Below are 115,139 nucleotides of genomic sequence, written 5' to 3'. Positions count from 1 at the left end.
AGTCCTGACCTTTCCGGAGCCATCGCCCACAAAGGCACCGCGGGGTGTCATCGGTCACCACTTGGAGCATCTTGTCCCTACACAGTCTTTAGAACTTTTCCAAGAGATGCACTGTTCCTATGGGAAGGGGGAGAACCTGTCCACAACACCATGTCTGCCTTAGAGGAGAGCTGCTGCTGTCCCTCTTTGCATCTCTGTCCCACACCATACATATAAACCTCCTGGCAAGAGTGAAGGTTAAAAGCACAAGTTGCACCAGCATTAGAAACACCTTGGCAGTTGTGTGAGTAGTTAAAAACTGCCCAGGATGAGTAACTGGAGTTGTCAAGAGCCTTCTTCCCGTTCAGTGGAGGTGAGGGGGAATGAGGGGTTTGGATGCTTGCGGAGGGAATCCCACAGGCTGCCACTCAAAACCCATCCCCATCTCTCCCTACGCTGCCTGTGCCCAATAAAAGCCACCCCAGGCTTGCAGTGCCAGGGCTGCGAGCCCCCAGCCAGGGACCCCAGCCCCAGGGGGACACCCCGAGGGCTCAGCTGTCTCAGCTTCTCACAGACTTGTGATCACCCGGGGATTGTCTCTGCCCCTGAGATGGTGCAGCTCCAAGGGAGGCAGCAGAAGTGATGCAACACGGAGGCAAAGCAAACCTTGAGCTCAGAAAGCCAAAACCCTCACATTTTCATTTTTTTGGCCTTTTGAGGTTTTCTTAATTTGTCTATTTTTGTTCCTCGCCCACCTCCGTGCTGAGTGTGACGCGAGCCCTCGCTGGAGAGGCAGGGTTTTAAGGGAGAGCTCTGGCTGTTATAAAGCACCGAGGTTCTTGGAAAAACAGCCTCTGGAGCAATAAACAGATTTGGAGCTGAGGGCTGTGAGGGACGGCTCCATCTGGGCTGCTGAGTCATGAAACCTGCCCGAGCGAGATATCAGCCGAGGGCTCGGGCTGGGGGAAGCTTCCTATGAGGGATTTGGGCTATTTCAGTCGGAGCGTGCGACAACAAAACCAGAAAGCGAACAAAAGCGGGCAGGGGTGGCCACGCTTCGCTCCAGCAGCAGCGGGGTTAAGGCAGAGGCTGCCCTCCTCCTCCTCCTCCTCCTCCTCCTCCTCCTCTGCCAGTGCCAGCCTTGTCCCGTCCCTGCCATGCTGGTGAGGTGGTGGGAGCCGAGCCTTCGCCTTAATCCCACATTTTGCACAAATTGTCGCTTCCCTTTGCTGTGTGGATCCCCTAACCCATGGCATCCCTGCATGGGGATCCCAGCCCATGACATCCCTCACAGGGACCTGAGCCACCCTGCTCTGGGTGAGGGTCCCCAGGATGGTGCCACAAGGAGCCCTGGGAGCCTCAGGACCAGGGAGGAGCTGTGTTTTGGGATGTCCTGAGTCACAAAAACCAGGTTTCTCTCTCTGTCTCAGAGCTGGCCCCCTCCCCAGTGAGCACCCACCGAGCTGAGGGACTCTGGCATGTCCCCATCCCCAAAGGGACCCCATCTTGTCCCCACACACACTGGCAGGGATCACGGCATGTCCCATCCCTCACAAGGGATGTCCTGGGCCCTGCCACATCCCCACATGCTGTCCCGTCCTCACTGGGACCCTGCCACATCCCTGTGCCCTCTCCCTGCCGTGTCCCTTCCACACATCCCATCCCACAGACCCCTGTCTTGTCCCCACTGCGATCCCACTGCCTCCATCCCACAGGGCCCCCATCATGTCCCCACCAAAACCCTCACTTGTTTCCATCCCCACAGGAACCCCCACACAGAGTCACACCCACCAGGGCTGATGTGCCCCACACGACTCCCCTTTCCTTTTCCTTTCCTCGTGTTTTCCCCATAGGGACAGTCAGTTGTCCCCATCCCCTCAGCGAGACCGCCATGTCCCCACACAGCCCTATCCCCTCAGAGACCCCGTCACATCCCCACACACAGCCCTATCCCCTCAGAGACCCCGTCACATCCCCACACACAGCCCTATCCCCTCAGAGACCCCGTCACATCCCCACACACAGCCCTATCCCCTCAGAGACCCCGTCACATCCCCACACACAGCCCTATCCCCTCAGAGACCCCGCCATGTCCCCACACACAGCCCTATCCCCTCAGAGACCCCGTCACATCCCCACACACAGCCCTATCCCCTCAGAGACCCCGCCATGTCCCCACACAGCCCTATCCCCTCAGAGACCCCGCCATGTCCCCACCGGGAGCTCCCTTTTTCCCACCCCCACAGGGCCCCTCGTTGTCCCGTCCCCACAGGCACGGCGGGCCCGGCAGCAGCGGCTCCTTTAAGCGGGGCCGGTCTCCCGGAGCCCCCGCCCGGGGGCCGGGCCGGGCCGGGCCGCCCCCCGTAGCCTGGTAACGGCGGCTCTGCGGGCGGGGGCGGCCCCGGCAGCCGCGGTCAGGTGGCACCGCCGAGACGGAGCCGGCCGAGCACGATAAAAGTCCCGGCCCGCCGCCGCCACGGCCGCGAGGGAGCGCGGAGCCGCCGCCCGGGAGCTATGGTAGGGATGGGCCGGACCGGGGGAGCCGGGGCGCTCGGGTGCGGGGCCCCGCCGTTCCCCGCTGTGTTCGCTGGCTCCGATCGCGTACGGTGCCCTGCGGAGGGGCCCCGGCGGGCGGGACGGGGCGCGGGGAGGGTCGGATCGCAGCCGGGCTCGGGCAGCGGGGCTGCGCCGTGGGACAGGGCAGCGGGACGGGGCAGCGGCGGCTCTGCCGGGGCGCCCGGAGGAGCGGGACGCGGTGGCCGCTGCTCAAAGCCCGGCTGAGCCCGGCGGGAGAGCGGGGGCACCTCCGAGCTGCACCGGAGCAGCCACGGGCGCAGCTCCGGGGGTTCCTCGACGTGGAACCAGCCCCGCCACGGGGGCTGTGTTGTAACAGGGCTCCATCCCCGAATCCTGCCGTCGGGACCCATCCCTGGATCCTGCCTTTACACCCCTAGCTCAGCATCTATCCCTGGATCCTGCCCTTACACTCCCAGCTCAGCATCTATCCCTGGCTCTGCCCTGGCACCCCCAGCTCAGCATCTATCCCTGGATCCTGCCCTTACAGCCCCAGCTCAGCATCTATCCCTGGCTCTGCCCTGGCACCCCTAGCTCAGCATCTATCCCTGGATCCTGCCCTTACAGCCCCAGCTCAGCACCCATCCCTGCCTCCTGCCCTGGACGTCCCCAGCTCAGCACCCATCCCTGGCTCTGCCCTGGCACCCCCAGCTCAGCACCCATCCCTGGCTCTGCCCTGGCACCCCCAGCTCAGCACCCATCCCTGGTTCTGCCCTTACACTCCCAGCTCAGCACCCGTCCCTGGATCCTGCCCTTACACTCCCAGCTCAGCACCCGTCCCTGGATCTTGCCCTGGACACCCCCAGCTCAGCATCTATCCCTGGATCCTGCCCTTACAGCCCCAGCTCAGCACCTATCCCTGCCTCCTGCCCTGGACATCCCCAGCTCAGCACCCATCCCTGGCTCTGCCCTGGCACCCCCAGCTCATCACCCATCCCTGGCTCTGCCCTGGCACCCCCAGCTCAGCACCCATCCCTGGCTCTGCCCTGCATGCCCCAGCTCCCAGGGCACCCCGGTGTCCCCAGACCCCGCGGGTCCCTGCAGCTGCCCGGCCTCACATCCAGCCCAGCGGTGTGTGCACAGCCCTTGACTCAGCTCCCGAGCAGCTGCTTTGGGCAATGCTGGTAATCAATGAGTGGCATTTGGCTGTAGGGAGATGGGGCAGGATTATAACCTGTTCGACTGGGCAGCAAATGAGCCTTTTATTCTGGAGGTTTGAGTGTTGGCAGATGCCCTAATATCATGTTGCAAGTTCAGTTTATCCCTAATGCCCCTGCCTCAGGAATGGTGGAGGATTAGCACTGACAAAACACTGTTTTCCCTTATGATACACTGGATCAGCTGCCCCTGCTCTGGCAGGGAGTGCATTCCTCCCCCAGGCCTCGCTGTAAACCGTGGTGTTTGCTGTGTTCCCGGTGGTTGGGACAGGCTCTGTGGCACTCTGCTTCCCAAGGAATGAGAAGGAAGGATCCCTAATTTTGGGGACACGTGCCGTCCCCGCTGGCAGAGAGATCTGCTGCCACGACTTGGCTGACGTGACCCTGGTGAACGTCAGGGGAGCAGTAATGCAGCAGGTTTTAATCAATTTATGCCTGGAAGGTGTGAATGTGCAGCTCTGCCTGTCCTTCCTGCCCCCGAGGGCTCGCCTGGGTCCTGGACAGGGACACAGACATCCCGGTTTTCTGCAGGAACAAAGGTGAAATCCCGGGGATTTCATCCGAGCCCTCGCTGTGCTGCGGGGTCTGCTCTGGGCTCTGGCACTGCTTCCTCGTTGGTCAGGGCAAGATGGAAATTTGCATGGCTTAATTCAGTACCTGATCCCAGCTGGAATCTCGGAGCTGGAAAACCAGAGAGCACACGCTGCTCTAGAGCTAGAAACGTGCTGGGAGTGAGGGGAAATCTTCTGTCTGAGCCAGGCTCCATGGGAGGGAGGAAAGGGATGCAGAGCCACCACAAAAATGTCTCAGGTCTCTGCTCTGGGAGCCAGAACCAGCTCTGTCCCAGGGAACCAGCCACCTGCACGCCTGGGCATGCAGAAAGAGCCTGGGAATGAGGAGTGGGGAAGAGGCAGCTGGGCAGGGCAGCAGGGCTTGGGAGCAGCACACAGACCCCACCAGAGATGTCTGCTAAAGGCTCTTCACCAGAGAAAAGCCTTCCAGGCTTCCTGCCACCACTGCAGGACTTTCCTTCCAGGGTGGTTTTCCCTGGAAGGGAGGGGTAACACCTCAAACCAGGCATGGGAGCTTCTCCCAGCCCCTCCTGTCCAGGTACACACACACATTTATCACTTCCAGAAGGACCCTCCAAGCAACCATGAAGCAAAGGGAAACATCTAGCAGAGAGGCCTCTGGCATTTGGAAATAGCTGAGGAATCTCTGAGCAGGAGCCCCAGCTCCCTGGATGCTTGGGAATGAAGCCAGGAACTGGGAGGCAAAGACACTGCCCACCCTTCCTGGGGCACCTGTAGTGCAGGCAGTGCGTGGGCTCAGCTCAACAGCTACTGCCCTGCTTTTAAAAATAAAACAATAATAATCAGGCAGGTTTGGGGTTCCCAGCAGGAAGGATCAACAGGTGCTGCCACAGTCACCCCAAGGCCAGGGGGTCAGGGTTCCCAGGCTAATGAGAATGAATTCTCATTTATTTTCACCATCCCACCCTGTAGTGTCAGGGGATCTGCAGGTCCCTTCGGGGGCAGGAGTCCTTCATGGAGGAAATGTGAATTTGCACAGCATCCCTGAAAAAGAGAATTCCCCCCAGGCTGGAGCAGTCAGAGTGACCTCCTGGGAGCTGAGGGGTGCTGGCCCCACACTGCTCTTAGGGGAAGCTCCGTGTGTAAACTCCATTTGCCCCTAATTGATTAAATTGGCCTCTCTTCCTGTTACCCGACACAACCCCATGGACGTGCTCAGAGGTGACCTCATTCCTCACAGCTGCTGTGGGCACATCCTGCTGCTCCCACCCTTGTCCAGCCAGCCCCTGCTCCCCTTGGGGAGCGTGGGGAAAGCGTGGGCAGCCTCTGCCTGCTGGCAATTCCTCCAGAGGGGAACGTGGCACCATCAGGGTGCCAGCTTTGGGACCCCCTGAGAAGCCAGGCAGCAGAGAGCATGCACCAGTTGGCACTGGCCCTGGAAAAGGCCTGGGTGAGGCCAGCATGGAGGCACGGATAATTTCCAGGACACGTTGCAGCGAATTTGCAGCTGCCTTCAATTTTATGGGCTGTGGGGTGGGCTGGGGCAGAGCCCCACGAGCAGCAGGGCCCAGCAGGGTCACACACGAGCAAACACACCAGGTCCCTGTGTTTTGTTCTGCTAACAGGGAAGAGATTGTGTCCCTCCTGTCAGCTGTGACTGTGCAGGGCACGGCTCCGGCAAAAACAAGGCTCCATCTTGCAGCACCCCGGGAGCCAGAGCCAGGCATGGGTCTGCTCCCTGAATGTGGCCCCCTGCTCTCCATCCGTGTCCTCTGGTCACACTTGGACCCAGGGAGCAGGGGATGGAGCTTTCCTAAACTCCACCTGCAATCCAGATGCCATCAGCTGGCGCTGGAACAATCTGTAGTGCTCCAGAAGAGGCGGTATCTCCACTCGGGGCTGGAAAACAGCCCTCAGTGCTCAGCCGAGTGAGGAACTGATGCTGTCAGACCCCATTTGTGCCTCCTCAGGCCTTATTTCTGGTTTTTAAAGCGTGTTGTGCTCCTCCCAGGAGTTTTTTAGCAGGGTGCAGGTGGCCACTGCTCCGTGCTGCGAGAGCCCCGTGTCCCTGCTGTGCTCTCCCAGTGAGCAGCACACAGAGCCCGTGGCTCTGAAAGCACAGACGTGGCGTTTGAAAGAAGGATGGTTTGTTTTTCCTGCCTCAAATCCTCTTGCTGCTTTGCCGAGGGAGGCTTGTCCTCAGAGCAGAGGGAGGATTTATAAATACCAGTGTGCTCCAGGTTGTGCCCGCTGCCCGTCTCGCTCCATCCCTGCGGCCGGGAGCTCTCCCTGTGCCCAGAGGTTTGGCTGGCAGCTGGCAGGGTCCAGCTGCAGCTGGAGAGGGAGCAGGGCCTGCTCCCACTGTGGAGGGATCACAGGGTGGCAGGGATCACAGCGTGGCCATGGGCAGCTCTGCTGCCACAGGAGTTGGTGACAGTGGGAATCAAGAGGCAGCAGAGCTGCTGCCCTGCCTGGCAGCCTGGGACCACGGTGCCAAGTGGCATCCTCAGATGACAAAAACCTCACTGCCCATTTTTCCTGCTGGGAGAATGGCAGTCAGGGAGTGAGCCTTTGGCTGGCAGAGCTCTCAGACACTGCTCAGCTGGGCACCTGGGCTGGCTTAGAGTCACCACCCCTAAGCCTGGTGCCAGCCCGAGGCTCGGTGCTGCCTTGTGGGAGCAGAGCCTGGCTGTGGAGCGAGGGTGGCTCATCCTCAGCAGAGGCAGGAGGCAGCAGGTGAGCCTTGCCAAGCCCTGGCCTCACCCAGGGCACCCCAGTGGTGCCAGCAGGAGGGACAGGCCGTGCCACAGGAGTGTCAGCTGTCACCCCTCTGAAGGCAGCAGGCTGGGACAGGCTCCTGGGGGAGCAGCCTGGATTCCAGGCACGGAGAGAGGGAGGCAGGACTCTGTGTTTGTGGACTAAAACTGCTTGTTTTGGGGTCGTTGAGCTTCCCAAGAGAGGCCAGGATTGTTTGTAGGGTGTCTTGTTGTGCGTTTCGGGCACGATTCCCCTTTTTGTGGCTCCTCTGGGAAGTTGCTGGTGTGTTCTGGCAAGCGCGGGGACCCGGCTGTGCTGGGAGCTGCACAAGCAGCCAGGCCTGCTCAGAGCTCCGGGCAGACAGATTATTATCTTGATTTAACATCTGACAGCTCCCATCCTGCTTGCAGAGGCCAGCACAGGCTGCCAGCAGAATCAATCAGGGGTTGGTCACAGCATCCTCTGTCTCAGCCCAGATCACCCTGCCTGCTGCCCTTCCTTCTTTCCCATTCCAAACCCAAAGCACTCGACCTTTCCATCTGAGGATGTGCTGATGGCTCTGACCCGCGCCAGAGGAGCCTGTAATGGCTCCAGGAGCACAAGCAGAGGCAGGAGAGCAGAGCCCCGGCAGAGCAAAGGGCTGCAGGAGGGCTGGGAAGAGGAGCCAGCAGCTCCCACACGTCCTCTCCCCTCCCCGCTCTGCCTTGGGCTCCCTTGGACTCAGCACAAGCAAGCCCTGACCCGAGAATGGCTGCAGTTTGTGCTCTCTGCTGAAATTTATTTGAAATGCCACTCTCCAGGACCATTTCTGAAGCAATTTGCTGTTCAGCCTGGCTGGGAAGAGCCCTGAGCAGGCTCGTTCATTCAGTGCCTGTGATATTGACTCTTCTCTTTACTGCAGGATTAGAGAGCATTTGTCATCTCCAAAATGAATAACTTTTCCTCTCCTGGGAGGGGGGAGAAGCCTTGCCTCAGTACTGACATTTTGCACACCCAGCCCACAAACCTGCTTGAAATCCCAGATGATGGTCTGGGAGTTAAAGCAGGGGCTTCAGTGTTTCTGCAGAGCAGGGCCCACCCTGCACTAAACCCAGCTCCAGAGGGAGAGAGGCCTGGGGGAGCTCCCACCTGTCCAGGTGCCAGCCCCAAGGTTGTGTTACTGCCACACAGCCCAGCAGAAACTCAAGTCCCTCAGGGACAAGCTACAGCCTCTGCTCTCAAGACAGAGGAGCTGTGTTAAAAAGCAAACAAACAAAAAAACCTCTCCCAAATCAGAGCAAACCACCCAGCAGCACCAGAATAAGAAGGCAGAAGCTCAGACTTGCCAGCTCATTGTCTAGAGCCCGACCAGTTCTCCCTCCTGTCCTGGAGATCACAGTATTTAACTCACAAACTCACCCTGTTTGTCATTTGAGCTTCCAGAGGTGTTTTCAAGTCTTTCTCAGGAGGTCCAGGAGCCAGCAATGCTTTCCCGTGGGAATTTCAGCCTTTGTTAACAGGACTGCGTTCCCAGGAATGAAAGCAAGAGAAACAAACTCCAGCTGCTGCTAGATTTGGAAGAGCAGAGCCACGAGCATTGCCAGCAGCAACCTCTCCAAGGGGCTGCACCACCAAAACACCAACCACAGCATGGGGATTGCTGCACTGCTTTGGAAATCCTCTTCCCTGGAGAGGAGCTGCTCTGAGGCCAGGAGATCCTGCCCAGGTGGGACAGAGGCAGCACCTGCCCCGGGCCAGGCACCTGCCCCTCCTTCTGAGACTGGAGGCACAAAGCTCAGCCTGGAGGTACAGCAGAGGGACCCACCTGAGAGCTGTGGAGAGCTGCTGGCTGCAGGATGAGATCCAGGCTGGATGGGGGCTGGAGAAGTGTCCCCTCACCATAAACTGAGGATGGTGCTGGCCAGGAGCGCTGGGAAAGGACCTGGAGGCTTTGCAGAGCAGAGTGTTCTCCAGGCTGTAATTAGCCACTGGCTTCCCCCACCCCTGATTATGCAGAGGAGGGAAATGGCAGAACCCACCAGTCTGCCAGGGAGGGAGGAGGCTGCTCCAGTCCTGCCCCTGCTGCAGCAGGGTCCCCAGGGACCCCCTGGCACCCCAGGGTCCCCATGGGGCACTGTCTGGGCTCTGCACATGGGCAGGACCAAGGCACAGTCTGGAAAGGGGTTTGCTGTGGGTCAGGGCTGCTACAAGATTAATTAATTCATTAACTGCAGTCAGAAGAAGGAGGATGTGATGGCAGGAACACCTGGTTGCTACCAGCCCCCTGCCAGCCAGTCTCCTGAAGGACCAACTGCACCCTCTGGCAATGCCAGCCCTTTGCAGGAAACCCCATCCAGTGACATCCCAGCTCCTTTGGAAGGGATTTCCAGTGCTGCCTTAGGGACAGTTCTGGGTCCAGCCCCTCGGCAGGACAGTCAGGACAGGCTCCAGCACCCGGGGCTTTGGGCTGCTGTGACTCCCCAGCCTCTCCATCACTCAGGAACCCCAACCAAGCAGCAGTGGGAGAAGAGGTGGGGTTTTTATTTCACGTGAGGTGGTCACCCTGGCAGTGGAGGGGCAGCCAGTGCCCCTCCCTGTGCCCTGCCAGGAGCCTCTCGTGCCTTCCCAGCACAGCCACGCCGGGCTCTGTGCGTGCTTTGTTCCATCTTCAGTGATTTTCTTCTTTTTTTTTTTTTTCCTTTCTGCACTCAGCAACGGCTGGGAAGAGGCTTTTCATTCCTGTTCTCTCTCTGTGCCCCAGCACAATGACGGGAATGGCTTCGTGAAGAGCAACAGTGTTGGATTACAGCGGGATGTGCCGGGATAACACGGGTGTGCTGGGGAGGGCAGAGGGACTTCAGGGGAGCCCAGCAGGGCCCCTTGGGCTGGCTGCAGCCCTGGGGACAGGTGAAGGCTCCCACCTGCGAGCCTGGGGAGGCTCCCGAGGCGCTGGAGCCGCTGCCAGCCCAGGCAGACGAGGCCCCTTCCATTCCCAGCTCCCTGACGGCAGCAGCTGCTCAGCCTGCTGTGTGTGGGCAGCAGCGTGGCTCTGTCACATGCCTGAGACAGCACGGGTGGCATCCCAGCCAGCTCCTGCTGTGAGTGCAGGGGGACAGGCAGGGGACACTGGACACGGGAGGGGATGTGGTACCCACCCCGCTGCCGTGGTGCTGTCCCCCAGTGCTTGGGCACCAGCAGCCCCCAGGCACTGGTCTGTGGGCACAGCAGCCTGATCTCACACTTCAGTAACGAGCTTCTCTCCAAAATATTCCGTCCCTCTGGCTGGGAGCTGCTCTGGGTCGGGCAGGAGCTGTGCTGCCATTCCAGGGATGTCGTGTGTGCCTGGGATGGAACAGGCTGGGAGAGCAGCTGTGGCTGCCCCTGGATCCCTGGAGGTGTCCAGGGCCAGGCTGGACACTGGGGCTGGAGCACCCTGGGACAGTGGGAGTGTGGATGGGATGGGATGGGATGGGATGGGATGGGATGGGATGGGATGGGATGGGATGGGATGGGATGGGATGGGATGGGATGGGATGGGATGGGATGGGATGGGATGGGATGGGATCAGCCGGTGTTTGCCCTGGAGTTTGCAGAGCGAGCCCAGCCTGTCACATGCAAATCCCCGGATAAGTTCCTGCCTGCAAACAGGAACCACTTATGCAAAGCAGCAGAGCCCTTCCCACTCTGCCTCAGGGGCTCTCTGGCTGCCCTGGGAGCAGCTGCAGGCTCTGCCTTGCTCAGAGCTGCTTTGCAGCTGCTCTGGCTCTGCCGGGGTCCTCAGGTGCTTCACCTGCACTCTGGGAGCTTGTGAGAAAAGAAGTGGATGTTGCCCCACCCTCAGTTTTTGAGAGCAGGGTGCTGTGAGTCTGGCATTCACAGGAATGGGGAACAGGGGGTCCCCAGTGGGACCCCAGTGGTGGATGCTAAAGGAGACATTGCAGCAAATTAATTAGTTAAATGACTTAATTTTTTTTTTTTTAGCCATGACTTCCATGCCAGCCTCAGATTCCTCTGGGCTCACTGTGGTTTTGAGTGCTGTGTTGGCAGGAATTGGTGACGTTACAGCAAGTGCCACCCTGAGTCCTCAGTGTTTGTGTGGGGAAGCTGTGCTCCTCCCTCCCAGTTCTTGGACACCCACCTAATGAGATCCCAGCCAGATCCCAGTAAAATCCATGCTGTTTTCTCTCCCCAGCTCGGTGTTGGACACACTCCATGAGCCCTCCCAGCCTCAGCAGCCCAGAGCTCCAGGGTGCCGCTCCGTGATTTAGAGCAGGACTTTGTTACCAAGCGTAAGTGCCCAAATCCTCTGCATTGTCAGTAAAAGCTGTTTGAGAGCAGGGATTTCCCCTGCTCAAAGAACTTTATTCCTTTGAAAAAAACACACCTTTCCTTGCTGCTCCAGCTGGGTGACTGCAGTGGGGGGAAGCTGAGCATTTGTAGCTGCAGCAAAAGCCTTGTTGGGGCAGGAACTTTTGCAGCTTTGGGTCCACAGCTTCAGGAGCTGCTCAAGTAGCTGCCAGCAGGGCAGAGCCACGGAGGAGGTCACGTTGTGCTTATTAAGTTTCTGTACCACAGAGCCAAAAATCCACTGGCAGCACCACCAGCCACTGCTGGGACCTGCTGGTGCTTCCTAGAGCATGGGATGAGGGCAGACAGCTGAGGGCTGGGGAAACCACAGCCCTTTAAGAACCCTCTTAACATAATGAAGAATTGTTGGAGGGACAGATCCCTCTCCCCAAGGCCCTGAGCATCCCCCAAGTCCCCCCAGCTCTGCCAGTGCCACCAGGGTGGGCTCAGAGGTACCTGGGCAGGGACTCCCCATCCTGCACATACTGTAGCCCTTCTCCAAACAGAGAACACACAGACTGGCAAATTATTGGTACTCCAGGGCTCATCCCCTTGCCTGCAGCTTCTGCCCTGGCTGTGGAGGTGCCCCAGAGGAGCAGGGGAGTCAGAGCAGGGACCCTCCCTGCCCGTGTGGCTCCTGCAGGCAATCCCAGGCCTCTGCCAAGCATTAGTCAGGCATTAAAGCAGGACAGGAGCCTCCCCTGTCCCAGCCTCTGCTCTTGGGTTTTACTCTCAGCTTCTGACATAACCAGGTCACTCTTTCCACACTTCCCCTGCCTCCATGAGAGCCCTGATGGGGATGGATGTGACTCACTGCCTTTCCTAATGAGCGACTTTCCTCTGTTTATGTGCTTTGGCGGGGCCTTTCCCACACCTAAAAAGGGAGAAGGGTGGCACTGGGGAGAGGGCAGCATGCTGGAAATTGCTGGCATCTGCTGTTCCTCACCATCCCTTTGAACTGTGGCCAGCTGTGTTTCAGCATGGAGAAGGTGTAGCTCACCCTCCACGTGCTGGTCCGGGTGAGATGCTATCCAGGCCCACAGGTAAACCCTTGGCAAGTAATTGGAGCTAATTAAACTGGAAGATTTTTTTTTTTTTTTGTTACTATCTGTCCAGGCCTGGGGGACAGTGGTAATGAGCACTGTGAAACCAGCCCCACATTCCCCAGGGAGCTCTGCCAGGCCACAGCAGGGCGAGCTGGGCTGTCCTGTTCCCTCCCCAGCCCCGGGTCAGCGCTGATGTGGCCTCACTTGTGTTTTGCAGTGACTGAGCAGCGGGAGCCGTCGCTGTCCTGCCACCACCAGGCCAGACAATCCCTCCCTTGGCTGAAGATCCCGTTGGCTCTCTTCCCACAATGGAAGCCTGAGTTGCCAAGCTCCTCCATGACCTCCAGAAGCCACAACTCCCTGCCGAGAACTCTGATGGCTCCGCGCGTGCTGTCGGAAGGCGCCCTGGGGGGCATCGCGCAGATCACGCCCTCGCTCTACCTGAGCCGGGGCAGCGTCGCCTCCAACCGCCACCTGCTGCTGTCCCGCGGCGTCACCTGCGTCATCAACGCCACCATCGAGATCCCCAACTTCAACTGGCCGCAGTTCGAGTACGTCAAGGTGCCTCTGGCCGACATGCCCAACGCGCCCATCTCGCTCTACTTCGACAGCGTGGCCGACAAGATCCAGAGCGTGGCGCGCAAGCACGGCGCCACGCTGGTGCACTGCGCCGCCGGCGTCAGCAGGTCGGCCACGCTCTGCATCGCCTTCCTCATGAAGCACCACAAGGTGTCCCTGCTGGAGGCCTACAGCTGGGTGAAGGCGCGGCGCCCCGTCATCCGGCCCAACGTGGGCTTCTGGCGGCAGCTGATAGACTACGAGAGGAAGCTCTTTGGGAAGAGCACGGTTAAAATGGTACAGACGCCCTATGGCATCATCCCAGACGTTTACGAGAGAGAGAGGAGACCCCTGCTGCCTTACTGGGGAATTTGATGGGACTGCAGGGGGGAGCACAGCAGAAGGGACGTGACCAGGCTGGAGACATTCCCTTCTCCTTCTACAGCCAACTTTGGTTCTTTACCATACAGCAGAACCTCAGTTCTCACCTCACTAACCTGCAAGGCCAACGATTCCCTTCAAAGCATTTTTCTCTATGGGGATTTCCCATCTGCATCTCTGATTTAGCAAAACCAGGTCTCATTATAAGTTTATTCCTTCCATAAAGCCTCTGTCTTTTTTTTTTTTTTTTTTTTTTTAGTCAGTTTATTAGGATCCTCTGAGGAAGGGCCTAAGAGGCACTGGGCAGAGCTGATGACCCAAGTGTGCTTCGTGCTGCAGTAGTAGCCTGGATATTTTGTTAGAGCTTGTTTGCTTCCTTGCAAAACCCTGTAGTGGCTGAGGAGCAGCACTGGCCAGGGTTCCCCAGGCACCAGGGAGGCAGGAACACAGGGGCTGTGGTGCTAGTGCTGGTGTTTTCTTTAACATCCATAGTGACTCTCAGTATATAGTGTTTGAGATCTTTAGTCAGCTCTTAATCATATTGAAAGTTAGGGGGAAAAAAGGGAAAAAAAAGCCAAACAAAAAAAAAAAGTGAATCAGTCCATGTTGGCCACAAGTAAAATAAATATGGAGCAATTCAAATCAAATAATACAAGATCCTTTTTCACTCATTCCATGCCAGGGCAATAATCCTGGAATACACTTCAACTGCTGGAAAATGCTGGTATGTTTTGTGGGTGGAAAGTTGACAGGTCTTGTCCAGATGTGGCTCAAGACAGAAGTGAGAGGGTTGAAGGCTCTGGGCAGCCAGAGGCTCAGGAATGTGAGCGTGGCCCCTGAGCTGAGCTGGGCTGTGTGTGCAGCATTCCAGCACCAGCCCAGCCCCTGGGGAGAGGCTGCCTCCCTTCCTCAGCTCCACACCTGCCTTAGCCCATCCCTGCCTCTCTCCATCCCCTCCTCAAGGTTATGCTGCATTCCAGGGCTGCTCCTCTGTGTCCCCAGGGTGGGTGACAGAGCCTGGCCTTGCTCAGAGCCATCCCTTCCCTGGGAAAAGCCTTTCCATGGCTCCAGGGATCCCTGGAGTGTGGCTGGAGCCTGCAGCCCTGCTCCTGAGAAGGCAGCAGAGTTTCTGTTGCCTCTGGAGGAGGAGCAGGCAGATTGCTGCCATCACTGTCTGATTTCAATGAGATTCTATACTTGTAAAAAAAAAAAAAAAAAAAAATCAATAAAGATTAAACCAGAACATGTGTTGGTTTCCTGTTCCAAACAGTGCTAATGGAGCTCCAGCAGCAGCCCAGGCCCAGCAGTGCTTTTAAACAATTCTGGCTGAAGGATTTTTTCTCCTGCTGCTCCAGAGGAGTTTTGCCCCACAGAAATCAAGGTGAGGTTTGTCCCAGCTGCTCCCAGCTCAGGTTCCATGGCTGGATCCCAGTTCCAGTGGCAGGCAGACACTGGAGACTCATCTCCCCAGTTTATCAGGAGTTAAACTTCAGCCAGGGAGATGGTAAGTGAGGAACTAGAGAGTGAAAATCAAGATTAATCACTGGTCTGGACACGTTCCAACACATGACATTTTAAAGGGCAAAAAATGCTAAAAACTGAAATCTGCTCACAAAATTAAACTTTACCTAAAAATGGGCAAAGCAGGGTATAACAGCATTTTTGGCATAAAAAATGGAAGGTTGAAAATTCTGCACTTTGAATTATTCTATAGACTTTACACACACTGCTTGAGGACTCAGGGGAGAGGGAGGTGCTGATGCTCAGCCAAGAAGGCACCAAAGGCTGACTTGAAACACAAGGGAAAGTTAGACCCATAAAAAGTGAAATTGCCTAATAAAGCACACGAGGAAACAAAGAATTCACCTGAAATCCCCATTCAAGGTTAGGGGACAGTGTTAGTGCTTGTGGGGATTTCATTGCAAAGGCTCCTCTGGTATTCACCACAGCAAAAGATTTTACACACTTGTAAAAATCCAGCTTTTATTCCATTCTCAAATCTACAGGAACCAAAGAGAGAGCCCTGGTTTAGCTTGGATTGCTCTGAGCACACCCACTGGCTTTGAGGGGAACACTCCTCCTGCTCCCCACAGGCTCTTCCAAATGGCTTCTTAATTGTCTGAAAAACATTTTATATCTTCCAATATTTGGCAAGACACCTTCCCCATCCCAGCCACAGAGCAGGTTTCACTACATTATGATATAAATATTTCAGCTTCCCAGGCTGGTCAGATATGAAACGAGCTTTTTATTGAACACCAGGTTGGAATCTCAACACAGGATTTATAAATCATTGCAGGAATTAAAGGAGTAAACAAGGTACTAAAGTCAATTAATAACACTTACTCTCATTGGATTTAAAATATCAGCAGCAACTCCAGCACAGCACAAACCCAAACAGCTCCAAATAATAATCACAAAACCACTTCTGGAAGAAAAACAACATTTGCCCAGAGGGCAGGAGAAGAATCACAATAGACAGAGAAGTTTTCTGATTGCTCTTCTTCATAAAATTATGACACTGCTATTTTAACACAGAGAGCTGGAATTAAATACAGGTGCAGAATTAAAAGTAAATCCAAAGCAGCAGTTTGCACAATAGCAGCTTTTATTGGAAAGGCAGGTTTTGTTTCAAGTCTGTGATTCCCAGTGTAGCTGACAGGACTGAGAACATTCCATGGGGTTCCCATGAGCTCCTGCTCAGCCTGGGCTGAACTTCCCCCTCACTCCCACACCCTGCAGGGATTCCAGAGCTGCTCCCACCAAAGCCAGGCAGGAGAAGCTGCTGCCAGGGAGGAAAAGTCCTTGGGATGGAAGGGGAGTGCAGGAGGTGACAATGCCCAGGGCACAGGTGACTGTGCAGGGACTCACAGGAGGAGGGAGGGGCAGGAAGAGGCTGGAGCAGCCCCAGCACCAGGGAGAAGCTGCCACGACATGGAAGCACCAGGAACACAATGGGGTTAAGCCACAAATACATTAAATAACTGAGCAAATAATTCCTCAGAGCTCCAAATATACACAAAGAGACAGAAACCCCATTTCCCACAGGTCATGCCAAGGCAGCCCATTTTACCTATCTACACATAGATAAAAAAAACAAAGAAAATCTCATTTCTCTTTTCCAGTGAGAGAATCCATGCAGGAAAAGGAGTTACAGGTCTGACATTGTCCAGGGGCCTGCAGCAGAGGCAGCAGGGGAAGGTGGGCTGTGACAATCCTGTCACCTTGGATACAGCTTGGAAGGACACTGGGCTTTGGCTGGCAACAACTGAGAGATGCTGAATGCTCCAGTGAGTCACTGGAATGACTGGGATCTGCAGCTGATCCTCCTTGTGCAGGGGATCTCCATGCACACCTTGCCTGTGCTCCCATGGCTGCTGGAGCAGAGCCCTTCCTGCTCCCCACAAAGCCAGGGATGGTCCCTGCTGCTCTCCCTGCTCTGTCACCCTTCAGGGAGCTCTGCTGCACTTGAATTGTAAATTCCCAAAAATGGCCAAAAGCCTCGTTGGCTGCAGCTCAGAGAGGGGCTGAGCTGGGAACAGGTACAGAAAAACCAGCACTGGAAGATGCTCCTGTGACACTACAGCTGCTGCTTTAAATTTCACACCATGACCTCTTATTTGTGGCATTTTCTTTTAATTAGGGGGAAAAATTCCTCTCTAGCAGAGTGTTGGGGAGCTGTGGTGGAAAGCCAGGCTGACAGCAAACTCCCTTCTCCCATCAGAGCATTCCCTCAGCACCAGCCTCTCCCAGCCACTGGAGAGGAGCTGCAGTGGCTCCCTGTCCCCAAACTCCTGTGGCAGCTCTGGTGAGCGGCTGGAAAAAGGGCTCAGCCTGGGAAACAAGGGCTGAGGGCACAAGCTGTGGTGCTGGGGCTCTTTCCCACCTAATAAATGAAAGGGAGAGAAGCAAGGAGCTGCTTCCCTGTTTTTTTTGTAATTCCTGGGCAGGATGTGGGAAGCACAGCAGAGGAAATCTGCCTCTGGATCAGCTGGAGGCACAGGGTGCTTTATTTCATGAATGAGCTAATTTGAGGCAGCAAGGAGATTTATTGTAATTGGTGTAAGGAAGGAGCCAGACACCTCTGAGCCAAGATTCTTTCATTTGGGCTAATTAATAGTTCTGTAACTAAGCCTGTTTGTTTTTTAAATACAAAGCATCGTTTTCCTCATTGTAATTTCTGTTTCAGCAAATAACCACAGGTCAGTGTCAGGTACTTGTAATGGGCAGGATTAACTTGGAGAAGCTGTTGAGATCTCTGGAGGAAAGGGACAGATCTGAGCCACAGAATTAAGGAGGAAGTTGCACCCTATGGATTTACACCCCACTGCATTCCCTGCAGACCTAGACAGGCTTGTGGGATCTCTCTTGTAACACCATGAAGCTCCCACAGGTTTAAAATCCTGCAAGCAGCACTCACTCCATTGACTGCACTGTCCTCTGGATATTGCAGCTGAAGGAGGAACCAGGTACTTGAGATGCACAGGTAACATTTAGTGACACAAACCTGTCCAGAAAGGCACCTGCAAAAGCCACAAACCAGCAGGGACACAATGCTCCAAACACAGCTTGCTGAGACCACCAAATTCCAGGGTTAAATCCCTTTGGGTGTTAAATCCCACTCCCTGCTGCAGCAGCCAGGGGCCACCTTGTGCTGCCAGCTCTGAGTCACAGGAACACGTTGCTACAGGTAGCAGCAGAGTCACACACAGCCATCCCATCCCATCAGGAACAGCATCTCCACAGCCAAAAAAGGGAAAGAATCTACAGAGCAGCAGATGTGCTGCATCAGCAGAGTCCAGCTCTCAGCAGTGCTGCAGCCACGCAGCTCCCAAAAGGTCAGGAGAGACAAAATCCTACCTGGAGCTCAGCACAAATGCAGGGAAGTTTATCTGTATTTACAACAGAGAGGTTTAAACTCCAGCTGCCTGCACTACACACAGCACAGGGAAAATCACAACAGTTTTCCAGTCCTCACCTTCCAGCAGTAACCAGCACAACTTCCAGCACAGAGCAGTGGAAGCACAAACAGCCAGCAGCTTCTCTGAGTCAGTAATTCACTCTGCCTGGATGCTGCTGTGACTCATGTGCTGTGATATCACAGCAGCAAATACTCAAAGAACATCAAGGCCCATGTCCCAGAAACGTTAAGGAAAAGATTTGCTTGCAAATACAGACTTCAAGTATTTAAGTGGTTTTTTCTATGCAGATCAGCCCAGCATTCCAGGTTCTCTGGGAAGCTCCATGCTGGCCTCTCCCAGGTTTATGCACATGGTTACCAAGCTGCTTTTCCACAGGATAACGTTTTCATCTTCAGAAAGACTGAAATGCCACTTTTTTTTTGCCATATTTTCCAGTTAGTTCTGAAACCTTGGCCATTACAAGTGAATTCTTCACCATCTGAAACAGTGGCTTTAATCCATTGACTTTTGGACCAAAAATCAACCCCAGACATTTCCAACCCTGAGCCCAGCTCCAGCCTGTCCAGCACAGCAGTCACCCCAAGCCCTGCAGCAGTGACCCAAAGCTGCAGCTGCAGTGCAGCTGCTCTCAGAGCAGGTCTGGCAGGATCAGCCCTGGGGGTTTGGGCTCCACACAGTTGATCCAGAAGTTGGCACAGCTGGCGTGGTACTGGTGCCCCCCGTAGGCCAGCTTGAAGTTATCTGTCTCTGAGTTAAAGGCCTGCAAGGAGAATGGAAACAAGTGTGACAGTCTGACCCCCTCCAGGGCCTAAACACAGAGTGGGAAACAGCACAGGGCTCTCCCTGAGCACTCCAGCCCACCAGCTCTGACTGCTGAAGGTGCACAAAACCTTCAGCATCACACCTGAGCCAAGCTGCACCTGCAGGAAGGGACCTGACCCTGGCACTAACTCACCTTGTTCCTGCATCTTCTGCTTGTTCCACCTCCCTACCAAAGGAAAAGCTTGTGCTGCTTGCCAGCAGACAGCTCCTGCATTTATTTCCCTGGCTCCAGCCTGGCTGTGGGTTAGGCAGGTGCAATTCTTGCTATTAGTGTTATTTCAGGTTGAATTTGAGCCACTTCCTCCAGTTAATTGAAGCTGCTTTACAATAGGAGCCTGTGAGCTTGTGAAGCCATGAACAGGCTGAAACCACCTCACTGTTTGTTGCTAGGAGATACTTTCCAATGCCTCGCAGCTCCCTCTTTAAAAAAATATCCCAGCCCTGCTCTCCACACCCTGGATTTCCTGCAGAGATTTCTAAAAATGCCACTGCCTGCTACACAAAGCCAAAAGTCAATATTTCTAGCACAAAGCCCCTGAAATCCCCCCTCTCCTGCTACAGACACAAATCCAGGAACTCAGGGATTTTCTAGCACACAACAGAAGGAGCACAAAACCAGAGGGACAGGCATGCAGACAGACAGGGAGGCTCTGGAGCATGTTAGTTGATCAGATCAAGGGTTAACTGCCACAAAACACGACTGGAGAAGAGGATTAATGATTGAGAATGACAGCTGAGAGCCCATCAGCAGCTCAGCCTTCCACACTCAAGAAGAATGAGTCTAGAAAGAATGTTTTTTACAGGTTCATACTTTCTTGGGAAGTTCTTCCACAGGTTTCTCTTCTTTCTGAAATAATGTTGAAACCAGAAAGTCAGGAAAAGTGCCTCTGTTTTTAAGTGGTTGGCACAACTCTGCACATGTCCTGGGAGTCCCTCCCAGCTCTGCTAATGGCAGCAGTCCCCTCTGGTGAGCCATTTCGTCAAGAAAAGTCATTAAAAGATTTTTATTTGTTAAAAAATATGTATACTTTTGAAAATCTTAGTACCCCAGTTTCTTGCTCACTACAAACAGTTAAACTCAGCTCTTTCTCCACAGCTGTGTCACACCAAAGCCCAAGGAACACTGGACACTCCATTATAAGATCTTACTGAGACCCATCTACAGATCAGAGTTTATAAATTATAACCATGAAGGTTTTTTCAATTCACCCATCCCTGGAAGTGCCCAAGGCCAGGCTGGGCAGCCTGGGACAGCTCTGAGGTCCCTTCCAGCCCACTCCAGTCTGGGGCTCTATGAATGGAAGCCCAGACTGTAAATGGCAAAGGAGTTGAAGCACCAGACTTACCTTGCTCCTGGAATCCACATTTAGGAGACACACCCCACAGGCAAGGTCCTGGGCATTCTTAATCCCTGGGCGCAGCATACAGGAGGAGAAATCCAGGGAGTTTTCATCTGGCTGAAGAAAGGACACAGGGACATTTTCAGTGCCTGACAGAATTTCAGACATCAAGATAAAAATTACTGAGCAGCAAGAGCCAGTGTGTGACACACAGGGGTGGCAATCATCAAAGCTGTCAGGATGGACCTGCCACCTCCATCAGCACTAATTTATAACACTCCAGGTCTTATAAAAGGCCTCAACTACAAAGGAAGGAATTCTTGAGCTGCACATTCCCACTCCCAAAGGGGAAGGAGCACTGGGGGAAGGCAAACAGAGGATCTGCAGCTGTTTGTGCAGCTGTGGGGAGGTGGCTGCAGCAGAGTTCCTTGTCCTGGACTCCAAAACAGCAAAAAAATGCAGCTGGTTTTCTCTTTTTGGGTTTTTTTTGAACCTACAGTATGGCAGAGCAGTACAAAATGGGATATTAAGGTTAACCAAACCAGGCCACCAGCCACACACAAGCTCAGATTAAAGAGAGGCAAAGGGTGGGAGAAGAAACCTGTAAATAATAAATTAATGTGGTCACTTTTGCAGTACTTAACCTCACATTTCAGCCACAGGATAAATGATCAATTAAAACACTGCAGAAGGGTAACACAAAACTGTTCCAATTTTGCATGAAAATAGTAATGCAAATAAAAACAATGATTAAAAATGCAGGAAGCTTAAAAATGTTGTGATCCCAGGCCATGTGTGTCTTAATCCACACTCTGGGTATGCTGCTCACACTTTCCTGCTGAATGGCTGGAGAATAATTGGAATCCTGAAAAAAAACAACCCAGCCTTTAATCTCTAAATAGATCAATCAAATTAATAAAGGCACTCTAATATTTGTTTACCAAATGCATGAGTGAAGCAAATGAGAAGGTCATCCTGCAATTTGCTGTGAAAAACCACAAGGCTGTGCATAAAATTACCTTGCAACAAAATCCTTTCAAAGATAAAATTAACCTTTCCAAGCACATGCCTGGGAGCTGGAATCCTTCTCTGCAGTTAATTGGCACTTCTGCATCGTTTAGGATCCCTGACTAACACCAGAGGTGTGGGCTCCACCCTGCCAGTGAATCCCGTGGGGAAGAGCAGCAAGAAAAGGGGAGATCTGGGGAACTGCAGGAGTCATGAGTCCCTGGGTTTTGGGAAGTTCAGCTGGTCTGTGTGTCAGGTGAGAAGTCACAGTTTGCAGCTCCTGATGTGCTGAAACTTCAGCTGGAGCCACCAGCCTGGAGCTGCTGTGGATTTGGACTTGCAGGTAATCCCTGTAATCTTCCAGGGAAAAGCACTTTAGCAATTGTGTTTTAATCCACCTGTTTAAATCAGGAAAAGATTCTGGTAGCTCTTGGGATTGCTCCTGCCAACAATGCCAGGGTTCAGACAGGTGGTTCCAGGTCTATCACCTCCCTCTGCCAGGCAGGAAAATGCTGAGGATACAAATTTCCTGAGGTGGCAGGCCCTGTGCAGCACAGGACATCACCAAAACACCTGGGGAGGTTTAAAATGTGCAAAAGGTGTGTAAAGAGGGACAGATCATTTCTAATACCTGCCCTGCAGGGAATGACTGTGAGCTGGAAATGGGTGTTTCAAGCAGAAACCAAGAATTCCAAGCCTTGCTTATAAATGAGTGTTTGTTGGGAAGGAAAAGCCTTTTGTGGGCACAGCTGCAGTGCAAGGAGGAAGCCACAAATGAAAGAGCTCAGTGGAAAGCTCCCCAAGGTAATGATGTGCTCAGTGATGCTTGGTGGGATGTGCTGATCCTGAAGGCTCCCTGATGTGCAGTCAGAGGGATCACTGTGCCAGCAGCACAGGGCACACACAGATGGGTGATCCCCACAGTCAGGAGTTCTGCCATGGCTAAGGGAAGTCATTCTGCACACTGGATCTCCTGCAACACAAACCCCACAAGGGATTTAATGGCAGGGTGGTTTTGCTGCCTTCTATTTGTGTCTGTTCTGCACCTCTGTGTGCCCCTGCTGCTCCAAAGGGCCATCCCTGCCTGTCCCCTCACCCAGCTGTGCCCAAAACTCTCCAGCTCCTACCAGGCTGGGAGCTTTTCCTGGCAGTGAGGAGCAGGAAAAGCTGTTTACTCTGTGGCAGGAACCAAAACAAACTCAGGCATTTCCAAGTGCAGAACAGTTTAGTTGCTCCTGTGTTGCTGCACTGTGTGTTATGGAATTGTGAGCATTAAAGCCAAGGGCTTTTAAAAACAAGACATGTCCATGTCATTCTGGCTTTTAAAATGGCTTATTTGGATTTTATTAAATTTGCCTTACTGGAGATGTCCACAGACACCCATGATATCACCTAAATAATCAAGGTACTAAGACAACATCATGTTTGTCCATAAATAACAGTTTTCTTAGAGGGTTTTAAACTGGCTTTCACAAATAAATTCATTTCCATTTTCCAAGAGAATAAACACAAACTGTCAAGTCAGCACACCCTGCAAAGCCTCTTTAAATAAAATGATGACATTTGTTTTAGTAACCAGGCAGTTTTTCTGGGTCTTACTGTGAGAGCAGCCAGGGACATGAAGCTGATCAGGTTGTTCCACACTTTATCAATATCCTTCAGCAGCTGCTGCAGCTTCTCACTGCAAACTGCAGTTGCTTTGATGCCCAGCTCCACCCTCTTTGTTACTCTGTAGACTTCAACAACCCCTGTGGATGAAAACAGGGGAGGATTGAAATGCACTGGATCCCCCAGCCTTGAACCAGAAAAGGCAAAGCCAGAGTGGCACAGGAGGGGTGGCCATGGGTTAGTTCAGAGCTGGAGTTACATTTCTCTGGCAGAAGAGTTCTTCATTATCCAGATGCAGGCAAAGATTAAACATAATGCCATTTGGGGAAGAGTGATTCTATATTTCTGTTTTTTAGGGAAGAACTTTCAGTGTAAAACAGGTGGAAAATTCAAACTTACCCTGTAAATATTCCATGCCTTGAGCAGACTGGATAACTTCAGTGCAAACAGATGAACTGCTGATTCCATTTAAGGTGTCATTTGCTTTCTTTATGACCTGGTGGAAATGAATTTCATAAAATGATGGGGTTTCTATCTTTAAATAATCACTACAAACAAGATTGCCCCCAGCAGAAACTGTTATTCAGCAAAGGAGGCAAATTAAACAAGAAATGATTGCTACACTCCATCAGATGTTTTTATACACTCCTGCTTAAGTAGATCAGGGGAGAGTATGAACATTTAAAACCTTAATGTATTCCCCCCAATATTTTCATTACCAAAATAAGAGTTTTAAGAGCAGGCATGCCTTGCTGTCTAATTCAATCAGAGCATTCACAGTTTGGGCTCTCTAATACTCAAATGCAAAGAAGAAATGTTAAGGAGCACTGATCCAGCTGTGAAATATCTGACAGCACATGAAAGGTCCCTGGGCACAGCACATCACCAGCTCTGGCCCTCAGGAAGCCCTGGGGAGCAAGGCACTGGTACCAGTGCCCTGAACACACAGTACTGGGCCCCCAAACACAGCACCACCCCACTAAGCAGAGAGCTGGAATATTTAGGGAAAAGCCAAACTAATCCCCAGAGACAGGGAGATTAGTGTAGGGTGCTTAGCTGAGGAGGTGGCAGCTTTTGGTTTAAATGTAATTCCCAGGGCTGATTCCCACACTTTCTCTGCCTGCTGGTCTCAAACCCTGAGTGAGGCAGGTGCTGCAGGAGGAGGAGGTGTCACACTCACCTGCAGGGCACTCTCCAGGCACCTCTGCCACTCGTAGGCATACCTCTCACTCTCCTAGAGCAAAGCAAGGACAGGCTCAGTCTTGCTCCTACACACATTTCCCTCCCTCTCTCCTACACAACAGACACACAGCAGCAGGTGTTTTAAAAGACTATTTGCAGATGAGATCTGTTCCTAATTTCTCCCCATTTTCTCCAGACTCTCTATGCACCAGAACTCTAGAATTTGATTTCTGGGAGTGAGGATGAGTTTCAAAAGGAGAACATACAGGAGTGGGTAAAAGGTTTCATTGCACACATCTCCTCCTGACACATTTGTTACAGTCTGCTGTTCTAGCAATGGGGATTAGCAGAATTTAATCTGAGTCCTTTTCCCATCTCTCCTCAGGATAAGCAAGAGAAATTACTACCACAAAGCCAAAAAGTGATGCCATTTCCCAAAGCAAACAGTCTCTGCCAAAGCTGGGATTAGATTTAAACTGTAACTAATTTCCAGTTGTAAACTTAAGCTGCAAGGTCAAGTGATTCTGAGTTTCAGACAACATTCTCTAAAGATGTGAGGGAGAAACTCCCAGGTTCCACTCACAACACCCAACTGCACCCAGACACCACCTCACAGTCACACCCATATCCAAACAGGCAAAGCCCCAAAAGCTGGGTGCAGCAGCCCTTGGTGTCAGTGCAGCTCAGGTGTGCTGCAGGCAGCTCCTTACCTCCACCTCCCCAGTCAGGTCCCTGTACCTGTCCCTGATCACGGGCAGGGCTGGCTTCTCGCTCAGGGTGTTGGAGCGGTCCCTGAACGGCTCCGGGGCTGGCAGAGGGGAGCAGCGACTGATCTCTCTGTCCCCCAGGCTCAGGCTCCTCTTATGAGACCCTAAAAAGTCAGGTTGTAAAAAGTGATTCCTTTACTCCAAAGACCCAGGCTATTTAAAATGAATGAAATGGCAGAAGAACAAATATTTCTCTTTACTCAGTGACTGCTGCAGCTTTCCCCAGTCCCTCAATTCTTACAGGCTTTTAGAACAACAAATATTTCCCTTGTAGAGAAAGACCTGCTCCAAATGCCACAGAAATCAATGAGAAGATTCAGGTGGTTTCCAGCAGCCTTTGGAATAATCCCCATTAGCTAATTTCTAATTCAATTAGGAAAATCAGCACATGCATCATGAGGTGCCTCTGCTGTGGGAGGCTTACCTTGCACAGACAGGTCAAAGGTGGCCAGCTCACTCCTGATCATCTCCTCACTGGATTTCACCTTGCCTTGGGAAGTTGCCACCAAGAAGTCGAACTTGCTGATTTTCGGTTTTTCACTTTGGAACTCTCCAAAGTCATCCGTGGCCTCTCTGTGGAGCTCAGAGGAGACTCCATGGAGGAAATCAGCACCCAGGGCTGTGTCAGCTGCTGCTGCATCCTGAGCATCCGAGGGAAGTCTGGCAAAATCCCCGAAATCACCGATGTCATCGTCGCTCGGCGCGCTGGACACCGGCCCCGAGTCCTTAAAGTTTGCAAAGGCTGCAAAGGGAACATCCTGCAAAGCATCCTCGCTGGAGAAGGTTGTCACTTTGGAAACTGTTGTCATGGTGATGTTTTCTGAGCTGCCAAACAAGGTCTCCTTCTTCTGGAGGACCGAGGTGGCCGCGGAGGAGCCGCTCCCCGAGAGCCTCTTGCCCGGCTGGACGTCGTCCCTGTCGGAGCCAGACCAGTCGTAGCTCGCCAGGCTGCTGACTGCAGAGCCACTGTGACAGCTTCCAAACGGGCCTCCCTTCAAGTCATCCACATCTGAAACAAACCCCCACAGTTAGCAGCTGAAGTTCAAACCCCAAACTCTCCAGGCCGCCTAAGAACAGCTCTCCGAGAGCCTGGAGGAACTGCAGGAACAAACACAGTGTGTCTCACTGAGGCGTGGACTGGAGTTTGCACCAAAATAATCTGGAAAATACCTCAGCATTTCATACAAAAATTTCTCTGTTCAGTCAATGTAAGCCTTGACCTTTGAATTCCGTCTTACACTTTAAGCTGAAAGTCACCAAACCATTATGGTAGTGAGGGAACACAGCCACCATACCACTATGGTAGTGAGGGAACACTAAAAAAAAATAAGAGTTTCTGGCCAGTCCAGGGTGCACAGATCACCAGTTGAGTTTTCTGGCTGCAGAATCTACAATCAAAATATAAATGTTACAACTCCAACACCTTTAATGCATCATTTCATCTTATCAAATCCAACCACACAGAAGACTGGGCTGACTTTTCCATTCCTCTGATAAAGTATTAATACACTTTAATTTTATATTCATGCTTTGATACAAATAATGTATAAAAATGTGCTGTGAGGATCTAAAAACCCTAGAAATCCTGTTGGAGCTTATCAGGGCTCCTGCAGCGCTGCACGGCCGACTCGTCAAACTTCCAGGTGCCAGCACTGACAGGGATATTGCAGAGATCATGTTTTAACTGAATAAATAGTTTGTAACAGCTAAGTCTAGAGAAAATCCAATTATTTTGCAGAAAGCTCCAAACATTTATACCCACCTGGTGATTACATGGCCCAATAGGTTCTTCTCCCTGCCAGGGGCAGGTGTGAGATCAGAGCCTGCAGTGCCTGGGGCTGCTCCCACCCCACTGATCTTTCACCTCCAGGCTGAGACTGGAGGCACACAGAGCCAGGGGCTGGGCATGAACCCCCCTCCCCAGCAAACCAACCCTCCTATCCTAGTTTGGGGTTGCTTTCCAGCAGGGACAATTGTCAGTTTGGATTAGATTTGCTGCTCAGCACTCGGGGTCCAGCGGCTGCAGGGACAGCAAACATCAAAATTTTGTTTTTCCTGAGCCTCACTGGGGCTGAGATGCTGCTGCTGGGCTGGCACACTGGGCTTTGACACAGCCACAGTGGGAACAGGCTGATTTCCCAGCTGTCCTCTTTATTCACTGCAGCCACACCAGCCTGAGGATTAAATCATTCTAACAAACCATTTCTGCCTTGGTTTATCCATCTCACTGGAAGGCCAGGCTGCAGGCATGACCCACATCCATGGCTAATGAAAACCCCAACACACACTATGGCCACAGCCATGGGTCAGCATCCATCAGCTCCTCCTGCAGCTGCCCCTTTGTCCATGGGGGCATCCCAATCCCCTGCACACAGCCAAGACCTCCAAGTGCCGCTGGAGCTGTGGATGTGCAGAGGGTAAACAGATGAAATCACCTGCTCCCGGCACACAAAGAAGGCTCTGAGGTGAAAGGAGCCAGAGGGGTCGGTGATTTATCACCTCAGACCACACCCTGTGCTCTCAGGTTTTTGTTTAAGGAAGGGAAAGGAAAGCTTTGCATGAGAGAGAGAGCCAGAGCCACCTCCCACGTGAGGCAGCTGCAATCAGCGCTGGGATCCTGCAAACACCACCAGCTACCAGGCAACCTCTGCCTTCCCTTTGCTTTGTGTCCAATCCCAGCAAAGACTTGAGCCTCGATTGTTCGGTGCTCCCTGGGTCAGAAAGGGAGGAGTGAGGATCCCACCCCGGGGATCTGCACACTCACATCCTCTTGGGAATGATTCCTTTGATAACTGCTAAGATTTTGAGCTGCAAACACATCCCAAAGGCCAGGTCAGGGCACTGCTGATCCAGTCCTGGCTCAGGCTCCAGGGGAATCCCGAACTGACCTGCAATCAATAGGTCAGGGCAGAACAATAGTTGAATTATTCACAAACTAAGAGCCAAGATTCTCTGTGTGTGAATTCAGGCAGACACAAAACCTCTGAAGAGGTGCAAGGGCTCAGGTGAAATGTAATGGTTCCATTCTGCACTTTTGATTTTTTTTTTACAATTCCAGATCACTCCAGTGAGTTAACTTTTTCCTAGGAGTATTATATTCCAGGAAAAACACTGCATTCAGAGTCAGTGTTAACAGCTCATGCAGTCCTAAAACAATTTAATGAGAAGTATGAAAAATAAGAATGTGGAACCCAAAGTCCAAGCTGCCTGATCATCACCTGGGACCAGGTGCACCTGCAGGAGCCAGCCAAGGCAGAGCCCTGGCTGCAAGGAACCCACAGCAGGATGAAATACACTTCAAATATTGTTTCCCAGTCTTATCTCATCTACAGAAAAACTTGCCACCCCTGATCTGAGCCAACTCTAATAATTTATTTCAACTACCAAGGATTAAGTTATGGCTGGAGGCAACTTACAAGCTGGAGCCTTCAATGTCAACAGTTTAATCACTTAAGGAAAACCCTTGACAGCATTAGTGACTGTCTGAAGAAAACTGAGAAAGACAATTCAGGGACATTGGAATAAATTTAGGGATTTCAGCCAGCAGAGGAGACTTTCAGGTTTTTGTGTTTCAGTGGATATTAAAGCCTGATGAGTAAATGTAGCTCTGGTGTCACGTTTTGGTTGTTAGGGTGACACAGGTGGTAGCTGTGGAGCTCTGCTCCCATCAGTGCTGTTACCCTGGGAACATCCCCTGCAGGCTGAGCAGGAACCCAGAGCCTGCTGGGGACAGGAACCACCTGCTCATGGCTTCCAGCACCTGCTAAAAGGAGATGAGGCTGCAGGAACACGGAGTTTCATGCACTGCTGCTGTCAGTGTCATGCCTGGAACAGTTAACAATAAGGGAATTATTCCCATGGCTGTAGCTAAGGTGGGAACCATCAAGAATGCTGACTGTAAGATAAATGAAAATGAAGGAAATAGGAGAGAAAAGGCTCCAAACCTTGTGGAATTACAGGATATTTTGAAATTATCAGGGTGAACAACGTTTCACAGCAAAATAAAAGCCCTGAGCTGCCACTGGGAGCTCAGTCCCACAGAGGCCCTTGTGTGGGCAAACACATCCACACCCTCCCTGTCAGCCTTCCCAGGATAAACCAGGCTGGATAAGCCCTTCTGTGTGCAGAATTAACCCAAATGAGGGCAAGGGAGTCAATCTGACTGTCAAGTCTGGCCAAAAACATGATAAATACAGTCATGAAAGTTCCTCTCCCTCCTCCAGGAACGACTGGCTGAACAAACACAAACTGCATGAGCCCTGCAGAATTAGGTCTCAGCTTTATGTTCAAAGCTTTGGTTTAAAAACCTTTAGGGCTGGGCACAACCTACTGATCTCCAGAACCAAGGAGGGCTGTTGTGGTTTTCTCCCTTTTTCTTTTTTTCCCTTTTAAAGTCTTTCCAAATAGGAGTAAAGAAAAGCCAAATTCTGCTTCCTAGGCTGGTTTCTCCTCTTGTGGCAACTACAAAACCCCACAACATTTTAACTATTCCACATCTCAATTATTTTTAGCTTTTTACCTTGTCTGCTAATTTGATGCTGATCCCAAGCTGTCAGTGGCTCAGGAGCTGGAGGAATCTGAAGTGATAGAATTGCAGGCCATGATTTGAAGCTGCCATTCATGTTTGAATGCAGAACTTAGAAGAACTTAGAAGGCAGAACTTCCCAAATGGAAAATTTACTTTGGGGTTCTGGTTAACTCAAACTGTTTAGGATTTAACTGGATTAGTTAAACAAATATCAGAGTATTATAGAGTGGGGTTCTGCTTAGAGAAGTCTAGACTGCAATACAGTTTTTCAGTGCCAACTTACAGAAACAACCCTGCCATCACACATTTCCTCCACTCCATCCCTCTCAAACACAGATCTTTGGAAAAATATTATTTAGGCTGATATGTAAAGATTCAGAAGGTCACAGGGAGCAAGGTCAAAGTGTTGGAAGAGGAGAAAGAAGATCACCCACACCCTGCTTGCAAGAGAAAGGCACTTAAGGGGATAAAGAACCTTAAACTCTGTGTTTTTGAGGAAAAGGAGATACACTGCTGGTTTGCAACAAATCACACACATCCCCACGTTTTCAAAATATGCCAAGATAATATTTATTAACACAGCAGGACTTACAGATCACAAAAGATAGTGATACAGAGGAGCTCGGGAGGGCGGTATCAGAGTAAAGCATGCAGGTCAATACTTGCAGAAGAGAGATATCAAAGCAGATCTGAAAAGGCACATTCACACAGGAAATGTTTAGTTGAAATCAGACATTAGAAAAAGCAGCAAAAAAACCTGAAGTTAGATTAAAATATACAGAGAATCTCTAGTAATGCCAAAGAAGAAGGTACTTTACAGTCAGTGCAGCAGATAACCCTTTGAGGGCAGGGCTCCTCTTGCTGCAACCTTTGGCAGGAAGAACAAATCAGGTTCACCCAACAGGAGCAGGTGCTCATTCAGATGCTCTCAACTCAAGAGTGAAAAGTAAATTTGGTGTAAAAGAAGCAGCCTGGTTCAAACTAACAGCATGCAGCCAGTGCTCAAAGGGTTATATGGAGTAAATGCAAGAGAAATCAACATTAGTATCATTTACCTTCCACACAGAGAGTTCAGAGTTTAAAGAGACTGTATCCCCCTGGGAGAGAGAAAAAATGGAAACCTTGCACCCCTCAAGAGACCACAGGGCCCTGACATGGGAAGCAAGGCAAGGATTTCTCCCCAATTCCCAGCATAAGCACCTACCTGCCCATACCTGGAAGCTACAAATGTCAAACTCAGAGCCAAGGGACAAACACTCTGTGTGGGCACGTCACAAAGCCAAACCATCTCAGCACCTCTGTCCTGCTGCTGCTCCCCTGGAGATGTGACACCATCTCCCATTTCCCAGCAGTGAGGTGACAAAGGGATACTGTCCCTTTTGTAACATTACATTTTACAGCTCGAAGGAAATGATGAGGAAAAAAGGAAAAAAAAAAAAATCTGCTTTTTAACTTCGTGTAAACTGAAAAAAAGGAAAAAAAAAAAAAGACTTGACCATCAGTAGTTCACAGCTTGGAATGCATCAAACACACAGAAAGGAACACATGAGCACAGGAGTGTTTGTAGCAGTGTCCACAGCACGTCCTGCTACCAAATCCAAACAGTTAAATGGAGCAAAACTCTCCCTCTTGGAGTAACAACTAACTTGGCACCATAGGAGAATACAGACTTAAGTTTAATAAAAATAGCTTCTAATTAATACTTCAGAGTTCAAAAGTTTAGCAACAAGCACATGAAGGGCTAACCCCTTCAAACAAACAAAATAAAGAGGCTTTCCTGCCACAAACTGCAATTATTCATCAGGGGTTGCTGTGGCAAAAGCACACATCCTGGAAAGAGCTACAGAAGTCAAACTACCACCAAGAGAGGCTAGAAAAATATTAGGAAAAAGTGCTTTCAACCCAAAGTAAACATTCAAGAATACACTGTTGGTGCTACGTTTTGACAGCTCACTCAACTTGGAGTTTTCCCAAGCAGTAATATGAAAATTAAATGTCTTTGCTAATAAATTATTCCTGATATTTTGTACCCTGTTAGAGAGTATCTTCCACATCGAAGTTGCCGACTTAATTCTCTCCCCTACTTAAAAATATCATATAATGCAAAATTACAGTACTGTATATTTTTTTTCTACCCATATCTGCAAAAAATGGAAGAAGTATTTCATGTGGAAATAACCAATTCTTGCAGTAAGAGCTTTTACATTTACAGTTTGTATGTTCCCCCTGTTCAGAAAAGCCTTTGACTGCATAAAACTTGTCCTAGAACACAGTAATGGTTCCCATGTTGTTGAAGGCCACAGAACATTTAACTACAGCTTATCTCCTGTGTATATATGAAAAGAAAAAGCAGGACACTTGGGAAATTTGTTTTATGATATGTGATCAGGTCAGAGATGGTCAGCTCACTCCCTCAGGAATGTTGTCATAAAGGGAAATTAAAGAAGGTGGAAACCTGATAAAGTGAAAGTCTCATGGTTTAAATGTAGATCCAAGAGCTCCCAATCATGAGACCAGCACTTGCAGCCCCTTGGCACAATGATTCCCACCAGGGATTTAACACTGGAAGGTGTGTGAAATACTCTACAGCTGCAGTCCTGCAAAATCCTGGCTACCCACACTGAGCCCCACTGTAAGGGGAGTACACTGGTGTTGGTGATTAGTCAGCTTCTCATTAACAGCCCCAATTAGTGACCCTTGGGAAGTGCCAGCAGGGGGAAGTCCCCATGCCAAATGCTTTGTGGAAAACAAGAGATTAAAGTGAGACTCTGCCATCATCTTGCAGATATAAATGGAATGACATTGTTTGCACTGGAATATTTTCCACTCGAGTCCCTTAAGTGCCAAGAGCGAACAGGTACCAGTATGATGATGTTAAATCTCTAAAATAAACTGGCCTGGAGTTCAAACTGTTCCAGCTATTTCTATTTATAGTCTTCTAAGACAAAAACTAAGGAGTGCCCTGCTGAGGGGCCGTGGCTGGCGGGGACACACACTGAGGAGTCTTCCACTACTGAAAGACGAGTGCATAATACTGTAATTGAGCACAGAGAACACGGAATCTGCAGCACCTACGTTACCAGAGCAATCTAACCAGTTCCTCACCTGCTGCTGGTGGATGCTGGCCACTAACTGTTGGCAAATCCAAAGAGCTATCAGACATGACATGCTTAAGATCTCCTCCCACATCAGCCAGTTTCATGTCAAACTGAACAGACAGCGCGTCTTCGGAGTCCTCCTTGCCCACGCTGCTGCCGCCGATGGAAGGCAGATCCAGGGATTTCACTGAAGCTGAATCTTCTTTGGCCTGCTTGAAAGCTGCCACTTTGTCCACCAGTGACTTCTCAGTGCTGCTGGAAGAAAACTTGTTGGAGTGGAAGTCAGCAAAGTCATCATCGCTCTTGGCCGAGGAGAGCGCGCTGTCCTTGGCCTCCTCGAAGCCCGCTCCCGAGCCCTCCAGGGACAGCTGCTTGAAGATGTCATACTTGGTGGGAGTAGCAGTGGTGGCAGAGCTCTGCCCACCCTTCACTGTGCTGCCTGAGGAGCCAGCCTGAGCAGCAGGGCTGGCCTCCAGCTTGAGTGCATTGTGTTTGTCATCGGGTTTTTGTTCTGAGAACCCGCCGCTGCTGTTGAAAGCCATAAAATCTGCAAAGTCATCTTGTCCACTGGCTGATGCACCGTTAGAAAATTCCCCAAAAAGGTTGAACTCTCCAAAGTCATCAGCTAAGCTTGAAGGTTTGCTTGGTGCTGGCTGGGCAGAGGTGGATGGAAGGGGTGGGGGGGGAAAGGAGCTTGGTTTGGAGGTGTTGAACGCAGATGGGAAGGATGGCTGCTTGTTTTCTCCAGGAGAGGAAAAGAGCTCCAGGTCTGCCAGATTCAAAGGGGTCTTGGCTTGTGTTGGCTGTTTGGGCTGAGCAGGCAGAGGAGGGAAGGGTGCAGGGAAGGTTTTGTCTTTTGAGGGTGGCTCTAATGGGGAGATGCTGTCAGCGGTTTTGAAATCTGTGAAACCATCGTCGGCTCCTGAGGGCTTGAACTCTGCAAGGTTTTCTCCTGGGAATGAGAACAGGCAGAAAACAACAGTTAAACCCTGCACAACCAACACAGCACACTCACACCATGCAAGCCAGCAAATTATTCCATGCAGTGTCAGAAGGTTTTACACAAACTGTTTAAATGAAAGGCCTCGGGATGCACACGGAACTGCAAACTCAACTTCCAAGAGCCACACAAGTGTCAAGGTCAGTGATTCTACTTTTCACTCCAGCAAACACTTAATTCTCTCAAATAGCCTCCAAGTCATATTAAACTGAGTTAATATCAAAACACACCATGACAAATAGGTTCTAAAGGAGATCAATACTGCCTTATTTGGCCTCCATTTAAGTTCTTCTCCCCACCTCATCCTCTTCGTGTTTGCCAAAAAATGAATGTAATTTTGAATTTCACTTATACCAATTCAGTATCTGCTTTTTAAGGAAGCAATTCCTCCCTTCCTCCCCCTGAAATATTGCAGCTTGTTCAGGGGAGATCACCAGATGGCTGAGACAAAACCAACATGAGGTAACAATGTTTTCACTGAATTTACATTAAATATTTTGGTGTGCTAATCTTATAACTTTCTTCTCTTGAACATGAAAACATTGTTTAACCCATTCACCAGCCTGTACATACTTGGACTACTTGTAATTTTAAAGTATTGATGCTTACTTTAAGACAAGTGTCTAATAAATAGATTTTTTTCTGTTTTAGAAGCACACCACTAGCATTTAATTCTCAAGCTACCACAGTGTCACACTTTAAATTAGTTTAAGCAAGATTTAAAAGAATACTCTTAATAATGGCAGTAAAGGATCACAACTACACCTGACCTTTTATTCCATTCTCCCTCCTCTCCAAACCAATTCATTTGGCTCAGCAACAATATAAATATTCCTGAAATTGCTACTCATTGATCAAAACTGCAACAGCACAGCAAACTAAACTTACTGAAGAACTGCAAACTTTTCCATTAGAAATGCAAGCTGGTGAAAGGGTTAAGAGTGGTCAGACCTTGACAGCAACTTTCTATATTTTAGAACATGTACAGAAAGAGTTCAAATGTTATTTCATTTTACTGCAAGCATTTAATCCTGAAGAGGTTCCAAGCATGAGAAGCTCACAAAACACCACAGGGGTTTCATAAATGAATGACTCCTTATTTAAAACAAATTCCAACCACATCATTACTTTAAAATAAAACTCAGGAGCACCCAGAGAGATGCCAACCTTACAAAATACCATCATCACATTGTTCCAATAGGATTGTGCCCTGTTTTTTTCAAGATACTTCCTACCAAGTTTTTCAGAGAAGCAGCACCACCATTATTTTAGAATTGCAGAGATGGAAATTCTGCAGCTCGAAGGGAAATGCTAAAAATGATAATGAAAATACAATAAAACCCCAGTGCTTACCCAAGTATTTGCTTTCTGCTGGCTGCTCTAATTCTCTGAAAGCACTGTACTTGTCCCCTCCATCTAGAGAAGAGGAAAAAAGAAATACATTTACACAGAGAAATTATGAATTCATACAGCAAAATTATGAATTCATACAACAAACGTTATATTAATTGCTCTGATTTTAAATATTAATATGTTATCAATCCAAAAAGAAGATATGTGAAATTGTACAATCAATTGCTCATAGTGGTTGTGTGTTTGTCCTTTTACCTCCAAAAGCAGCTGCACTCTCAGAAGGCTTCTCAGCTGCCATTCCTTTAAACACAGCATATTTATCAGCTGGTGACAGTGGCTTGGTACCTGGGAGTGGCATTAGTAAAGAAGGAACACTAAAAACAAAAGAGATAAAAGCAAAGTTCCTTAATTTATCCATAAGAAATCTGCATTTCCAGGCTTTATTTAAAGGAGCCTCTTATTATGCCTACATACTTTGGTTTCTAAGCTTAAGCCTTAATGAGTGTTTAATCCAGCCCCTGATGGAAGTGACCTCAGCTGGGTAAATTCCCACTTTATCTCACCTAATCATATTTCTTCAGTTCAAACTCAATTTGCACCATTCTTGATTTTAATTTCTATCAAAAGCATGAACAAAACACTCTAGAACTTTACACCAAGGAATTCATAACCCAGGAGAGAACAAGCACACAGACACACCCCAGGAATCACTCCTGCTTAATTTATCCCTTTGAAAATTCCCACTGATAGAACTGGATACAGTAAAGAGTTAAAACTGCACCAGATTTTGACAGCTCTGTGCTTTCAGCTTATCTAATTCTGATTACATCTCATTACATATTGTAAAGTTAAGATAATAAAGTGGGATCACTGTTCAAAGGAAGGAAAATAATAACTTGGAATTTCTGCCAGTGCCAATCAGTGAGTTCAGGCAGGTATCTAGTCAGCAAAAATAAGGATTAGTGCACAGTTACACAAGCAAGTCTTTTTCAGAAACACACTTTTACTTTATCCAATAAAACTGCCACGACAACCTAACACCTTGTTAGCAAATGCTGGGAGATTTAGGAGAGCTTTGCTTGCCCTCCACACAAGCCCTGTTATCAGACCTTGGCAGCTCCACACAACAACATCCTTTACATATGAATGATGCATTCTACCTCCAGTTTGTGTCATTCACATTGAAAACCTGAATGAATTTCTATTGCATTCTTCAGCCTGGAGCAAGAATCTTTCCAGAGCCATTTAAATCTCCTTATCAGCAGCCTACAAGCAACACACAAATGAAGCACTTGCACACATGTGCTGATGCTGGGCTGTGATGCTTGCAGGCAGGCAGTGCAAAGGCAAAAAAATAGAGCTTATGGTAATATAATTAAATTTCCCATCCCTGCAAAGCAGGCTATTAGATATGCAATCTTGGCAAATGGAATGGTTAATCAGCTGTACTCCACAGATGGCTTTTTTTTTTTAAATAAAGCTCCATAAGCAATTAGATTATAGCTCATTGTAACATTTTGTTCAAAACTGAACGCTTTCACAACTGAATAAAGAGAACTGCTGCAGTGAAAAAGAAACACCATTTTTTGAAATATTTTTTTATGATCCTCTACTTCTCATTGTGCAATCTACAAACAGTTTTCTGTCAAAACTTCCAGCAACAATTAGCTTCAGCTGCAAAATGACATCTAACATAAGATATACTTAAATCAGCATCTCCAGATCCATGTGGCATTGACTGACATCCCAGGCTGGACAGGGCTTGGAGGAATTTGGTCTAATGGAAGGTGTCTCTGCCCATGGCAAGGGGTGGAACTGATAATCTTTAATGTCCTTTCCAAACTAAAACTTTCTGGACTTCTATGCCATCAGCAAAATTATATTTCTTGCACAGAAGCCATTTGCTGTAGTGTAAGAGAACAATTGGGTTGAGCATCCCCATTTCATGTCACTGCTGAGGAAGCACCTGGTAATCAGGGCTCACATGGAATTCAGAGCTCTGTTTGCCACAAAGAACAGCCAGCTCTACCCAGAAAATGTGTCTGTCTGCAATCAGACACCTGTGAGGTGCACAAAGAAGAAAGAAGGCTGAAATTTTCTAGTCTTTGTAGACCTTGAAAGATTGATTGTAACCTATCAAAAGGAGGAAACATGTTTATTTATTTTGTTATACAAAACCTGCCTGATCAGGAATTACATCTTGTCTCCCACAGGAAAAGCCAGGATTGATGGAGTCTGAATGATGTTTCAATTGAGATTTATAGCTAGGTATCAAAAGTTTAGGCAGTGGCCAGAGAAATGACAGAAACACCAAGGACCTGGTACCTGCTGCGGTGCTGGGAACTGGCTGCTTTGGCTGCCTCCCCCTGGAAATCAGTGAAGGAGTCATCCAGGGAGCCAGACTTGGAGGCATCCTGAAACTCCTGGAAGTCATCATCTTCTGGTTTTACTACCTGAGTTAAAACAACACACCAATTGCTATGCTGTTGGCTCTTCAAATTGTCATACAGCATGAAAGCAGCTCAGAGCAGTGTGATTAAGAGGGGAAAAAAAAAGAAGGAAAATAATCTTTCAACACCAGCATCATCAGCATTTCCACTTTGTCTGCACCTCACCCTACTCAAACACACACAGGATTACAGGGAACAAGAATGAACAACAGAAGAACTCTACTCCTTTCACAATAAATGTAATTGATCACAGGCATGTCATCTTTTAATACAGGACAAATATTAATAATTTAAATCAATGAATAATTTAAAATTAATGGCACTGCAAAAATATTTTCTGAAGGATTGAACCATGTCTGCAAACAGAAAAATTTATCCCCCACAAGATTTACCTTTCTGAACTGAAGGTTTTCAGTGTTCTCAGCTGCTCCTGAAACTCCTATTTTACCAGCTACCAACTGTTGGGCAGTTTAACCTAAAATTCCATTTTATGTTCGTTACAAAATCCTAACTACAACTAAAATCCTCTTTGCAATACAGAACACTTTTGTACCTCTTCTAATGCCACCAGAAAGAACTGAAGAAAAAAATAAAAGAACGCCCTTAGTGGCACTTCACATTTTAGATGTCACAGGCTGGATTTCAGCTCTGGTTTTTTGCCATTTACTTAAAACCTGCTGTCACCATGTCAGTTTGGAAGTGCTAGGTTAGTTTCCCTTGCAGGGAAGGGAGTTTTGCAGGCAGACTTATAACCTATTCTCACCATGTCAATTTGGAAGTGGCAGGTTAGTTTCCCTTGCAGGGAAGGGGATTTTGCAGGCAGATTTAAAACCTATTGTCACCACATCAGTTGGGAAGTGCCAGGCTTGTTTCCCTTGCAGGGATGGAGGTTTTGCAGGCAGATTTAAAACCTGTTGTCACCGTATCAGTTTGGAAGTGCCAGGCTAGTTTCCCTTGCAGGGAATGGGATTTTGCAGGCAGATTTATAACCCATTGTCACCACATCAGTTGGGATTGCCAGGTTAGTTTCCCTTGCAGGGAAGGGGGTTTGCAGGCAGATTTATAACCAATTCTCACCACGTCAGTTTGGAAGTGCCAGGCTAGTTTCCCTTGCAGGGAAGGGGGTTTGCAGGCAGATTTATAACCAATTCTCACCACGTCAGTTTGGAAGTGCCAGGCTAGTTTCCCTTGCAGGGAAGGGGGTTTACAGGCAGATTTAAAACCCATTGTTACCATGTGAGTTAGGAAGTGGCAGGCTGATTGCCCCTGCAGGGAAGGGCTTTGCAGGCAGGGACTGAGCTCACCTGGCCGGGCGGGTAGGAGGGCAGGAAGGCTCCCGAGGGCTGTGCTGCAGCTGGAGCCGCTGGAGCCGCGGCAGGGGCAGGGGCAGGGCCGGGAATGCCCATGCCCATCACGGATGCCCCCATGGGCAGCCCCACGGAGGCCGGGGGAGCCGCGGGCAGCAGCGGGGGCTGGCTGACCCCGCCCGGCAGCGGCACCGGGAAGCCGGACAGGGTGGGGACGGGCGCGGCTGGGAACTGGTTCAGCACGTCGGGGCTCACGGCAGGGATCCCTCTCTGCGGAGACAACGAGCAAACACACTGTTAGTTACACGTGCAGGGCTCATCAAAGGGTTCAGTGGGTTCTCAGTTCCAGTCTGCAGCTTGTGGTACTGAAGCCAACAATTGGTGAAGCTCCCAGTAAACCTCCCACATGCAAACGTGCCATCAAGGTCCATGTGAGTGAATTCTATTCAACACAGAATTACTGAGGTAGGAAAAGGCGTCCAAGGCCATCGAGTCCAACCTCAGACCTACACTGTCACCCAGCCCAGAGCACTGAGTGCCATGTCCAGTCCTTCCTTGGACACCTCCAAGGATGGGGACTCCACCTCTCCTCTCAGTGTCTGATAACCATTTCCATGAATAAATTCTTCCTCATGTTCCAGCTGAAACTCCCCTGGCACAGCTTGAGGCCATGTATTCTTCTCCTGTCACCTGTTGCATTTGATATTAAAAATTAATATATATGTGTTTTGTAACTGTATCTAAGAACTTCAGTTGACACTACAGAAAGTAACTGCAATGTAAGTGATGCAGCTGATAAAATTACAATCCATCTGAAGTTACAAGGGCAGTTTCTCCTCTGCACTCCATCAGGAGCAGTATTTCATGGCAGGTGCTGCCAGGTGAGGGCCATACCTGAGTCACAGCTATCATGGCCAGCACAGAGTAGAGCTCCTCCTTGGTGAGTTTCCCGGGTGTGGTGCGGTTGGCCAAGGCCCAGATCTGCCCCAGGGTCTCCCTGGGCAGCCCCGAGGACATCAGGATGGGGTACAGCTTGGCTGTGTCAATCCCAGCAGGAGTCAAAGTGGTTTCTAAGATTTTCTTATACAGCTCTGTTGTGAGGAAGGCAGTGTTAGACAGTGACAACTGCTCTTTTCAAATATTATTGCTTTTTTATCTTGTCTCAAACTCAACATATTAAATCAGGAGCACTCAGTGTAAGGCAAGGCAAGAGCATTCTGGCACTGCATTGTATCATCATGTTTCATCTAAATGTGTTATTGGATGGTCTTTACAGACAAGTTTAACTCAAGCAGAGAAATATTTTATATAAAATACACTTAGTGCTGCATTTCAAACTACATTTCTTTAATGAAATTGCAGAATAACCCATATAAAAAGATAGTTCTAAGAGCTTTATGTATTTAAACCTCAGTGTAATCAATATTTACTACAGCAATTCATTTTCTATTCACTGAGTTATTTACACATAGAAGACAAATAGCCTTCAGAAATGAGCCTGTCTAATTACAAGACATGCCAAAGACCAAAACACCCATGAAAGCAGCATTATCAGCAATGCATCCTCTGCTGGGATAAGCTTCTGCCATAAATGTTTAATCTAGAATTTGTTAATATGCTTGAATAACACTCCTATTTCTTCAAATGTAGATAAGATACCCTAAATATGTAACATAGCAAAGATCCAGGATTCCTCTGATGAGGGAATAAGGCTTTGATCAGTAAGTCCACACAAAGCACAGGGACATTCACACCTTGCACTGCCCACCTGGCCAAATGCCCACTGGTTGGTTTACCTGGGACCAAGCTGTCGTTGTAGATCCAGGGAGGCATAATTTGCTGGATGGGGTCCTGGGGAGGGAACACTCCAACTCCTAAAGGTATTCCATTCAGTAAAAAAAGAGTTGTGTTAGGATACAAAGATCTTAAGAGCTACACCACAGCTGGTGAGCATCATTCAGCATTTCAGGCAAAGATTTCAGATAGGAATCACTGTGCTCAGAGGAAAAACAGATACTGCAGGAATATGAAATAATAACTAGAATGAATTGGCAGTAATAGATTATAGTTATATATGTAATGAAATAAGGAGCTCCTCTTGTGCCTCCCTCTGAATGAGCAGATGTACAGAGCCTAAAGTCTCACTGTCTCCAAGTTTCACAGCAGTTCTGTGTCATAACAAATGCAGCTTCCCATCAGCTCCCTGCTATTAGGGCTATTTGTGGAATAAAGAAATCCATACCTACCACACACCCCACAGTGTTTCCCCAGAACCTCCTCCCTGGGAAATCCACAAGGAGCCCAGTGACTGAGCCTCAGCAGGATCACATCCCACATGCACAAACCTGTACCCACTGCTGCCAGTCTTCAGCTCCAGGGGACACCACAGCCACCTCCTACATGCTTTCACAACATGAGCTGCCACACTTCACTCCCTGAACATCAGTTATTTCCTTCTCCACTGTGTGGACTCTTCCCCTCAGCCTCCCTCAGCAGATTTTATGCTCATCTTGGATGGAGCTCTGACCAAAATCAGCATCATTTCAGGTTTCATTGTCTTTCCCAGCACCCTTGCATCTCCTCATCTTCCACATGGATTCCCTCATGACTGCAGTCTAATTTCTGATCATCCCACAACTCCAGGCACATTCTAATATAAGCAAATCCTTCCATTTCACCAACCAAGTAAAATAAATTTGCCACTTCCTCAGATCTCATTATTCTTCAGTTTTAACCCCCCTTCCATACTCAGTCAACAGTTTTAACAAAATCCAAACTGGAAAAAAACCTTGCTGAAGTTTTCCCTTAGACCATCTCTTGAATTTTCACCCCTAAAACACAGATAGTTTTAGACACAATGTGTATGAGCAGCAAATACTTGAGAAACAAGTATTAACTAGCTAAGAGTTTTAACCTGGCAAGACTTTAGCCCCTCAAGGTTAAAAGATTAAAACCCATCATGACATTGGCCATCTTTAGTGTCAAGTTTCCCTAAATAGTTTTTTAAAATATCTTTAGATAGCACAACTTCTTTTTCCCCAGGACAGGACAGAATATTTTAAAACAGCGAACCTGATTAAACAAACATGTTAAAGGTGATTACAACACTAAACTCACATGGAGAAAGTTCAGAGCAAAATCATGGCAGTTACACTTTGAGCAAGGAGCAGGAGGCACTGACATTATTCAAGCAGGCGTTCAGAGCAAAATTATGCAGGGCTGGCCTTGGAATTAGTGAACAGAGCGTTAGCACCAAGCAGCATCTCATTAGATTGAAATTCTGTCAAACGTTTCAATTGCTCACCACACTCTTCAACTGCTCTGTTTTGTTCTGAAGCCTTGTGCACCTCTGCAGCAGCACTGGGACCACTTTCATGTCCACCTACAACACCCCAGTCACTGCTGGTGAGACTGGGATGGGCTTGGCTTGCAGCCGAGGTTTTGTGCCCAACTTCGGATGTTTTAAGTTTGGTTTGCTCTTGTTCAGATTCATCTGAGCCATTAGCTAAAGCTTTCTCCTCCAAGGAAGAGCCTGAATAAACAGCAGGAGGAATTATTTATACTTTGTTATGAACTGCCCAGACTGCACTTCCACACTTTCCAAAGGAAAAGTACTTTTGGTAGCACTGATGAGTTAGAGATGGTCAGTCCCAGCTCAGACCAACCCTCTCTGGACACTTTCAGAGCCTGGTTCTGCCCTTTACTTACCACAAACACAACAAATTCAACAGGCAAAAAAAAAAAAAAAAAAAAAAAAAGTAAGAGGAGGAAGACATAAAACTATTTCCTGTATTAGGATTATTGTTGCATAATCATCCAGGCATCAGGAGTAGAGGTGCCCAGTATCTACTTACATCTCCAAAATTCTTCATGTTCATCTCACCAACATCCCTTCAACCTCCAAGGGAGGGAGCACACAAGTGCTCCACAGCAGCACAATCATTATTTCATATACTACCATCTCAACTGTGTCTTTTTCCACCACACACACTTAGGATGATGCTAAAACACAAGATTTAATTCACCTAGGATCAGGCATGTGTATATTTAGCAGTATTTGGATCCACACATGACTTGCTTTTACAGGCAGTTCTAAGGAAAGGGAGAAGGGGACTTAAATCATCTTTTCCCACGGATCAGCAGAGTTCTGCTTAATTGCCTAAATTATTTTTTCCAGCCAGACTGAAAAAAAACCCCCCAACAAATTAAGTAAAGACTCTGTGTAGCTCAGAGGGCGACATGTAAAAGAAGATACTTTAGAGTTACCTGTTTTATGGGTATTGGATGGAGATGCAGAGGTAGGAAAATAAGGAACCTGCCCAGCTGTACCATGCAGGGTGGATAACACTGGAGCCTGGGCTGGAGGGACAGGTTGGAGCACAGCCCTCTCTGAAAGCAGCTGCCCAGCCTCAGTGGCAGGATGGAAAGGCTGAGAGGTGGATTGAGGCACCAGTTTGGGGGTTTCAACAGGCCCTTGCATAAAGTCACTAAATTCTTCATCATCGAGAAAAGCAGAATGGGAAACAGATACAGCACAATGGGATGGTGTGGGATGATCTGCAAATGGAATGAACACACAAGGCAGAGTGATGAGGAATAAGGGTCATGGGTGGGGATGTGGGGAAAGAGGCAAACACTGGGAATACACAGCAAATGGGGGAGCAGGAGCAGTGTGGAATGTGTGTGGTGGAGGTGAAGGGTGCCATGGTCAGCATAGCAAACACAAGGTGAAACTGAGCAGCCACTTCCAACCACCCACCTCCTCTCCCAGGTTCTTGGGATGCAAACACTGAAAGCTGGTTCTTAACACTGGCTGTGAAAGGATTTCTGTATGTTTTAAGCAGACAGGGTGAAAACAAATGCAGAGGTAATATTTCAAACTGGACATAATGGGGTCTGTCAGGGGGACATTTTCCTTCAAAGGGATGTTTTACCCACAGAAATTCAGCAATACATCATAAGATACAAAAGAAATGTCTGCTCATGATTTTCTGCTTGATCCCTTCCAGTGTTACTCATTTTAACAGAACTGGTGAAGGACAGGCAGATCTACAGGCAAAGGGAAGTTGGCAGAGACCACCTGTAACTGCAAACTTACCTAGGAGTGAATCCACAGCAGAGACACAAATTTTGTATAGGAAAAAGCTCACCTAGATAAGCTTTGTTTCAGTCTAGACACTAAAAAAAACTACACTACAGACCATAAGAAATCTGAAGTGGTAATTGTTGCCAGTGTAATTACTGAGAACACAGAGGCTGGGCTTGACCATGCTCTACAACACATCAGCCAGCTGTGACACTCCACTCAAGTCTTTATATGTGGTTTTGATCATTCTTAGCACTTAAATAGCACTTCTCATCTTCAAAAGCACTCTGCAAAACATTAATTAATGCTTTGACTAGAAAAGAGCAAATGCTTTATCAATTTCCTTGATGTTTCACATTTAGCACAGCACATGAGGCTTTCTTTTAAAGAATTCAAGTCTTTTAAAATAAAGGTTGGTATCTAATATTTCACCCTCATACCCTGACCAAGCAAACAGTTGCCAGAATGACATTTGATTTTACAAAACTGTTGATCCACTCATTTTGTACCACCAAATAAAAATACTTATTGGAATTGGTTCTCCCTGCTGAGGATTTTATACAGTGGAGTTTTATTTTCAGTTGGAAAATGAGGAAAAATACAAACCTGGCTTTTTTGGGTGTGTTGCTGGTGTTGGGTGCATTTTAGCATCTCTAGAAAAGCCATCTAAGTTCCCTTTAATGGCTTCCAAAGCATCATCTCTGCTTTTTTCACCTGTCTGAAACAGCACAGAAAACATTTTGAAAAATTCACAGAACAGCTCAGTTTTCTTTCAATACCCACACTTCTCCAGTACCAGAATTAGCAATGCCTGCTGCAGTGTGGAAAGGACTGACTCTTCCAGAGGTTTTTCAAGCCATAATCTGGCATCTCATGCAATTCTCCACTGATTTGCTTGTTGAAAGAGACCCTCCCACTAAAAGCTATTAAAAAAAAAACCTGAAGAAAGGAACACCCCACTCATTTTCAGGCCATACCTTGGGTTTCACACTGCTCAGGAGTCTCAGCTTTTGCTTCTGCTCTTCAAACTGCCGCCGTTTTCTTTCTTCCTCCAAGAACTTCTGCTGGTGCTCAAACCTCTTCCTGAAGGGAAATGATTAAAATGTATATATATATAAATCATTTTTATGAGACTTTTCACAGCAGGTTTGTGCTTGATTTCTCCATTTCTACTGCCTCAAATTCAGATGGTTTGGTGCACACACTCCTGCTTTTTCTCAGACCTGGACAAACACTCCAAACTTCAGAAGCAATGGAATATCCAGCAATATTCCACAGCCCTAAACAATGCTGCTCCAGAGAAACCACATCTCCCCTGTTGGGATAAGGATTTGACAGGGAAGTCTCACAGATATGTATGTATAACAGAAAGATTTTTGAATGTAGAATCTGAAGAAGGAATAAAAATGAAAGTAAGTTTTGATACAGAAGAAAAGAATTGCTGAGCCAGTCTTATGGGTAACTAAGAAGGCAAAGAGCAGGTGAGTTGGAAGGGGTTTTTATAACTTTGAGCAAAGAATAAATCTACTTTAAACAAAAAATGTTTTTACTAAGCAGAAAAATTTTTACAAACAAAAATACTATGTTGCAAGTAGAGAAAAAAATCTCAGAATTTTCCACTGCAAAAAAACTGAAAAACAACTTCCAGCTTAAACTGTAACATACTAACTTTTAGCTATTGGAAAATAGTAACAGGAATATAGTAATGTTAGTAGTTAAGATAAGCTATAAGTAATAGTCAAGGTGTTAATTAGTTGCAATGTAATAAGATGCACAGCAAAAAAAAAGATAAAATAATGCTTTGTAACATAAATAGAACCTTGTCTGAATAAACTGGATCAGAAGCATTTGCTGAGAAAAATATTCTGGGACATTTAGAGCAGCAAAGCTGCCTAATATAGAGAGAGCCAGAAAATAATTTACTTTTCTTACCATTCATTTTGCATTTGGTCTCAGAACACGTAGGAAGAGAACAAAAGCTGTTTATTATTTTTAGACCAGCTCTCATAAAAACAAAGCTTCAGGACACACGGTTTGCCTACAGCCATCAGCTCTAGGCCCACCCACAACCCACAACTGCTGTAACCTCTCAGTGCAATAAACAACATTTTGAAGCTGTCTGAAGTCTCCATCTCTCTGCCTGCTGTCCCAAGGGTCAGTGGGTGTCACTCACTGCTGCTCCTCTGCAAACTGCTTCTGCATGTCGGGGCTGTACTGGGGCGCGGCGGGGCGCATTCCCAGGAAGGAGGGCTGTCCCATGTACGGCATTCCCGCTGCTGCCATCGGCCCCAGGGCCATGCCCCCCTGCAAGGAGCACACACACACCTCAGCACACTTCTTCCACAAGAAAAAACAAATACTCTATCTTTTTTTCCCCTGTAGGTAAAGCCAAAGCACTGTCAGTGGAGAATGGATCCCATAAAATGTGGTGTTGGGGAGAGCTGGAGGAGCTCCCTCAGTAGATGGCACTCTTCCTCTCCACAAGGACTCTCACTCCTCACAGCATCTGGGGAAATCAGCAAAAATCAGACTTCAAACCCAACCTGCCCCAAGAGCAGGAAGGTGCAGCCCTCCTGCACTGCTCAGTATGGGTTTTCTTGGGATTTTTGGTTCCTGCTCTAAGTGATTTCATAAAGCTTTTGTATTCCCTCCTGCCAACCACAGATGCTGGAAAATGTGGTCTAGGATTTCCCAGACATATCCAGGAAACCAACAATATATGACAACAGCCAAGAAGAACCTTGTCTGAATAAACTGGATCAGAAGCATTTGCTGAGAAAAATATTCTGGGACATTTAGAGCAGCAAAGCTGCCTAATATAGAGAGAGTCAGAAAATAATTTACTTTTCTTACCATTCATTTTGCATTTGGTCTCAGAACACGTAGGAAGAGAACAAAAGTTGTTTATTATTTTTAGACCAGCTCTCATAAAAACATCTTCCTACTATAAATTTTGCCAAAATAACATAATAAATTCCAGGTGGGGGAGGGAAGGGAGTGCAAGGAGATGGCAAAACACAATAAATTCAATTTGTGACACAGCAATTTGGTTAGAAAGTCATGCAAAAACATTAAATTTCAGCAAAGTGCATATTTGTACACAAGCACTAAATAGAAAACAATAGATTAAAAGAGAGAAAACATAATATTAGCTGCTCATATTTCACTCTTATTCCTCAATTAGCAACAGCAGCACTAAAGACAAAGTTACTTTAAGGAAAAAGAAAAATGATAGTGATAGCTTGGAGCAACCTGGGACAGTGGAAGGTGTCCCTGCCCATGGCAGGGGTGCAACTGGATGATCTTTAATGTCCCTTCCAACCCACACCAGTGTGGGGCTCTGCAGTTTAGACATTTTTTTAGACTTTTACATTTCACAGCCACACACCTGCATGGTCATAGGTCCAGGAGGCATCTGAGAGCCATAATTCATTCCCATCATCCCTGGCATATTGGCCTGCATGACAGGAACCATTGGAAATCCTTGCTGTTGCATAGGAATCATCCCTGCAATGAAACATGAAACAAGCTAAGTGCCCAGTTAATGGTAAAAGTTTTTTTTCTCTTTCCCTAACCCTGCCTCCACCATTTAATTGTTCTGTTTTGTTTACTAAACCAGCAAAGGAAAGTAAAAAACTCTGAGCTGTGCTGGACTGTTTAAAAACAAAAATAATAAAATTTGCTACACTGGGCAGCCACAGGATTTCCTTAGTTTAGACACTGGTCAGTCTACAGGGAAAAATGTTACAGGGCTTTTCAGTAACTAAGCTGATGAATTCTACCACTATCCTAAAGATTCTCTGTGGGTTTCTTCCCACATGATTTTTTTGGAAGGGTCATTTCCAATTAAAAAGATTTAATTAACCAGATTGACTGGTGCTGGTAATTCCCATTTCTCTTGAAACCAGCAGCTTCTGAAAATAAATCTTGGGAAATAAAGTCAACCTTTCACAAAGCAACTTCACAGTCTGACCTGGCTGGGTAACTTGTCTGTAGGTTAATTAGCACACTTTAGGTTAATTAGCCCAGTACATGTGTTAGAATGGTAACAGTACTTGTCAGGAAAGCTAAACTTGCACAAAATTGGACAAATCAAGCTGGAATGTATTAATTCACTGAATAAAGCAAGTGTGTTATGTTTCAGGAACTTCCTGTCTCACATTTTGCTGTCTTGGGAGACAAACACCAACATGCACTTGTTACCAGCACACCATGAGATAATTATGCAAAAACACTCCAGGAGGGCATGACACAGGCAGGAATAATCCATGAATCAGTGCCTGAGATTTTAAAAAAACTTCCATTTTCCCTGTAAGTTCTCTGCATATTTTCCCCTAATTAAACAACCAGCAGTGCATCAGGAATGAGGACAAAGGCAATTTAAGGCTGAGGCTCTCCTATTGTATTAATACTTTCCACACAGGTTGTGACTCTTGTCCCAGGGTCTTGATGTGCTTTGTAAATATTTACCAGGTCTTGCAACACCCACACAATATGGGTATACACAGCTGGGAGATGAAGCAGAGAGGTGAAATACCACACTCAAAATAACACCAGAATCTAAAAGGCAAATTCAGGTTAAAAAGGGAGATGCAGTTTTCCTGGACCTTTAATCCAGATTCTGGTGATGCTGCTTCAACAACACACAGGAGAGGTTGAGGGTCAATTGAGCAGAGCTGAATTCAAGAGCAAAAACCAGCTATGGAGTTCACTTAATAATCACACCTCTGAACATCACTGCAGACCTGGTTTAGGTCTAATTTATCTAAACAAAGTAAAGAACTTGGAGCTCAAAATCTGAAGGTGATACGTACCTTGAGGGGGGCCCAAACCACCTGCAACAGGAAACATGAAGCTGCAGGAGGAAAAGAAGAGTGTGAAATTCTGTCACTTTAGTGCAAATACCCATAACTGAAAACCCACCTCGACTTCCACACCAGCACCATCACCAGGGGCCTCCCACCCTCTGGGCAGCACCTGCAGCTGCTCCTGCAGGTCCCAGAGAATCCAACCCCATGCCAGGGACAAATGTTATCCCTCAGCAGGACCCCTCACCAGATCTGGAAACACAGATCTGATACTCCCAGCCCTGACACAGCTTTGACTCATCCACATCACCCACAAGAGACTCTGGGCACCCACACAGCTCGGGAACAGGTCAGTTTGTTGTGTAGGCTAAGCACAGGATGAATAAACATCTCCTCTTGCATGTATCTGACTCAGCAGGACCATTAACTGCACCAGAGAACACTTCTCAGCTGCTTAGGAACAGCTTTTCTGAAGGAAAATAAACTATCCACAAAACACCATCACTTTCTGCCCCTTTTAGAAACATTAGGCATCACAAAATAATGGAGTTTCTATTTTCTCAGTTATCTAATTACAACAGAAAAAAGCACCTTGGAGAAAACATTCATTCACATATAGAGGGGTCAAGTGCACCTGGAGAAAGAACCATTAAAATTTCAACTAAAATCCTAATGGAAATTGCTAGCACTCACTCTCAAACAGCTGCCAAACAGCAAAAAAGGACCTAGTTTAAAATTCTTATTTGCAAGCAACTTGCAGAAACCCACGTCAGCAGCAATTTTCCAAACAAGAACCTCACTCAGTGTCCCAGGCAGTTATTACATCAAAGTGCTGTGGAAGAGAAACACACTTATAGATATTCAATGTTCAATCCCAAGGCTGGATGTAAAAGAAACTGCCTAGGAGTGCAAGAGAAAATGCCATCAGAAATGGCTGCAGGAAGTGCTGAAAGCCAACCTGGTTTATAAATATAAAAGAGCTGTGTAACATGAGCACCAAGATAAAATAAGGAATTTAAATTATGCATTTATCCAGGAGCAAATTGCACCTCCCCACTGTACAGGCAGGAGGTCACACGGTCACCAAGACAACCCATTTGTTCTTCACTTCAATCTCATGCCAGGATCTTCATCATCCTGGAGCTTCTTCTTCAGCCCTGACCACTGTGTGCTGATTTCTCCTTCCACAATATCACACACCTGTGCTTTCCAAAGGTCCAGTCTTTTGGGGTTCTCCCTCTGAAGAACTCTGCAGACTCACACACCTCAGCCCCAAACATGCAGGGCCTGGCTCTCACCTCAGCCAAGCTCTGTTTAACTCCATTCAGTCATTTTAATCCCTCCTTGGCATACAGTATCAACATGAAAACAAACAGACTTACTTCAGTCAGAATGATGAAATATTAAATATAATTTCTGAAGATCTCCTAAGTATGTAGAAATGTTCTAAGCTTCATGCTTCCCTTCTTGTTGGGAAACCTGGTTAACAAGAATTCTCCAAACCAGCAAATGCAATGTAAACTGAACAAGCATCAGGTACTGCTCATTGGAAGCAAGTAAAGGCCAAACTATTAAATATTTATCCCTTTCTACAGAGCTCTTGGTTTATTTATAAGTCTCTGCTGAAAAAAAATAAAAAGACACAATCAACAAAAAAACCCTCAGCTAATTAGAGGGCACGGGAAGAGGAGCTAGTCCAAAGCAGCAAAGCAAGTTCAGATCCACCAAGGATTCACTCCAGGATTCAGCCTGCAACTGCCAGCACCAGCCACACTGGCACAGCCTCAAACCACCCCACCAACAGGGATTTGGAGATAAATCCCAAATGCAAAAATGCCCCCAGCAATCAGTGACAGCAGCTGGTTCTCGTGGTTGGGTGAGACCAACCTGGGGCACGCTGCACAAATGCAAGAAAGAGAAGAGAGCAAAGTGATCACCCTACAACAGACCTCCTAAAGCAGTACTATCAATCTGTAAATTCATACTAAATGAGTATTTTAAATATGGAGCTTAAAAAAAAACAAACACCAAGAAGCACCAAACCAGCCAAGCAACAGCTTCAGCCAAAACGCAGGAGCGTGGGGAGAAGCAGCTCCTTTTCTGAATTAAAACTTCACTGTAACAGCTCCAAACCACACAGAACAGTCTCCCATCCACAAGTGGATTTTTAAACCCCTTAATTCCCAAGCAGTGCAACTCTTACTGATGCAACAGACTGTCAAGAGTATTTTTGAATGGCAGAAATGCACAAAAATTGAAGTGAAATCAGGCAAAGAACCCACACAGAACAGAACTTTTCCTCTACCTCTAGACTTTGTCCTCAAAGAAACCAAAACACTATCAATGGGAAATGGTGATTTGTAAATCCTTTTATTTTTCAGAACCTTTATTTCACTGACAATATTCCCAATAACCCTGACAAAACCGTGGGCTTTGGATACCCAAGACAACTCAATGAACTTAATTGTCAAATGCAAAATTTCCTCAGCCTCCCTAGAAGTAGGACAAGAGATAAATAGCAGACAAGAGCCTACATTGAAAAAAAAACAAACCATTACTAGAGTCTTCAAAGGTGGTGAAATCCAGTTTTCCAACCTTTCCAGAAACACAACAACATCTCTTTTAACATTGGTGCTTTCTCCTGACAGGATTCCTCGGTCCTCCCTCTGGCCAAGGTGCCCTTTGTGAGAAGGAGGGGGAAAGGGAAGTCCCCAGGGAGGCTCAGACAGACCTGCCCAGCAGTGACAGGAATATTTACTGCTGCCCACACCAGAACCCCCAAATCCTCCCCACCCCAAAATCCGAGACTGCAGCTGCAGAGCCTGATGGCAGGTGGGGCACAACTGCCCTAAGCCTGGACACACCAGGAAAGATCAGCTGGGCCTCCAAAAATGTGAGTAAATCTCAGCAAAACGCAAAGCTACCGTGGCTGGGCTACCATCAACCCACCAGGACCCCCGTACTCCACCCAGGACCCCACCACATCCTGCTTGGGACACTGATGTTCCATCCAGGATCACACCTGAGACACATACACCCTACCCAAGACCCCACAAAGCTCATCTGACAACCCACGAACCCCACCTGGGACCCCCACCCAAGATCCCACGTACCTCTCCTGAGACCCCACGAACCACACCTGGGACCCCCACATCCCACCCAGGACCCACGAACCACACCTGGGACCCCCACATCCCACCCAGGACCCCACGAACCACACCTGGGACCCTACATCCCCAACCTGGGACCCCCACACCCCACTCAGACCCCCAACACACGCACCTGGGCCCTGACCCCTCTGCCCTCACATCCCACCCGCACTCCTCGCCCCCACCTCAGCCCTCTCCTCGCCCCCCACCTCCCGCCGGCTCTGCCCCTCCCTGCCTCCCCTCAATTCCCCATCATGGCTCCTCCATCCCTCCCCACAGCCCCTCGCCCGCCGTCCCCCGTCACCACCGACCTGGCGGCCCCGGCCGCTCCGCCGCCCGCCCCGCCGGCGCCCCCCGCGCCGGGCCCGGGCCGCAGCGCCATCTTCGCGCTCGGCCCCGCCGTCTGTCAGCGAGCGGGGCGGCTTCCGGGGCCGGCCCGGCCAGGCACCGCCTTCGGCCCGCCGCTGCCGGCTCCACAGCGCTCCGTTCCTGCGTTCCACCGCCGCACAGAGCCCCGGTTCCTCAGTTTCACAATCCCACAGAGCCACGGCCCCGCCGCTCCCGGCTCTGCAGCGCTCGGTTCCTCCGTTCCACAGCCCCACAGAGCCCCGATTCCTCCGTTCCACGGTCGCACAGAGTCACGGCCTCTCGGTTCCTCGTTCCACACCTCCACGGAGCCACAGTCCCAGAGAGCCTCGGTTCCTCTGTCCCACAGCCCCACGGAGCCACGGGCCCTCGGTTCCTCCGTTCCACGGCCGCACAGAGCCACAGCCCCTCAGCCCCTCGATTCCTCCACTCCACTGACCCAAAGTTCTGTGGGTTCTCAGTTTCAAAGCTCCACAACCCCCCAGTTCTTTGGTTTCATACCCCCACAGCCCCTCGGTTACTGGGAACAGCCTGGATGGGAATCAGCGGCCCCAGCTTCCCCTTAGGATTGCTGGTTTCCAGCATCCAAACCACCGATTTTCCATAAATAGGAAAAGAAAGTGCTGCCTTTCCAATCGACTTCCCCCAGGATCAGCTGGGGATATGTGACAAGTGACAGGACAATAGATCCACACTGACAGAGGGAGGGTTAGATGGGATATCGGGAATAAATTCCTCCCTGTGAGGGTGCTGAGGCGCTGGCACAGGTTGCTGTGGCTGTCCCATCCAAACTAGATTAAAAACCAAGACAATCCTATCCAGCAAATCTTCCTTAAAGGACTGTAGTTGCAAAGAAGCCATTCCTGCCTGACTGGAATTTTGATGACAAAACCAGGGTGGGCTGAGAACACCCTGAGCAGATGAAGACAGGGAACACACACAGAGCTGGACCTTTTTTGCCTCCAGAATTGTCCCACCAAGGCTGCACAGACACACAAGTCTCTGAATTAGCATCTCACAACCTTGTTTATTCTGGTTTCAGGCTCAATTATAAAACAGTACAAAATTATGGGATGTGTAAGTTATTTCAAAATAATTTTCAGGAAGAAAAACAGTAGGAAGAGCAAGGCTTTACTTTCACATACAAGTGGGTTTGTTTTGGCTTTTTTCAAGTGCCCAGGGAAGTCTCTGACAGTTTATCAAACCTGATGGTAAACATCGTGTGTTTTTTGTCTCAATCTCCTGAAAAGTGTCCAAAAAATGTCTTAGGGGCAATCTGAACACAGACCATTTTTCAAGGAGCAATACAAAACTGTGTGAAAGTAACACAAACTGATGCTGGCTTTGAACTATTCTCAGAAATACACAGCATTCACTGCACGAGCACATGCTCCAGCTTCTATAAGAAGCATCCAGGAATTCTCTCCTGGCTTTGCAGTAGAGACTTTCCAGCATGTAAACCTCCACCCTCACCCCAAAGGAAACATGAGAAATGTTTTTCTCCCTTCTCCATCGCTGCCATCTTCATTCTTCTGTTCCAGCACAGACAGAGGTGTCAGCCCAGCTCACCAGTCTGAATTCAGCTTTCTGAAACAGTCTGTAATTTACTGCCCTTTTTGTCTTCTTTATCTTTCTTCTTTCCCTTAGTATTTTCCTTTGTAGTTTTCCTACAAGAAACACATTGGAGATCAGGACACCTGAACATAACCAGTGGTTTAAACTCAGGCTGCTGGCACCTGACACATGGCACCACACAAGGCAAAATGTCATTAATCCAAGCTCCAGCAGACAGATATTGACACTAAAACTTCATCACTAAAACAATTAAGACTGGGTGGTTCATCCAAGCAAGTTATCTGTTACTTTGCTTAAATTTTCTGGGCTGTTTCTGGATAAACAGCATCTCTTACCTCCTCTTCAGCAAAACCTACTTACATTTTTCTTTTGCCTTTTTTCAAGAAGCACTTTGGGGTGGTACAAATGGATTCTCTTGTCAAAGGTTTCTTAATAAATTTCTTCTTTTGTTTACTGAGAACAAAGTTTAGTGAAGAAAGATGAAATTACTAGGATTTCTAGTTCTAGAAGCTACCATAAGTTATTAAAAAGCACTGATTAAAAGACTGGTTAACTGCTCAAATGAACATACCTCTGCAGTTTGGGCAAATGTTTTATGTATTCTGGTACAGGACACCCAGCTCGCTGGATAACATTGGCAATACTGGAAAGGACAGGAGGGAACAGATCAACTCCAGTGCTTGGACAAGTGATAAATATTATTTGTGGAAAAACAGCAAACCAAACAAACTAGCTGGTTTGTTGTTGGTCTTTTGTTTTGTGGTGATTTTTTTTTAAAGCAAGAAATAAAGACATTCTTATAAAGACACATTACCTCCGTAATAAAGGTTTGTCATCCTCTGTAAAGAAAGTGACTGCCTTTCCTCTGTGTCCTGCTCTCCCAGTACGACCTGCCAAGCACACATTTTGCACAGTAGAGATTTTACTTCAGACATCTCCCTTTATTCCTCCTCACAGCCCCAGCCTGATGCACGTTCACACACTAAGGATGCACCAATCAGCCAATCCCCAAACGTTGTTCCCAGTGAATGAAAGCAAAGCTGTGTCTGAAACATCTCAGTAAGGTTCACAGAGTGCTGACAAAAATGACAGCAGCTACATCAAACAGAAATGGAAAAAGGTGATTTGTGAGCCATGCCTCACCTATCCTGTGGATGTATTCCACTGCACTCGTTGGCAAATCATAATTGATGACCATATTCACACCTTTGAAGTCCATCCCTCGAGCCAGTAATGCTGAGCAGATGAGCACCCAGATCTTCCCAGCTCTGAAACTCTGCACTACTTTGTCTCTCTAGGAAAAGAACAGAAAAGATAGTTGGAAACAGTTCAAATAGCAATTTGAGAAAGGAGGTGAAATTCTTTTCCTTAAAGTTGTCTTGATGTTAAGGAATAAAACTAAACCTCTGAACAAAAACCTGCAGGAATTTGCTGCCATGGTTACCTGGAGTTACATTCCAACACTCTTACTTTTCTTTCTAAACCATTTCCTGAAAAGAAGTAAAATCCTCCTACCTGTTGCTGAGTCTTGTCTGCATGGATGACATCCACATTGATGCCTTCATAAATAAGCTCATGGAAAAGCTCTTTAGCCCTCTCAATAGACTGCACAAAAACCAGGACTGGAGGAGCAAAACCCTGCAAAAGAGTAAGATTATCTCAGGTTCCAAGGTCCTTTTCCCTGCAGAAACTGAGACACAGCAGATTTGGGCAATGGTTTAACATGTGTCACAGAGAAGTGTTTGACGTGGGAAATTGGGAGTTTCTGACAGAACATAGCTCAGTTGAACAGGAAGAACATGCTTAGTCTCTCCAAAATACCTTTTTAACAAGATCTCTCATTGCTGTTAGTTTTCCTGTCTCAGATCCAACAAACAGCAGCTCTTGTTCTACTGTCTCTGCTGCAGAGTTTCTGAAACCAGAAATCCAACAGAAACCCTTCAGTGTTTTTCATATACATTAACAAAAACTTATATATTAATAAATATATGTAGTATATATAACCCCCATAAAAACATTACCTGGTGGATGAGAAATACTGCACAACAAAACCTATTTCACCAGTGCATGCTCCTAAGATTGATGTTTATTTGATGATAAAGTAATTGGCAAAGGAAAAGAACACTTTATTCAAAACACACGAGAAAGATCTACATGCCTACACAATTTTTTTTCTGGAGACAAACAACCTGCAGTGCTGACTAACAACAGCCACAAAACCTGATGATGCAAAGAAAACAATTTCCCAGGAAATAAACAAAACAAGAAAACACCTACCTTGCTCCAACAGACACCAGCACAACGTTGTCCAGGTTGAGTTTACACCACTCCTCCACGTCGTGGGCAAAGGTGGCACTGAACAGAGCCCTCCTGACCAGGTGGGAGGTGCATGCCAGGAAGATGGAACCCAGCTGGTCCCTGAATCCTGACTTGCCATCCTCAAACAGCTTGTCTGACTCGTCCACCACCAGCCACTCCACACTAAAAACAGGGAGGTTTGGTTTTCAGGAGTGCCACTTCTGAGTGGCAAAGCACATTCCAAACAGACTCTCATACCTGCTCAAGTCTATTGCTGGAGGATCTTCTTTCAGCAAATAAATGAGTCTGTTGGGAGTGGTAACCAGTATATCTATTAAAAGAAAAGAAGCAAAATGTCAAGACACAAACTAAACCAAAACAAAGAGAGCCCTGAGAAACACCAGTTCCAGCCCAATCTGCCAGAGGCACAGTTTAGCAGAGTCCATGTCAGGCTCACTTCCCATCTCTTTAAAACCACCCAGCCCAAAGAGAAAGGTCAGTGACACTTTTTAATTTTTTAGAAGCACTTCAGTTAGTTACCAAATTTCTTGGAAGACTTGGGCCCAAACTTCTTGGCTGCCTCAGCTGCCTTGTGGATCATGTGGATTCTGAAGCCTGTGCCCTCTGCCAGCTTCACCAGCTCCCGGTGGGTCTGAAAAGGCACCAGAGATTGGATCTTCAAACTGAGCTGAGGAGATTTCTCACCTAAAAACTGCTGGCAATCATGAATGGTTTGGCTTGGAATGGACATTAAAGCCCATCCAGTTCCCCCTGCCATGGGCAGGGACAGCTCCCACTATCCCAGGGTGCTGTCCAGCCTGGCCTTGGGCATTTCCAGGGATCCAGGGGCAGCCACAGCTTCTCTGAGCAACCTAATCCTGAAGCCAGAGCTTCAAATCTCATCCTGATTTCAGTGCTCAGAGAAAGCTCTCTGGTTTCCTTAACATAATAAAATGCAGCTCTCCAACAGGCATTATTCACATCACTACCATAAGTAGCTCCCTCTCTCACATGAATAAAAACTGCCCAAAGGTGTCATTTTTATTTCATTTTAATAACACAGCTTTGTTATGAAGTTATTCCTTGAATTTCCAAGTTTGGGACAAACAGATAAACCTCTTGTAGCAATCTCAAGTAGGAAAGGAGGTTTTAAGAGCACCTGAGCATTGAGCAGTTTAAAATATGATCAAAGAATCTTGAGCCTCTAATCTAATCATTTAGATTAGACTCAGATAATAGATACCTACTTCACAGAAGTCAAAATACTTGAAGGAAACATTTAAATTAGCTTTCTCTGACATGTGAGAGCATTAAGGAAAAAAATCTTTACTAAGCTGCTGTTTTACTGATGCAGAGTGACAACACTGAAGCCCATCAAGGTTCTCCCTCAACACACACCTGGCTGGCAAGTTCTCGGGTGGGTGATATGATCAGAGCCCTGAATCCTTTGTTCCTGGGTTGCTTCAGATGTGTTAAGAGAGGGATACAAAATGCCAGTGTTTTTCCAGACCCTGTAGGAGCTGAAGCCAGAACCTCCCGACCCTGTAAGAAAAAAAAACAAGAGTTTATATTTCAGTAGGAAAAAAAAAAAGAAACAAACTAGTAAAACTTCCATTCCCATAAATATGAACACTGCAAACTGACCCAAAATACCTTAGGAAAAGCATAGATGAGGAAAACTGTGGAAGCCAAGCTTTCAATTTTGAAGAAGTTGATCCAGCTTTAAAACTGCCACAAACACAGCCATGGCTCCAAACTTTGCCAGAATCCCTGAAACCCCAGAGACTGAAAGCCCAGAGAACTCACATGCAGCATGACAGGAATTGCCTGCATCTGGATGGGTGTTGGGACATGGAAGCCTGCAGCCTGGATATTCTCCATGATTTTAGGGTGCACTTTGTACTCCTTCTGAAGCTGATCAAAGGTGGCAATGGGGTCAGGGAGATCTGTTCCCTGAATGTTGATCCTGTGCTGGTTCCTGAAGCGATTTATCTACAAGGCAAAACACAAACTCCTTCTTAATTTTATACCATAAAACTCACCATGTATGGGTTCATCTCCTGGTTCTTTCCCCCACACTCAGTCACACTCCTCCAAAGAGGAACCACCGTAAATAAACTTGAATTTTAGACCAAACACCCACAGAACACCAGGAACCTGTTGTTGTATCAGAATTCCCTGGACCCACCTTTTCTCTCCTCAAGCGTTCAAGCTTCTCTGCTGTAGGTTTTTTGTCTTTTGCATCTTCAAACTTTGCTTCCAGAGAGGACATCCACTTTATTTCAGTGTTTTCTGACAGCTCTGGCATTGACACTGCTCCTGGAAGTTGCAAACAAATTGAAACTTCCTTTAGTAAAATTATTTGGAGACAAAAAAATCTCATTATCTTTTTTCTCTCATTCTCAATGAAACTAATGAAAACTCCAGAAGGATGGCAACCACATCCCCAGCTCTCAGCACTGAACCTTGGTGTGGTTATTAGATCAGCTCTGAGCCAGGCCAGCCAAGGAACCCAGAACTGGATGGGCTTAATTTAAGGTCTCTTATAACCCAAACCATTCTGGAATTCTTTGGTGATTCCGCCAGGAATACACGCGTGTGTGTACAAATACCTCTTGTCTTTTTCTTTTTTCTTTTCCCTTCACTGCTTTCTGTCGTTCTTTTCCTCTTTCCATCGTTTTTCCCTGCTCCATCTTCCTGCTGCTTCACCTCCTCTTCAGCCCCTGCGAGCCCCCAGCTTTCCTGGGCAGATCCCTGAGGGGCTCCCTCCTTATTCCCGAAGAAGTCGAGGCTCTCCAGCGAGACGCTGCCGCGGTTCCCTTTAACCACCTGCGGGGAACAGGGAACAGGGTCATGGCCGAGGGCAGGCGCCGCTCTCAGCGCCGCGGGCGGGGGCAGGACGGCGCTGCGGAGGCCGGCCCGACCCCCGAGCCCCCCCTCCCGCGGTGCCCCCGCACCCCGAAGCGCCGCGCGTCCAGCCCGAAGCGCCGCAGGTCAAAGCGAGCGCCGCTGCCCAAGCGCCGGAACAGCTCGTGGGTCTCCATGCTGCCGCGCTCCCAGCAGCCCCCGCGCGCCGCCGGAAGCCGGGAGCACTTCCGGTGGGGCGGGCGGGAACCATGGCAACCGGCATGGCGGCTCGTTGCCATGGCAGCGGCGCGGCCGCGCTTCGCTAGGCCGCAGCGAGGCGGGAGCGGCTGTCGCGACAGCAAGAGGCTGGCGAGCGACGGTTCCTTCCCCATGTGGCCCCTTCCAGCCCTGCTGCAGTCCTGGAGTCTGGGAGGGAGCAGACAGGAGGATGTTCTTAAGCTGTGCCAAGGGAAATATTGGTTGGATATTAGGAAAAAGGTTTTTATGGGAAGGGTGATCAAGTACTGGAATCATTTGCCTGGGGAGGTGGTGGAGTCACCATCCCTGGATGTGTTGAAAAAAATACAAGATGTGGCTCTCAGTGCCATGGTTTAGTTGAGGTGTTAGGGCATGGGTTGGATTCAGTGATCCTGAAGATCTCTTCCAACTCTGTGATTGTGATTCTGTGATTGTGATTCTGTGATTTTGTGTTTCTGTGATTCTGTGATTTTGATTCTGTGATTCTGTGATTATGTCATTCTGTGATTCTGATTCTGTGATTCTGTGTTCCTGCCCTGTGCACAACCACTTTGCTTAATCCTTGATTTATACTAATACAATCCAGCCTCACAAGTGTGCCTGAAGAAAGAAATGCTTGAGGCCGTGGCAGGAGCAACCTGGCAACTGGCTGAGCTCCTCAGGGCATTCAAGAAAGTTTGCCCAGATTAAGATCAGAATTTATTTAATTAATGTATTTATTCGTTATGATAAACTGTGAGATCCAATAGTGCAGGTAAATCTAGTACTCTCTGTCAGATCAAACAATACAGATTTTTCCTGCTTGTTCATGAAGGAAAACAAACAGAAATTTAATTAGCGGCAACAAAAATTATTTAATGCAATAACAGTCTTAAGGGCTAAAGGTTTATATTGCTGAAATCCAAGAGCTCTAAGATGTATAGACTATGGCTAACACTCACTACTTTAATAACAAACTTTGAGATAAAAATTTGGGTAAACCTGATCCTCCTCTCTGCCCTTCTCTGCCTGATTTATAGTGCTTTTTCTTTGCCAGACTTTTAACTCCCCAGCAAATGGGTGGAAGCAGAACCAGGGTCCTGGGTGCAGAGCAGCACAGTGGTGACAATTCCCCTTCTTGTGTCCCCAGAGTGGATTTCCAGTGAATAAAGGCAGCTCTGCATCTTCGTGCAGTTCCCAGGCTGAGGCTCCTGCTTTCTGCTGGGAGCAGTGACTGATGGTTGCTGCGAGAGGATGGGGAAGAATGTGGAGGCATTTGTGTAACAAAGAACTATAAATCATCTCCAATATCCATCACTCACCAAGGGATGCTGGTGGCAGATTCGAGAGTGAGGAAACAGGGAATAATCTTTCATCGGTCAGCTGGGGAATCCCTTTGTTTCAGGGGCAGAAATCCCTGTGCCAGGAGTGAGGGAGCTGATCCAAACCTGCAAGGGAGAGCACAGAGCCTCCTCACAGGGAGGCAGAGAGAAAACATCCACCTGTGCCAGGCTAAGGGGGCATCAACCCCCACCTTGCAAGGGTAACAGCCTTCATGGCCCAGCTTGTGTCTTTCCTTGAACCCTCTGCCCTGGCTGCATGTGCTGAGGAACCTGAGGCTGGGTAGAGCACAGCAGAGGAGCAAATCACTGCCCCTTCTGCCTGGAGCCACTGGCAGGATGCTCACAGGCTGCACAGGGATGTGGCAGAGCCTGGCTCCTGTTTCCACTGCTTATCCTTGCAGAGAATCCCCTGCAGCAGCAGTACAGCTGGGTGGGGAACAGCCTCCTGACCCTGACACAGCCCCATCCCTGCAGGATCTCAGGGGAGGTGCAGAGCAGCTCAGCTGAGATGTGCCACCGTGCAGGTCATTGGGCTGAGCCCCAGGCATGGAGCTGGAATAAAATCCCACAAACTGGCAAAGCAAATCAGGTGAGTGCATTTATTCCATCACATGCACGGCCAGGCCCGAGCTGCTGTAGCCTTGGGCTCCTGGAGGAATCAGCCAAGCCAACATCTCTGTGTGTGCCCATCTGTTGCACAGGGGTAGGGCAGGAGTGAAGGACAGTGGGGCTCCTGCACGTGTGCCCCTCACGCCCTGCCCTCCTGCTCCATCATCATCACTGATATGCACATCAGAGTCAATTAGCCCGGCTGAGCACACTGCTGACCTCTGACCCCTGCTGTGTCCCCCGATCCATTAACAGCCCCTCGGCCCTCAGCTCTCAGTATGAATTGATGTAGCATCCATTCTCTTGCAGCAAAGAAACATGCGTCCTCATTCAGCTGTCCATTTCCACTTTCTGTTCCTTTGTGCTCCCCTTCTGTTCCCTGTGTTGCTAACCTGGTCACCACTTCTTGACCCCACGGCCTCATCCCTCCCAAGGGTGTTGTAATCCCAACCACTACCAAAAAACTTTTACTTTTTTCCCCTTTACTCACATCTTATTTAGCAAAAAATGGTTTCCAGCAGTGTGGGAGCTTTGATCCCCTATTCAAGAAATCCTTGCAATGTTTTTTTAAAGACTTTCTTTCTAAGGCAAATGAATTCTTCATAAAGGGGGAAATGGTGTGCTGGTTGGGCTCTGTTCATCTGAGGAAGACAAATGATCTGTTTTATTACTTGAAAAGCATAACAGTTGAGTGTGTTGATTTGTGATTTATCTGTAATTAAGAATCCGTTTGAGCAGCATATTAATTACAGAGAGGAGGATTCATTTTGCTGAATAGAAAAGTAAAATCAAAGTTCCTTGAATTAGAAGACAGTGTAAAATGCCTGAGCTTTGGTTCTCCATGGCTCTGCATTATGCCTACACTGGGACAGGATAACTCTAGGGCACATTTTAATTTTTTGACTTTTAAATTTTCTCTCTAGGTCAGAGAAATAAAGTCCGGGGGCTCAGAGATTCTCGCTGCCCGTGCTCCTGTTCTGCCTGGGCTGCTCGGGTTGTGCTGCTCCTTTGCCTGGGGCTGCAGGGGAAGGATCCTCCAGGATTCAGGGTGCCCAGGCAGGGCAGGGCAGGGCAGGGCAGCGCCCGGAGCAATCGGGGACGCACTGGAGCAGGCAGAGAGGTTCGCTCTGGATGCGCCCTGGAGTGCTCCTCAAACTCTGCCAGCAGCCCGAGCCGACCCGCCCACAGGCTGCGGCGCCTGAGCCTGCTGGCAATGGAGAGTGGCAGCGCTGTCACTGTCACCTGCCACCTGTGCGGGCTGGGCACCCGGCCCTGGCACAGCCCAGGCACAGCCCAACACAGCCCTGGCACAGCCCAACACAGCCCAGGCACAGCCCAACACAGCCCTGGCACAGCCCTGGCACAGCCCAACACAGCCCTGCACAGCCCAGGCACAGCCCAATACAGCCCTGGCACAGCCCTGGCACAGCCCTGGTACAGCCCTGGCACAGCCCAATACAGCCCAGGCACAGCCCAATACAGCCCTGGCACAGCCCAGGCACAGCCCAGGCACAGCCCAATACAGCCCTGGCACAGCCCAACACAGCCCTGGCACAGCCCAACACAGCCCAACACAGCCCTGGCACAGCCCAGCACAGCCCTGGCACAGCCCAGGAACCGCCGAGCACAGCCCTGGCACAGCCCAGCTACAGCCCAACACAGCCCTGGCACAGCCCAACACAGCCCAACACAGCCCTGGCACAGCCCAGCACAGCCCAGCACAGCCCAACACAGCCCTGGCACAGCCCAGCACAGCCCAACACAGCCCTGGCACAGCCCTGGCACAGCCCTGGCACAGCCCAGCTCTGGCACAGCTCAGCTCTGGCACAGCCCAGCCCAGCCCTGGCACAGCCCAGCCCTGCTCCTGCTGCCTGTCCTGCTGCCATTCCCACAGATCCTGGCCGGACTGGCAGAACGGGTCTGGAGAGCCCCGTGTGTGTGTGAGCTGTGCTCTTGTGCAACTGCTCCTTCCCTGCGTGAGCACACGCTCCAAGGGACCATCTATAGTCACTCAGGTCACTCAGCTGCATTTCAGTGTCCTGGAGAGGCTGATCTGATGCCTTCGTGGCCAGCAGAACATCAGAGGGGTGAGCTGGGACTCCTCAGCAGCCCAGCTGTTTGCTGCTGGCCCGTGTGAGCCCAGCTGGCTGCAGCCTGGCCAGCTCAGCTGGGATGGCAGCTGAGCCCCAGCACTGCCCTGGCAGCCAGGTGGGCACCAGCACCAGGCTGCTGTCACGCTCCTGGGCACAGGGACCCCGGCTCCAGACCCCCAGACCTCAGCTCTGACAAGGCTTCCCTAGCTCTGTTCCTCCCACAGTGCCAGAGGTGACAAATCCCTGCCCTGAGGGACAGCCAGAGCTCCCGCCCAGGCTGCCCAGGGTTTGATAAGCCCTGTTGTGGCTCTGGGGTGAGCAGTGAGGGCAGCTCAGCTGGTTTGGACACAGTGGCTTTGCTGGCAGCACAAACAGGAGGCTGTTGGGGCATGGCACCCACAGGAGCAGCTGTCACAGCTGTCACAGCTGTGCTGTCCTGGGAGGGGAAGGAGAGGCCATGATCCTGTCCAACCCTTCACATCCCACCTCTGCACATCTCAGGCTTCCCCTGACCCTCAACCCAGACTGGGGAAGGAGCATGAAAACACAGAGATCTTTGGGTGACACCTCCAGGGACAGAGCAGGTCCTTGTGTCACACAGACCCACAGCAGCCCTGACCACAGCTGCTACCTTGGCAGTGCTGAGATTTGGGGGATTATTCCTTTGTACCCACACCTGCACTTTAAAATAATTTAAATTCAGTGCAGCCTCATCCTGTGTCCATGAAGGAGGCTGCAGCTCACATGAAGAGACACTGCTAAAGGCTCGTGGCAGCCCGTGCATCCTCACGTGCAGGGAATTCCCTTATAAGCAGCTTTGCACTGTAAAATAATCACTCAGCCCTGTAAAACTGCATTGGTCATAAATGAACTTTGTCATGGCTCTGCTGGCTTCTTTGCCCCATAACAACTGCATCACACACAAACACCACGTGCCCAACAGCAAGAGGAGGAAAAAAGTATCTTCCAGGAGCTTCATTTGACATGACATTGCATTTTCCAGCAATTTAATGAGGCAGCAGGGCACATGTGGGAGCAAAACCCCACCCAGGGCTTCTCCAAGGAAGGTGAGGTCTGGCCAGGGACAGTGCCAGCCCCAGCCCAGCTGCTGCAGAGGTGCTCTGAAGGGTTTTGTGTGGTGTTTGCCATCCAGAAGGTTTCCTCAGCCAGAGGTTAACTCAAAACCAGAGGAAGCTTTCTCCCCATGCAGGTATGTGTAGCTCCCACAGCACCCTTAGCAACCCATCCTGCTGCCCAGGGATGGGAAGTGACAGCACACTGCTCAGCAGCTTCATAAACCCACACCTCTGGGGAAAGTATCTGTTATTAATCATTTGTTCTACTCACAGTATTGACTTTATCCTGTCTGCTGCATCACACTCTGTTCTGTGGGAGTCACCGTCTTCACTTGGATGGATCCTCTGCCCTTTCCCCCCTTGTTTTTTTGGCTCTGTCCCCTCTTTCTTCACCACTCTTCATCCCTCTCTGGTGGGGTCAATTCTCAAAGCCTCCCTTCCAGGGTTTTCACTTACCTTCTCTGCAGAGCTGTCTGGAGAGCAGCACTGACCCTGGACCATTTACCAAAGGGTTCTTCACACCCCAAACTCCATCCTTTCTTACAGCTAGTGCAGAAATCAAGCCCCAACAGCTCCTGCAGCAAGCCTAGTGCCTCTTCCTCCCACCTGCCTCCCACTGGATTGTCCATTCCTCCCTCTGCAGGTCCAATTCAACCTGGATTTGCATCAGCCAGGAAAACTTCACATTACCATTAACTTCACAAAGGTTCCACCCTTTTCCACTGCAGTGCTCAGAGTCACTCAGCTCTGTTAGCTCTTCACAATCAAGGACCTTCAAAAGCTTTCCAGCCCCTGGAGCACACCCTGCCACCTCCCCCTCTGCACTGAGCCAGGGGCTCAGCATCCAGAGCAGATGGGGCTTGGCTTTGGCACTCCCCTCCTAATTGGTTTGCTTAGCACTCAGCTGCTAAAGTTAGCAGGGAATGAGTGCTGGGCTAAGGGCAGCATCATTAGGGCATCATTAGGAGGGTGAGGATGTGGCTCTCCCCACCTCCAAAAGCCTCCTGGATTCCTGGCTGGTACCTGGGGATTCACAGCAAACTCCAGGCAGGTATAAATGGAGATGATCATTGCAAGGCACAGCAGGAGGGACGTGCCACCAGCCTGTGTCCCTGCCAGCCTGGCCTCTGCCAAACCACCACACATGACCACTGTGGAACTCACAGACCACTCAGCAGCAAGGACTCAGAAGAAACAGTGTTTAATTACAGTGTACATTAAATTAAATGTAATTCTGAATATTGGTCTCCAAATTCCTGATGACTTATTCACTGTAGGGCAGCTCCTGTCAGTCCCAGCAAGGGTGAGGGTCCCCCTGTGCCAGACAACTGAGCCAAAGAGCCTTTCTCAGCCCAAAGAGAGCATCCAGTGTTCTCCTTAGCATGGTTATCTGTCCATGGGCCTCTGCTGCTGTCCAGCTCTCTAAATCCCTCTCAGCACTTGGCACATGCCACAGAGTTAATGAAAAATCAGCACAACTGGGGAGTATTAATCCTTGTACAGAGGGCAGACGATGCCTTTGACAGCTTCCATGGCTCTGGGAGGTTGGACTTAGGCACCCAAATTCCTCCAGGGCTCTGGTGTGTGTCCTCAGCGGGTGCCTGAGGGGCTGGACATGCCCTCACACAGAGCTGGGATCATTCACAAGCTGGAGATCCTTCTGCAGAGCTGTCCATGCAGGGACAGGGCAGCAGCTGGAGCACTCACACCACAGCCCACGTTCCATCCATCCATCCATCCATCCATCCATCCATCCATCCATGGCACCACGAGGACGAGAGCACCCTGTGGAGCCAACCAGGCTCATCATCATCATCTGCTGAAGGTGCAAAGGAGCCACCTGTACTGGCCATTTACTGGGCAGGAGGGAGGCAGTAACTGGGCACCCACCCCTTCTGTATCCTGGAGAAAAGGGAGACAGTGTCTGAACCCATCTGGGGAAGATCCCATCAGAATTCTGTGTGGCCCCATTCCCTCTGTAGCAGCAAAGGCTCCAGGCTCACCTGGAAGCTGCTGACACTTCCCAGAGCTGGATGTGCTCACCAGGCTGCTGAGCCCCTCCCCACCCCACCAGAGCCCATCTCAGAGTCCCCAGAAGCAGGGAAACCCTGTGAGATTAATTTGCAGTGGCAGTTGCCCCCCATGGATCTCCCAGGTCCTGCCCAGCTCGCCCTGTGCCCTTCCTTCACGTGGGATGTCACCGTGCAGGGGACACGTGTCTGCCTGTCCTCCTGCCCAGCAGAGCCCAGTGCTGCCTGACCAGGCTCCTTGCCAGCCCCAGGATTGGAATTAACTCATTTAAAGGAAAAAGAGAAATACAAAACCAAAACCATCCTCAGCTCTGACCTTTACCATAAAAAAAAAAAAAAAAAAAAGGAGAAAGAGAAGATATTCAGGACCAATATATACAGATGGGGCAATTGCACTTAATTACAGTAATTTACATCCATTGGGCAAAAATTTACTTCTTTTTTATATAAATCTCTATGTATAGGAGTGGGGAAGGGGGAGGATGGAGCAGACTGTACCTATATTTACAGTTTCATTGGCTCAGTTCAACAACACATGCAATTCCTCCCTCCGAACGCCAAGTAACAGACCCCGGTCCCTCTCAGTCCGCCGAGTGGAGGAGCAGAACCTCAACACGATCCATCTTCCCCTTGTGCCAGCTGCCAGCACAGCCTCGTTCCTCGGGAGAGCCTCTCGGGAGGCAGGAATGAATCCCCAAAATGACACATCCTGGAAGCGCGGAGGGATGGAGAGGCGGGTCCCGGCGGGCGCGGCGGCTCCGGGCGGCTCCGGGCGGCTCCGGGCGGCTCCCCGAGCCCCGGCTGCGGCTCCTCTCCTCTCCTCGCTGCTGGGCTCTGCTCCGGCAGGCGACCCCCGGGCTTGTGAGCGCAGCTCGCCGCCGGGATGTTGTGGAAAATAAGATCCCGTTGCTATGCGTGCAAAAGCAGCGAGGTGTGGAGCATCACCAGGCTTGTAGGGGACACTGGGGAGGGAGAGAGAGCAGCGCAGTGAGCGGCAGGAGGAGGAGGAGGAGGAGGAGGAGGAGGAGGCAGCACCACAAAAGCATCTGGAGGCATCACCTCCTGCACTGCTGCGTGACCTTGGTGCTGCCCTGCTCAGCCCCTGGCACCCCCGTGGGGGAGGCAGTGGGAAAATACTTTCTAAGCCAGCTATTGCCACCCCCTCCCAAAAATAATAATACTAAAAAAGGTCCTGTTTGTGCCCAGGCTGTGCCAGGAGCAGCCAGGTGTGAGGCTGAGCTGGGAGCAGGGCTGGGGGCTCACTGCTGTCCCCCAGCCAAGCAGCCCCATCCATCCCCCTGCAGAGGCTCCTTCTCCATCCCTCTCCATGCCAGGGGTCCCCCCAGCCCCGGGAGGGTGGGGGTGACCTTGTGGGCCGGAGCACACAGCAAACACGGTCAGGAGGAGATAAGGAGACGCCAGGAGCCTCCCGTGACATGTCATTAGGGACTGGCCGTGGCTATCAGGTGTTTGCCAACGTCATAAACATGGTGGCTCGGCCTCAAGCGTTGTCAAAGGAACCCGCAGGTATTTGCCCCTTCCAGGTCTAATAACAGCATCTGATAAGAGACCCACAGCAGGCCAGGGGAGAGCTGGGGGTGAGCAGGGGCCTCCCTCCAGCTCCATCCCCCAGCACCACCTCCACCTCCACCACAGAGCAGGTTTTGGGGTCTGCTGGGGGCTGCCTGCTTCATGCTGAGGCAAAGCGTGGAGGAATCATGGCACAGCCCCTGGTCAATGATAGAAACCCAAATCACCAAAAATATCCAGGAATTTAAGCAATTTGGGAGGTGAGCAGCATTTATGGGACCCCCATGCTGCGTCTGTCACACTTCATTCGCCTCTGGCTAATGAAACTGCAGACCACCAAGAAAGAAATCCATGTCCAAAGATAAATTTTTCCAGCTGTAGCTTGGGCATCGAATGGTTGGTAGGAAAAGAGACTTTGGGCACTGGGAGGGTTTGCTGTTGGGAGAGGGTGTTTATCATGTATTGGGAGTAATGTAATCACAGAGATGGAGGGTCCTGGCCCCATTTTCCCCCTCCTGAGCCGTGACACCTCCTCCTGCTTTAATTAATGGAGGCAGAAACGCCCGGGTTCTGCAGCCCGCTGGTCAGGGAAGGGTGATGGCAGGGCCCGGGGGCAGCAGGGGATGGCCAGGCTCTGTGCCCCTGCCAGGGACATTTCCTGTGTCCCCGGGCTGCCGAGGCCAGCCCCAGCCCAGCATCAAAGGAGCAGAGCTCGATTAATCAGGGGCAGTTCGGGCTGAGCGCGCAGCAGATGGGCCGATAAAGCTGCACGGAGGAAATGGAGCTCGGAGGGGAGGCCGTGCCTGAGTGCTCACCCTGAGACCTGCCCACAGTGGGATCCTTGGGGGGGTGTTCATGACCCCTTCCCAACACCCCAAAGCCCCTTTGCAGCCCCAGCCCCTTCCTTCACCCTCGCCAAGGGTCCCGCTGGGGGGGTCTCACAGCAATCCCACACTCTATTTACTCTGTGGTCATTGCAGACATTTTTTTCGTGTCCCCTGTCAAACCTTGGGAAGAAAAGTTTATCTGAATGCAAGTTCAAGGCTCTCTCTTATTTATCTAGAGATCAATAAGGGCCACATATTTCCCACAGTCCCCAGAGCTGGCTCTCAGAAAGGGACTATTGTCTAAGGAAAGCCTCACACACCTGATTTGAACCAGGATAAGTCCAGCCTTACACCTGCAGTGGGCAGATGATAAAGGTTTATGGGCTGGGGGAGCCTTGGACTCCACTTGACTCCAACCAGGGTTGAGCAGCAGAGCCTGCTTGGCTCTACCTTCTGCCTTCTGCCTTCTACCTTCTACCTTCTGCCTTCTACCTTCTACCTTCTACCTTCTGCCTTCTACCTTCTACCTTCTACCTTCTACCTTCTGCCTTCTGCCTTCTGCCTTCTACCTTCTGCCTTCTACCTTCTACCTTCTACCTTCTACCTTCTGCCTTCTGCCTTCTGCCTTCTACCTTCTGCCTTCTACCTTCTGCCTTCTACCTTCTACCTTCTACCTTCTACCTTCTGCCTTCTGCCTTCTGCCTTCTACCTTCTACCTTCTACCTTCTACCTTCTGCCTTCTGCCTTCTACCTTCTGCCTTCTGCCTTCTACCTTCTACCTTCTACCTTCTACCTTCTACCTTCTGCCTTCTACCTTCTGCCTTCTACCTTCTACCTTCTGCCTTCTACCTTCTGCCTTCTACCTTCTGCCTTCTGCCTTCTACCTTCTGCCTTCTACCTTCTGCCTTCTGTCTTCTACCTTCTACCTTCTACCTTCAGCAGGATGCTCCCACTCTCATGGAGCTGCCCCAGGGATGAGCAGGGCCTGGCTGGTGCCACCAAGTGTTGGACAAAATCACCCAAATCCCCATCACAGCACCTGCAAGCAGCTGTTTTGGAAGGTTTTTGGAATTCTCATCCTCAGCTTGAACGCAGCACAGGCAGCAGGACGGGGTCTCTGCTACTCCCACCTCCAGCCCCGCAGCCAGAGGGGGAAAAGCTGCACTCCCCCCTCACACCCCGAGCCCCTGCCCCTCAGGCAGCCCCCTGGGGCCCTACCTGCTTGCTGGAGGACATGTTGGTGAGCGTGCTGATGCTGCTGGTGTCCGTCACCACCATGGCCGAGGGGAAGCGCGAGGTGTGGGAATACTGGGGAGGCTCCTGCTTGTGTGCATACACTGTGGAGAGGAGGGGACACGTCAGGGAAAAGCCACCCCAGCCCTCCAGGGATGGGAATGGGCAGCAGGGAGACAGGGATGAGGGAAAACAAGCCAAGGAAGGAGCTCAGTGCTTCCCTCCGAGCCACTGCAGCTCTGCAGAAACCCGTGGGGACTGAGGGGCTGGACCAGAGCAGAGGGGCAGGAAGGGATGAGGCAGGATGTGACCCCCCTGCACTGCTGAGCATGCCAGGGGCTGGAACCCCCAGAGAGGGGCAGCAGCCAAGGGTGCCAGCTTGGGCAGGGAGAGCAGGAGGAGAGCACAGGCTGATTTCCCATCCCAATTCATTCCCTTTGCACTCCCCCCAGGCCTTACTGTGTGAGTTCTGCAGCTGGGTCACGGTGGCCATGAAGGGCTGCTGTGCCATGTGCCCGGGGGACTGCTGCATCAGCGGCTGCTGGTGGGGGCTGTGCAGCTGCTGGGAGAACTGCACGGGCTGCAGGGCTGCCAGGCTGCCAGCCACGCTGTTGATGACAGGGACACTCTGAGCCTGGGAGGTGTTCAGACCTGGCAGCAGGGAGAGAGCAGAGCAGGGATGTCAGCAGAGGCAGTGCCACCTCCCTGGGGGCAGAGGGGAACTCGGGGTGCACTTACTCTGGGCGATGGCCATGACCCCCGAGAGCGGCGTCATGATGAGGTTCTGGGACTGCTGTGGGTTGTGGTGGGACAGGCTGTGGATGTTGGTCAGGGTGCTCACGGGGGGCAGCCCACCCCCTGACACGGAGATCTGCTGGGAGCAAGGCAGGACAGGCACTGTCAGAGCCCCCAGCCCCTCCTGCACGTCATGGGGACACTGGGGACATCAGCAGAGCCCCCTCCTCACCCCATAGAGCCCCCACAGACCCTGACTGCACACCTCAGCTTTGTGTTAGCACACAGCAGAACAGCATTGGGAAAGACTTGGCTGGCACTGGCTCCCAGCTCCACTGGAGCATGGCACCAGAACACAGCACATCCCAAACCTTTGCTGTTTTGTACCCCAAGTCCAAGCTCCAGCCCACGGGGACACTCATTAACTCATGCTTGTAGGGGAAAGTGGGACCTATCAGCTCGGGAAAGGGAAGAAAAATGACAGAAAGCAGATTAAAAGAGCCTCGTGGTGATGATCTTAGTCACCAGCCTGGCAGGATACTGGTGAGACAGGGTGGGTGTGCACAGCAGAGCCAGTGCCTGCGGTTTCAGGCCAAAGTTTAGGGATCAGACAAAGGCACTTGGCATGTGCTTCAAGGACTGGAGCTGGTCCCCAGGACGTGTAAGTCCTGATTCCTTTAATTGCCGCACCTTCCCCTAATGGCTGTCGTTAGCCCTCCTGCACTGGGTGACCTCAATCCCGACTCTGAGCCATCCCTGCAGCCCTCCAGGTGACATTTCTGGACACTCCGAGCACCTTGTTTATTTTGCACATGTGAGCTGCAGATAGCAATTGAAACAAATCCATCAATAAATTCCAAAGCCCGGGAGTGACTCACATTTCCTGATCCGGTATTTTCCACTTTCAAAGTCCCTTCAAGGCCGGGTTACAGCACACTCGGCTGCACAAGTCAAACAGCTCCCGGCAAGCACACGCCGCCCGCCCGCAGCCCAGCTCCTCGCACAGGCTGTTTAGCCCCAGAGCGCTGCACCTGCACTGTGCATGACTGGAAAAGACCCTCCAGGCACTGGACTCTCAGGGCAGACCCTCTGGCACTAGCACAGCAAACACTGAAGCATGAAAGAGCGAGCCACAAGAGAGTTCTGGAGCCTCAGTAACGCTCCTTCCTGAAAGATGCAGCAACTTCCTTGGCAGCTCCTTGTGGGGCATTAAAGGCACATGTTTACTTACTAGAAACCACAGCCTACAGCATATTTCTATTAAATCACTTGCAAGCACCAGCTAGCCCTGCCTGGAGATCAGAGATAAGCTGGCAGAGCCGCGGTCCCGCGCGGTCCCCACGGCGCTGGGCAGTGTCTGTGCCTGGGGGAGAATCTGCAGAGCTCTTCTGCTGCACTTTTCCCAGTTTAATCTGCTCCCTTTCCTCCTCCCGTGCTGCCCAGCCCCTTGCAGGGGTCTCTGGCTGGTCCCAGAGCTGGCAGGGGGTGCTGGCATTGCCTGGTGCTTGGGGACCCCCGCCCTGGGCATGCAGTGCTGCTGCTGCCACTGCCTTTATCCCTGACTCATTTTATGGCTTCCAGGCTCAGGGTTATGAGGCTCAACACACCCCTGAGGCGATCTGGGCGTGCTGGGGCAGAGGGAGTGGGCTGGGGGGGCTGGGGTGTCGCTCTGCAATGTCCCCCTGGCTTGGCAGGGTGAGAGCCAGAGCCCAGGGGCTGCACAGAGACCCTCTCTGGCACAGTGAAACGGTGCCAGAGCTGAGGGAGGGGACAGAGAGCCCCTCCATGGCCCCCCAGCTTCACCAGGAGACTGATGGGATGGCCCAGGAGGGACAGCCCTCTGAAAATGGAAGTGAAAACCCAGGAAGAACCGGCTTGGCCCCGTCACCCAGTGCCATGTTTGACTTTCGATTTCAGCAGGAAAGAACTCCCGGAAAAGGAGCAGCTGCAGGCAAACCTCTGGCAGCCTGCTCCAGGGACGGGCTGTGCTCTGCTAGCACATCCCACCCCCACCTGGCCTGAACCCCTGCACCCCCTCCTTGCCCTGCTCCTTCACCCAGGGGCTTTGCACCAGGAAGGGGCACCCCAAGTGCTTGGGCCCTGCCATGGGGACATGTCCAGAACCACAGGATGCTGATGTCCCATCTCACTGCTGCCATGCTGCAGCTCTGCCCAGCAAAACCCCAGCAGCAGAACCCCAAGGACATGGCAAAGGGGAGGGGGAGAGGCAGGAGCTGTGGGGCCAGAGCAGCAAGAGCAGCTTCAATCCCCTGAGTGATGCCTGGGACAAAGAAGGTCCCTGCTCACAGGCAAAGCTCTTCCCAAAAGTAATGAATGAGTATTTTATCGATGCCGTGTCATGGGCAGGGGAGAGCAAACAGATCCACCCAGCCTGCGATCAATGCAGCCCTGGCTGTGCCAGACCCCTCTGGGGAGCGCTGGGTGTCCCAGCAGGACGGTGGCACCGGGTCCCCCCACAATGTGCCATTGTTCAGCCCCGCCGCGTGTGAACCGCGGGCAGAGCGTGTTTGCTGGGCCCTCTTATCTTATCAGCGCCGCCACAATGGGCCAGGTGTACTCACCATTTTACCCTCGGGAGAGAGCAAACCGTGGCCCGGGTCCAGGCCGGCCGGGGAGACCTGCTGCAGGACAGCCTGGCTGGTGGTGACCATGGCAGCGCTGCCGTGGTGGCTGATGGCCCCCGAGGACACGGCCTCGCCGCTGGCCTGGCTGTACCGGACCCCTGCAAAACACCAGGGCACTGGCATCACCCACAGGGACTGGCATCACCGAGGGGCACTGGCATCACCCATGGGCACTGGCATCACCCACGGGCATTGCCATCACCCACAGGGACTGGCATCACCCATGGGCACTGGCATCACCCACAGGGACTGGCATCACCCACAGGGACTGGCATAACCCATGGGCACTGGCATCACCCACAGGGACTGGCATCACCCATGGGCACTGGCATCACCCACAGGCACTGGCATCACCCACAGGGACTGGCATAACCCAGGGGCACTGGCATCACCCACAGGGACTGGCATCACCCACAGGGACTGGCATAACCCATGGGCACTGGCATCACCCACAGGGACTGGCATAACCCACGGGTATTGCCATCATCCATGGGCACTGGCATCACCCACAGGGACTGGCATCATCCATGGGCACTGGCATAACCCACAGGGACTGGCATCACCCAGGGGCACTGGCATCACCCACAGGGACTGGCATCACCCACAGGCACTGGCATAACCCAGGGGCACTGGCATCACCCATGGGCACTGGCATAACCCAGGGGCACTGGCATCACCCACAGGGACTGGCATAACCCAGGGGCACTGGCATCACCCATGGGCACTGGCATCACCCAGGGGCACTGGTATCACCCACAGGCACTGGCATAACCCAGGGGCACTGGCATCACCCATGGGCACTGGCATCACCCACAGGCACTGGCATCACCCACAGGGACTGGCATCACCCACAGGGACTGGTATCACCCACGGGGACTGGCATAACCCACAGGGACTGGCATAACCCACAGGGACTGGCATAACCCACGGGTATTGCCATCATCCATGGGCACTGGTATCACCCACGGGCATTGCCATCACCCACTGGCATCACCCAGGGGCACTGCCGTCCCCCAGGGGCATTGGCATCACACATGGGCATTGGGATCACCCACAGGGACTGGGATAACCCACGGGCATCACCCACGGGCACTGGCATCATCCATGGGCACTGGCATCACCCACGGGCACTGGAATCACCCACGGGCACTGGAATCACCCATGGCCACTGCCATCACCGACTGCCATCACTCATTGCCACTGGCATCACCCACGGGCACTGCCATTACCCACTGCCATTGGCATCACCCACTGCCATTGCCATCACCCATTACCATTGCCATCACCCACAGGCACCACCCAGCTGTGCCAGGGCTGTGCCCACCCCCTGGACCCCCCAGTGATCCCACAGCGTGTGGCACAAGGATGCAGATGTGCACAAGTTCCTAAATGACACCAGTGAATGACAAATATTGAAAAGTGTGGCCCTTCCTCCAGCACCACGTCCCTGGCCCCATCTCCTGGAATTACAGTGAGGGGTTTATGGCTGGAGCTGCAATCCCACTCTGCCCAGTGCCACAGGGGGAAAATGGAGAGCCCCACCTGGGCCAGCAGCCCCACACACACCAGCATCCCTCCTGCTTCCATTTTCCACACCCATCCTGCAAATTCCTGCCCTGGGGACCCTGCACCCCATGGGGAGTGACCCTGCACCCTCCACCTCATCCCTCAGAGGCTCTCCCTGCTCCCTGCAGCCATCCCAGGCTGCCCAGCCATGGCTCCCACTGTTTTCTCAGGCCCTTCTGCGTCCCATTCCCTCTCAACACCCTCTCCACGAGTGGATGATTAACAGGGCACAGCAGCAAGGCAGAGGGACCAGACACACCAACCCCCAGAGCAGACCCCAGCCCTCCACTGCCCTGCAGGGAAATCTGGCCCCAGCACAGGTCTTCTATATAAATATATTTAATTTGGCTAAAGCACCCCACACTGATAACCATATGATCAGCCATGTGTCATGGAAAGGCATCTACAGATCACAAATTATTAACTGAGGAAAACCCATGGGAAACAAAAGTGTCTTTTACGGGGCTGCTGTGACAACTACAGAGAAAAGCCATTTATTAGGAGAAGTCCCAGCCAGATGTACTGATGGGATGGAAGTGGTGGGTGATGGACAGACAAACCATGACTCTCCTGGGGGAAAAACCCACGGGTGGCAGAGCCCACCTTGGCAGCCACCATGAGCAGCATCCACTACTGCACAAGGACTCTGGGGACACAGGGGAGGCTCAGCCTGTGGCTGGCTCACTGAAGGATGCACTAAGGACTACCCTGAAATTGATCTCTGAACCAAAGAGAAGCAAAGAAATAACAACTGGAGTCCAGGAGCTTTCCACCAGCTCCAAAACCATCTGCCCGAGCACAGACCCACTCACACCCTCCACCAAAACCACAACACAGCCAGCCCGTAATCACCTCCGAATTTTCCCCATCAGCTGGTCAAACACGACCCGCAGATAGGAATCTCCTCACCATGTCTGGTTCCTGATGATTTCCCAGCAAACCCCTTTATCCCTGATAATAAAAGAATGTCCTGTGGCAGGTGGATATTTGCCGGCCCGAGTGGACGTCCCCGCCGTGAGCAGGGTAAACATTACTCAACCCGGGCACTGTCACACACATTCCTCCTGCGGCCGGAGGGTGCTTCACTCCGGGCTGGGATCCCGCTGCGGGAACAATGGCAGGGCAGATAAAACACAGCCCTTTCTTCTGGGCGTGATCTCAGAGATAGACAGAGCGCAGACGGCTCCTCTCGCTGAGGAAATCAGAGTTTCTGCCGTCTTCTGGGCTCAGTAAGGACAACAAAAAAGTCCATTTTAAATGCAAAATCATGCCTTACCTAGCTAAAGGGGGTGGTAACTCGTGAGCCGAGCCACCCAAAGCTGTGAAGTCGGCTTTAAAACACACAAGAGGTTTAAATGCTGATTCTCAAGCTTTTCCTTGCAACCCCAAGGACAAGACTTTGATTGTTTGAGGAACAATAACCAGCGCCGAGATCCCCAGATAGGCTGGGGACTGAGATTTTGGGTCTCTAGATAAAGCCACTGAAGACTCCGTGTCTTGATGAAGAGTCTTGATGAAGATTAACTCTCCCCAGGAGAGCCAGGCTGGGCTCTGGGGACGGTGACAGCGGTGACACCTCCAAGGAGCCTCAGAAGCCTCTTGCTGGGCAGGGAGAAGCTTTCTGCTTTTTAGGAAGCATCTATCCTCACTGGGTTTTTAGGAAGCATCTATCCTCACTGGGTTTCCCCATTCCCACAATGGCAGGGCTGTTATTATTTATGTGTCCCTAAGGCTGGGTAGGATTTGGGCAGATCAGGTCATTAATATCAGGACATCACTACAAGGCATTGCTCTGCTGTCACTGCTGTAGCACACACAGCTCCCTGCCGATGGAGCTGCCTTTCCCCCGAGCTCCCTCAGTCACTGAACCCTGGGATCCAGCCTTTCCCTGGCAGCACAAACCCTGGGATGTCCCCACAGCCGGAGTGAATGCACAGGCACGAAGGATTCCCCCAAGAACGAGCTTTGGCATCCAGGGTTTATGGGCTGGGCTCACACAGCCCAACACAAGGGTTCTCCTGCTGCTCTCCTGTGCCTCCACAGCTGGAAGCAGCCCTTGTGCAAAGGGATTTATTCCCCCTCAGTCTCATCCTGAGGAGAGGAGCCTGGATGGGGATCACGGGAATGGCTCTGGCCGTGGAGCCTTCCCTCCTCAAGGCTCCTTTTTTTTAAACTGGAGCTACAGCCATAATATAAAAGTCTGTTTATGGGACAGGCCATTGTGTGGCCCCTGAGCTGCACAGCCTGTGAAATGTTTTACTGCTCTCCCCTGCCCCAGACGTGCCCCAGGGTCTGGCTGCCGTAGCCTTAACCCCGTTCCAGCCCATGGATGGGGACAGCAGCCCCAGGGCAGGGGGTCCTGAGACCCACAGACAACCCCAGCACCCCCTGACCTCTCTGGGGTGCCACACTCATCCTCCTGACTCAGCTTTTGGGAGTTCAGGGCAAGGATTGGTGTCTTTATCACTTTAATCACAGCCTTGTGCCATTTTCTCAGGACACATCACGCACCAGCAAAGCAGTTTGGTTCTGCTTTGCTTTAAGTCATGTTTGATATTAATAAATTGTATTTTTAAAGACCTCCTCATTGTACTTTTAGCTGTCTTTCCCATGCAGCAGGAGCCCTGCTGCCACAGCACACCCCAACCTCCAGTGTCTGCCCCTTCCCCAGCTCCAGCTGCTCTTCTGCCCAGACCTTCACCAATGTCCTGCACATCACCAGCAATGCCAAACCCCAAAAGAGACCCCAAAAATTCACCAGTGATCTGCTGGTGGCAGGGATTCAGCTCTGGGCTCTGCCTGACCCCCCCAGAATGCAGCCACTGGTGTGGACCAGGGTGTGAAAGAGGGGTGAGAAAAGCAAAGTGTAATTTTTGGGGTCATGCTGTACTCAGTGATGCTTCACCCACTGACACCCAGGTCACTGATGGGGACAATTTCACCCTCCCAAAATTCAGGTCCAGGCAGCAGCTCTGATTTTTGGGCTCTGATTTTTTTCTCCAGGCAGCTCTGATTTTTGGGCTGCCACTCAAATTGTCCCTAAAGTGTTAATCTTGCTCAGTTACAGAGGTGCATAGTTTATATCCATTATAAACCCGTTTATGGGGACTAGACCCTCCCATTTTGCTGCTGTCATAAAGTTCTAATTACCCCCATAAAACAGGGAAAAGCTCCTAACAGTGCACTGTACCCACCGAGCCCCACAATGCACCCGACAGTAAAATATTACAACTGCTGGCACCGGGTCCCAGTCAGAACCAGCACCCCAAGAACACCAGGAAGGATCCAGGGAGAAAGCAGGGTACCCCTGGAGCCAGGCTTTGCTGATGGGCTCTTCCTTTAGAGGAAAGTTAAAGACTTTCAATTACCTTTTGGGTTTTAGGAAGAATCTCAGGGGTGCCACTGGGTTGTTTTTATGTTTATCTCAATCTGCAGAGATATCTAAATATGTACATGTGTAAGTAGTGCATTTTAATATATATGTATGTACACATATATATGTATATAAATGTGACTGCTCTGATGTTGGAAGGATGGATGGATGGATGGATGGATGGATGGATGGATGGATGGATGGATGGATGGATGACACCCTAACCTCCCCATGGGTGTGGAGCCCCCCAGGACAGGCTGGGGTGATGCTGTGGGGCTGGGGGGTGTGGAGCCCCCAGGACAGGCTGGGGGTGATGCTGTGTCCCCCATGGGTGTGGAGCCCCCCAGGACAGGCTGGGGTGATGCTGTGGGGCTGGGGGGTGTGGAGCCCCCCAGGACAGGCTGGGGTGATGCTGTGGGGCTGGGGGGTGTGTAGCCCCCCAGGACAGGCTGGGGTGATGCTGTGGGGCTGGGGGGTGTGTAGCCCCCCAGGACAGGCTGGGGTGATGCTGTGGGGCTGGGGGGTGTGGAGCCCCCCAGGACAGGCTGGGGTGATGCTGTGGGGCTGGGGGGTGTGGAGCCCCCCAGGACAGTCTGGGGTGATGCTGTGGGGCTGGGCAGTGGGGCTGGGGCTCTGCAGGGCCCTTTGTATGCAGGAGGGGCGTGGGGGGCGGGCGGTGCTTGCCCTAATCTCATCAATGCCCCGATTGTCTTCGGGGCTCTTGAAGATAAAAATGGCATAAGGCAGAGTCTACGGCATGGCACCGAGATAAAACCCCGAGTGACCTTCAAATCAAACAGGGAACCAAGATCGCTGATAAAACCCCGAGCCAGGGAAAAGTCCAGCCTGGAGAGGAGCCTCAAAGATTGAAAGGCTTTAAGTATTTACCTCCAAATAGTTAAAAACTCGAGGCTGGACAGCTGTGTCCCCAAGAAGAGGCTGGAGGATGTTTGACTTTTACAGCTCTCATCCCTGCCCCGCTGGCATCCCATTCTGCAAGACCCCATTGATGTCCCAAGGAGAGGCGACCCCTCTTTGTGCACGGGCACGGGAGAGGGTTTTGCAGCTGCCCCACAGCTCCAGCCCCTGGTTTGCTGCCGGGGCTGTCCCTGGGGCAGGGCAGGGCTGTCCTGGCGCTGTCATTAAGCTGTTAAGGCATTGAGCAGCCCAGACGTCGGGGCAAGGACAGTTCAAATCCCAGCATGGACAGGCAGGATGGGGTCAGCCAGGCAGCAGGGCCAGCACTCAGTGTGCCCCACCAGCATCCCCAAGCACCCCCTGCAGGATGTGCCAGCAGCCATGGACCCAGAGGTGTCTTTGGGAGCTGGAAGCCTTTGGACCCAACTTGGGTCTAACGCCCTGTAGCAATGATGGCTGAGCTCCATCCCTGCCTGCTGCCCCCCAAATCACCCCCAAAACCCCACAGTGTCCCTTGCCATGCCCATCTCCTCCTCCTCAGGATGGATAGGAGCACCGACCGCCCAGCAATTCCCGCAGCCAAGCCCTCCTGACCCCTCCGGAGGGGCTCTGCTCCCCAGCCATCACTCCTGCCCTGCTCAAAAGCCCCAGGGATGGGCTGACACCGGCCCTATAGCCACGGCCGGCCCCTGCTGGCACCGCTCCGACAGGGAAAATAAAGCTTGGGGCTTAAGGGCCCTCCAGCCCCAAGATAAATGCCCGCGGTTACAGTAATTGCTGTCCCCTAATAGAAGAAAACAAAAGCTCTCGGGGGGTGCCCCATGTGCGCTGGCACATCAAAGGCAGCGGGGTTCGTTCAAAGCCCCGGCTTAATTGTCAATTAAGCATGCACGGGGGGACAACGCCGTGACAATGCGGGGCTGCATGCTGGTGGGGCATTGTAAAGCCCGCCGCGACACCGAAAACAGCTGATTCTGCTGACAATGTGCTTGTAGGGCACCTTGTAAGCAATCAGCCGCTGACAGCAGGGCAAACGTCCTCCCCGTCCGCGCCATTGTGCGGGGCATTCCTGGGGCAGGGTCACACTGTGGTCACCGCTGGCCGGGCCCGGGATGCTGCCGGTTCCTCCCAGGGCTGGGGTTGCCCACGCACATCCCCGGGTAGCCCAGGGTGAACACTGGTGTCCAGCCACCCTGCAGAGTCCCCAGGCACCTTGCCCTTGTGTGGACTCTGTGCCACACGGGCTCCTTTTGGTTTGCCTTTGTGGCCAGCTGGGTGTGTGTTAGGAGCCAGGCAGGGTCATTTGCAGGAGGTGGCTGGTTCCAGCCTCCCCTGCCGGGGCAGTGTCCCAGGGGATGTGGGACAGTGTCCCAGGGGATGTGGGGCAGTGTCCCAGGGGATGTGGGGCAGTGGGGACACAGCCCCCGTGCTGACCCCCCACCACCGAGCCCCCTGTCCCACCTGCCTGGGATGCAGAGGGCTGGGAAGGGACAATGGGGATTGTTCTCCCAACAATGCCTCTCATCCCCTTCCCGGTGTGCAGCCCCCTCCCCACGGTGTTATCTCCCACTCCAATTCCCCAATCTCCTCACTCCACTGTGCCATAGGATGGTGCAGATTCATACACCCAGCCCCACAGAGAGGCCAGGAAACGCTGCCACACCTTCCCTGGGGCATTGCCAGTGCTCCCCAGTGCTCCCCAGTGCTCCCCAGTGGGCTACACCCCACGGGCTGGCACTGGCACCACATGGCAGGCACGGGGCAGCTCCTCCTGGGCACAGCCTCTCCCTGCCCACATGGAACTCCCATGAGTTCAACCAACCAAGCAAACACTGATTTATCCTCTGCACGACAGAAATCCAGCCCTCACCATGTGGTTCTGCTGGCCATAACACTGCAGTGACAGCTCCTCTCCATCCCCATCCATCCCCCCCTGAGGCTGAGCAGGGACCAGGGCGAGCATCCCCTCCCTGCACCCCCAACTCTGCCACCACCCCAGAGCCTTACCTGGCATTTTGCTGGGCGGGGAGGCGCTGGGCTGGTTGTGGTGTGGGGAGCCGTGGGACAGCAGCAGGTTCATGCTGTGTGGGGGCTGGCCTGTGTAGGCATCCATGGCCAGTTTCTGGCGGAAAGCCTCCTCCTTGCGCCGGTTGGCAAACCAGTTGTACACGCGCACCTCGGTGACCAGGTTGGAGCCCAGCCCGTGTGCCTTGGAGGGGGACACTCCTCGCTGCAGACACTCGGCCCTGGGAGTGCAAGGGGACACGTTGGAGCAAAGGGGCAAACAGGGGACACAACAAATCAGCCCTTCCTGCAAATTCACCTGCTCCCCTCAACTACAGCCACGCTGTAAAGTCCATCCCTGCTCCCTCTGATGCTGCTGGAACGCTGCAGAACCCCTGTGGTATCCCCACTGTACCATCCTTGCAGCATCCCTGCCTGAGCACAGAGCTCTCTCTGCCCCAAACATCTCCCAGACAGGGAAAACACGGCAAGGAGAGCTTTGGCAGCTCGGCAAAGCTGTGCCACGAGCCGGGGTGGTGAGCCCAGAGCCCGGCGTCTCCAGCAGCTTTGGCAGGAAGGCTGAGGCCGTGGGGCAGGGGAGGCAGTGCAGGTGTGTGGGGCACCCATTACCTGTTGCACTCCTCCACCAGAGTCTCACGCTCCTCCTTGCTGGGGTTCTTCTGGCGCTCGTAGGCTTGGTACAAGATTTGCTGGGAGGCCGGCCCCCACTTGAACCGATTGCGCCGCATCTTCTTGCTGGGCGTTTCAGAGCAGGCGTCGTCGAGCTGGGCAGCCCCCTGGTTCTGCTGATTGAACTCTGGAAAGAGAAACAGCAGCTGATCCTGACTGCCTTTGTCTGTCATATTTCCACAACCCTGGACTGTCTGGTTGAACTCTGAAAGAGAAAGGAGCAGACGTGAGCTGGCCTGTAGCCGCCGCTCGGAGTCACTGTCCCGCGCCCAGGTGACCCCCCCGTGTCCCCTCCCGCAGCCCCCCGAGCCCACAGCAGCCTCTGCAGCAAGCCAGGGGCTCCCTGCCACCCATCCCGGGAAGGGGCCAGCCCGCTGCCACCCCTGTTTAATGGGGAGGCATGTGCAGGGCATGCGGATGGCCATGCATATTCATGGGCAGGGCCCCTGCCAGCCTGCACTTGTTTCGGGAGGATTTTTCCAAGCAAGGAGCTGGGCAGTACACGACTGCAAAGCCCCCCGAGAGGGTGCCCCTCTGTGCTGCCCTCCCAGTCCCCTCCCAGCCTGGTGGGACCAGCCTGTGCTGGGACAGCACCAGAGGTGACCTTCGGCGGCCGCCCCAGCCCCGGCGCTTGTCACCGCGGCAGTAAAGCGAGATTAATGGGAGGGTTTTATTATTCCCAGTTTTGCAGGGGAATTCTCCCTCTTTTCATAATGGCTTTTTCCCCCTGTGACGGGGGGGAAACGCAGGGCAAGGCTGGAGCAGGCTGTGTTTGCTCTAACGTCTCAAGGTGTGTTTTCAGAGCAATGGTATTTGGTGCTAAACCCTTTTCTGCACTTCCCGTCTGCTGGATATTGCATCCTTTTGGAAAAGGGAGGCAGAGCCCGTTCCTGGGGGTGTCAGTGCCACTCAGAGCTGCTTTGAGAGCTATGGGACAGATCCCAGGGCAGGGAAGAGTGGGAGAGGGGCACAAAGGAATAAATCTTGTGCTTGGTCAAAATAATCTGCATTTTAACCAGCACAGACTGCCCCAAACCCTGCTACAGGCAGCAGCAATTCAGCGGGTTTTAATTTTCTCTCTCTAAATTTTTTCCACTTAGTTGAAAAAAAAATTGAGCAGCCTGAAAAATAACAAGGAAAAGAGTGGGAAAGGCACCTAATTGTGAGCCATCATTAATCGCTTTCCCATCTCTAACAAATACAAACACCCAGAAATTCAGCTGTGTGGGTGAGCCGGGGGGAACGCTGCCACCAAGAGGGGCTCTCACCCAGTTTTCCTGCGCCATAAATTCGTTTTACTTGGAAAACTGAGATGCTACACAGCTGGAGGCTGGGGGCTGTGTGGGGACAGGGACAGAGGGACAGAGGGACCCAGGGACAGAGGGACCCCTCTCCCATCCCCATTCCCACGGGTACTTACGCCGGAGGATCTCCCGCTGCTTGCGGACGTACCACGTGTACAGGGCAGCTCTCTTCTGGGTCTTCATGGGGGTGCCCTTGTTGAGGTGCTGGGAGAGGTGGGACTGGTTGAGGCCGGTGACATCCACCACCTCCCGCTGTGGGATGTTGTGCTGCTGCATGTAGCCCTTGATCATCTTCGCTGCCCGCCACGGGTCCTCGCTGTGGGCAGGGAGACCAAGGGTTAATATCTGCTGCACCCAGTATGTGCTTCTTTCCATCATGGAAACCTTTTTATATTATGATTATGATTATGATTATGATTATGATTATGATTATGATTATGATTATGATTATGATTATGATTATTATTATTATTATTATTACTATCGTTATTAAACTGTTGCAGAAGGACACAAGATTCTTAGAGCGCACGATTATTTTCTCCCGTGGAAATCCCACACACAGTGGGACACACACATGGATGGGCATGGGAAGCCTGCCCTGGTCTCTTAATGAAGAAAAAGAAGTGCTGGGGATGCTTTTCCTGCCCCTGCTCAGGGGTGCAGCACCTGCACTGTGCCCCATGTCCCCAGGGGCAAGGACCCCAGCACAGCCACCAAACCCCACCGGCCGTGCCTGCTGTGCAGCTTCTTCCTTCCATTCCCACAGGGAAAATAATCTAAAAATCTCAATATTCCCTTAAAATGGACCCTATTCCCTCCTTCCCACAGCTGTGCACGCACCAATATGTGAAAGGCTGAGAAACCAAGGTCAGACCAGGCACACAAACCCCAACGAGTCCCCGAACGCAAAACCGAAACCAAAGCCCCCAAAATTTTGACTCATTCCTGATTATTATTAAACACTTGAATTAGGCTCCTGAAGGATCCAGGTGTAAATGACTCTTCTCTAAATCACACTGCTCTACTGTTCTTGGGGTAGCTGACGCTGATTTAGGATCTGCTGATTAGGGTTTTTATATTTTATAACAAATAAAATTATAGCTGAAAATCCAAATGCTGTCTGTGTGACAGCAGAGGAACGGGCCAACACACCTGTGCTGGATCCAGGGTTTATTCTGGGCTAAAAGGGAGCACTTTCAGCACTGAAAATTCAGTGTGAGCCCAGACCTGGTCACAGTCCTGCACTCAAATAATGCAATATCCCAACGCCGCTCTTGGAACGACCGTCCGACTGCTTTCCCAATTCATTACTTATTTTGGATCCTTCAACTTGTCAAGTGGAGGGAAAAAAGAAAAAAAAAAAAAAAGCCCAGCAAGTAGATTTCTTACTTTTTTTTTTCCTGAATGCAGCTTGAAAACAAAGCTGGTTGGATCCACGGCAAAAGTACCGGAGCAGAGCCAAGCGGGAATTTGTCCCACCCCGGGCAGGAGCCACGGAGCCTTCCTCGAGTGGCTGAGCCTTGCCCAGCCCTGCATCCTCCAGGCAGGGGAACCCTGCTGGTTTTGGGGGTCCCTTCCACGGGATGGTTCCCAGGAGAAGGTGGGAAGCAAGGAGGAGGATGTGGGGAAAATGTCCTGTCCCTGGCAGCAGCAGCGGGCAGAGCCGAGCGGAGGGGCTCGGGCAGAACTTTGTCACAAGTGGTTCCTGTCACCCAACTGATCCCACTAATTACTGATTAATAACAAGTTAATGAAACAGCTCATTATAATTTTTAAGAGCGGTTTGGGTTCACAACTGAGCCCAGGGCAGAGTGAAACCGTGAGCCAGTGAATCGGAGCACGCTTGGAAAATGTCAGATGAGTGACTCGGGGGCTACAGGTGAGATTTTAGAAATCAAATAAAATTTGGCAACGTTTTGGCTGGAAAAATATCTGAGAACTAGCAAAAAAAACCTCTCGAATTTTCCTCCATTTAATTATTTTTAAAAAGGCTTTGCCTTGACATTTCCAACGTGTTTCATACTTACACTTTCAAAACAATTATTCAGTTCTTAATTTCTGAGCAGTGATTTTTCCTTTACAAATCAACTTGACCGTATTCAAAAGGGTTAAACAACCTGAAACCAAACCCAAACATTTTGTTTCATGTTAAACAAAATGTTTGGACTTGACCCAATATGAAACGTTCGAGTGTTTGTTTGGCCTCTTTTTTTTCCTTTCTTTTTTGGTAACCTAAAAAGCCAGAGAGGAAAACCTTTTGAGTCAACACCAGCCCTTTTTCTTTGATTCTGTCACCAAAATGAAATAAAACAAACATTAACTGTCCAATCTTCAACAGGACTTTACTTACAAATAAAACCAAAACTGACCAACCCGGGAGTGCTTTCTAATACTGGAAAACCAGTTTAAAACTGTGGCTCCACGATCCTTCTCCACCAAAATCATGGAAAGGTGTTTTTCTTACACAAAATTAGCCCCACAAAGCCTGGCTGCCAACGCTGCCCAAGAAAGAGCCATTTCCCCATTCAGCCTCACACACAGGTGGGGGCAAAGCCTCTTCCCAGGGGTTCCCAGACCAGCTCACCCATTTTGTCAGCCTCAAAACCAGGTAAATACACTCCACATCCTCAGAGAAATATGCCAAGAATTCATACAGATGGATTATAAACCCTGCAGAAATGATGTCCTGGTCAGCACGTCCCTGCACACCAGGGACCGGCTGTGCCTGCGCTCCCCACACATTTTGGGGTGGCTTTGCTGGGTCCCCAGGGCTGGTGGCTTTTCCAGACCTCAGATGGGATCTGGGTGCTCCTGGGATTTATTATTTGCCTGGGTGAGGTCTGGGTGGGATGGAGCAGGGGGGGAGCCATGGGGTGCCTGTCCCAGAGCTGGGCTCTCCGTGTCACCCCATGGGCACCACCACACCAGGGATGGGCAGCAAAGCCCAGACCAGGGTCCTGGAGAGCTGCAGGGCTGAGCAGCCCCAGGGATGTGGGAACAGCCCCAGAGTGAGCCTGCCCTGCGAGAAAAGGGGGTTCAGCCCCAAGCTGGGCTGCAGCCGGTGTCTCCCAGCTCCCCAACCCGCTCCCTCTCCAAGTACAAAGGCCTCTCTCAGAGCAAACACGAGCTCTTTGCAAAGGCTCCTCAGGGACATGTGCCCGCTCTTGTTTGCACCCAAGGCAAACTTTGCACAGAAACACCTGTGGGAGCACCGTGAGCCCGGGGCTCAGCCTGCTCAGCACCCCCGGGCACGGATGTAGCCACCAAGGGCACCCAGGGGTGCGGGGCTCCGTGCCAAGCAGGAGGGAACCCATCGGGAGAGGGCTGCGATGGATCCCCCCTCGCACGGAGCCCCTTTGGCACCGAAGGGTCCCAACCTGGGTGACACGGGTGACACCGCCCTGTCCCCAGAGGAGCCGGGACAGCACCGGAGCGCACCGCTGCCGAGATCCCGAGGTGTCGGGGGCACAGTCGGGGTGTCGGGGGGACAGTCGGGCTGTCCCCGGGCTCCGCAGGCTGGCACAGGGCACACACGGGCGGCAGCACCGGGGCCGCGCTCCGGGTACGGCGCTGGGCATCGCCACACGCACCGGGCACGGCGGGGACACACGGACAGACCCGCAGCACCGGGGGTGTCCCCGCAGCACCGGGGGTGTCCCCGCCGGGCTCCCACCTGCTCACACCGGAGCGCGGCCGCGACACCAGCCGCCGCTTCCCCGGGGCTCCGCAGCGGGGTCGGTGCCGCCCGCGCCCCCACGGGCCGGGGCAGCGCTGCCCGCCGTGCCCGGGGCTGCCCCGCCCGGCCCGGCCCGGCCCGGCTCGGTTCGGAGCGGGGCCGCATCGCGGGATGGGCCGGAGCGGAGCCGCCGCCGTCGGGGGTTCCCTCCTGCTTTCCCCGCTCCCGGCCCGCTTTACAACCCCGGCAATGAATAACCCGCCGGCCCGATCGCCCTGATCGCGGCCCTTTGTGTATCTTTCTGTTGATGATTTATAGAAATAAATTAATAACGCCCCGGGCTCCACGTGGTGCGGTTTATGTTGGAGCCGCCGGCGCGGAGGGACGGAGCCGGCGGCCGGTCCGAGCCCCCACGGCCCCGGCACCACCGGACACGGGCAGCCCCGACGGGGCGGGGGGGACGCGGTCACCGGGCTGAGGCTCCGCTCCGCCGCGGGGTCCCCGCCAGCACCGGGAAAGGGAGCGCCGGGACCCGTCAGCGGGTGGGACACACCGGGCAGGGAGCACCGGGACTGACCGCGGGGCGGGCAGGGAGCACCGGGACCCCTCACCGGGTGGGACACACCGTGAACGACCCCCGGGCAGGGCGCTCGGGGTCGGGGCGGTCGGACCGAGCGCCGGCGGGCGGATCCCGGCGCGGCGCGGGGCGCGCCCGGTGCCGGTACCTGATCATCCTCTCCACCTCTGCCCGCTGCTCCACGGCCTCCTCCGTGTTGAGCGACTGCAGCTCGCGGAGGATCTGCGGCGTGTCAAAGTCGTCGCCGTCCTCGGAGCCCTCGTCGCCCGAGAGCTTGCCCTTGCCGTGCCCGTTGGCCAGCGCCGGGAGCGCGGCCCTGCCGTCGGGGGCCCCGCCGGGAGACAGCGGGAGGCTCTCCAGCTTGACGCCGAACCCGGCGGCGGGCACCATGTCCTCCAGGGCGCGGATCAGCCCTTCCTTGGTGGCCCCGGAGCTGAGCAGGGCGCCCAGCAGCTCCCGTTGCAGGGCGCTCAGCTGGGACACCATCCTCCGTCCTCCCGGGGCCGCGGCGCGCCCGCCGCTCGCCTCCCTCCTCCCGCTCCGCCCCGGCCGCGGCTGCTGCGGGCCGCGGGCCGCGCTCTACCAAGCCATGACCGCCACCATAAGGCATTATACCTTATGCAAATCAGCGCCAAGGCCTCTCCTCCGGCCCCCGCCCCGGCCCGGCACGGCTCGGCCCGGCCCTTAGCGCCCGCCGGGGCGGACTTTGCCTCGCGGCCGGCGGGAGGCCCCGGGGGAGCGGCGGGGGCAGCGCGGAGCGCACGGGACGGGGCGGAGAGCGCCCGGAGCCGGCGGCTGTCGGGGTCCCGCGGCTGTCGGGGTCCCGCGGCTGTCGGGGTCCCGCTGCCCTCGGGGGTCCCGCTGCCCTCGGGGGTCCCGCTGCCCTCGGGGGTCCCGCTGCTGTCGGGGGTCCCGCGGTTGTCGGGGTCCCGCTGCCCTCGGGGGTCCTGCTGCTGTCGGGGTCCCGCTGCCCTCGGGGGTCCCGCTGCCCTCGGGGGTCCTGCTGCCCTCGGGGGTCCCGCTGCCCTCGGGGGTCCCGCTGCCCTCGGGGGTCCCGCTGCTGTCGGGGGTCCCGCTGCCCTCGGGGGTCCCGCTGCCGGTGGTACCCGGGTTGGGAGCGCCTGTCTCTGCCCGTGTTCCCCATCCCCTCTGGGTTTGGGTCTCCCGGGTGCTGTGCCCGCGCTGGAAGGGGGCCAAGATGAGAACCCTTGAGATTTCTACCCCCGTGCTCTCATGTGTGGGGTCCTGCTGGCCAAGCCCCAGAACAGTCTGTGAGGGTCCAGGGGAGCACCCCCAAAACGGGGGTTAGCAGTGGGGGTCGTGCCCCCACTGTGGGGCAGCTCTGGGGACAGGCTCACGTGGAAGGACACCCAGTTAGCAAAGGGGACACTGCGGGGACACGAGTCACAGGGGACACGAAGCCCCCATTGACCCTTGGCAGCAGTCAGGGAACAGGTTTGGGAATGGGCAGAGAAGGAGATCCAAGCTGTGCTCTGGGATCTGAACAAAACCTGCTTTTCCTACACCACTGTGAATGCACCAAGTCCCAAAGATCAACAGATTCACACGAATCAAAGCAGGCGCAGGACAAGAGGCAGTGCCACACCCAGAGCACGCCGGAGAGCCTGGGACCCTCCAGGGGAAGGCAGGCCTGCAATCTCCACTCATGACTGCCCAGTTGCCCAAAGCACTTCCAGTTCCTGCTGCTCCTGGCTGGCACCTGACTGGCAGCCCTGGCAAAGGCCAACAGCTTTAAACCCAGTGCTCCCAGCCTGGATTCAGATTTTCCAGGGCACCTGGAGTTACCTGCCCATCTCAAAACACACAGAAAGCCCTGCCAGCCACCAGCACCCATGGCAGACCCCAAATGCAGCCCCAGAGCCCCTCAGGAGCTCAGCTGCTGGTCCCTGACACCACTGGCCATGGATCCCCCCACAGTTAAACACCCTGGGAAGGGAAGGGAAGGGAAGGGAAGGGAAGGGAAGGGAAGGGAAGGGAAGGGAAGGGAAGGGAAGGGAAGGGAAGGGAAGGGAAGGGAAGGGAAGGGAAGGGAAGGGAAGGGAAGGGAAGGGAAGGGAAGGGAAGGGAAGGGAAGGGAAGGGAAGGGAAGGGAAGGGAAGGGAAGGGAAGGGAAGGGAAGGGAAGGGAAGGGAAGGGAAGGGAAGGGAAGGGAAGGGAAGGGAAGGGAAGGGAAGGGAAGGGAAGGGAAGGGAAGGGAAGGGAAGGGAAGGGAAGGGAAGGAAAAGCCCCGTGGCTCAGCAGGGAACAGCCTGTGCCTGATGGCAGGAGCAGGTGTCAGGAGCTGCACGGGCTGAACAGGCTGAACTGTCCATGAAACCATTCCTGCTCCTGGAACAGGAGCAGCTCAGGGCCAGGCTGGCAGCACAGCACTCTCAGAGCCTCTCTGCCCCTCAGGGGACGGGGAAGCAGTGGGATGCTGGGGATCAGCCACCCAAAGGGAGAAGGAAACTCTCCGTGTGTTGGGAGGGAGGCTGTGGATTAGCACACGATGGCCACTCAGGATTTGTCATGGGCACATGGCAGCCTGAGCACAACCTTGAGAAGAAAGGATTGAAAAATCCCAAAAAGCCCCTTCCTGGCTCCCAGCTTGGAGCTCTCAGCCCAGCCAAGTGAATTCCCAGCTCTGGTGCCACGTGCTGAGGCTGCACAGGGAGGTGACAGCAGCTCCCTCACACCTGGGTGGCACTGTGTGAATCTTGGGGGTGAGGGGCTCCCCAGCCCGAAGGTCTGTAGGGTGCAGGGACCAGGTCACTGGTGAGTGCTGCCCCTCAGGCTCTCCCACCTCTGGGGGAGAGTGCCACATGCCCACCAGGTGCCCTCATCCTTCACACCACAGCAGGTCCCAGATCACCCCCAAATTCTCCAGATCCCAAGAGATGGAACAGACACCAAACTACCAATCCATGGGGCTGAGAGACTTCTGCCAGCCCCGAGCAGCCACTCAGTACCACCAGAGCTCAGTGCCACCAGGATTCTGTGCCACCAGGACCTGGTGCCACCAGGACTCGATGCCACAAGACTCAGTGCCACCAGGACTCAGTGCCACCAGGACCCGGTGCCACCAGGACCCGGTGCCACCAGGACTCGATGCCACAAGACTCAGTGCCACCAGGACTCAGTGCCACCAGGACCCAGTGCCACCAGGACTCGGTGCCACCAGGACTCAGTGCCACCAGGACTCAGTGCCACCAGGACCCGGTGCCACCAGGACTCGATGCCACAAGACTCAGTGCCACCAGGACTCAGTGCCACCAGGACCCAGTGCCACCAGGACCCGGTGCCACCAGGACTTGGTGCCACCAGGACGTGTCTCAGCCGCTGTGCCCCCCGGGCTGCCCCTTCTCAGGCTCCTGCCCCGGGCAGTTTGTGGGAGGCTCTGCAGGTGCCAGGGGAGAGAAGGAGCTGGGCTGAGCGCCCAGACCCCCCGGCAGGGGCTGTGACACCCCCACCCTGGGAACAGCCTGGCTCCTGTTCCGAGCAGATCCCCTTTCCCTTTCAAGTGGGCTGGTGAGCTTTGACTTGGTCTTTGCACAGCCTTCATGGCATCGCATGATAATAATGTTCTGTCACAGTGGGTGCCCTGGACCTTGTCCTGTTTCCACACATTTGGAACCACCTGGCTAATGAAGTGGATATCGTTTTCTGGTCCATCTCTCTCACCCCATTGCTCTTCCCCCTTGTTCCTCGCCCCGCTCCTCTGAGCGATGTCACTGCGAGCGGCCTTTCCCATCGTTCCGGCACAGCTCATTAACTCCTCTCAGCAGAAGAGCATGGTCATTACGGCTCGGGGGGCCGCTGGGTGCCCCGCGGGGCTGGGAGCACATAGTTTCCCAGCCCCAGCCTGGCTGGGGAGCATCAGCCCGAGCTCTCAGGGAGGTGACTGCGGCTGGGAATGCAGGGCGGCTGCCTCGGGAGGGTTTTGTTTAATGTGAGCATGCTCTTCTAACGTGAGCATGCTCTGCTCTGCCCCTCAACCCTCCGAAGCCACCTGGTTCTCAGCCAGGGCTGGAACGGCCTCAGCTTCCCAGGGAGCGCAGGGACCAAACCAGCAGCGCATCCTTCACAGGGAGGGAACAACAACCCCGCCTGGTGCAGGCCATCAATCCCTCACCCACATCTCCTCCATCAGCACGGAGCAGTGTCCACCAGCGCCAGCCAAGCTCCCACCTGGCCACGGAGCCGTCGGTGCCAGCGCGGGGCCACCACGGGCACGGCTCGGGGACTTTGGGGACTTTGCCCCTGGCACTGCCCCTGCTCTGCCAGAGCAGCCAGGGCACCCCCTGTCCCGGGGCGGCCTCTGCCTGGCACCAGGGCAGAGTGGGGACAGCAGCCACAGGGCACTGCTGGCGCCTTTCCTGCGGGGCACAGCGCCGGGGGATTTCTGCCACCGACGCGCTTTAAGCGTTTCGTATCTGCCTCTCATTTTTTCCCGAGTTTCATTTAACGCCTGAGCGCGTGCAGACACCGCCCCTGACCTCGCGGGCAGTGGGCAAGAGTTCCCACCAAAACATTAAAACCCCCTCACTGAGATTTTTTTTTTTTTTTTTTCCTCCTCTGCCCCCACTTGCGCTGAGATTTTTGCATTCCCTGCCTGCCTCCGCCTCTCCCACACCGGAGTGATGTAATGTTTTGATGTAATGGGAGCCTTCTCCCATCCCCACCTTTATTAAATATGACCCGCGGTTGATCCCCGCGCGGGGCGAAGGGAAGCTGTGGTTTGGGGAGGGATCAGACATGAAAGGAAGAGCTGCCCGCCCGCTCAGCAGAGCCCTCACACCCCACACCCGAGATCCACAGAGCTGCCACGGGGAGCCCTCACACCCCACACCCCGAGATCCACAGCCCTCACACCCCACACCCGAGATCCACAGCCCTCACACCCCCCACCCGAGATCCACAGAGCCGCCACGGGGAGCCCTCACACCCCACACCCCGAGATCCACAGCCCTCACACCCCACACCCGAGATCCACAGCCCCAACCCCACAGAGGTGCCACCTTCACCCTCCAGGGAAGTCAGGTCTGTTGGCACTTTTATTCAGGATGCAAATTACCTTTTTGCTTGTCCCTGCCAGGTCATGGACAGAGCCCTGGCTCTCCCTCTGCAGAGCTTCTGGGAGAGAGGCTCAGTTGTAGGGTGCCCCTTTAGGGTACCCCATTAGGTGCCCAGGCACTGGGCTGAGCCCTCTGTCCCTGTCCCCTGCAGCTCCCAGCACACAGACCCCACTGACACCCTACAGATGCCCCATCATGGGCTGTGCAGCACAACCCAAACCCACTCAGCTCCCAGCGAAGGGACATGTCTGAGCTGTCACCAAGCTACAGAGCGAGGCTCTGGTGTGGAAATGACTCCTCTTCCACCCTGCTCCAAGCACAGAGAACATGAACCTGGGCATCATCCAGGAGGAGATGCCCTGGGGCTCAGGGATGGGTTGAAGGGCATGGATTTATCCCCATCTGGTGTCCTCCGTGTCTGGTCTCACCCACAGGAGCACTGGGGCAGGGCTGGCAGCAGGGTCAGCACTGGGGGGACAGTGGGGAACCCCCCTGCTGCCCCTCCAGCCACGGGGGTGCAGCCCTGCAGGGGACATGATCACCCTGGGGACATCCAGAGCCTGCAGACCCACCTGGCACAGGTGGAGGAGCTGGGACTGGAGCTGGGACTGGCACAGGGGGGGACAGGAGCCAGCCAGGACCTGCTGGGACAGGGTGGGCAGGAGGACACCCAGCAGCAGCGTTTGTCTGTCACGCTGATAATGAATGTTTCTCCCCTACACTTTGCAAATAACTCGCGACTCTCTTTGTCTGGTGATAAATGGCCCCTTTGAAGTTCTCCTTTCTCAAAAGCAAAGCAAAGAAACACTTTCATAATCCGTCTTCACCTCTCGTCCTGTGCCGAGGCTCTGCTGCTCTGGGGGGGCACGGGGGGCCTGCTGGCCCCTCACCTGCAGTGGGACCCCTCTGGGGCTGCTTGCTGCCCCTTTACTCTGCCAGGGGGACAGGCAGTGGGGTCAGGACCACCTCAGCTTGTCCCCTGCCCATGGCCATGACAACGTGTCCTCCTGCACTGGTGGCCTCTCCAGCAGTATCCCCCCACTCTGAGTCCCCCCAAAACCCCAGACCCCTCATTTTCAGAGCTGGGGCCTTCCCTCAAGCTCCCCCAGGTCTTGAGCTGGAGGGGAGGGCTGGATCTGGCCAGCCTTAGGGAGAAGGAGCTGCTGCAGGGGGGTTTGGGGCTGCAGGGGATTTTTGGGGCTGCAGGGAGTTTTTGGGCCTTCAGGGGAATTTGGGGCTGCAGGGGGTTTTTGGGGTGCAGGGGGGTTTGGGGCTGCAGGGGGTTTGGGGCTGCAGGGGGTTTTTGGGGTGCAGGGGGTTTTTGGGGCTGCAGGGGGTTTTTGGGGTGCAGGGGGTTTGGGGCTGCAGGGGGTTTTTGGGATGCAGGGGGTTTTTGGGGTGCAGGGGGTTTTTGGGGCTGCAGGGGGTTTTTGGGGTGCAGGGGGTTTGGGGCTGCAGGGGGTTTTTGGGATGCAGGGGGTTTTTGGGGTACAGGGGGTTTTTGGGGCTGCAGGGGGGTTTTTGGGGTGCAGGAGTGCGGACGTGACCCAGCACCCACCGTGAGCCGCACACACGTCCCCCCGCAGCTCCAGCTCAGACTCAGGTTCTGCTTCGCTGCCACAGCAAAACAAGTTCTGCTGGGCAATAAAAAGGCGCTGGGGCAGGCCAGGAGAGCAGCAGAATCCATGCCAGAGCTCTTGCAGGTTGTCACTTACGTGTCAGGGCAAACAATGCTATCTGGCCACGGGATCGGGGCACAAGGAACACCACAACAGCCCAAACCCCAAACACGGGCTCACGGGGCACAGCCGGGCCCCCAGGCACAGCCAGGCTGCCCCGTGCCCACGGGGACTGTCCCCACCTGGCTGTGCCCCACGGCCAGGGTGGCACTGGCCCTGTGGCTCCCCTGGTCCCGGGCCCTGCTGGCCACTGTGTCCCCACAGGGACATTGCACAGATGCCATTCTGCTTTGCTGTGCGCCCTCTGACTCTTTATTAATTTTAAGGCAAAGCAGAGGAAGCAAGCTGGAACCAGCAGGGACGTGGGGCTGTTTTCTGGGAAAACAAAAGCAGCGTGGCCAGTGCCAAGGCACAGGGGATGCTCAGGGCTGCAGGAGCTCCCTCAGGACAGGGGTCCCCAATTTGGGGCAGCTTCAGTGCGAGTCCCAGTTGCACTACAGAGAGGCCCCAACCCAAAACCTGGCCAGCCCCACCATGGCCACAGGTGTCTGTGACAATGGTGACAACATGCCCTGCACAGGGGGTCCCCACTGGTGGCTCCCCAGGCTGAGGGCAAAAGCTGCCACAATGGAGCCAGACAACTTCAAAAGGTTCCAAGAAAAGTAAAATCCACCTCTCCACAAGGAAATGCTGTTGGAGGCTGGCAACAACTCCTCACCTGTGGCAAGAGCCCCCCACGGGCCCAGCCCAGCTCACCCCAGCCCTGCTGCAGGTGGGACCCCCACTCTGAGCACATTTCCCTGCACTGGGAGGGTCCAGCCCCGTTCCCCAGCGGGGTCCCCACGGGCCGTGGGGGGAGCAGGAGGGCAAAAATCAAAAGCAAATTGCGGGAGTCAATGGTGCGGAGCCGCGGGCGGCCTCAGCGGCTGCCGTGTGACTTTGATTCCCCTATCATAACCCCGAATTAAAAATTCAAGCAATTACTTGCATGGCTTCCCCCCGATTAGGCTGGGCCTCGCGTTCATTAATGCGGGCGCACAGAGAAAAGCCATTAGGACGGTTTCGCTGAGAACAGTTCCGCTCCAGGAAGGAGCTGGGCCAAAGCCGAATTTCACACATCTCCCAGGCCGCCCAAGCACGGCCAGGACCCTGAAAGCTGCCTTTGTCCCCCCTGGGATGGTCCCCGTGGCATGGGTGGCACTGCCTGGGCAAGCAGCTGGGGAAAGCATCAGCCAGCAGCAGTGTTGAGGGGACTGGGTGATGTTTTGCCCCCCAAAGTATTTCCCCAGCCCGACCCCAGCAGTGCTGCAGCACAGGGGCAGCAGGGACGGGGTGGTTGTTGGATCACCCAGCCCATCACAGCCCTCTGCACGTGGGGCAGCGCTCGAGCAAGATGTGGCAAGCCTCCCACCCCGGGTTTATGAGCACATTTCAAGTTCCACATAGTTTTCCCTCCCATTCCAGTACAAACGTTTTTCCTGCTGCTCCAGGAGTGGGGATGGGGACGTTGCCTGCCCGGGCTGTGCCCCCCTGGGAACTCCCCACCCTGCAGCTGCCAGCGTGCCAGCGTGCCAAGCGTGCCCCTGCTGCACCGCTGGGCCATCAAGGAAATCTGCTGGACTGAAAAAATACCAGCACGTCTAGACTGAAATACCAGTCTGGGCTCCCAGGGAGCCACAGGACCCCCCCGGAGCAGCGTGGGCTCCTTTATGCCGGGGGTGGCACAGGAAGGCATGACCCAGGGACAGTCCTGCTCTCCAAGCCCCTGTAGAATCTCTGTCCCCATCCCCACTTGGCACTGCAGTGCTCACGGCTTTCCTCCTCACTCCTTCCCTCCTTGCTCACACGCTCCCTGCTGGGATCCCCTCCCGGCTTCAGCTCCCGGGAAGGGCTGGTGGCTGGGATTTTGGGCTGTGCCCAAATCCCTTCCCTCCTCCGTGCCGGCTCCATCCATCAGCGGCGACCCCGGAGCCGCCCGAGGGGGAGCGCCGGGAGGCTGCAGAGGGGAGAAAAGGAAAACAGACAGGATAAAAATCACCGAATTAGCGGGTCCCAGGGAGGGACGGCCTGCGAGATAGCACGGGGCCATTTTTTATGGGACAGACAGCAGGCATGAACTGAGGATCAGCCTCTTCCCTTTGACCCCGCCACTGGATGTCACCCCTGCCTTGGCCACCCCATCGCTCACTGACACCGGAGGGAACAGCCGCATCCCTGGGGACAAAGGCACCGGCCCCAGCCGTGACCGGGAGGGAAAAGATTCCATTGATCCCGCGGGGAATGCGGGACACCCCGGTGTCCTGTCGGGGGACCCCCGTGACCGCACCGAGGGGACAACCAGCCCCCCACCGAGGGGACACGAGCAGCGGCACCGCCGCTGTCGCCGCTGTCGCCGCGGGGACGTGGTGCCACCTCGTGGTCCGGGACCGGGGCCGCTCCCGGCGCTTGGGATGCTCAGCCACAGGGGGACCGGTAAATAAATCACTGCCTCTGCTGCCCGGGCATACAGACAGCTATGAGAAGGAAGCAAATAAATTAATTTAAAAATAAAACTAGCGATCTAGAGGGGTTTAACAGCCCCAGGGATGCTGTACATGACTCGCTGTGGCTGCTCCTTGCTGCGTGTCCCAGCTCTGCAGGGTGTCCCCAGGGCACCCACGGGGCTGCAGGTGGGTGACAAGGCCAGGGAAACGCTCCCTGGGGCTGCTGAGGCAGGAGACACCCCCGGGCTGCGACCAGGCACTAAAGCCCTTTTGTTTTCCCCACCCAGTGACCCCGCGGAAGAACGGGCGGATTGTCTTTCAAACGGAGCCGATGTGGAGCTTGAATGTCCCTTGCCACCTTGGCTATAAATCATCCTGCATGTGATAAGGTAATTACCTTCTCCTTGGAACTATTCATAGGAAAACCTATAAAGGGCCTGGCTTGTAAACACCACAATAAAGAGGCAGTACAATAAAACCTTGGCCAGGGTGGGGAAGGTGCTGCCTCTCCCCGGCCCCCAGCACCTCGTGTCCCACCGGGGAGGACAGAGGCTGCATCCAGCCCTGTGGCACTCTCTGGCAGCGAGGTGTGGCACAGGACACACCCCTTTGTGCCCAAAGCTCCCATCTGCTTCCTGGGGTGCATAAAAACAGAGATTTCTCTGTCCAGAGAACAGCCTGACACTGGATGGGGCTGCTGGAGCACACTCAGCTCAGGTACCCCCTGCTCCCAAGTCCCACAGCTGCCTCAGCATCAGCATTCCAGCTGGTACAGGATGGAGGCAGCTCTAGACATTAACTTTGGGAAAGAAATCCAGGCCAAGTTGTGCTTTCAGTGCCTATGGGACAGATTTGTCCCCAAACTAGTGGAGAAACACAAGCTTGCTTCAGGTGTGGGAGCTCACAGATGTGATCAGGTACAGCTGCAGCAGCCAGAGAGGAAAGGAGCAAGTGAAGCTGAAGTGCAAATGTGTCACTTGAAGCAGAGCCAGGCCAGGGCCCAGCAGGGATGCTCAGCTCTGCCTCCATCCCAGGGTTTCCCAGCCTGACACACACACAGGGCTGGTACAGCAGGAGAAATCATCCCAGGCAGAGAACTGGCCCCATCCATGCCCTGAAAAAGGCTCCAGGAAGTTTTGGATACTCTCAGCACTTGAGGCCTGCTGAAACCAGCAGTGAGGGTGGAAGAACAAAGCAGATGAATTTTGTATCCCCCACAGGTTTTACAACAGGCAGGGCTTGCCCTGAGCTCTGTTCAAACATCCAGCCCAGGGTTAGGACAGCAGGCACTTAACTCTGAGAGCCCCAGAGCCCTGCTCATTCCTGGAGGTGCTGATTTGTCCCCAGCAACATCAGAGAGCTCAGGGCTCCCCCAGCTATCAGCAGAGTAAGCACAGAGCAAACACAGAGCAAGTTACAGCAGCAGGAAGGAATGGACGGGGACAGAACTACAGAACCAGAAACAAATCCATGTGCTCTTAGAATGTCACTGAAGCTCCCACACTGTGCTTGGAGAGCCAAAATTCCAGCCTTGGAGAACCTACTTTGAATTTTCTGGCATAGGCAGCCATCCACCTGGAAACAAGGAATTTTGACTTTTTTTGAAGACAGGATGAGTAGAGGCAGCAGGCAGGCACAGGCCAGGTGTATGACACGGGAACACAGACAGGTAAAGGCAAAGGGTGTTTGCTCTAAGCTATTCTTCAAATATTGGCCTATTTGGGTTTATTGCAGGAACACTAGAGTGACAACATTTGCAATGCTCTGAAAAACAAAATTCTTCCAGCCCCCTGCTTTACAAACATGATTCTGAATCCTGCTTTGAGATAAGCTGAGGGAACAGGCAGCTTTATAAAAAACACAGAGGAGGAAAAGGTGTTTGTTTTCCAAGTGGCGACGCTGTGGCAGCAAAGTGCACAAACCAGCCCCAGGGAGGGCAACAGCAGAGTTCACCAAACACCACAGTAAAAAGTAATAATAATAATATAAAAATGAAGTCCTAGAGGCATTATTAATAAAGTCTGAAATGAAGTATTTAGTATCAGCAGCAGGAAACTTTTCCTCCGGACATCCTGTGCAAGGGAACAGAGTTTGGTGCTCCCTGTGGAAGTTTTGGTCACTGAAATGGGTGTTTCCTTCAAGCCTCTGTCAGCTCTGTGGCGTTGGTGTGGTCTGTCAGCACATCCTCCAGGTACAGGGACACTCTGAGCCTGGCCTTGCCCTGCAGCTCTCTCTCTATCCCACTGAGGTGCTCGATGGCTCCCTGCACTCCTCTCTCCCTCTCCCCCAGGTCTGTGTGTGCTCCTGTTTCACTCTCCTCCCCTGAGGACCTCAGGTACTGCAGGACGTAGGGTTTGATGTGCTCCCCGTGCTCCCTGAGGCTGCCCCCAATGAGGGGCAGGTCTGTGCTCCTGGCCAGCTGCAGCAAGTGCAGCAGAGCCTGGCAGATCTGCGTCCTGAGGCTGGAGCTGTACTTGAACTCCAGGAAGTCCTCGGTGTCCTGGCTCCTCTGCAGGGCCACCACCAGGGCACTCCAGATTTGGCAGAACTGCTCTGTGGAGCCATAGCATTCCCTCTTGCTGGGGATGGACAGGGCCATGGCTGACTTGATTCGCACTTTGAAGTTCTTGCAGGACTTGACTACAGACGAAAGGGCACTGAAAGCTTGCCTGGCCCAAGGAGCCTCTCCTGAAATAAAAAAAACAACAAAAAAATACCTTTTTTAATCAGCCAAAATATGCAAAACTATAAATGTCTCCTGAATATTTAATGGCCTGACATTTATTGAATTTATTGTGGTTTAAATGAGAGAATCAGGGGTTATGAAATGAAATATTAGTTAGAAGAGTTAATCTCCTGAAGTTTTACAAGAGGACATGTGGCATTCATTCACAGCTATAATCCCACCCTCACACTCTTTCCTTACATGACAATCCAGCAGTTACACCTGCACTGGCACTGGAAGGAGCTGAGTCTGTCCCACTGGGAAGAGCCCTGGCAAAGCTGTGACAGCAAGACTCAGCTTTGCTGTCTTCCCCCCTTCTCCACCCCACCAGAGCTGACGTGAGCAGCCCACAAGTGCTGAGGCAGCCCAGGCAGGGAGCAGGCTCTCACCCAGAGGCAGGGCAGGGTTCTTGAAGACGTTGCCCAGCGCGTAGCAGGCGTTCCAGCGCACCTTCATGGTGGCCTCGCTGCCCACCGTGGCAATCAGGGCCTGCAGGGACTCCTCAATGGCCTCCCTGAACCTGGGGTTGCCCACGTGGCAGGGCTGCAGGAAATGCAGCACGTTCCCCAGGGCACGGACAGCGTTGCTCTTGACCTGCAACACACAAAAACCTCTCCAGTTTTGGGGCTGTTGGCAGGTTTGATTTCAAGCTTGCTGTGAAATCATCTCAGAGCCAGCAAGGAGCACAGCTGGAATCACACTGTGTCTTCCCAAATGCCACCACAAAGATCATTCTCTGCAAATGGCCACAAAACAAACCAAAACCTCCTGCACTGTGGAAAAGCCCAGGCAAATTCCCAGCAATTCAAACACTACACAAAACCACCAAAACCTCTGAACACCAGCCCTCAGGGGAGGATCTGAGCTGCAGCTCCCCTCAAACGTTGGGGCAAAGAGACTTAAAGGAACTGGTGCCTTTTTCCTTTCCTTTTATTAACTGCACCAACTCCACCCTCCTTCCCTCAGCCTTACCTTGTCTCTGTCCTTGGATGCTTCTGTTGCAGACCGCAGCAATTTCAGCAGCAGCAGATCAGAAAGTTCCTCCTGGAAGCTTTGTCCCATGGTTTCCCTGGCAGGAGAGGCACCCTGTGAACACCCAGCTCAGCTGCTCCATCCCCAAAGATGTGATACCACCCTTTATAAAGGCCCAAGAACAAACAACCTTCACTCTTTAGAAGGCTAATATATAAGGCAGACCTTTCTGCATGTGACCACTATGTTTATTAATTTAAAACCAAACTATCAATGCAAGAAAGCTGGTTAGCAATGGTTAAGTCTGTAATAAAAAACAGAGGGCAAGGAATTGCTCAGGGGTAATTCTGTAGCAGGAATATATGATAACTATTTTCCTGTTAAAAATGTAACAGTAGGTTGGGCTTCCCTCACTCTCTGGCTTGAGGAAGGGTTAAATATTTATTAATTTTACTTCTGTGCTATGTTGAAAGTAAAGGAACCATGTAATTACACCAAGCAACACACAAGAAATGGAAAACTGAAAAGTGAAAAGTTTTAAAGAGAATCTCCTTAGAGTGACAGGACAAGGGGGAATGGCTTCAAACTGAGTAGGTTTAGAGCAGATAGTAGAAAAAAACTGATTCCTGTGAGGGTGCCCAGAGAAGCTGTGGCTTCCCTGGAAGTGTCCAAGGCCAGGCTGGACAGGGCTGGGAGCAAGCTGGGCTAGTGGAAGGTGTTCCCAGATGGATACAGGATGCTTAAACAGTGTCACACACTGACAGACACATAGGCAGAGGGTGCTTAAAAAGAAGGATCCAAGCCAAAATTGAGCTTTTTTTTGGTGTTAAGTACCATAGAATCATTTTGGTTGGAAAAGCCCATCCAGAGCATCAAGTCCAAGCTGTGCCTGATGCCCACCTTGTCCCCAGCCCAGAGCACTGAGTGCCACATCCAGTCACTCCTTGGACTCCAAACCTCCCTGGCAGCCCCTTCCAGAGCCTGACCACCCTTTCCATGGGGAAATTCCTCCTCATGTCCAGCCTGGAGCTCTCCTGGCACAGCCTGAGGCCATGTCCTCTTGCAGACCATGAGTGTGGTCTGTGTGACACCTGGGGACAGGGACAGGGGCAGGGTGTGACCCAGGGCAGGGTGTGTCACCTACATGTTGATGATCAGGGTGTCTGTGAGGTTGCCCAGGGACCAGGCTGCCTTGGCACGGACGTTGGGAGACTTGTCATGGAGGGAATTCAGAATGGCATTTGCTGTGTCTGCCACAAACATCACATCCTGTCAAAGCAAAAACTGCTGCAAAGTTACAAAGTTCTCAAAACACAGGTGATTTCCTTAGTAACACACTGCTTTTCCCAGGGAAAATGAGAGAGAGACCAGCTCTGTTCATTTATTTTCTAGGTGACACCTTTTAATGAGCTCATGGTGCTCTCTCTGCAGCTTTGCCTGACCTTTAATTAACAGTCCAAGCCTGAATGCTGATCAAGTCCACCACTCTTGGGTAGCTGGTGCTGAAAAACTACAACAGATTATTTAATTCCATCGGTGATTTAGTTACTTTGGATTTTAACATAATTACATGGACTGGAACCTTATATCCATCAAATCCCACTCTTAAAGTAATTGCTTCTCCAAACTCCCTGTTGAGCTGCCTGTCTAATCTTCTCTTCTATGGCACATTACATGTGCCTGTGGTAAAGGATTTTCTTTCAAAATATTTTGGAATTAAACTCCAAAGTCAGCTACAGCTTTTTTTTTTTTTTTTATTAAAATCATTCACTTAAAGGTTGCATTGTAAAAACTAATCTTCCAGCTCAGCTAAGCTAAGATTGTATTTGTAAAAGAAACAGATTTTGGTTTTTTTAAAATAAGATTTATTTCTTAGTTTTAAGCAAAATTGAAGGCTTCATATTAAAAACTTGTTCAAGTCATAGAATCCTGGAGCTGTTCCCTTTATCCCAGCTCCCCCTCACCTCCTGCAGCTCCTCTGTGCCAAACTAACCACTCCAGCTTCCATCCCTGAGAGCCTGGGAAGATCCTGACCTCTCTCCTTTTCCTCATACTCCTGCTTCACCTCCCTTAAAGCTGCACTGATTCTGCTCTCACACAAAAAGCAGGTCTGGAGCCAGTAAGGAAAATTATAACTGTACTACAGTATTAGCGGATTTAACTAAATAAAAGTATGAAAGTGAACTAATTTCAAACAAATCCGTGTTCCACACCTTATGGTTCATTATAAAATGGCTGAGAAGAAGGGAATGGGCTGGCTCTGACCTGCCTGAGGCACGGGAAGAGGATGTAGACTCCCAGGGCACGGGCAGCAGCAGCTTTCACCAGGGGGTTCTCGCTGTGGTTCAGGCCAAGCAGCAACGTGACACACAGGATCTGCTGGTCACCCTGCAAAGAGGAGCAGCAGTGGCAGCAGGGGGCTGAGCAGAGCTCTGTGCCACAGGAAATTCTCTGAAAGACCCTGTGTCTGAAGGAGCTCTCACTCAGAGCATGCTCTAGATTAAGGGAGAAGTGTTTCAGGAGCCCAGCCAGGAAACAGAATGATTCCAGCACACAGGATCTCACTGCTGCCAGGTAAGACCAGGAAGGAAATCAAAGTATTAACTCTCCTCCAAGCAGAAGGAATGGCCCATCAGAGCTCACACAGAGGGGATGGGTTGCTCCTGCCTTCCTTCCCTCTCTGCCCCTCATTAACCAGGCCAGGCAGGCAGGGTGAGCTCAGCCTAGGCAGGTTGTCAGTTCACCAGCCCATGACAAAAGGTCAGAGTGGGCACTGACTTGACCCCACTTGGCCACAGGGACAGGAGAGGGGCTGGGATCAAAGTACAGGGGGGTGAAGTACATGCTGTACTTGGAGAATTCCAGAGATACTGCTGGACCAGCAATTCCTGGGCAAATGAGATCTGGCAGAGCACTCCCCAGCAAGGGCACAGTGACACAGAAGGAGCTGCACAATGCAGGGGGGATCCACTGCCAAGGCTTTCATGTTTAAAAGCATATTTCATGTTGCAAGGGGAAAAAACACATGCAAATGGCTGCACAACATCAGGCCCTGGCTGTTGGCTCAGCTGGCTCTTCAAAGAATTAATCAGCAGAATAACAATCCCTCAACCCTCCCTCATGCCATGAAATTCTTGTTCTTCATCTCCTGGATATTCATGGCAGGGCCAAACAGCTGCTGTGACCCACACCTTAATTGTTCTGACAGGCTAATTACTCCCAACATTGCCTTTTCCAGCCTTCAAAAGTCACAATGTTCAGAATGAGAAAAAAAAATATTGGGAAGGTTTCTTTGCTTTCTCCTGCTAAGTTTTAAAAGGTTTTACACTACTGTAATCTGGTGGACAAGGACAAAGCCCCAAAGATAAAACCAGCACATTTAAAGGTGTGTTCTCCTACCTGCAGGAGGCTGAAGGCCTCTGGTAAGATAGAGGACAGGGCATCACAGGCACTTGTCTGGAGAGTGGCATGGGGGGAGTTCTGCAGAGTGCCAGGTAAGGGGCCATTCAACATCATTGTCCAGAAGGTCACAACCTGCAGGAGAAGCAGCCAGGTTTATCTTTTAAAATCAGCAGTTAAGCCTAAGCTCTTGTCTTAAAGATGATCATCATACCCAGAAATTTAAACTGCATGAAATAAAACTGTAATCCCACTCCTGAATTCACACAGCTGAGTGTTTTCATTTGCCTGACAATTTACATTCATAGCAAATAACAGGAACCTGATGCTACTGAACACATTTCCTGTCTTGTATGATCAAAACTTAGCATGAGCCAAAGGAATTTTTAAGCTTGTCTTCTGTTCACAGGAGGAAAACTTAAACAGACCTATATTACTCAGCTTCTGCAAACTTAGAAAAATTAATCAGCTGTTTGTTGGCTAAGTTCACATCTATTGTGGTTCTGGCCACTCTCTCTGCACTTGTGACCAGCCAGAAAATGTATGCTGGCTCTTTAACAATGCAAATTCACCAAAATTCTAAAAGTTTTATGCAGCACTAATGACACACACAAAATCAGTGCTGTTCTTCCAGCTCTCTGAGCTACAGCAGACTGCAAGAGTTGGGGAGAGGAGAGGCAAAGACACAGGGTTAACATCATGTAAAATAAATAAAACCCAACACATCTGTCTACAGACAAGAAAAACTGCCAAATTACTGCAGGAAGTCTCCAGAAAGTGTCCATGCTGGCATCCATAAAGCTGCAGTCTGAGTCCCTTCCTGCTTCTCTGCAATTATCTGTGTCTGTGCCAGTGACTTTGCAGACCCAGGGAAGAGCTCAGTGAGGTGGAATCTCACACTTACCACACTGACAGGCACTCTCTGCTCAGGGGCAGTGGGGGAGTCAGGTTTGTGCTGCTGCAGGACACCTGTGCCCAGCTCCTCCAGAAGCTACACAGAACAAAAAGCAAGGAGGTTTTCATCAGGCATGACTCAAGGACAATGGAACTGCAGAACCTTTACCTAGCACTGCATCTACTCACCCAGGGAACAAATATAAAAGATTCAGTACTGGTTTGGACTGCTCTGTCCCTGCTAGTACTGAAATTAGAGGAAAAGCCTTTTCTACATAAAGTCTCCAGCAATCACAGCATAACAAACTACTTCACAAAGAGGGAATCTTTGGGTCACAGAGTCCAGTCCCTGCACCAGCTGATGCTCAGCCAGAAAAGGACCAGTGTTGTCGTCCTTGCACTTCCCAAGCTTCCTGGTGACTCAGCAGAGCAACAAAATTCTGCTGAGACTTCAAGACTGGAAGCTGAAGGTGCATTTCTCCAAGTGTCAGGGTACTGCATTTCTATATCACACACACAGATGCTCTGAATATTCATCACCACTCATCTGCATTTGCAAAGCACACAGACAGATAAAACTGACTTGGTAAAACAACTTGATGTGTTTCCCTGTTCTTACTTTGGCTCCATGAAGCTGAATGGATGGATCCATTTCTTCCATACATCTGCAAGCCACTTCTCCAAGTTCTAGGAAATAGCTCTGAGCCATAGGGAAATAACCTTTCACAAGAAGAGCCAACACCTAAACACAGACAAAAGAAATTCCATTCAGCGTTTCTTCCTTGTGTTTACCCAAAATACCCCAACTACACCCTGAAATTATGTTAATGGGCAAATCAACCCTGGCACCATACACTGAACTCTGATGTAACAGATACACCTTGCAGCACAACTTCTGGAATACCAGAGCTGATTAAAAGCCTCCTTGTTCCATTATCTTGTTCAAAGAAGAGCCACAAAAGCACTATCAGGTAGCAAGACCATGAATTATTTACTGTGAGGGCTCCTGTAGCCAAAAAAAACTAAGAGCAAGACATTCTGTACCTCCTGTAACATTGCTGCTGCTTTCTGTGAAGCTGGATTTAACAAATATTCACTGTTCCAGAAAAACAGTGAGACTTCTTGGGATGCAAGTTACAAAATCTTACCCTTTGCTGTGGCTACATGAATTAAAACAAAGCCAAGCCTCAGCACCCACAGGTACTCCTTGCAGACTGTTCTCTGTCTGCAGGACTCTTTCTCACTGTTTTCCACCAAAACTTTAATTTGGATTCTGTATGGAGGAGTGGAAGACTCACAGTCTGCCAGCACACACCCCCAAATAATATTGAAAAAAACATTGAAGATAAAAAAATCACAGGCAGATGAGCTTGCTGCAGCAGGTTTGCAGTCACGCTGTAGCCACGGAACCAAAATGTTTCTGTTTGAGTCACAGCAGCTCAGCCCCAAAACCTCAGCCTGAATCTCCCTGAGAAAGCAGGCAGCAAAGGGAATCCATGACTGAGGGAGGCAGCTGGATGTGGGCCAGGCTGCCAGTGCAGCCCTCCCACCTGCAGGGCCTCCAGGCGCAGGGGACACGGCTCGTAGACACTGCCCAGCGACGGGAAGGCGGCGTCGCTGTCGGAGCAGGAATCCTCCCTGGGCAGGATGATGATGGAGACACACAGGTGCAGCAGCCAGCAGGGCTCTGCAGGGCCACACCCTGCTGCGCTGTCCAGAGGGTTTTCCCCTGCCCTGGGCAGGGCTTTCCTCCAGTGCTCACAGGAGCTGAAGCGCCGAGGGGTTGTGCTGCCGCTGCTATTCAGCCCTGAGGAGCTGGGCTGCTGCAGCAGCAGCTGCACCTCTGGCAAAGGTGCCTGGACAGAAACTATTGCACCCAACAATGTGAGGCTGGAAACTCGAACGTTAACATCTGCAAGAGACAATGAGGGAGAAGAAAAAGCAAAAAATGCTTCATTAGAACCTCACTGATGGCCCAGCATCCTCTATCAGCAGTTTTCAGACAAGGCAGATTAAAACATATAAACACTCACTGCTACTGAATTATGGATTTATGGAGCACAGAGGATGAATATAATTGAGAGAGAATGCAAACCTTTGTGAGAGATGTAGGGCTTGATCTGGTTCCACACCCTGGTAAGCAGCCCAGGCTTCAATCGACTGTAGGGTGCATTGGAAACCAAGTTTGCAAGGCACTGAAACACAGAGAAAGGTGCTGGTTACAATGTCAGCCTGGCCTCCAACAGCTTTGCTTTTACATTTGTAATTTAGGTCACTCAGGCAGCTCATTATCTGAGGGCACCTGAAAAAAACCACCCCAATTATCTGCCATGTGAACACTGGATACAAACTCGGTTCCTGAGAACAAGGATTTAACTACTGTGAGGTGGCATGAAGATCAAGGAATTTTGATCGCCTATGGAAGAATTTGTCAATTTGGACTCCAGTTTTAAAGTCACTGTAAGTCTTCAAAATCGTTTTATAGGTTCATTGAGCTCCAAAAGGACTAAAAAAATGCAGAAAAAAAGAGAATTATGCTGAAAAAAAACCCTTTTGACTCTGGATGGAACTCTGAGGAACCTGGTCTAGTGGAAGGTGTCACTTGTCCACAGCAGGTGATTGAAACAAGGTGATCTTTAAGGTCCCTTCCAACCCAAACCATTCTGTGATTCCATGATTCTGCAGGATGGCTCAGACAATAAAATCTTGTGAGATGACAAAGGTCTGTTTCTCACCACCACCACCTCACTCCTCCACAGCCATTCTGTGCAATCTTTCTTCAGGATTCTATAGAGAGCAGTGTCAGCCCCTGGGAGCATGTGGCACATGTGCAATGCAGGTACCTTGACTATCTGTGTCAGTGTCTGGGAGGAGGACTCAGCCACCAGGGCCAGCAGCAGGCAGCGGTGCAGCTCCCGGATGCTGGAAGCAATGGTGACAGAGAAGGGAGTAAAAGCTCTCTTGTGGTCATTGGCATCTTCAGCCACGGAGAGGAACTGCTTAGAACCTTCCAGGAAGGCTGAGAGGACTTGAAGAGCACAGGCACGAGTCTGAAATGATAAAATATTTGTGATATCTTTTAACACCTCTTTTGAGCAGGTGGAGAATTTTAAAATACATTAAATCATCTCTAGAAAGAGAAAATTCAATTCAAACTATCTTATTTTAATAACTTTAAGCAATACAGAACCAATCCTTTGTTTCCTTAGCCAATGCTTCCTATGTCTTGGGCAGTAGCCAAATACATACTGAAGGCCAGAGAAGACAACTCCCAAGATTAACAAGGGAAAACAGAATAACTTTTGTACTCAGAAGTGCCTCACCTTTGGAGAAGGGTCCTTTAGAGCAATAGTCATCAAGGACACAGACTGGGGGCTGCCAATACCAGGGGCATCAGGAACAAATGCTGACCAGTAGCCATAGAGAACTCTCTTTTCTATGGACTTTATAGTGGAGAGGAAACAGGCCAGAGCCCCTTGGCGAACGTTGGCTTGGTAAGACCTAAAACACAAACAAAAAGATTAATGAAAACAGCAGGGACAAGGGATGGACTCCACCTCTTCTATGTGTATTAGTGGCTGGCTGTGAGAGGAAATCTTTTAGACCAAGAACAGGAAAAGGAAGAACAAATTGACTTCCAAACCAACACAAATTACTGCCTTCCAATTTCCTTGTATCATCTCATAAATCACAAGGGAAAGTAATTTCCTCAGCAGTTTTGATTAAGAACAAAGGGTGGTGTGGAAGTGGTTTATGGACCCCGTGTTTCTGTGTCTGTGTGCACAACAATCACCTGACTTTGCTCTGGATTCCACCTTCAGTGTCAGAATACTCTGACTCGCTGCTGCTGATGCGTTTGCAGCCCATGGGGAGGGGCAGGGGCTCCTTCCCAGCACACACATCCCACACATGGGGCCGAGGCTCCGGGCAAGGGCTGCCCTGCACATCCCCCAAGTGCAACTTCAGCATGTCTGCTCCCAGCACTGGCTCACTTCCTGCATCTCCTGAGTCTTCTCTTCCTTCTTCTCCAAACTCTCCCTTCTTTTGTTTCCCTTTGCATTTTTTTCTTCGGCTCTAAGATAAAAAATTGATTTTTCTTAGTCAATACTTAACGAATAGAGAAATGCAGTTACATGTCTCTGCAATACTCTACACACAGCAACAGTCACTCTTTAGTACCTGAGTTCTTAAATTCTGCTTTTTAACAGCAACAGTCACAAAATTTCAGTAATACCTAAGTAAACAGTTTATAACTGAATAGCCTCAAAAACTAAGCTTTAGCTTCTTCAGCAGTAAAGAAAAATAGATCCAAGGAAACTTTAAGCTAAAAATCTTATTTCACACAAAAGTGGTTAAAGAACAACATAAAATACTTCTGTAGTTCTTTTAAATTTACGGTAGGGAACACTAACTATTCTTTCTTTCCAGCACCTAAACATAAACAAATCAACATGACTAGATAACTTTATTTTCCCTAATGTTTTTCAGATAATCAGTAATCCAAAGTATTTACAGGTTTAAAAAATAACCTGTAGAAGGATTAAGCAGAACAGATGGGGCAAGAAATCAGTCTTAAATGAACTTGACTTCCCTAAGAAAGAGTCAAACAATTGTGCAAGTGTTAGGAGAGAAAACGTGACTTATAAAATCAAAAGCTTTGGAGAATTTGCACGTATCAATCCCGTGCCTAGAGGCCAGGAATTCTTGGCTATGGATGAATAACTGTTGCACAGAGCTTAGCTGAGGAAAGCCAAGCCCTGCAGAGCGATTTGTTTGTGTCACCTGAGTTCCCAAAGCAGAGAAGAATTTATAATCGTCACCTTTGAAGCAAAGAATTAAATGTACCACATGCCCAGGACATGAAGAGCCACCAATATCACAACAGGTAAGACACAACCACAACAAACAGGCTGGAGAATCAGGAGCAGCTCAGCTTACCCCTGTCTGCTTAGAGGTGGCTGGTTCTGACTGCTCCTGCTTGACAGGTGACCTTTTATCATACTGAGGTAAAGGAGCAGGGTACAGGGCTGTGGGCACCTCTATGCTCAGTCCTGGCAGCCCATGGAACATGCATTTCTGCAGCAGGAACACAAATGTTAGAGCTCTGTATTGTTATTCACTCGGGTGAATTCACCAATTTTCAGCTGTGCTTCTTCCCCCAGGTCCTCCCCCAAAAAACCCCAAGCCCCCCATCTTCCTCTCACACTCTGCTGTGGGGAGTGCAGTGAAGATGCTGTGAGAAAAAACAAATATATTTTTCTTTAATATCTCACACTCCATTTCCCCCCACTCTCAGCCTTCTCTGCTCCCTCTTACTCATTTTCTAGTTTCTCACTTAATAGCACCTGGAACCTCCCAGTCTGCCTCTTTCTCCCGGTGGATTTAAGGATTTACCTTCAACACTGCCAGAAGAGCTCCAATCTGGTCTGTTTGCATCAGTTTCATCTTCCCACCATTGAGAAGTGACTGGACACCTTTCAGTGCACTTTGCAGCAACTGAAAACAAAGAATTACTTACTTTTCCTTCCCAAGAACTGGAGGTTCACATCTTTCAAGTAAATTTCTAGGCAATGACAGTTCTGCTCAATTGGGACAGTAATATGATAAATTATAGACAATTAAAGCAAAACCTTAATTGAAAACATTCCAAATTCCACATATTCCAGCAGCACAATCTCCTAATTGGAGTATTTTAGACAATTAGGCTCACCATGCAAAAAGTGATGTCATCCACATCAGAGGTTTTTGAAGACTGCAGAACACTCAGGAAAGTTTGAAAACAGACACTTCTGTAGGATTCATCCAGGTATGGCTGTCCAGGGACACTAAAATTACAGCAGGAGGTTGCTTTACAGTCTGTTACACCAAGTCCCACCCAAACCCTCTGCTAGCCTGCAGAGCCCCAGCTGGATGGATGGCTGATTGAAAGGGGCCAGCTCTACCATACAGAGGACAAAAGAAAACCTCCTGCACAAATAAACAGATAGCACAACAGCTTTTCTTTTCTTCCCTAAACTAATCCCTGTAACATTATTTCTGGAAGACTGAGAGCTTATGGTTTTATGCACAGATGTCTTGGAACAGTGAAGCTCTGCATTTCAAATTCATGCACCTACACCTTGCTGGCCCTGTGCTGGCAGATGTACTTTCTAACCCCCTGAGAAGGTTTGTACACACCTGAGACACAGGTTTGCCATGCTGCGCACAGCTGCCCTCCTGAGCTCCACATCTGGCTGGCCAGGGTCACTGAACTGCAGCAGGAGCCCAGCCTTGCTCAGCAGCTCTGGGAGATACTGAAAACAAACCAAAAAAAGTCATGAGGGGTCAGTGCTCCTCCCTCAGCCTCCTGGGTCTTGTGTTTGGGGGCTAAACATCAGGGGAGGTGGCTGGAGCCTGGCTGGACATCAGCCACCAAAACTGCTCCTCAGATGGGCAGGGGAGGGAAAATATAAGGAAAGGTTCAGGAGTTGAGACAAGGACAAAGAGAGGTCACTCACTGATAAACATCATGGGCAGAGCAAACCTGACTTAGTGAAACTAGCTGAATTTATTACCAATCAAGAAATCAAAGCATGATAATGAGAAGCAAAACAAACCCTAAAAATCCTCAGCTGCAAATACAGATTCCAGAGACAGATTTATAGAAAATCTTAATTCCTTAAGACCTTTTATTTTGTATTGAGAAAGGACAGAGCAGAGAACAGCTCAGCTGAGTCCCAGTTTATGCTCTCTTCCCAGACATGAAGCCAAGCTAGGAACAACTGCTGCACCAAACTGCTGCCACCACACAAGCTGCAAGCCCACACAAGCTGGCAGCTCCCAAACTGTGAGCATCACCACCCCATGCTCAGCCCAGCAGCAGAGACTGCTTTGCAAGCTGCCACAAGCTGCTGACAGCAGGAGGATTCAGCATTTCAAACACTGTCAGCTGCAGCAACAAGGAGCTTCACACAGGATTGATACTCGAGAGCCTCTGCTTTGAAACAGCACCCAGCTGAAGCCCTGATCTGGTTACAGGATGCATTTCAGCATCCTCACTGCAGCCTGGGGAGTTAAGTGCAATTTGAGGCTCCCTGTGGTCCTCCTGCCTGAGGCACAGGGTGGTTGGTCTGCAGGCTGAGCCTGTGCCCTTATTTAATGGTGATCCCTGCAGGTACAGAGTATTCCACATGGGAATAATAATTATTAATAAATACAACTGAAATTCAACTTTCCCATAAATATCAGCCACTATTTAAGGGGGACCTAATCTTAGCATGAAAGGTAACATAATTTGAGAACTTCTTTATTCTTTATCTCAGGAAACAAAGCAGAAACAGCAGTGGGCAAATGTTTTTGTTGTTACTTACTCTCAGTTTGTAAACTCACCTTCTGACACTTAGGCCCATTATTGTAAACAAGAGCTGCTAAGGCTTGCAGAATTTCAACATGTGTCCAGGAGCTGCACTGCCTCAGAGCAGAGATGCAGTAGGAGAGAAGGAAATTCAAGCTCTGCTCATCAACCATCACCTGCCATAAAAGTAAAGGTCAAGATAAACATCAACTTGTACTGCTGCAGTCAATAAAAATTGTGACCAGAGAAATTGGTGATCTGGCTGTTAAAATTACACACAGGCAGAGAACACATCTGACAAGAAATGGATAAATCTGTACAAGTGTCCTAAAACCAAGACTATTTCCCATGGTGAATCACTTCTGAGTTAGAACTGGTTTCATGAGGAACCATGCTAGAACCAGATGAGAGCCTCAGCTACCCAAAAATAAATAATACAGTGAAAATCTAAGAAAGTCTGCCTGAAGGTTGGTTCCACAGCCCTGGAAGAAGACAGTGTTCCACTGGCTTATTAAGGGAAAAGAGGGACATGGCCAAACTCTTCCTACCTGATATCTGTTGAGTAAGTGATGGATAAGCTGACAGACTTTGCTGACAAGATGTTCCTGATCAAGGGGAACCAGCTGACAGCCTTGGACAAGCACAGCACAAACATCCTGCAAGAGAAAGCCTCAGTTTATTATTTAGGGACTACAAACACAATAATAGTGGCTCAAGAAAAATGCCAAGTTAGATCAAGGAATAGAAGAGCACTGTCCAAAAATCAATTAATTCCAAAATGCAAAGTAAGCCTGCTTTGGAAATAAAATGAAGACAAAGCAGTATAATAATAATGAAGAACTGTGAGCTGCCAATGGAGCAGCATCCATGCTGCTCATCAAGAGTGCTCAGCTTTGAAGGGCTTGCTTTAAGGCTTAAAAAGTTATTATTTCTCCAACATCAGACTACGAAAATTGCCGAGTCCCACTGTATCCACACCCGGCAGCTCTGGCACAGGGCAGCAGAGCCCAGAGTCACCAAGGAGCCGGAGAAGGGCCCGGGGATGGGCAGAGGAGCGTGGGAGGAACGTGGGGTGGAACCTTTGGGGCTCCTACGGGGACACGCGGGGTGGCACAGCGGGACAAACCCCGCCACAGCCGCGGCCGAGCCGCGTCCCCCCCATCCCCACACGGCCACGCCCCCGGAGCCGCCGGGTGTGTCCCCTCACCCCCGCGGTACCTGCGGGCCGGGCGCGGCCGCGGGCTCGGGCCCGCAGCTCTCCGAGATGAGCTGGTCGAAGAGCAGGTGCAGCTCGGTGCGGCGGCCGCTGTCAGGCCGGGGCTGCAGAGCGGCGAGCCGCGCCAGGCAGCGCCGCAGAGACCCGGCCGCGCTCAGCTCCGCCGGCTCCCCCGGCCCCGCCGCCGCCATGGCCGCGCCCGCCCCGCCCCGCCCGCTGCCATGGCAACCGCGGCACTTCCGGCCCGGCTACGGGGGCCGCGCGGGCCCGCGGCGCTGAGGGCGGGGCGGCCGCCGGGCCCGCGGCAGGGGGCGGTGCCGCCGCCTGTGGCAGCGCGGGGCAGCAGCGAGTCACCCCGGCTGGGGAAGCTGCTGGAGAGCGGCCGGCATCACTGGGCCTTGTCCGCAAGTGCCACATCCATGCGGCTTTTAAATCCCGCCGGGGATGGGGATTTCATCTGTGCCAGGGGTGGACAAGCTGTTCCATGAAGAAATTTTGTTGAAATTTCAGTCTGAAGCTGTCGTGGTGTGGAGGATGAGATGGGTGTAACCCAAAATCAGGGTTGCTGTGCAGTAACAGGCTGCTATAGCCTGTCCCTGACAGGGACGTTCTGCCAGCACACAGCCCTGGGGACACTGGGAGCACTGGCTGTGACCAGGAACCTGCTCCCCTTAAAGTCATTAATCCAGATGGGATCTGCATCTCACCAGCATTAACATCTCGCTGATGGGAACATCACATTAACAGCGGGGCTGCTGCCATTCCCTGTGACAGGATCTGGAGAGCCCTGGTGATGGGGACATTGACTGGAGCCAAGTGCTCCTGCCTTGCTGCACCTGGGCTGCTGCCAGCCCAGACCACAGCACCTGGGAGGAACAGCAGGGCTCCAGACAAATGGGGGACACGGTGCCTTTCCCTTCCATGTCACACCCAGGCAAAGCCTTACCTCTGCTTCACCCTCCTTATCCACCTTGAGGAGGAAAAGTATGTCCTGTGCCACCAGAGCTGTGGCCTCGCTGTCCTGTGCCTGGCCTGGCTGGTTCTGGGTAATTGCTCTGCTCCTTCCCTTTATCGTTCCATTTATCCTGTGCTGTTTGTTCCTCAAAAGTCCCTAAAGGCCTCTGAGGGAGACACAGCGCAGAGACAGCCCCAGGCATGTTGTTATTGTGCAGGGATGATCTCCACAGAATGACAGAATATCCTGAGCTGGAAGGATCAGCAGAGTCCTGAGAGATTTTAGAGAGCTCTGTGCTAGCCCAGCCCGGACATTGCTCCAGGGAGAGCAGCTGCCTGAGATCCTGTGAGACAGTGTGAAAAAAGTGATGTGGCCACCTTCACTGTTGATTTGAGATTTCAAACCCAGCAGTGTCAGTGTTGGCTCCCCAGCTTCTCCACTCTGCATAATTCCTACCAAAACCACACTCAGGGAGCTTTTTCAGTTTTGTTTCTTTTGTCACCATTTTATTTTGTGATTTATTATTTTTAAAACTTCTTAATACATATTTAAAGCTCTTCCTTTCTTTTTTTTTTTGGTGGTGCTGAAATATGCATTCTGACAGCAGCTCCTGCTTTGTGAGGCCCCAGTAAATCCATGACTGACAGTGTCCCATGGGTTGTAAAGCAACAAAACCAGCTGAGAGCTGGGTAAGGACATTGTGGATTTGGGGAGTAACTCCACTGAAGTCAGTGATGTTACACCAAGACACATTTTGCCAGTGCTTGGCAATATTCTGGGTTTAGTCACCCCTCCAAATCCCCCAACTGAAGCATTCAGCAGTGGCCAGGAGGGAAAACAGCACAAGTCCTCCAGTGTTAAACGTGCACTGCTACTATCATGCAAATCCATCTGGTTCAGCAGCTCTAAGCAGACTTCAAAGGACAGAGAAGTCATTAGAATCACAGTTCAAAGAAAAAAGTGAGCAGCTGGTCTAGGCCATCTGGTAGGGGACATAAAATGGTCTCTTTCTTCTCCAGTCAGTCTATGAAATTTTCATTAATTGTAGGAACATCTTCCAACATTAACCAACATCATATTGTTAAAAATGTAAGTCTTAATAAATCATCAAAAGTGA

At 51.4% G+C, this 115,139-nt stretch overlaps 5 protein-coding genes across 12 annotated transcripts; 1 reads left to right on the top strand and 4 right to left on the bottom strand.

Annotated features, from left to right (window-relative positions):
• The first annotated feature begins 2,330 nt into the window (after positions 1-2,330).
• Positions 2,331-14,558, top strand: DUSP14 (dual specificity phosphatase 14). Of its 2 annotated transcripts, XM_056506843.1 has the most exons (3): positions 2,331-2,496; positions 11,172-11,268; positions 12,590-14,558. In XM_056506843.1, exon 3 carries the CDS (start codon positions 12,709-12,711, stop codon positions 13,303-13,305), a length of 597 nt encoding a protein of 198 aa, XP_056362818.1. In that variant the 5' UTR covers positions 2,331-2,496; positions 11,172-11,268; positions 12,590-12,708; the 3' UTR covers positions 13,306-14,558. The 2 variants fall into 2 exon arrangements, with proteins under 2 accessions (XP_056362818.1, XP_056362819.1); XM_056506844.1 differs by lacking the exon at positions 11,172-11,268 and having other exon boundaries at positions 2,350-2,496.
• Positions 14,559-15,539: 981 nt separating this feature from the next.
• On the bottom strand, positions 15,540-52,159 carry SYNRG (synergin gamma). Of its 4 annotated transcripts, XM_056506441.1 has the most exons (23): positions 52,051-52,159; positions 48,597-48,637; positions 47,171-47,289; positions 45,956-46,086; positions 44,760-44,865; positions 44,389-44,500; positions 42,963-43,253; positions 42,001-42,228; positions 40,493-40,570; positions 39,591-39,787; positions 38,694-38,966; positions 37,265-37,392; positions 35,195-35,313; positions 34,940-35,002; positions 32,594-33,538; positions 25,385-25,969; positions 24,904-25,064; positions 24,192-24,245; positions 23,411-23,507; positions 23,003-23,151; positions 20,402-20,512; positions 19,867-19,902; positions 15,540-18,993 (listed from the first exon to the last, which is right to left on the bottom strand). In XM_056506441.1, the coding sequence occupies exons 1-23, from the start codon at positions 52,119-52,121 to the stop codon at positions 18,862-18,864; spliced, it is 4,227 nt and encodes a 1,408-aa protein (XP_056362416.1). In that variant the 5' UTR covers positions 52,122-52,159; the 3' UTR covers positions 15,540-18,861. The 4 variants fall into 4 exon arrangements, with proteins under 4 accessions (XP_056362416.1, XP_056362417.1, XP_056362418.1 ...); XM_056506442.1 differs by lacking the exon at positions 19,867-19,902; XM_056506443.1 differs by lacking the exon at positions 42,001-42,228.
• Positions 52,160-53,112: 953 nt separating this feature from the next.
• DDX52 (DExD-box helicase 52) lies at positions 53,113-59,056 on the bottom strand. Its single transcript, XM_056506440.1, has 15 exons — positions 58,936-59,056; positions 58,591-58,807; positions 58,167-58,297; positions 57,785-57,970; positions 57,377-57,520; positions 56,519-56,630; positions 56,237-56,309; positions 55,958-56,161; positions 55,502-55,592; positions 55,196-55,318; positions 54,824-54,974; positions 54,495-54,570; positions 54,252-54,323; positions 54,041-54,133; positions 53,113-53,772 (listed from the first exon to the last, which is right to left on the bottom strand). Exons 1-15 carry the CDS (start codon positions 59,020-59,022, stop codon positions 53,685-53,687), a joined length of 1,848 nt encoding a protein of 615 aa, XP_056362415.1. The 5' UTR covers positions 59,023-59,056; the 3' UTR covers positions 53,113-53,684.
• A 6,312-nt stretch (positions 59,057-65,368) lies between these two features.
• HNF1B (HNF1 homeobox B) lies at positions 65,369-87,985 on the bottom strand. Of its 4 annotated transcripts, none has more exons than XM_056506810.1 (9): positions 87,440-87,985; positions 83,155-83,354; positions 81,675-81,939; positions 81,048-81,286; positions 73,121-73,281; positions 70,542-70,677; positions 70,263-70,454; positions 69,789-69,907; positions 65,369-67,175 (listed from the first exon to the last, which is right to left on the bottom strand). In XM_056506810.1, the coding sequence occupies exons 1-9, from the start codon at positions 87,775-87,777 to the stop codon at positions 67,155-67,157; spliced, it is 1,671 nt and encodes a 556-aa protein (XP_056362785.1). In that variant the 5' UTR covers positions 87,778-87,985; the 3' UTR covers positions 65,369-67,154. The 4 variants fall into 4 exon arrangements, with proteins under 4 accessions (XP_056362785.1, XP_056362786.1, XP_056362787.1 ...); XM_056506811.1 differs by having other exon boundaries at positions 70,542-70,674; positions 87,440-87,982; XM_056506812.1 differs by having other exon boundaries at positions 81,675-81,861; positions 87,440-87,977.
• A 10,224-nt stretch (positions 87,986-98,209) lies between these two features.
• HEATR6 (HEAT repeat containing 6) lies at positions 98,210-113,267 on the bottom strand. The gene is made up of 20 exons (XM_056507026.1): positions 113,070-113,267; positions 112,400-112,507; positions 111,887-112,027; positions 110,696-110,811; positions 110,229-110,343; positions 109,913-110,014; positions 109,457-109,594; positions 108,312-108,592; positions 107,842-108,019; positions 107,362-107,568; positions 106,614-106,713; positions 106,069-106,430; positions 105,138-105,260; positions 104,529-104,615; positions 103,625-103,759; positions 102,491-102,613; positions 101,370-101,494; positions 100,226-100,322; positions 99,643-99,847; positions 98,210-99,216 (listed from the first exon to the last, which is right to left on the bottom strand). Exons 1-20 carry the CDS (start codon positions 113,256-113,258, stop codon positions 98,666-98,668), a joined length of 3,483 nt encoding a protein of 1,160 aa, XP_056363001.1. The 5' UTR covers positions 113,259-113,267; the 3' UTR covers positions 98,210-98,665.
• Between the last annotated feature and the right edge of the window lie 1,872 nt (positions 113,268-115,139).

This window comes from Oenanthe melanoleuca, chromosome 19, assembly GCF_029582105.1.
Source record: "Oenanthe melanoleuca isolate GR-GAL-2019-014 chromosome 19, OMel1.0, whole genome shotgun sequence".
NCBI classification, from domain to species: domain Eukaryota; kingdom Metazoa; phylum Chordata; class Aves; order Passeriformes; family Muscicapidae; genus Oenanthe; species Oenanthe melanoleuca.
Note: the sequence above shows the minus strand (reverse complement) of the source record. Positions and strands in the feature narration are given on the sequence as shown.

Excerpts from the sequence above, each read along its gene's own strand:
- DDX52 (XM_056506440.1), bottom strand. The coding sequence starts at position 59,022 with ATGGAGACCCACGAGCTGTTCCGGCGCTTGGGCAGCGGCGCTCGCTTT. Across the intron at positions 58,298-58,590 it reads AAAAAAGAAAAAGACAAGAG|GAGCAGTGTCAATGCCAGAG; the intron begins GTATTTGTACAC and ends TGCAACTTCCAG. Across the intron at positions 56,310-56,518 it reads CAAGTCTTCCAAGAAATTTG|ATATACTGGTTACCACTCCC; the intron begins GTAACTAACTGA and ends TTCTTTTAATAG.
- HEATR6 (XM_056507026.1), bottom strand. The coding sequence starts at position 113,258 with ATGGCGGCGGCGGGGCCGGGGGAGCCGGCGGAGCTGAGCGCGGCCGGG. Across the intron at positions 101,495-102,490 it reads TCTTCCCGTGCCTCAGGCAG|GATGTGATGTTTGTGGCAGA; the intron begins GTCAGAGCCAGC and ends TTGCTTTGACAG. Across the intron at positions 99,848-100,225 it reads CATCCAAGGACAGAGACAAG|GTCAAGAGCAACGCTGTCCG; the intron begins GTAAGGCTGAGG and ends TGTGTGTTGCAG.
- SYNRG (XM_056506441.1), bottom strand. The coding sequence starts at position 52,121 with ATGGCGCTGCGGCCCGGGCCCGGCGCGGGGGGCGCCGGCGGGGCGGGC. Across the intron at positions 47,290-48,596 it reads TGGTTTGGGCCCCCCTCAAG|GGATGATTCCTATGCAACAG; the intron begins GTACGTATCACC and ends GTTTCATTGCAG. Across the intron at positions 44,501-44,759 it reads TGAGCAGTGTGAAACCCAAG|ACAGGTGAAAAAAGCAGAGA; the intron begins GTATGGCCTGAA and ends GTGCTGTTTCAG.
- DUSP14 (XM_056506843.1), top strand. The coding sequence starts at position 12,709 with ATGACCTCCAGAAGCCACAACTCCCTGCCGAGAACTCTGATGGCTCCG.
- HNF1B (XM_056506810.1), bottom strand. The coding sequence starts at position 87,777 with ATGGTGTCCCAGCTGAGCGCCCTGCAACGGGAGCTGCTGGGCGCCCTG. Across the intron at positions 81,287-81,674 it reads CTGGTGGAGGAGTGCAACAG|GGCCGAGTGTCTGCAGCGAG; the intron begins GTAATGGGTGCC and ends TTGCACTCCCAG. Across the intron at positions 69,908-70,262 it reads CCAGCTGCAGAACTCACACA|TGTATGCACACAAGCAGGAG; the intron begins GTAAGGCCTGGG and ends TCCTCTCCACAG.